At 40.2% G+C, this 144,179-nt stretch overlaps 1 protein-coding gene across 1 annotated transcript; it reads right to left on the reverse strand.

Annotated features, from left to right (window-relative positions):
• Positions 1–3,693: 3,693 nt before the first annotated feature.
• On the reverse strand, positions 3,694–99,114 carry GALNT2 (polypeptide N-acetylgalactosaminyltransferase 2). The gene is made up of 16 exons (XM_054394560.1): positions 98,983–99,114; positions 44,052–44,142; positions 39,558–39,711; positions 34,294–34,392; positions 33,630–33,697; positions 32,627–32,692; positions 30,473–30,594; positions 25,263–25,350; positions 21,477–21,564; positions 20,810–20,913; positions 15,712–15,838; positions 11,641–11,733; positions 11,366–11,449; positions 9,380–9,506; positions 5,081–5,200; positions 3,694–3,849 (listed from the first exon to the last, which is right to left on the reverse strand). The coding sequence occupies exons 1-16, from the start codon at positions 99,112–99,114 to the stop codon at positions 3,694–3,696; spliced, it is 1,719 nt and encodes a 572-aa protein (XP_054250535.1).
• Positions 99,115–144,179: the final 45,065 nt, after the last annotated feature.

Consider the following 144,179-nt stretch of genomic DNA (forward strand, 5'->3'; position numbering starts at 1 on the left):
CTTGCAGCCCACCTCTGCCAAGGTGGTGCTGTAGTCAAGCACCATGCTCTGGCTGCAGCCCCACTTACAGCAGTAGGAGAATCTCACACTTTCACAGGTATCCATCACCTACTGTGGAAGATCTGCTCTCACCCCAGCTGTGCTCCTACAAGTGCATTTGCAAACTCTCTATATACCAGCGAAGTGTTTGACTCACAAAATACCTTTCTAAAAATAATTTTAAAAAATTAAAAGGTGGTCGGGTTTTTTAACTTGTTTTGATTTAAATATGTGGCATTTAAATATGTGGTATTTGAGATCTAGCTTCGAGTACACCACAGATATCTGAACTACTACCCTGCACAATACAGAGCAGAAAGGCAAAACAAGCAGATGAGGACAGGCACCCTGAAAAACTATGGGAGCTGCTGCTGCTGCAGACACCATGCAGGCCACAGGAGCCCTCTCATGCTTGGCATGGTGGCTTCTGGCAGCAGAGACAGGCAGTGGAAGTTTCAAGATCAGGCCTAATGCACTAGCAGAGGGAGTGCCTTTACAGGGCATGTTCAGGTGATTACAGTCAGAGTTAACTCATTCCTAAATGTAAACCAGCTTCTAGCATAAGACAGTTTCCTCAAATTTGTCATACTAACAGAAACAAATTCTCTTTTCACAAATGCAGATATAAACCCATGGATACACACTTTTAGAACAGAAATTTTATGAAATAACCAAGCAAAGAGAAACATTTGAAAACTTGTTTCAACCTACAAGCTGAAGGCAGAATTCTTGGGCTTAGTCAGTTATATTAACCACCACACATTTATCTATAAAGCATTCTTCTTTATTTAAGTTAAAACAATTTTTTCAAGGATGGTTTCCATCTATAAAATGAACATAGTACAAGCTCTGTACAGCAGACTTTTCAAACCAACTGACAAAAGAGTTTCCAAACTATGTTCTGGAAATCTGCAAAACAAACAATAACACCATTCTTGCTCTGAAGACAGTAAGAAAAGTTCTCAGGAGACTCTGCTGCAATTTGCTTTAAGGGCTCTTAATTTATCTTTCAGCTGGGGGAAGTTCTTCATTAAAAACCCCTAAAATCACAGTAACTAACTTTGGCACACCGTCATGTAAACATAACAAAAGGATACCACTTCTCACCTGTTCTTCCAAAGAAAAACAACGTGCATCTCCTATGTTAAAACCCCTATGCACAGCATCCAAAGGGAAACAGTGAAAATATTCCTATTTTATATGATAGCCAGTTGACATTGAAGACCTAAAGAGATGGAATATGGATTTTTTTTTTTTTTACTATCAATTCTGATGAGAGATAAGAAGTAGGCCGATATGCACTCAGAACTGCAACTGCTGATTGCAGCCTGTACTACTCTTACTATAACCGAAGCTGCAAATGGAAATACTTCCATGGCAGAAGCTGAGTAATTAGGTCTTCTTTTTTAAATTATGCTTTTCAAAACCTCAAACAGTTGACTTGCTGCTGAGCCCATATCACAGCATTTATTTTTCCAGAATATGAAGAAATCTACTATGTTTATGGATCACAGATGGGTTAAAAGGCTAGACATAGGGAAAGACTCAAAGGTGAAGAATAGTTTATCGACTCTATGGCCTCTAAAACAGAGAAGTTCTGGAGGAAGTGGATTTTTGAAGAAGCAAGGAAAAAAGCCCAACTATTATTTATTAATAAAAAAAGTCAGTTGATGAATGGGAGAAACAGGATTTAATGTCCCCTTTGAAAATGTACGCAGGTACTTGCAAGTCATAACTTCAGACACACAGGGTATTTATGGGCACACTGACTGGCACAGTTAAAGCCATTTTGCCCAGAAGAGTACCACCTCTGCATCTAACATACAGATGCAGCTGAAAGGAAACTTGAGGGGAAAAAAAAAAAAAAAAAAAAAAAAAGAAACAAGAACAAAAAAGCAACACACCAAAAAACTCCCAAGCAAACAAACACACCAAAAAAACCCAAACCCAAACCAACCCACAACCACAGGAGCAAAGAAGGAGGGGAACTGTACCAGCATACTACAGTGTAGCAGAAGTGTTTAATTTCCTTATGATTAACCCTGACACTTTCCTGAAATCCAACATCTTACCAAAACCACTTCCTGGCCCAATGTCTTCACCAATTTTTGTCAATGCTGTCTTGCTTATTAGCACTCATTTGCCTTTCCCTTTAAAAGCTCATTGAAGCATTTCCTCTTAATAAAAAATTACATAGTCTTTGCAAACATAAGAAAGGACAGGCCAAAGTTCAGGTTAACTCTGACAGTATTATTTTAATATAAAAATAACATCAGCTGGACTGAAGCTTCAAAATGCATGGGTTCTGTGGTTCAAACCTCGTAGGTCTGATGGTATCCAGGCTGATTCCCAGAGCCAAGCCTGAATCCATTCAAAAGCTCCATGTGAAGAAACAAAATGAAAGAACACTTCCCAATAGCAGGTCTATAAATTTAGCAAGTGCAGTTGAGAGATACTATAGAGCTGCTCATCCTTGTAAATTAACACTCAGATCTTGTGCTTTCAGCAGTGATGTTACCATTCTGTCTTCTTTCTACAACTGAAAAGGGGAGTTGGAAACATTTTTTTTTCTCATTAAGGCCCAGAATAAAACAGTGCTGAACCCACACGACTGTACCAAAGATTTGCACTGTTTATAAAATTTTGTAACAAAGGAAGAAGTATGTTGAAGACAAAGTACCAGAGAAATCATCAACCCCAAGTATCAAGTACAAGTTTAACGATATCCAGAGCACATGTAATGAATTCCCAAGTTGGAATAAACAATCTGAGCAACCACCTATGCAGATGTGTTGGCTTATTCTGCTATTTTCTTTCTCCTCCTGAGTTTCATGATCTCCAGAGAGGGCAAAGTGTGAAGAAGTAGATCCAGTTGGTAAAAGCAAAAGCATCCAGTGTTAGCATGGCCATCATATTCAGCAGCACAAAATCCTCACCTTCATAAAGTTTCACTCTCCTAGCATTTCAAACTGATTTCTGGTTATGCATGTGTCAAATCACTTCCTGGATAATTACAGGATGATGAAAATGGATATAAATCATTGGGAGCTGACAATATATATATTTTTATATATTTATATTTAGAGTCCATCATAGAAAAGTTCATATTCAAATTACCAAGTACACACAGGAGTTAAAAAAAACAAAACAAACCACCAACCAACCAAAAAAAACCCCAAACCCAAACCAAAACAAAAAAAAACAACTTGAAAATGACATTTCTGTTTCCGGAAACAACAAACCATGATTTCTAAGCAAATGGAGTTTTCATAGGACCTTCTGGTAGTTTTCCCCCACCCTCCCTCCCACACCCTGTACCCCACAGGTGTTTCTTCAGATCCATTTTTTAATCATATATCAGCTGTTCCTAGAGTTTGTTATCTGCTGTGCAAGTACATAACTGAAGACAGTATGGAACCGTTGACACCTTCACACTAAGCAGGAATTGTGCTGCAGTCATGTTCAGTGACATCTTTGCAGCGCTCCAAGTCCCTGGATCCCTGGTGTCTGCTCCAGCACTCTCCTACTTTCAGATAAAGGTGGAATACTGAGGTATATAAGTTCCGTGGAAAGTTTTAAGAAATACATCAGTAATTCAATCAAAACTTTGCCCAACGTCTATGAACCAAAAGAGCTTTATGCATGTCAGTCCTCCTACTGCTGCAGGTTAAGTGTGAATTTCCACTGCTGTGACAACGAAGGACCGCAGATCTCAACGGTGAGACCACCATTTTTGGCATTTCGGCTGTCTAGGCAGAGGTTGCTGCCAACATGCCTCAGTTTAGAGTTGCTTTCAATCTGTTCCCATTTCTGGAAGAGAAAAGACAATTATCAGTTGGAAAAGCAGGAAAAGGATGAGTTCTACATCCTGTCTTCTGAAGTCTTCCTAAGTTTCCTTGGCACCTGCTTGGGAAAGGTGTGAAAAGCGCAATAATGGAACTCAGTTTAGACGATCCTTGAATAAGGCTGTGTAAGTTATGGCAAGCACTGCCAAAACAGCTGCTCAGTCAGCACTCTGCAACAGACACAGAACCACAACGCCAAATCATTTTATTCTACTTCAGCACTCCTCCAATATGATGTCACATCACGTTACTTGTGTGAAACATTCAGTCAACAGCAAAAATAAAAATCACAAATTCCATCCACCTTACACCACAATTCTGAACACAGAAGCAAGAAGCACAATCACTGAAGACAACTTTACAGAAGTTCAGAAATCTGTCAGACAGCTTTCCACTATCCAGAAGAAAAATTGACAATCTGTGCTGTCAAACCTCTTTGCCCAAGGTAATGCCAGGGATAGAATAAATCCCAAACACAGGATGTTAATTTTGTTGTTGTATTTCAAATACATCGTGCCTTGGCAAGAATATTCTTTGCTCATCAACAATAGCAGTTCAGTTATCTGTCTGCAAAAACTGATATACAGAAGCAAGGAAGCTGGCAGATGATCAGAACTGATGACATGGCAGACAGAAATGAATTGTTATAGGACTAGATCAAAAAGATGGCATGGCTCAAAATGTGATTCTCCTCAGGCCTGGGAAATGAAGTCACCATGCTGTATTAATAACAACAAATCAAAGGAGACTAGTACTGTTATAAGCAGGTCACAGTTGAAAAGAAGAAAGGAAAGCCAAGCCACACTATTCTGAGACACAGACTACATAATCTTCAAACTTCACTGAATATGACCTTTTGGAAATGCATTATGGAATATATATTCTGCATCAGAAAGCAGGCATGACAGCTGAAGAATGTTACACATCAATGCTGTTGTGTGAAACCTTTACATAAGGCCACTGCTGGGATAAAACCTCTGTTTATAAAAGATTGTCACTGGCCTGTGAAAAGAAAAGCTCAGTAAACAAGCTTATTCCTGCTGCTTTGCCCATCTGTCACACATCCTAGCTTTCCACACACAAACAACAGCGAGGCAGAGCAAGGAGCAGTGTGGACAGCAGTGTGTGTTCTTGCATCCTCATTCACAACCCAGGCTTTCCCTACTGTGTGCAGAATACATTCATGCCATACTAACCTGTCTGCTGTCGTTTTCCCTACAGCCCTGAAGTTTTATTAGTGAACCAGGTGCTCTGTCCACAACAGTAAGGCACAAATCCATGTGTTTCACCGACTTGTCCTTCGTCAAGGCCCATTCCTAGAAAAAGGAAGGAAAACAGTGTACAAAATTGTGTATACTAAAATACACACTAGGTGCACATGCCATCCTCGAATATATAGCAGAGGATAAAATCCTGTAAATAACTTGGTATGAGCATTAGAACAGTTCATTGCTCACCACAGAGGAGGAGAAAGGAAAAAATGTCCTTTTTAACACTAATTCCAATAGCAGCAGTATTCACAAGGCAGCTCAGGGCTGGGCTGGCTGTTTGCTCCCTCTGCTGGCTTCACACAAGTACCGCGGGCAGTCACAGGTGCTCAGGTCTAAACTGTTTGTCCAAGTACCTGTCCACCTGTATTTTTATCTCTCTCTCTTCCCCTGTATGTATTTACATTCTCCCTAAAAACCTGGTCTGCAGCATCACTGGCCACTCTGCCCACGAGTAAAAGAAGCACATGTACCACAGTGAGAAAACAGCAGCTCTTAATATAGAGAAACCACCAGAAAGCAATCAATACACAAGAGGGACACACTCAAGGGTACAGAGAGCATGCTGCTTCCTATCCACGGCATGACTTACAACAGAAGTTCCCTCAAACGCATTTAGATATGCGACTCTTAAACAGAGAGCAAAGAAATGCTGTTCTCTGTGTACTGCTGCCCAGTTTGTTTGATCTCAGCATCCATCTACAAACTGCCTGGTCCTGATGTTCAAACTCCCTCCACGCCTCTCTCCTCCAAGTTTGGACTCCAGGATCCAAAATGAACTTCATTTGTCTAATTATCCTTTGATGCAGGAAGATGATCGATCAACTAAATCCTTGGTAATGATCCAAATCATGCTTGTCCCTACTTCAATGGCATGATTAGCTTTTCTCCAGCAACTGAAGAGGATTCATAGTTGTATAATACAAATGCCCAGACACAGGGCCAAGCCTGGCTACATTTAAACATATTTTGCAAGCAATCAGTGTTTTGGAAAAATTAAATGACTAATCCCATCCTTTCCCCCACTGCCCCCCCTTCATTTTCTGATACCACAACTGAATTTTTAGGTTGCATAATCACTTTTAAATTAATCAGATTTAACAAGAATTAAAGTTCTTTGAGAACAGATGCTCAGGAAACAATCAGAACTTCTGACCTGTGTGATTCCAAGTAATCACCATCATATAGGTAGCGAGCCGTTAGATGGGGACCATATTGTGCAAGCGTTAGAATAACAGCAGCTATGCAAAAACAAAGCCAAGGCAGAAGAACTCTGATTCACTTTATTTGTCTCCCAAACTCTTCAGATGAAAACTTCTCCTTTCCCTGTCAATATGTTAACCTTGGACAACAGCGAAATTGCATGCCTTCTCAGGTCTGTCCAGTTCATAAGACTTCAGAAAGACTCATTAATAGCCACTTTTAACAATTTAAGGAATCAAGTTATTTTCAGAGCTTATCCAGGAATCACAAGTGTCCCTAAAACAGATGACTGTCTTATCAGATTTATACTGAATAGTGACAGTTGAAAATATTAGCAGGGAAGTGGCAAAACCTGTCTTTGAGAACCCTGCAGACAAAGTTTAACAGCTTTGGAAATACTGCTTTTACATCTTCACCCTTCCATCAAAAGGCTGCAAGAGCCTCAGACAATAGAAATGATGCAAGAAAAGAACACATTTAAAACTCAAAGGTATTGCTTCACAAAAGCTCCAGGCTCTGCTGCTGGACCAACTATGTGAAGGCCCTCCATGGTATGAATGAAGATAAGATTAAGCAAGTCCCACTACACCAGAAGAGACAAAAAGTAGCAAGCATTGTATCTGCTCAGGACACAGGATGGAGAGAGAATAGTTCTACGTAACAATATGAAAACCAGGACACCTGAAAAGAAATCTGTGCCATAAATATAAAGTTAGAACATCACTAACCTGAAATCTTCCCCTTGCACTGAAGTGCATTTGGCTTTACCTTTAGCTCCTTATCATAACCCTATAGGTTGTACATAATTGTCAAATACATCACAAATTCTTCAGCCCTCAGAGATCACAGAATCAAAGAATGTTAGGGGCTGGAAGGGACCTCGAAAGATCATCTAGTCCAACCCTCCTGCCAGAGCAGGATCACCTATACCACATCACACAGGAGCACATCCATATGGGTTTTGAATATCTCCAGAGAGGGAGACTTCACAACCCCCCTGGGCAGCCTGTTCCAGTGCTCTGTCACCCTCACAAAGAAAGAATTTTTCCGCCTGTTTCCATGGAACTTCCTATGCCTCAACTTCCACCCATTGCCCCTTGTCCTGTCATTGGACATCACCCAGAAGAGCCTGGCTCCATCCTCTTGGTACTCACTCTTTATGTATTCATAACCATGAATGAGGTCACCTCCCAGTCTCCTCTTCTCCAAGCTGAAGAGCCCCAGCTCCCTCAGTCTCTCCTCATAAGGAAGATGTTCCACTCCCTTAATTATTTTTGTGGCTCTGCACTGGACTCTTTCAAGCAGATCCCTGTCCTTCCTGAACTGAGGGGCTCAGAATAGGACACACTATTCCAGATGTGGCCTCACCAGGCCAGAGTAGAAGGGAAGGAGAACCTCTCTCAACCTACTAACCACATCCCTTCTAACACACCCCAGAACGGCATTGGCCTTCTTGGCCACAAGAGCTCGCTGCTGGCTCAAGGTCAACCTCCCATCCACTGGATGCACACCTATCATCTTTTTAATAACTGAATTCTACCAGCCTGGGGGGTAGCCAGGTGCATTTTTACTTAAATTCTGCATTTTAAGATGTGTTGAGCATAAGACAGAGTACACTCTTCAAATTATAGCAGGTGGTCTCCCCCCTGCTCAAACCCTCTTGCTGAGAGCAGACGCAGAACACACAGATTTAAAGACTGTGGTTTGTTTCTTACTCCTCCCACATTGTTCATTCCTTCCAATCCAATACAAATTCGCTTGGACAGTAAACCTGATTTTGACTCATTCTGCCTCTTAATCTGTCTGAACATCCTTCCACTGGGACCTGTTCAGAGCTGGTTTGTATATTGCTCTCTCAAAGTCAGCCTCACAGAAGAAACATGCAGAAGAGGGTCAGACTCAGGGGAGTGGATCCTGAAAGAGGAAGAGGACTTTGTGTATATACAAAGAACACACAATATCACCAGAAACTGCACAGTTTGTGCCCCAAGGCAATTCTGACACGTCCACCTCTTCTCCTAATACACATTGTGGTGTTATGAAGAAGTGAATGTACTTTCATATAGGTAATAGGAAAAGCCCCCCCAGATGCATTCTCTTTAATCATAGGGAAAAGGGGCACCTCTCAGATTTATGATGTCAATCCCCTCAAATCAACACAGCACACTTTCTAGGAAATAAATTCTCTGTTTTAGGCTTTGGGTGATTTTGGTGTTTCCCCCTTCTAATTTAAATTAGAGTAAGCAAAATTCTTATACTCATTCAACAGTATCTTTGTAATTGGTCAGGCTTCTATTTTAACAGATGTACTTCAAGTATTAATCTTACAATCTGATTTATAGTCAGTTTGATTCTGAAAAGAACTTAGTGGCAAAGCAGCACAAGACAGCGAGTGCATATGCATATATTCCACAAATGATAACTCAGTCACAGCTGCATAAATAGGTTCTTTGAAATAATTAATGCTCTCATTTACAAACTTGACACATTTGCAGTTAGTTTAGGAATAGGATTAGAAAGGATTTGTTGAAACACTCCTTTTATAGTGAGTGAAGGAGATATGCCATTTAGGCCCCTTTGTTTTCTAGAGGAGCCCAGACAGGGATTTAAGGCAGATTTTTTCTATACCCTGCTACTGAAAATTCAAAATGACTAATGGGGCATCAAAGTTTCCTCCAGGGTAGTTACTGGCTTCTAGTTTAAAAGCAAATATTAATAGAGACAAATGAAGGGGATAATCTGATGCACAATGAATGAATCTCTGGGCTCAGATTCTAATCCTGAAAATGCAAATTTGTATCTGAGAGAGAAATTATTTAGACAATCTCTTATAACAACTGATCTGCTGATTTGGGTTCATCTTCCTATCAGCAGCACAAAGCACCTGCTTGAGTTAAATAGCTTCACTTTTTTCTTAAAAAAACCCAAACCAAACCAAAAAACCCACCAGAAACCAAGATAAAACCAACCCCCACAATACAATCACGTTGTGGAAAAAAATAATAGTACTAATGGCATACAGACCTGGTTTCCCCCTGCATTATGACATTCATAAACTCCAACAACACCATCTGCAAAATGGCCCAATGTGTCAAGGCAATTGGTACCCTGCTGCAAAGCCCCAAAAGCTATATCTTGATGGTCAGGTACCCTAAAATAGAACCAGAAATATCTGCTTAATTCAATTTCGTTGTTATTTATCTCCTTGTCTTTACTCAGAGTATTTTTAAGAAAATGGGTTAAAGATGAGTGATGACTACTATCACAAAATCTCGGTCATCTTTTGAGGAAGGAAGGCAATTATCTGATCATGAACTGATCAAACATGATTAAAATTGCAAGCTTGGGACAGAATACAAAAAAGACTCGTACCAAAGAATGAGGACAAACATATGAACTTAGCACAAAAAAGCAAATTAAAGATGACTTATCATCTCAAAGTCACTGAAGCTTAATGCTATCAGTTAAAGTTTTCAGGCCCTCTTGTTTTTGTCAGCCAAACTAGCTTGTGGCAGAAATATGACATTCAATATTTTCCCTTATTTCTACTGAAGTGTTAGAAAAGGGGTTAGGAACTAAAAAACCCAGCCAATCAAAAAAACCTAATCTTTTGTTGATCCCAGTTTTCTAATGGTTGTGCACCAAGTGCACCCACAGTATGGAAATACCTAGACAAAACCCTTCAACAAACTACCATTGTGGGGTAGGGTCCCTATGTTACTGCAAAACAGTAAAGCAAGGTTGGGCACATTACCTCCTTTGAAACTTCAGACCATAATATGAGCATAAAAATTCAACCCAGGAGAATGAGCATGTGAAAGATGACACAGAGGAAGACAACGTTGCACTTAATGTTTATGGTAGCACATTTTCCAGGAAAGCTTGCAAGACAATTTTTTCTGACAAATTAAATAAAAATAGATAACCTCTGGCACTTTTAAGAGAAAAATCAAGAGTAACTCACTTTCTCAGTATTATCATGGTTTCTGAGACTCTTTGGTACGTGTGGCTCTGTATGTGTTTCATTAGGGATGCAATGGCTGGCTGCTTTTGCATTCCAAGCCTTTATGACACTAGCAGTTACCCAGTTCTACAGATATGAAGTGCTCCCAGGAAGGAAAAAAAAAAAACAAAAAACAACCCAAGTATTCTTACAAGGCATACACAACATCTTACCATCATATTGCCATTAGGTTGACAACAGACAAAACTAGTTTAGAGATTCAGACTTGACAGACATATTTATTAACGGGTTATTGAACAAAAACCTTTATATCCTTTCAAAAAGTGTTTCTCTCTGAGGATTTTTTTCACTAGTCTGGAAGCATTCATATTGCAGCAACTGATAGTAATGCTACCTCTCATTTCCCTCTTCTCACCCTCCCCAAAAGTTAGTGATTATCCAGTGGCAGAGAACAAGAGACAGAAAGAAGGCTCAGCAGCTGCAGAGTCTTAGGCATCTACTTTATCAAACACAGAAGGCTCTCGTCTGCTGACTCCCACTACTTAATGCACCAAGATTCACTCTCCTCACTCAACTAGGCACATGCTTAGGCAAAGGCAAAACCTTAAGGGACAGAAGGATATATAACAGTGCACTTTTGAACAACTCGTATAGGAGACTAGCTTCAGGCTTAGGCAAGCTGAGTCCTTCTTACACTGTTCTCTAAAATCCCTGCTACTGCAGCTTCAGCTGCAGTAAGCAGAAAAAGAAGCTTGATAGGGAATAAAGGCTCTTTATGGAATGGAACTTCAAAAAAAAAAAAACCCACAAACTAAACCAACCAAAAAAAATCACACACAAAGAAAAACCAAACCAAACAAACCCACCTGCCCCAAACAAACATAAAACAACAACAAAACCAAACCAAATAACTCTGCATGAGGCACTGCTTGCACAAATAATTTTAAAAGACATGTTTTACATCTGAGAAAGGAGAAAGAAAAACTGGTGATTTCTGGGGAGAGAAAAAAGCACTCCATATTACCTCTGATTGAGCCAAAACTCACCGTAACTCAGGATAAACATTTTCAAGATACCACTTGAAGGGTTTGCAGCTAAGTCTCCTTCTGAGTTCCAATCGGCTTTGAATACTAGAGAGGGAAAAAAGGAGCAGTTTGCAAAGTGAGGCTGCTGTCTTGACATGTTGTAAGGAATACACAGAAAACTCAAGAGCAGTAGAACTGTAGAACTAAAAGAGGTAACTCCTGAGAACTAGCACTGTTTTCACCTCAGAAGGTGGTGAAGAATAAATGAATATTTCAAAGAAGCACTTGTGACTTACTTGCCATAAGGTACATTCCTGGCTGAAGGCACTGCTGCATAATAGAAATTTTTATACTCATCCATCCAGACTTCTGCTGCCCTGCGTGTATTTCTAGGGACAACCATAAGAAATGCAGAGGTTATATTTTATCTAGCTGCAATTAAACCATGTCATTGATTGATTTTAATCCTTCCTAGTGCTGCATAGTCATGTGCCTCAAAAGCCAGACAGAAGATTCCCTGTTAAAGGCCCAAGGAATGAAAAAAAAATATTAGAGAGTAACATAACTGAAATCAATGTAAGTCTTTCCTACACTCATCAATGCTTCGGGTTTTCAGCCAGAATCCTGTACAGCCTGCCACAGGTCATCCTGCTTTGACAGGAGGGCTAGACTCAATCTCCAGAGGTCCCTCCCAACTCTTACCATATTGATTCTTTCTGCAAACTACACAGAAGTTGTTAGGTTGTTGTGTGGTTTGGGTTTTGTGGTTTTGTTGTTTGATTTTTTTTCTTCTTTTTATAACAGTAATTTGACAGAAGCCAAATTCAGTGAGTGTTCACCTGGATAAGCGGACTAATTGGAAACAAACACCTCAACAATTTGCAATATTAAATATTTTACCTTTCTGAAAACATTTATGATAACATAAGGAAAACATTTTTAGCCTTCATCCCATTCCCACCAGCAGAGCACTCTAAGTTCCAAAAGACATAAGCTACTGTGACATTTAAGGCTATGAACCAAGCAAGTCTGCTGTAGCTGAGGGTAATTGAGGAGAACCAGTAATTAGAAAATGTTTTCAATGCTTTAAAATTTGAGGAGAGATTAATTATTGCAATAAATGTGAAAAATACTAACCCAAATTCTTTCCTTCTGATCAAACTCATCTGTAACTAAAATTCCTATATTTATGTAACTAGTGTCTTGAAATATCTTTCTGAACTGCAAGAAGGTAACGTCTTTTTTGATCTGCTGGCTTCTATGTAAAACTCATTTACTTCTATTGTTTGTAACTTTATTCTAAGAAAATTAATCCTTATTTCAATTGCAACTGCCATGCTCTGAAGCTTATTTTACATTTGGCAGTAAATTCATCTAAAGCAACTAGAGTAAATTCAGCCAGCCAGTAACAACTTCAAAAGACAAAAATAGCCAAGATAAAGTAAATTCTTGCAGGCTGCTGAGGAAAACAGTCACAAGGCAGGTTTCCACCTTTTTTGTTTGTTTAGGGACTGGTTTTTCCTTGCAAAGATTTCTTTAATTCTTTTGTCAGCAAAATCCCGTTCAATCCAGATTAAAGAGCTATTTCAGTTTATCTTCACTCAGGTCTCTCTGAGTGTCAGCCAGCTGCTCAGCACCTGCCCACTCTTTCTTGCTCAGTAACCAGCTTGGCTACCACAGGTCAAATAGATTTTGGTAGTATTTTGCCAGGGTTTAGTGGCTCCAAAGGCACTTTCAAAGCTAGAATGCATGCCTGCATCATATGTTTCTTCCTGCTCAGTGCTAAACAGTTCAGGTTTAGTGCAACAAGTACAGATGCTAAAAACTGTCCAAACCAGCAAGACCCCAAAGAAGATAGGGGGCTGAGGAACACAGCATAGGGTGCACTCAGCATTTAATGCTGAGCCACAGTCAATGAAACCGAGCACTGAGTGATCAGAGCTAGCTTTGCATGGAGTAGACTGGGGTCTACAATGTTTATTAGTTTGTCTGAAGGAGTGTATGAAGGTGGGCATACTGATCTAACAAGTGCTGTCAGACACAAGCTGTATCTGCCTACAGCACACAGCCAGGACATGGTCTCCCGTTCTCACGAAATGGGACTCAGTCTCTCACCCAGAATCACCACTCTGTTTTGGCTGCCAAAAAGCAGTGCACACTGACTAGTCAGCTAAAACCAGGACGCTTACCCAGAGCTCTCCTGAACAAATTACACAGTCAAGGGACAGAGGACGGTATAAGCTAACAAGTCCTGACCACAAGGTAAGCACAGATTCCACACACCAACTCTCTTGGCACCATGGTCCAACACACATCTGATAACACCTGTCTTACAAGGGTATCCCACTATCTGAGGTTTCTCATTCTCTCCTTGTTAAAATCTGAAGACATTCTGTTGTATTAGCTTGTACCTAAGAAAACTGAGAAGGAAACCTTCAAATATATGGTAAATTGCCGATTCTGCTTTTAAGTGATATGCAAGTTTTCTAGGTCAATTCAAAATGAATTCCAGTGCAACAATTTTTTTTTTTTTTAGTAGCATTTCCAAACTTGAAACAGCTAGGACAGCTAAGGATGCAGGTGATGAACCACTTGCAGAGAAAGGTAGATGTCTAAAGGGAAGCAAGCACCCATGACACTAGATTGCAGGCTTCAGCTGTCCTCACCCTTCAAGCACAGAGAGGATCTCCCTTCAAAGTAATTTTGAACAGAAATTAATGGAAAACACAATGTGACTTCAAAAAAAAATCTGCTATGTAATTGACAGCACATTCGAGTGATAAAATCATGATGATGGTTTGACTTCACAACAAAATCCAAAAGCTCTAATCCCAGTGCAAATGCAGAATCTTCAGCCCCTGCTAATATGATGCACTTCCGATGTCACTGTAACCCTGCATGTATACAGCTACAGCTTTTTCCTACTTTTTGGTTGAGCTCTTTTTAGGTAGCTGTTTACATCAAAAGAGAGGCAGCATCTTGGCAACAACCAAAAGATGGAAAAGCTGCAGAAGAGTTGGGAAACTGTACAATTTATGTATTTGTTTTTATTAACCATGCTCTTTGTTATGACATTGTATTTTTAAAGCCTTCTGAGAAACTGAAACGGTTGCCTCCTAAGCCTACCTACTGATGCACACTATTGGAGTAGAGATGTGATTTATTAAAAGAGGATATTTCATTGCTAGCATTTGTTTTCCTAGAAGTACTATTATTAATTTTCCACTGTAGTATAAAATACAGATCCCAAAGAACAGAGGACCAGCAAATCCCTACTATAAATACTGAATGGAACAGGACAGTAACTTTATTTCAGCAGACTATTAAATTCATTTGAGTTATCTTGGTGGTATAACAAGAGTGGAAGAGAAGAATTACACCCTAAGGAGGTGTCTCAGTAAGATAAAACAAAATGTTCTGAACTGCCAATATAGTTGAATTTGTGAAGAATTTAAGGACACCTGTACTCTATGTGTTGGTTCATGTTAAGCAGAGTTTGAGTTCCATACCCCTCCAAGGATAAATAAACTATTTCATTTGCAGCTCTTAGCCCACAGAACTTTTAGCTGAGACATGTACTACTTTAGCTCTCTGAGCATGAAGTTCAATCATCTAAACCAAACCCTACACGATTCTTCTGTTGCAACTGACAAAGAGTCTTGATCAAAACGTCCACGATAGACTTGTGCCATACCTTTAACCAAATTACTTCAACGCTAGGACACCAATCAGAATTGCTTTTCTCATTCCATAGAGGAGAATTTCAGCTACTGCCGTACACTGTATGAACAGTAAAATTAATCTAAGCTCTTAATGCTGCGGTATTCTTAGGTCTATAGAAAAACCATTTTTAAACATAAAACAGCAAAGGCAAATATGATCTAGAACCAAGCTGCCCACAGGCTGGCACAAATGCCAGAATCAGGCTACGTAATCGTTTGCTTATCACATTGATGACGGATTAACAAAAAGCAAGCAAAACATATTTTATAACTCAGTGCATTCTGGCTCTTACTGAATGATAAAGCTGTTTCTGTAAAATGAATATTTATGAGATGGCTCTAAAAATAAAGCCTTCCTTAAAACCAAATAAACACAAAGTTCTCAAAACTGGCAGAATTCCGAGCTAAGCATTCCCTTCTTTATCCAGATTCTCAGGCTGGGTCTATTAGAAGTTAGAAGTTCCCTGTTTTTAACTCAGATTCTTCTTTCAGTCAGTGTAGTTGCCTCAAAGTCATTAATTTCCTTTTAATCAATATTTTTCATGCTAGATAATATTGCAAATATTTCTAAGGAAAAGATCCTTGAAATGAAGTTACTGCCACCTGCTGATTGTCTGAAGAAATCCAGCTGAAGACTTAAGTTACCTTGCAAACACAGTGCCACTGCCACCGGGAAACGTGTAAGGATGCTGTTTGCGGAATACGTGACCCACTCTGCTGCAAGGGATGATTTCCAGGCTCCCACCACATTGCCAAACTCTGAATGAGATCTCTGAAATGAAAACATGAGTCAAAGACCAACATCACAAAATACTGTATTGCAGAGAAGATAACGAGACCGTTTTCTGATAAATTTTAGGATAAGGAAAAAGGTATATCTAAGCATTTATTGTCCTCTAAACTTGGAAAACATAGGTCTTCTATCTGAGGTTACCAGCATTCCCCAAGACCATAAACCACACTGCTATTTTATACAGCAATTTAAGTCTATGTGTACTATTACTGTGCTTTAGATAAAGAGCTGGCAACAGTGGATACACATAAATTAATAATCTAGCCTGTAATAAAAATTTTCAGCTTAACATGGAATAGCACAGTGGAAAAAAAATTAAATCAAAATCAAAGCGTGATAAAACAATCAATAGGTTTGAGTTGCTAACTTATTAAAGCAGCTATCCAAACACTGCCCAACCCTGGAAGGAGTTCTATCAAGTCAGTCTTGATTTGAAGACAGACTGAATAAAGATGAAACTTCTGTAAAGTGAAGGTTATGGACAGTAGACTTAAGCCAATCTTTTGAGCTGACCCAAGTAGTAAGGACAAGATCTAGTAACATGTGTGCATCTTTTTCAACTTAGACCTTTGATAGATGAAGTGACCTAGTGCTGACAGAGAACTTTTCCTCGTTCATTCCAAATAAACACAGTAATAAGGATGCTTCCAGTAGCACTATTTCAGGTTTGATGAATCCCCCTGTTATCCAGCAGGTGCTACCAGTTACTAGATGCTATCCTTAGTTTAAGTCTCTTCATAATCATTCACTATCTTTCCACAGATTTAAACAAAACAAAACAAACCCCAAACAACAATACTAAGGAGCTCTAATGTAAAGTCAGTGTCTAGCTTTTATGACTGACACAGTGTCATTCCTTTTCCCATAAGCCTTCCTTCCACATACACAAAATAGGTCACAAAAATTTGTTAAAAGAAGGAAAACAAAATCAACACAACCAAACCCCAAACCAACAATAAAACCCCCCAGCCAGTCAAATAAATGGGAAAACAATTAAAAACAAAACAAACACACACACACACACACACAAAACCCCCAAAAACCAACAAAAAGCCCCAAAGGTTAGAAAGCATATCTTCTTGATGGGTCTGTCCAGAGGGGAAAAAAACCCAAAAAAACCCAAAAACAAACAACCCAGCCTTTCTTCTGAGTGGTCTCAGCTTTTGCGAGGATCATTTCCTGTTTGTTTTATTCCTGTCATAAATGTAGTTGCATTGGGGCCAATCAGGCATATTCATGAATCCTAGACAGTCAACATAGTCCAATCTATAAATCAATCACCCTCCAAAGTATTAATGACAATACTATCTTTGCCAGCAACTTGGTCTTGATCTTCCAGTTGAATTAACATGGGACAATAGGTAAAAGTAATTTTAAAAACAACTGAACATTATGTTTTCTCCATACAATTTTCACATCACTGTCTTATACCTCCTGTTTTTAGCTTAGAATGTAAAAATGAAAAGAGAATCACCATAAATGACTGGTTACTGCTTCTATTAAACAAGTCAGTAACAAATGTACTTCTGTTTCTACCAGAACAAATTACACACAAAAGACTTCAGCCTTTCCCATGTCTATCTCACATTTGGTCACATACTGCTCAAACTGTGAAAGCAGAAGAGTAGTAATTTTAATCTACCACTTGGAAGCATTATTTATGTAGTTTTGCTAGAAAGTTCACACAGTTAAAAGTCCAGCACGAGGGGATGCTGCACCTAGTGAAAGAAGACAAGGAGATATGATCAAAGATAAAGGCTTTTGCACTAGACAAGAAAGTGCAGACTAAATCAGCATGATGGTTTCAGAAATCTAGTATGACTTAAAGTATTAGGAAACGCACACCTCTGAAATGAGGTAAAGTGAGATTCTGACTAAAAAATAAAGGTCAATGCAGTGTGCCTAAAGCTCTTTGTTTTTTTAAATGATTTACCTGGAGGTTTAATCCAAAAAGTCACTGTCATCTATTGAATGTATGTAGGCATTGCGAAAGTATTTTTATTTTAGAAGTTATTTAGAAATAACTTCTGTCAACTTTTTTCATTATTCATAGCTTCCCCTGCTGTATACATTAGTCTATTCATTCTCCCTCCATAAATTCCCAGAAAAGTAAACCTACATATATACTTCCTGGCACCTTAAATTCTGAAGAATCTCAAAAAAAAAAAAGTATGCAAAATAGCTCTAGGAAGACAGCAAAGGACTAATAAACATGGACAAGAATTCTTACTTGTGCTCTTACTTGCACCAAGATGGCTTCTAAAGCCTGCATGAATTTTTAAAGAAAAAGGAATGTACAGCAACTAAAACTTTAGAAAACCTCAAACTCCCTGAAGACTTTTTTTTGCTGTACTCAAAGAGTACAGCAAGAAGAAATGTTGCTCTTGTAACAATTTCAGCAGACACTGTTTTTTTTTCCTTAAAGTCATAAAGAGCACATCAAACATTATTCTGCCATGTGAGATTGTTGTACCTCTCAATAACAGATTTTCACTTTTTATTGTAGTGTGCATTAGTACAGAAGACAGGGAATGTCTTACTCTCTCCCTAATTTTAGCAAAACTATGAAGAAAATTCTAGGTTTTCAAATTAGACTCAAAACTTCTAAAGGTCCAATCCTCCTATGCTTATCATAAAGCACTGTAAAGATTCTCTGAATTAAAGTTTACAAATTCAGGACAAGACTGAACAAAGCTGGGTCGATGTTTTGTACAGCAAGCATGTGTTATCAGTCACATTTACCACTGCATCCCCATAGTAAGAGCTGCCTCTTAGCTAATTGAGGTACAACACTGCAGGACCACCTTGACATCTGTAGTTGAGACACTACCACCGTGAACAAAATCTCATATAGCAGCTGCTTTGCACATGCTTGAGGGAAAAATGCTACATCTTATGAAGCATAATGTATAGAATTATTTTTCAAGTCCATATAGCAGGTCATTTGCATGTAACATCCAGCTGCTGATCCAGAGATATGCGTGAGAGTAGAGGCCTGATGAGTGTGCGTGTTGCATTTTAACCTGCATGTTGCAGATTGGTCCATGTGTCATTTATTGGCAATCAAACCATACACCATGTGATCCTTATTCATCTTCAGTAAGTCTGGTAGCTATGAACATTTGTAGTACTGACTGACATAAGCTTTTCAGAGAGCAAAGGCACCCCAAAATCTCCATTTCCTCTTTCCCATGGAGGTGGGGGAACCGAGCGCACCAGGAACAACATGAAATGCTTTTTGCATGCACTTTTCTCACCTTAAGAAGCTGTTGCTTGTGCCCTTTCCTGCTACCAAAACCTCAATTATCAAAGCATAAAAACAGCTGCTAAATTTTCAGAGAAAGTCACTAGAGTACATGCTAGAAGTTAAGCAAATATTTAAGTGCTCTAGAAACAAAAGGTTTCAGAGTGAATGCAAGTACTGCTGTAGTGAGTTTATCCAATGTTTTTCCAGGACATTTTTAAAAAAAGGAAAAAATTACACTATTCATACTAATACAATTTAGCAATACACAGCCAAAATACTAAGAAAACAGAAATGCAGAAATTGTTCAAAATATTTAAGAAGTTTCTTTGTGGCCTGCATAAAAGGTCAGAGACTGGACTGTATGGATGGCTCTTCCACTCTTAAGCTCCTCACAGAAGTGTTAAAGATTTGGTTACTATGCTGCCAACACCGTACTTAGTGTGCAGTATGCAGCAGACATTTCCTTGTAGGCCAAGCATATGCTCAATGCATAAGCATAGTTCAGTAACAGAAAATACTCAGATTTTTACAAGTTTAGGGTATTTCAGGATTTTGCAGCTAGCACATGCAGCAGAGAAGTTTCTATCTTTAGAACTGGTTCTAATACACTATTTAGAATGTCTGAGATACATCTCTACCCTAAAAAAAATAAATTAATGACAGACTGGAAGTCTTGAAGCTGTAGAGTTCTGATCCTCCTATATCTGTTTCAACACAACTATATTGATCTTAATTGGAGAAAAGCTGTACAATACTGTAATGCAAACAGCAAAGCCCCCCCAAGCCACACCTAATCAGCAAGTCAAAGAAGAAAAGGATAAAGCACACATTTATCAGCCCTTCCTCCTTGTTCCCTAAATCCCATTCACTTAAACATCTGAAAACAAGGAATTACAGCAAAAATGACTTCTCAGCTATAATTACATCATAGGGCTGAAGTGTTCTACTTCTCATAAGAAAATGTGGCAACATCTTAAAATATGCCTTAAAACATCTTTAAACTGCCAGAATTTAGACATTACTGTATTTCAATCAATAACTTCAGATGAGGGTTTGACTTTCAAGCAGGATAGCATTTTTGCAAGTAATTGCCTATCCACACTCTATAATTTTATCAGGCAACTTCCACTGCAAAGAAATTCACTGCTTAATGAATAAATATTTTTATTCTGTTGTGTTTACATATAATTCTCTCAATGAAATAAATTTTTTCGATTTTGCAAATAGCACATGTGAAGTTTTAGCTTTAATTTTAACCTCCCTTGCACAAAATGTGGAAGACCAGAACTCTGTGGCAGTAAAGACTGCAATGAAACCTGCTTTCTTTCAAGATTAATCTGAAGGTAAAATAATATAGAATCATAGAATCACTCAGGGTTGGAAGGGACCACAAGGATCATCTAGTTCCAACCCCCCTGCCATGGGCAGGGACACCTCACACTAGATCAGGCTGGCCAGAGCCTCATCCAGCCTGGCCTTAAACACCTCCAGGGATGAGGCCTCAACCACCTCCCTGGACAACCCATTCCAGGCTCTCACCACTCTCATGGTGAAGAACTTCTTCCTCACGTCCAGCCTGAATCTCCCCACTTCCAGCTTTATTCCATTCCCCCTAGTCCTGTCACTACCTGACATGCTAAAAATATACACATACCTAAGTTTTATAAAATATAAAAAAAATATAAAATGTAAAATATACATACCTAAGTTTTCTCCTCCCCAAACATCCATCATCATATCATACTTTCCTAGCTCTTCAAAATATGATTTGTCCATCACAAATAGTCCACCAGCTATCATGGGTGTCCTAAACAGACAAGAAAATAAAAATACTTAAGAACCATGAACTGAGAGGTAACTATTACTTGCACCTCAAGGTTAATACCTCCTTGAATAAACCTGCAATGCCGTTGAATGATTTTGCATCTATCTCCTCAAATGTTGCCTGTACATATTTCTATAGGATGTGTAGTGCTCCAACCACCTTTTGAGGCAGATTTCCAAATCTCCATTTTTTGGCTCACAAGTTCCTTATGCAGAGGATGGCAATTTGTGCCAAGAACGAAACATTAAAACTGATGCTCTATTTTCAACCCTCAAAACACACCAACTTTATTTAAAGTGACATTTTCATTTTTTTAAACATTTAAATAGTCTGCTAGTGTGCTTTAAAGCATTTTTAATACATATTTTTTTAATTAAAAATAATTTTTATTAAATTATTTATTTCTGAGTGTCTCATAATGAAACTTCAATATTATTGAAAGCTATAGTAAAGATCCCCTTTCAGACTCCGAGAAGGTAATTTTTAAGTTCCTTTAAGTTGCAAACTAAAATCTGTAAGAGGGAGAAGTGGCAATGCAGACATACTTTATGGGAGCAACTGGATTTCCTTGCCGTGCTCTTCTTTGCTCTGGTGTCATGTAATCCCACTTGAACACTAGGTTCCAATCGAAGCCTTCAAGAAGAAAATATCAGAGTACAATGTTAAAAAGACTGTGGTCATAATTCAACTTGTAGTAACACAATGTTGATTGAAAACACTCAGAACTGTAAATTTAAATTAAAAAATTTTAGCTTGTACTAACTTTAGGGTAGGAAACAAATAAGTAGGATTCCAGATGAAAGGTAAAGACATTGACATGACAACTTAAAAGAAGTAATCTCAAATACAAAATAACTTTGATTTCTCATTTCCATCTATTACACAAAAGTAAGAAAGCCAGTCAACAAGAGACAAAGCAAAAGCCTTACACAAGAAGCCAATGTCTCATAACCTTACATCAAACAGAACATCATGTGAAGATCTTCCAGCTATTGCAAGTGCTACCAACAGCCTTTCACGTACAACTACATTTCAACTCCTGCCAAACAATCACATGTTTATATTCACACAGGCTCTATGTTATACTCTTGGTGCTCCTCGAACAGTAGCAGCTGTCTATCATGAAGGTCACCACAGGTTATACAGCTCTCACTAACATTCATTCAACTTCCTTCTTTCCCACTGCATGCTTCTAACGCAACATTTTTTTAACCCGAAGCAAGTGCTAGAGCACCGATATCTTACTTCCCTTCTGTGTGTACACAGCAACAGCTGGTCTGGTCCTTTTGTGAGTTGAGCAGAGGAGCATATAAAGATGATCTGAACAGGTAAGATCAATGTGTCACCTGCAGCAGCTTTCTACTGACAATCATGTGAATTACCTCCTTGCGGCAATGATACAAACTTCCCATGGGAAACACTTTCATAGCAGGTTTGAGCTGGCTTATGCTCACAAGCACGAACACCTATTACATAACTACACAAGGTCCATAGCCCTCTCCCAGTACACCTGGCAAATCAGGCTGCCTGCTGCCAAACACATTTAGATCCCATGAAGTCATGTAATGAGTAATTTCCAGATTTCTGATGCACAGATGTCCATAGTTTTCTTTCTCCAGCACAACAGATAAAGCAACTACTTTGTGGGGAAGTGGGGAAAAAGCTACAGTAAACAGACGACAATTGCAGTCCTATAAACTGTCTGTAAGCTTGCATAGTAATGATTGATGAGGAGAGTTGAAAACTACAGTTTTCATTTTAACTCACAAGATACTTATCACACTCACACAATACAGACATTATCCTGAACAGCCTTTACAACATGCATGCCAACTCTCTCTCCATGTTTGAGTATTTCATGAAGTGTTGCACTCTAAAATGAAAGACTGTCTAACGGCTCCAAAACTCCACGTATCAAAACACATTTTGAAATGTCTACAAACACTAGTACTGCAAAGCCTCCAGCATGAGAAGTCAAATGAGCTCAAATATTTCCATGCAGTTCAAGAACCACATTTCATCATATATACCCAGCAAAATTACTTGCATCTGGGAGAACTTGGAAAAAACCCAAACCCTACTGTTCTGCAGCAGAAGCAATAGAGTTACACACACTGCAGTGAACACAAGGGGTCTCTTTTGGAACACGGCACTCATAGAAACTCGGAACAAGTGCATAAATTGTCTACCCACAAAAACTGGTTTTCCATCTCCATTTTCACTGACTCTGGGAAAAATCTGCACTCAGTGAGATAACATCAGTAACTCTGTAAAAGCAGAATTTTTAAACACAAGTGCATATTCAATATGAAATTCTATCTTGTGTAAACTGCATCACAGGCATACTCTAAATTATCAGATCTCAGTTAACTATGCTTTATTCCAGTAATTAAAGGATTTCTCAGAGTAGCATAAACACTCTTGCAAATCTCCCCTCAAAAAAACCCACAATTGTAATATGAAGTGCATGGATTTAGTATTGGCCAGACTTTGGAATGATTTCAGGCCTCTCCACTTTAAAACATTTGCAGCATTTGCTAGGCTGCCTGTCTTGTGTGATTAAGTCCTTTCAAAACGGACCAGGCAAAAATGCTGTCCCAGCTGTCTCAAGTCTCCATGCTTCAGACACACAGATACTGTATCTGAGGTTGAAAGCATAATTTGGTTTCCAGGTTTAGACTTGGCCCCAGTGAAAGCGTCCCATACTGCCAAATGTTGTAGTGCCTCTAACATGGTAATCTGTCTTCTGAGCACTGAAAAGAAATATGTTATTCACGTTTCAACAGATATCAGAATAGCTTTAAATAGTGGTATGTGCAAAATCTGTATTCTTAAGACTGAAAAAAAAAGACAGCTTCTCACTCCTCTGTCCAAAAGTACAGAGATTCCATATACTTAAAGAAAAACAAAACAAAACAAAAAACTCTCTCTATTGTTTGAGGTGAGAAAATGAGCACTGAAGAAAAAAAAAAAATTAAAAAATTGGGAAACTTAGTTCCAAGGAGGAAGCATGAAAAATAGTAACAAGTTAAATGATCTCTTAATCTTCTCCTACTTCACTTGGGAAGAATTACAGAGCATGAACCCTGCAGGAGCCAAATGTTTCAATGAAAGAATTCCTCCTGCTCCTGACGACAAAAGCCACATAATGGTATAGGGATTTCCATACTGGAGGTATAATGAATAGATTGGTTTTAACAGAGCTGGAACACAGAGAATAGCACAGAACTATACATTAGCACATAGTGAATATATGCATTGTAGGTGTTATTCCAAAGCATTAATTTAAAGGACATACAGGCTCTCACCTCCAGTCCACTGCATTTATTTTACTTTACTAGAACAACACCTGGTGGCCAGTTAGAGACTGAAAGAACGGGCTTGAAATTGGTTTTAACTTTTTCACTCAAGAAGGTCCATTCAGAAGAAAGCTGAAACACTGTGGAAACAGCACTGTGTAATTTCCATATCATGGCTCATCTTACGTCTTTATGAAGACACTTTCTAGGGTTGTGGAACAATTATCTCAATGAAACAAAAAAAAGGGGGGGGCAGGGGAAGAGAGGACAGAGAACAGCCATTTTAAATGCTAGATTCTTGCTAACAGTGAAAACAATAAAAACATGAGTACAGTTTTAGTGTGTGTGGTCACATCCTGCCTCTTTGGAAAGGAGAAGGGAGCATTTTATATTTTTTTCTTCATTTTTATTGAGGACTTCACAAGTCTTTTTACTATTTCCCATCAACAGCTTATACAAGATAGACACAATGAAACTTTACTAATTCTAAACTCAGTTTAACAGGGAAGTTTGTAACAGCAAAAGTAAAAATAGCACACGTTTTCATGGTCACATCTTACTCTTCACAATTACAGATCACAGCTAACAAAAACATTTAAATGATTCCAAAGCTTTCTGCTTTTTCAGAAGAAAAATCAAAGGCAGTGTATTGCTGATGGGCTTCTAAGCTAGCCTATCTTATCTAAAAAGAGAATCATAAGCTCTGACCATATGCTACTTCTGACATTTACACAATCCTACAAACATTGGAGCGAGTCTTGCACATTGGCAAAAGGTATCAAACTGTTAAGAACTAATTGAATAAAGATGAACTAGTTTAAAGCAGAAGACAATAATGCCAATTAAAATCCAAGCCTAGAAACAAGTGACCTACAGAAAAGTAGACACATGAAAGGGAAGAACAGTAAGTTAACTGTCCATTCCACAACTGCAGCAATTATGAGTTTTGATACGTGATGCCTTTTTTTTTTTTTGAGGGGAAAACCAAAAGAAAAAAACCCAAAACATCTGTATTCCAGTACAGTTACATACCGCCTTTTAAATCTGCTGACGCCCCCACATACTGGAAGTTGTCCATATTAATTACATCAATAATAGGAGACACAACTCTGGTCTTGTCCTAAAATAAATATTAGAAAGTAATATTGAAATGATGAAATCAATAAATAAAGATTCAAGGCAGGATGAGATGTTGAACAGTTCAGCAGGATTTCATTAGCACACCTCCCCCAGCTCCCCCCCTTATTTCAACTTACGTCTCTGAATAGCTGATGCTGTGAATAGCATTGCTCTGCGGTGCTTCAGAAAGCAGAAACCACACTATATGGCTAGGAATCCTCTTTCTATTCTAGGTCACTTACATTCCAGTAATCCCCCTCTTTTGACTTGCTTTTGAAGAAAGCAGCAAACTTGTAGTTCTAAGGCAATGAAGCAAACAGCTCTTCCATTCTTACTCTTTAAAACCACATCAAAGGAAAAAAGCATCCAAGGCAATTCATATTTTCCACAGCAAACCTGTAGCTACAGAGTGTACTGTGTTCTTATTATTTGAACCTGTAAGAAACATGCAGACCTTTCTGCAATCAGATAAGTCTCAGGTTTATGCTAACCCATCTCACACTTGAAAAATCACACTTCACAATCACATACTTAGATGAGAAGGAGATCTTAAAAACACCTCAAACTAATGGATGCTATCTATCTCCAGCACACAAGATTCCAGCAGCAGATACCACATTTCCTGTCCAGCCAGAGTCTTCTATGCTGTGAGCAATGCTAATTACCTTAGCTGAACTATTTTGACAAAAACATTAAGAAAAAAACAAATCTTTCCACCAACTCCACATACATCATCCAGCAGGATCACTGTACTTCAGTACTCTGAAAAACAACTCATCTAATATTAGAATATCATTGTTAAGGCCAGTTTGTCTCCATGACTTATTGGGGGAGAGTCACATTTACACACTGAAACCTAAGTTCCATGGCAGTTTGATGGAAGATTTTGCTTGAGTTCCAAATAAGAGTCTGAGCTCCACAATTTAACATCATTCAGAAAGCACAGAACTTCAGAATCATGCATCACCAAATCTGCAAATAGGAAAAAAACCCCCAAAACACCACAAAAAAACCCCAAACCTTTAACAAATAGGAGATATATTGGTAATGGCTACAGAGAAACAAGTCTCGTGGTTGAAAAAACATACTAAACTAAACATCTCCATGTCAAGAACTTATTTCCTAAGTGTATCTTCAAACACCAATATTTGGCATTCTAAACAGTGGATCAACAGTGCATCCCCCTTGCTAATCAGTGCTATACAGAACAGACTGGAACCAAGCAAATATGAGAAAAGCTAGAGTTCATAACTAAAGACTTAAAAGCAACTCCTACTCAAATGCTTGTCCAATAAGAACATTAGATGCCTGTGTTCATTTACTGAATCCTAACTATTTAATTTGTGCTGATTTTAATAAGGCCTAATTACATAGTTGGCATTTACTCGGTCATTCTGCCTGAGCAAGCAAAAGGTCACTAACTTCTGTATCAGCCAAAAGCAGGATCAAGTGAACCCAAGAGAATACAACCTGAAGACTAAGCTAAAAGTTGAAGACATTATTGATTTCTACATTCCTTTTAAGTATCAGTGCATCTATACGAACTGCACCAAATATCTGTTTTTATGAGGGATGTAATATAACCATCTAATCAGGTCTGCTACTAAGTACTAATTAGCTTGGTCTAAAGCAAACTAGAAACAGACAAAACCCCAACTGCCCTGTTACCCCACTGACCCCATCTTTAGCTCCTATTTCTGTTAGCTGTAGTCTCAAGTCCATGTTTGCAATGCAAGTGTACAGGTTTACTAACCATGTTGTATTTGGGAGGCAATGATTATTTACTGCACCTTCACTTCAAAACAGTTTTTGTGTACCCTCCTACACCACTAAAGCATTTCAGGTGCACCTGTGACCTTATTTTAGGCATTCTATATACAAAGAGGAAGTAAAAAAACTCCTTTATTTGAAGGCTGATGAGACAGAAGATACCCAGTCTATCCAGGCTCACAAAATACCCATTGGTATGAAATACAAAAATGAAACCACTCTTCCTTTCTTTCTTCTTTTTCCTTAGCTGAAACTGAGACAGCTTATACATCTATGCCCATCAGCCTTTTCTGCAAAAATGTGTGTTTTCTCAAATTTGGCACAGTTGAAGCTGGTGGTAAAAGCTGCCCAATCTATCAGGTATCACATTAAGTAGATTATCAGCTAGGCTTTAACTTCTCTCCACTGTGCAGGGTAAGCAGTGGCATTTGGATTTCCTCAGACTTTTACTGACGGTCTGATCAGTTCTTGCAGTATCAGTATGACACCTCACTATCACCACTTGCTACACTTAACAAATTATTTAAATAACTCACAGTTATTTGGCATACTTTGCTTCCCCCTCCTTTCTAAAAATCTCAGGACATTTCAAAGACTAACCTTTGCAACACTCTTTAAGAGAAAACATAAATATTTTCCTTTCAACATTGTGCCAGTTAAAAATTGACTAATTATAGGTCACAAAAATCTGAGACATATGAAAAAGGACTCCACATCTCATTTCTTAATCTTAGTACTTTCTTCCTTTTAAGAACTTATTAAAAAAAAAAAAACTTCCTAAAAATGATGTTAAGTGAGGTATCATAAGAATGGAACAAAGAGATTAGATACTGGAAATGGAAAAATCCAAGTAGATAAACGCAGTGCATGAAATGCTAGCAGTTACCAATGTTTTCAAGGTTGTATACACTTTTTTACTATGTTGACATTTTTTGGGGAATCAAAGGGTTAAGCTTCACTGGCTCCCTGTTTAATCTTCCTGAACCCAATGCACACACAAAAATCTAGAAGACAAATTATACCCTTAGGGAATCAGACAGAAAACCACTCTCCGGGAGGGAGTACAGAGTGAGAAAATATCCCAGATTCAGGCTTCACAGGTTTCTGTATATGTTCTGAAGTCTCAAATGTTCACCTTGTATGTTGCTTCTACTTTAAGCCTTTGCTCAAACTGCTGAAGAAAAACCCCTAGCAATGTCAGGCTCCTCTAGGAATGTTAAGCAAGCCTGGCTAATAGACAAGGTTACTCAAGCCAGGAAATTCATCTCAAAGAAAACCATGTGATGGATCATCCTTCAACTGAAGGGAAGAGCATGATGCCTCAAGTGCTCCTAACTCGAGCAAGATGTCAAAAGACACAGCTTTGTAAAGTGGTTACACCACAACAGTATTGTAGAATGGACTTAGTTCAGACTGTTTCTTGGAAGCTATGGGTTTTTATATTTAACACACACAGCTAATCCCCTAAAACTCCAACAGAATTAAATGTCAAGTGGGCAATTCAGGAAGAAAACGAAAAAAAAGAAAAAAAATCCACACTTTCCACCACACGTAGAACAGATGCAGCAGCAGCACATCAGAAAATACTGCATTAATGCACAGTAGCCTTGACCTGAAAAAGTTACCTTTGAGGTCAGAGCAGATCAGAGTTCTCATCTATTGGTCTTTTTGTCACTGAGACCACCAAGAAAACGCCTCCAATTAACATATGATCTGCACTGTGAGCAAAATCCATTCAAAGTAACAAAGACCTATCACACACCATTCACTGTGTACACTATCCAGTGTAAACACACGGATAGTAAACACTATCCACACCTTAATTATTTGAAGAAGCAGAAAGCTTAGAAGCTGCTCTGTGAAGCCTAACCCTGTTGGGCTAGGAATCATACCAGCTGAAAGCAAACTGGAATTCCACAACAATTATTTAAAGGTCCATCAAGTTTCTAAGAATGGAAAACTCTATTCATATAGCTGAAAACTATACAATGGCACACATGATTAGTGTGGAGCAGGTAACAATTGTGAGGAGCAAGTTTTGCGGCTCTAATAATTTGTGTGCTGCTATGAACTAAACTAAAAGGGTTTTGTTGGCCAAACTACCATTTCTTTTCTGATTCCTTGAACAGGTAGATACATCAAACCACTTGCAGTAAGTCTTAAAAATAGTTCCCACATTATAGAATCCATTAATGCTTTAGCTGCAAGCATTATTCACTTCCTTCTGAGATGTATTTAACACCTTCAAGTTTATTTTCCCAGTTAATAATTACAGAGAAATTCCCCTAACCCTTCTGAGGCTACAAAACTTTACATGGGTACAAAACCAGAAGGAAGTGCTGTATTACTCACTGCTCAAGGCTCTAGGTACTTCAATAGTTTGAGCTATTGACTAGAGTTACTTATACTTCAAAGCAGGATTTTAACTGCTGATAGGTCTTAAGGAGCTTAGCATATTTCTGCAATATACATCATAGAACCAAACAGAATAAGGAAAAATCAGTCATCAACTGATAGCATCTCCCCTGGCATATTGAGTATATGGGATTTACTTCCTTTTTATTCTTCCTTCTTCCCTTTTTGGGGTGAAATGGGAAAGGAAGTGTAGAGAGGATAAGCAAACAACCAGGCATTAACAAGACAGGGTACCTTAGCGAAACCATCTTGACCAGCAGCACTTCAAAAGAAAGCCTTTACTGGAAGAGAAGTTTATCAGAACAGGAACATAATTAGGAAAGAAGAAAAGCCCTGATGTCTTGAGTGTTCCCCAGTGCTTTTTGGGATCACATCTGATCAGCTTTTTGATCCAAATGAGTTTGTCCTGAGCAAGTTAACAAGTACAACCAACCCCAGGAGAAAATAATATACTTTCATTCTCAATCCTCTCAAACAAAGCATCATTTTCATAGAAGCTGAGAATCCACAGTCCCTACTAATTTCCATGAGAATATTGGTTTCACACCTCAATCTCTCTCCTGTTACCCAACTGAATGTTAATGAGGCATAAACACTCACATAAACTAAATTACATTGAGATGATATTGGTTGAGGAGAACTATACTTTGCTCTAAAGATTTTCAGTACTTACTGAGGAGGTCCCTAAAGAATGAAAGAAGCTTATATTTGAATTGCTTGTAGAGATAATAACAAATATTCACATTTCATGTTCCTGTGTTCAGAGATTAAATGAACAAAAAGTGGGGTTTAATCACAGAACACTCCAATCATCTCCATCATCTCACTTCAGAGAAAAAGCTTCCTTAGAAAAATGCATAAAATTAATGTAGTATAAACCAGATGACTTTTAAAAGCCACTTATTCAGGAAATTACTTTAAAAGAACTCTTTACTAACCTCAGCTACTCTTTCCAAAAGTGGTTCCAGCCAGTGTTCATTACACTCACAGTGACTGTCCAGGAAGGTCAGCACTTTTGCTTGTGCTGCATCTGCCCCTCTGACACGGGAACGCATCAAGCCTGAGAAGTAAAGACGAAGTTTTAAATTCATACTGAGGAAAACAATCAACAGTAGCAAGAAACTACCACACTGAGTTAGTCATAAATTACTCTCAGACAGGACAAACACACAAGTTTTGTTATCAAATGAGATGCTAGTTAACAATTCAGTGAAATGACTTTACAATAAATGGCCCCCAAGCTTCCAACCTACTGCACCCTAGCCTACCGGTTTCGATCCAATTTAAGCAGAAGAATTAAAGTAACTTAGTATTAAAGTGATACACAAGAACAGCTGGGTCTGCTCTACAGTAAATGATAATCATACTGATAAATATTACTCAAGATAAGACTTGAAAAGAAGTATCTTTCCTACAGTTCTAGGACCATCACTAACTTACCTTCCTCATCTTTGTGCTGCACCCCCACATCCTATTTCTCACTATTGTCTGTCCATTCTTCTATAAACTTCTTCCAGAAATGACCCTGCTTCAGCAACCCACAGCCTTCCCACCACCTCCTTCCACTGTCTTTCTCCTGTGTTTCTTATGGCTCTCATTTTGATTGTTCTTCTTTGGGTTTTTTTTTTTTTTAATCGTTTGTTTTAAAAAATCTTCCCTTCTAAGACTTCTTTTGGAAGAAAACTTCTGGTAAACCCAAATGGTTCTTCTTTTCTCCTCAATTACACAGATCCCCTCAGTAATCCGACCTGTTGTTTCTTTCCTCACTTCTTTCTCTTTTAACACTTATTCATTGGATGACCTCACATTTTTTAAATCCCTTGCTACATTTACATATATACCCCAGAACATCCCACCATTTATACAGAAAATAGCAAGCTTCCTCTCATTCCTTTGCAAGTGTGCTCTCTACTTTTCTTCATTACTATTCGAAATTCATTGATCTTTGTCACTCAAGAGCAAAGTCAAGTAATTTTTCACCCCTTTTCTTTTCCTACGTTGTTTGCCACCAAGTGTCTTAAACTAGGACTCTGTAACAAGTGATTCAAGTGATTTAAAGAGAACTTCTCAATTACACTCACAACACTACTGTCTCCATCCTTAAGTACTGTACTGATCAGAGAAATGGTATTGACTTCCTCAGAACCTTGCAACCATACCAAAGTATAAGAGGCCTGCTTTCCTAAAAGCTTTGGTTCACAAAGTATATCCCAAACAAAATTCTAAATACTAAGAGCCCATGAATTTGCAATAAATAATTTTGGGATAACACCGGTTTTGTGCATGTCATTTCCAGTTTCTGACAATTTAATGATTTTAACTCCTCTCCAGGGCAGGCTGTCAGCCTAGAAAATGCAGTGCCTACAAAAATAAACAAGCACATATCTGCTAACTCAGTCAGCTATTTCAACCATCAATCCCAGTTATTATTTCAAACAACTGCAGAACAGCAGTTGCCTGTTATCTAAAATTCCAAGCTCCATAGCCAGGAAGCTGCGAACTAAAGGGCTCAGTGACAGGGCACCATAATTTACAAAGCAACAGAGGAAAACAAAAATGTAACACAAATCTGTTACATGGCACACTTGCTTCAGCCAAACTACAATAAATACTTCCAGGGCTCCTGGCTGCTAAAACCCTCTCCAGTCTGCCTAACAAACTGTTTGCCAGGCCGTCTATCAACTGGATCCTTAAAATCATCTCTAGTAAGGGAACCAGCAATAAAGAGAGCCATTTTTAAGCGGTATCATTTCATACATTCATACAGTTTACAAGTGAGATCTCATGTACAATGGGAGCATCTTAACTGAGAACTCAGTGAATTAAGAGAAAGGAAAGGTTGACGGTCAGTGGCAATTTCTCAAGTCAGTAAAAGCTAACAACGAGCAACTGAATACACAATTATATGAAAATAGTCAGAATTCATGCTTTTATTGCACAAACGCATTTGTTTTTATTCCTTCCATTATAAGTTGATTTATAAAGTAAAAATCCCCCTTCTGACGCAGAAAGCATAGCAAAATGTTCCTTGATGAAGATTAACAGATAAGGAAGCCTAGAGCATGTATTTTCCCTCCTGGGATTAAGCCTACCTTCTCGGTGATCATTTCGAAGAACCCGCACTTTTTCAATTTTTCCCAAAAGAGCACCATCCTCAGCTAAAAAAAAAAACAAACAAAAAATCCAATGATGAGAAAGTTTGATATCCAACACTACATATCATAAAGAGAGGTTGTCTTCAAAGAAAACCAAAAATTTTGTAGTGAAAACATTTATGGTCACAAATAGAAAAGAGATATGCTTAAAAAAAAACCCCAACAATCTACTTGTCTCTGAAGAAACAAAGAAGAGCTGCCAGGCTAAGAAATTGCTACCTTCACCATTTAAAGCTAATTTAGTTTGCACTTTTGAAACTTTCTTATTTAATTTATATCCTACCTGCCTAATTCAGACATTTACTACATTGCATTAAAAACAAATTTAAATAAACTGTTTACTTCACATATAGGAAATTTCACTTTTTAACCTACATTAAGGCTTAAACCTACCCTCAACTAGCTGTAAACTAACAATGCAAATATAGACCTTAATTTCCTTTTAGAAATGTTACTCAGAGACAATGCAAATATAGACCTTAATTTCCTTTTAGAAATGTTACTCAGAGGTCCATTTCAATGGTTCGAGTTTTTATCGTGTATCATATAGCTGCCTTATAACTTCAAAATCATTGACTTACTTTAGAATCAGTAGGATTTTTTTCAAGAGACTGATGGAGATCAGCATTGACTTTGCTATAAAACTATTTTGTGTAAGTGCCATGGAGTTTATTTTTAAATCAGATAGCATACTATGTAAAGGCTGCTTTCAATTATACACTGCTCCTTCAGCTAACAGGACATAATAAAGTCTGCCTGAAGCATTTAACAAAACACTTCCGATTTCCACAATGGAAGATACAAAATAATTGAAAACTAGCTTTGGATTAGTCTCTGCAAATTCCTGTCCATGTGACCTATTCTTAACCAAGTCACCTACTAACGTCTACAGAAAGTCTTATCAGAATAAACAAAGTTAAAACCCTGTAAAACTACTTACGATCGTTACTGTAGTCATCCACCAGTATGATTTCCTTAATAAGATGTGATGGGCTTTTTTTAAGGACACTGAAACAGATCCAAAAAAAAAAGAGGAGTACTCAATACTAAGCAGTCTTAGTTTTCCATAATAATTTCATAAAAGCAGTTATGTTGTTAATCCACAACAGAACTTAGCTGGGGATCCTATTTTCAACTTATTCTTATAGAAACTTATTTAATGTATTCTTACAGAAAGCGTTTGTGAAAAGGGGCACATATATTATAATTCCCCCCTAAAATTCCAGCCTCTGGAAATGATTGGGTATTATACTACTTGTAACAGTGAAGTTTTGCAGATGGTTTTGCAGGGGATATGTGACTTAAAACTAACTTTCCTGAGTCTTTCTTGAAACTAGTTAAATAGCCAAACTCCAAATATCTAGTAATCGGTTCCACACTTTCATGCATTTGTAGTTAATGAGAGTTATTCTGTTTAATGCCACTATTTCAGAACATAAGAACTGGAGGCACGAATGAAATTAAGACTCATCTTTCCCCCTGCAAATGGTTCAGAAAAGCATAATGGATTGTTATTTCCCTTCCTTTTCATAAGCTATTACCTGACTGAAGTGATTGGCCTGGGGGGGGAAGGAAGCAGAAAAATCAAGGTCTCTCAGGTATACCTGATAACAGTTCGAAGCAAAGCAGATCTTGCTTCATTATGAAAGGTGATCACCACGCTAGTGGCTGGCAGATCTATCCGCCACTGTTTCCGTTGACATCTGGAAGACACAATACCCTGACATTTAAACACGGTTATTTACATCCCAGAATTAGCAGAAGCAGTTACCTGTTAAACTCATGTGCACTCTGTATCTACCCAGGAAGATTGAAGTATCTTGTTTGCAGCTGAAATTATGATCAGCTCCTCTTCTGCCACTTCTTTAGTTGCCTTAATACATAACAGACTAAGAGTCAGATATAGGCAGGTTCAGAAAAGCTACTGAATCCATCACTGCAGTTATGTCATAAATACCTTTCATGCAACAGAGTATGAAACCAGACTGCCTATTTTCAATGAAAATGCCTGTGCTCACAGGCTGCTACATATCTCTTCTTCATAATGCAATGTGTCCACTTCTTCTATTTTTAAAGCTACTTTAGTACCCTGGTATTCCTCATACATACAGTTTCTCATTTAGAACAGAAAAATGTTTGTAAGGATTGTAATATTTGTAATTTGAAAAGCAAAGAGAACTGTGACAACCTTGAGCCAACTAATTAGAATCTCATCCCAGCCATACTGATAATGAAATATTTCATCTGTGTCAACTGATTTTTCATTACCTCCAGAAGCCTGAAATTAATACATTAAACAAAAAGAAGCAAATCACAACATACTTCCTGCAGGACTACATAAATTTAAGCTGTTTAAATCCATGGAAAATAAACCCTAAAACCACACTACTCTCCTCTTATTAATCACTAGCAGTACTAGAAACACTGTATATTTAGTTTGTGCTGAAAGCGTTACATACATGAGTGATGTATTTATTCACATATTCTGTCTTTAATACTAGTTTTAACAGGCTTAATTGTCTTCAGGGAAGATAAACTCAGCCAGCACACAACTGTTACAAAATCAGCAAATAATTTTGTACCCTGTGTAGCATTAATCAAACTAGCTTGTAAGAGAGGCAAGTTACATTGCTATCTAAACATCTAAAATCAGGCCTCTGCCTGTATAAAAAGCATCTCCAATTGTGATTGAATGTCTGTGACATGCATCATACACTACACAACCTTCAACTCCTTGGAATCAGAATAAGTAGCAATGTGCTTCTTGCTCCTCTACAAAATTCCAAGGACCTGCAGCATTTTCAATATATTCACAATATCACCCACACGAGTGCTTGCTGTGACATAAAACATTGTGTCGTGGTATCCTCAGCATGTTCTGAAGAAACCCATGCTAGTCCTACAGTTGATGGGTCAGATTAGCAAGGTCTTGTCTAGCTGCTGTTCTCAAATGGTGGGAGCACAAGATTGTTCCATCACTAACATGCGGTGTTGAAGCAATAAATCACAAACTGGCATGCGTTCCTGAGAAGCAAAGAACTAAGACCTCTCTGTTGTGAGCTTCTGGCAATTCATTTAGGCAATTACAAGACATCCAGCTATTACACACCAAAGTCAATGGTGTCAAAAGAGGCAATTTTTTCTTCTTTCAAACTGCCCACAGAGAATATGCCTACTACTGCACCTGCATTTATCACAAGAACTTGCATTAGAGTAATTTTTTTGAAGCCACTTTTTGCACAGAGATTAGACTTTCTTTCCTCAAGGGACAGCAATTAATTTAACATGTAGGATGAGAAAATACATTTGGATAAAAAAGAACTGCAAACCTTGATCTAGACCTTCACTGTTCAGCACAGGTCACTAAAATTAGTTAAAACATGAAAAGTACATTCTTTCCTTTCCCCCAGATATTTCAGTCACCTGACTAGTTCATACCACTAAAATCTTCTGAAACCTCTGTGAGTTGTTAAACCATTTTTTGACAGGAATATCTAATTTAACACCAATGCAAGAACATTCACCTCAAAAGATAACAGGTATGAAAGAGACAGGAAAGTTTGTTTCTTCTTCACTGAAGAATAAAACTTAAGCATGAGGTCAGAAGCTTCTAACAGTTGTCAAATCAGATATGTATCATGAAACTAAAAATGGTTTAGTTCAGCTAAAGTACTTCCCAGTAATTCTCAAGCATCATGACAACACATCATGTAAGAGATGTGGTCAGAAGCCTTTGGTCCAAAGTAAGCATGGTGGACACTCGTCTGCCAAAACCAGAGTATTTCACTCTTCATCCCACTCACAGGAGGCCAGCTCCAGAAGCTTTCTATTACAACTGTGACACTCACTCCAAAATTTACCATTGTAGGAATAGCTCTATATTGCACATCACAAGAAGACTGCAACAGAAGGAAACCCAAAGCTGTTGGAAGTGGCAGTTGTGAGCATCAGCTGGAGTGAGAATCTGCGTTCCTGCTCACATTCCCTCTTCTCTGTTTACTTTCTTACATTGCATCTTCCTATTTCTTGCTTCTCCTTTTTGCTTAAAATAAAGGCAAGCAGCCATAAACAAGTTAATTAAAGTATTTTCCAGTACTGCCGGGAAGCTTTCACAAAATGCAAGTAGAAAACTTGGCTCTTAACTAGCAAAAGTTTGTCCAAAGCAGAAAAGACTGAACAATGTAGTATAAAAAGAGATGCATAATTACACACACCTGCTTCCCAACAGCCTAGACAATTTTAACAATTAAAGCCAAACAACCCCTTAAACACACCATGACAATTAATAAAAAGTGGCTTAAGCAGAAACAGGTATTTCCTCATCCAAGTTTCTTTTTTTAAAAAGATTTTAGCAGCTCCGTAAGAGATCTTAATCTTAACCCAGTTTCCAATGTTACTGAAAATAACCTGTTTCCAAGTGCCATGTGCTGTAAGGTATTCTTCTTCCTATGGGTACTGCTCTTGTACTTTCTATTGGACAGTTCCCAGACAAATATTTCATGTAAGTTTTTCAGCTTCTGTAGTGAATGGCCTTGCCAAAGCAGAAAAAAACCTTGCAACACAGCAGGCAAAGCAAGAAGGACAACTTGCTGGAATGATTACTTCAGTTTGGGGTTGTTGGGTTTTTTAGGTTGAGTTTGTTTGTTTGTTTTAAGATGACCATTTACAGACTGATGGGCCCTTTAATCTGCTCCATGGCAAAGTCTAAGTAATTATCACAACTGTGGCGGTTGAAAAATTCCCCCAATGTTAAATTTGCCAGACCAGCTCAGGTGGAAGCAAATGAAAGCTGTATTTACAAGCAGAACTACAATCTACAATGGAATGCAATTCATTTGTAGAGATATACAACATTTACAGTATTTACAGGTATTTACAATTAATAAACAGCACAGAAACACCCCTGGCCAAAGACCAGGGGAGTTGCAACAGCTTCTTCCCCCTCTGCTCGTCTCCCTACCCCCTACATACAAGAGGGACAAGAGAAAATAGCAGAGAAGTTGTTGTTAATACCAGTCCCAACAAAGCAGTGCAGCCAAGGTCAGTAGTAAAGCCAGGAGAAGCATCAGCCAGAGCCAAAGAAGCAAAAAGAGAGACAGATTTTTTTTTTGCACAACTAGTTTAAGTCCATTATCTTTCCAATGGGATTGTTTAGAATTGTCTTTTTTTTTTTTTTTTTTTTTTTTTTTTTACACCCAATAGTGATTTATTTACATTCTACCACTTTCTGTTCAAGATCTGTAAAAAATTTTTAAAGGTATAGTCTAAAACTACCACAACAACACAGATACAGCTTTTCCCCAGAAACACCTCTTCCTCTTTCTACATTGCAGGCTTCTTTTCCAGCTCCATGCAGAGAAAAAAAACTCAGGCAGGACAGCATACAATCACAACACTGACAGTTAACACAAACATAGGCACTGCAATATGTCTGTCATCTCTCTTAAAGTTCTTCTTGATGGAGAGCATTTGTTGTAACCTTCAGAGGTTATTAAATATCCAGAATTAAAAAAAAAATTCATAATATCTGCATCACAGAAGCTTCTAGAAGTTGGTAGCTGTGATAAGTTCTCATTGGAAAAGAATATCTGATCTACAAATTTAGACTGCATTTCTTCTGAAAGACAGTATACGTAATGAAGAAAATTTAAAAGTCATTTTACACTCCTCAGTATGCCATGGGCATCATGCCTTTCACTGTTTTCATGGCAACAAGCAAAGCACCAGATTCTTCCTACTTTCACATTCAATTAATGGCTTTATCTAAAAATCATCTACTTAAAAGGAAGCTAAAAAAAAGGTATTATACAACTGACTTAAAAATAACACAGTAAACATGTGAGTTTTTACACAAATATCCTGCACTACACCATTTCTGTTTAAAGGGCTTTATGAAGAGAAAAACAGGCACCTTCCTTTTATCTCTGCCACTGGAGTTTGCTCCAGTTTCTTCTACCTACAATGCTGTGAATGTACTTTCAACCTAACTGCAGAATTAGTTAAGGAAGTAAACCATACACAGTTGATTAATTTAATGCTTTGAGAATAAGTCTGCGTAGTTTTTAAAACCAAGTTCAAGCTGCATTTGTTACTTTTAAGTTTGAAGTCCTAAATGAGCAACTGTTGTTTTAATATGAATCAAGTCTGCTTAAAACCAGACTAATGTAAATCACTCAAGCCCTTTTTTAAACGAAAGTCTTCTCTACCCACAAGCAAATAATACTTATTTTTCCGTATTCCAAAGTGTACTATTTCCTGAATCTGCACAAGCAACCTAACATAAAAGTTTTTAAGCATCTGAAATGTAATTCTATCCTTTGTTCACTTGGGTGTGCATGTGATTTCTTTAGGTCTGGAGGTGACAATCATCACACACTTAGAAAAAACAGTATTTTTGAATATTGCTATTCAAAAATATGCTCAGTTGCTATTTGTAGCAACTGAGATCCAAAGGGGTCCCTGGAAATCCTTTCATCAAACTCCCTACTACAGTAGGCAGTACATCAGGCTTTGAGTATCCCTAACTAAGCCTGGGGACTTTGCACACTCTCTCTGGGTAACCTGTTCCACTGTTTGATCATCCTCACAGTGAATCTTAAAAATGTGGAAATGAAGAAAAACCATCAGATAAACAGGAAAAAAGAGATTGAAATGCAGCACCAGTTTCAATATAGAACACACACTGATGGAAGTCATGGAAACAGAAAATCCTGAATAAGACTCATTGTTCCTTTAACTCTCACATCACAGTTTAGCATTCCCATCATTTCAAAAGCTGGAGAGCTCTTGTTTAGAAAACACTTCTGGCTGCTCAAGAAATCATAAAAAAAGTTAATCTAAGTCAAACATGGCTCAGTTTAGCACTTACTGATCATGCCTAGTGTCAGGAATGCTTCTGTCCATTCGCAGTTTGTCGCTTTCTACCTGATTGAATTTGTTGCGGGCATATGGATCCTGGCCAGATCGCACCATGGTAGCGCCAACATAAGCATCTTGATCGAAGTCCTGCCACCGAACTTTTCCTACAACAGGAAACCAGGAAAGCATGCAATTTCAAGAACAGCATTCAACAATCCCACCATAACTGACTACATAGCTTTGTTTTGTTGTGGGGTCTGGGGTTTTTTTTTGAGGGGCAGTTCTTGTTTTGTTTTTTGTCTTGCAACTAAGTGATTAAATCTCAACAGTTTTGTTAACAGTGTAACATCAGTAACTTTTGCATACTAAATTCCTCTAGAACATCCTGTGAATTAATAAGAAAAAATTAAACAATTCTAGTGATCTCAGTTTACACAAGTGATCACCAGGCCATGCTTCACACCTTGTCCATTTTGTTTGGGTTTTTTGATGGTTTGATTTTTTCTTTTTAACCCAAATAACCATCATTTCTATGTACAAAAAAAAACCTCTACATATTAGCAGGCATTAATGTAGCAGATGATCTGGGTATAAAGTTATCCAAGTAACATTTATTTTGTAAGATGCAGTCCAGACTTCAAAGACATTACAACACTGTCAGCTATAATCAAAGCATTTGAGAAACAGACTTTCAGAGGTACAAGACAGTATTATTCTTCCCCTGTACTCAGCACTGGTCAGGCCACACCTTGAGTACTGTGTCCAATTCTGGGCTCCTCAATTCAAGAGAGATGTTGAGGTACTGGAAAGTGTCCAGAGAAGGGCAATGAAGCTGGTGAGTGGTCTGGAACACAAACCCTATGAGGAGAGGCTGAGGGAGCTGGGGGTGTTTAGCCTGGAGAAGAGGAGGCTCAGGGGAGATCTCATTGCTGTCTACAACTACCTGAGGGGAGGTTGTAGCCGGGTGGGGGTTGGTCTCTTCTCCCAGGCAACCAGCAGCAGAACGAAGGGACAGAGTCTCAAGTTGTGCCAGGGGAGGTATAGGCTGGATATTAGGAGGAAGTTCCTCACAGAGAGAGTGATTGCCCATTGGAATGGGCTGCCCAGGGAGGTGGTGGAGTCGCTGACCCTGGAGATGTTCAAGAGAAGACTGGATGAGGCACTTAGTGCCATGGTCTAGTTGATTGGATAGGGCTGGGTGATAGGTTGCACTGGATGATCTTGGAGGTTTCTTCCAACCTGGCTGATTCTATGATTCTATGATTTACTCCTCCAATTGCCTTCCATCCACTCGAAGGGCAGCCAAAACACAACAGGTCATGAAGGCATCACATCAGTGGTAGGGGTAATGTCGTAACAAGCATTCTTCTTGAACAGGTTTGTTCTTTATGAGCTACAACATGCAACATGGGCTGTCCACATGGTTACAAGTGCTAACAGCTCCAATTAACTGCTGAAAAATGAAGGACAGATCCAAAGCTAAATACAGTGTCCAGCCTTACCTTTGCTGACAGGCTTGTCTGACAATTTATGAATTAAATTTTGAAGTTAGAGTGGCTTAATAAAACCTTTTTGAATAATAAGCACTGTTCCTGTGGTACACAAATATGAACAAGTTTGATTTAATTTCTCTTGTAAGTTTCAATTACTTTGCCAGGTAGAACGAGTATCAGAAAACATAGCTGCATTGTTCCAAACTTAATTTAAGCAAGCTCCAATTCAAGTAAATCTGTGTTTACATGTGCTGAGACCTAACAGGGCAATAAATTAATCTTTTAAACTCAACAGTAAATAAAATGCAGAGTCTGCTATCAGAGACTAGTAGAAAAACAAACTAACAAAACCAAACAAAACATCAAACAAAACCCAAGCAACTAAAAATATACCAAAATTTTAAAAATCACTGTATCAGCTATAAATCTAGAACCAGGATATGCTGCAATACTAAAACTTGGTTTTGACAAGAAGTGCTTAGCTTGTCAGGCTTGGAAGAGCCTCTAAAATAAGTAGAAACAACATGATACCTGGTGAAGTTCCTTCTTTTTGTCCCAGGTATTTCCCAACTCTCAAGTCTTGGAGAATACAACCAACAAAAACAGTGGAATTCACTGCTATTATTTTTAATAAGCTAATTAATTTTAAATAGTTAGCACTTTTTTTTTTCTTCTCTTTCTGTAGTAAGCAGCTGTATTTTTAAAATAGTCCTACTTTGGTACATTTCATTCCATTCCAGTTTCCATCCAAGTAGAGCTTGACATATAGTCCAGAAAGTAATTTTGAGAAGAAAGCAAATGCCACTTTATAGGGCTACATTTACTGAAACACAGTGACAGCCACAGAATGTAAGAACAAGTACATTTGGCTTGCCAGGAAGGAGGCAAAGCCTGGCTCTGGCTCCAGCAAAAGGCCCTGTCAATCCTGTGCAATACGAATTAGATCTATTAGGGAAGAGTCAAGATAACAGTAAGAGCAGCTTGAAGTGAGATAGAAGAGAAATAATAGCGTAGCAGATAAATCTGCACATAACCAAGCAGCATGCAACAAAAGAATAGATAGATAAAAACATCCTTTAAACAGCTTTCACTCTCTCACTGACTCAATACAGCTTAAAAGCAGTAGGATATTTGGTATAAATTATTTATTTTTACTTACAGCCATTAAGAGATTCCAGATCTTTGTTAACTAAAATAAAGAGCTGTTTGCAACTCCTGTCATTACGGGACTGGTTATGTAGTTTTGCTTTAGTTATTCATTTATACAATTCAAGGCTGGTCTTCTAACTACAGAAATTATCACTATTTTCTTTTAAAACCAAAAACCACACAAACAGCCAAACTTTTGCATCATGTAAGTCACCAAATAACAAAGGACTGATACACTCTGGTGTATAGAAGGCAAAAAAGCTTAATTTAATCCTTATATGAAGCCATTTTAAAGATCAAGAAAATAATTCATTAATTCTGAGAAGTTCTGAAAGATATGATTCTGTAACACTGAAACCTAAACTACAAGTCTCCTAACCTCAATGGAAAAGCAAGAGAGCTTTGAACCAAAGCCCTCTGAAAATTTGTTTTAAAACAGCACAAAGAAACTGCAAGTACAAATTCCAATCTTCATTGCCATAAGGATTCAAACTTTGCCTACATGAATGGAAAAAAAATCAAAATAGTGATGAGTGCATAATTCCCTTTGATGTTTCACTCAAGACTCTTTGCAGTAACGATTCACCTGCCTGTTAAATCAGGTTGTAAGAGATTACTAATCACCAAATAAATGAAAAAAAGCTCTGACCTGCTCTACTTTCCACTTAATTATATTTCTAGCTCCAACCGTTCCAGCTTCCAATATCTCTCCCTTTCAACTTAACAACGCTTCCCACTCCTTTTAATACTCAGATAGCTACATAGGGCCACTGGGAAATGAAGGTCTTAGAGGAAATACATAGGGTTTGGACCAGAATACATGAACATTCGAAAAGGGGAAATAGGAAGAGTAGCTGGAAGGTGCAAAATTGGCTGATCTGTATAATCCTGGTAACAACATATACAGAGAGTCCTGGTAATGAGGGAAAAAAAAAAAAATAGTTGACAAGATGTGCCAGAAACCAAGTTAAAGCTCTTCAACTTAAAGATTTATTTCCAAATGTATACGCACAGTAAAAGTTTTGTCAAAAACCCATGCATACAAAACCAGAGACTTGTTTCCCCTCTCTGGAAAGCAGCTAAAACAAGGTAGGCCAAAGGCTACACACACACACAAAAAAAAAAAAACCATGAGTATCAGACAGCTTATACTGTACCAGGAGCCTAAAATTATAAAACAAAAAGTGTACCTCACACATAATTGGGGCTAGAAGCTTCCAGCTGCTTAAAGGAAAGTTTGCCTTAGTTAGCCCTTTCTGCAAGTCCTCAAGTATTTCAAATGTTTGGCTAAGACAGATTTATAAGCCAAACATTAAGATTATACCAAGAGGGTGAAATGCATTGTGAAGGTATCTTACACTTATCAATACAGTGTAAAATATTCAAACCCATTTTACTATTTCTGTATTCCTTGAGCTATATTAAGTTAAATCTCATTGATGTGAAACAAGCAGGAAAAGAAGTTTATGGAAGCAGTCACATGAAATGAGTCCTTAATTTTCCTAGCTCATCCTCAAGACATGAGGTCATTTCACTCAAAAATCATGGTGCTCTGCTACTTGCCAGCATCTTGCCTGTTGCCTGCCAGTATTATCTGTCAAGAGAAATGGACTGCTTTTGTACCAAGACTTTTACAGCACCTCAAACCTGATGTAGGACAATACAAATGGACAAGCAGAGAGTCACTTTCCCTATGGTTTAAAACCCAAAGGAACAGCAAAGCAGTTAAGATTCAAGGAGGCTGAAGCTTTAAGAATAGAGAAATACATACCTCTAAAACAGTCCTACCACTTCCAAAGAATTATTAGAATCAGAACAACTGCTGTGTTTTATACATTCAAAGATAAATGTTACTGAAATACCTGGAGGTAGAGTCTCCACACTTTGTGATTTGTCCTCCCCATCACTGCCATGCACGTCTTTTCTTTTGGGGTCAATATCATTTGGGTCCTCCTGAAAAAAGTACATAATATTTAAATTCATTTCCTTAGCCAATTTATTTTTGTGCTTTCAAAGTAAAGAGCAATAAACTAAGTTCTGCAGATTTTAAACTTGCTAAGTGGTTCAAGAGAGTTAACTCTGGGTTTTAAGAGATATGATGATGTTTCTTGGGAAACAAACAAAAGAACAAAAATTTAAGATGGGATTTAGCATTCAAATTATGCAGCAGTTCTTATTTGTAAAAAAGAAAGCTATTTAAGAAGGAAATGTACTAGGAAAGATGGAAGAATTTTGTCTGTTTGTTTTCCCCTGATAATACTCAAATGAGCAAAGCAGGCAAAAATACTACACAAAATCTCAAAAAAGCCCTACTCTAAGAAGAATTAAGTTATCTGAAAAGGAAAAGCCAAATTATCTAGCAGTTATATCCAGAGTGGCAGCTTTCATATTGGGGAAAAAAAGTTCCTATTTTCATGTGTTCATTTCAGGGGAGCTTTTCCTGGGCTTCACAAACAACTCTCCCAGATTTATGAATCCAGTAGTATTGATAATATCCATTTAGAGAGTGGTGGGGAGGAAGTAATTTCATCTCTCCAGTCCTCTAATTTCCAACATTTATTCTGGATCCATAAATCTCTGTTGAAGAAAACTTCAACAGAAAACGAAACAAACAACACATTCTTGTATGCTCATTACCACAAAAATACAAGATGTTAAGCTGAATTATCCCACTATGCATTTGGAAGAAGCAGAGAAGAGGGTAAGTTATTGTTTTTCTCAAAAAAAGATAATCAGTGACTGTATGCCACTTGCAGACTACATTTAGACAACTTATTTAAGTGGCTTCAGCTTCTGCTGTTCTTGCTTACGTGCCAAAAGAAACTGTTTCCTTTTCTATAGCTGCACTGAAGAGGTCCTAATTATATTATCAGTTTTATTTGCACAATCCTGTTAAAGACAACACCTGTACTACATCATGTAAGAAGTTACAATACCATGCTTATACTAATCAGTAAGTGCACCTAAAAATATTACCAGGCACCAAAGTCAAGCAGTGCACAACAGTCTGCATCTCTTCTAGGAATCTTATCAGTCTTCAGAAAGGGTGATGATGTACAAACCTCAGTGTAAATTGTGTCTGCCATCCCAGCTCCCAAGCCATGGCTGGGAACTCTTTGGTTAGAACAGTAAGTAGTTGGAACAGGCCCAACATTGGGGAACATAAAATGAAATGCTACACATGGAAATGTATGTTTTCCATAGCATCATGCCACAAGGATGCCAGAGAGAAGGCATTTATCCAGGTTTCACTGAGTTGGTCCATCCTTTGGGATGCTGGGCCTAGTGAAGGTCAATAACTTTGCTTAAATATAGATTTAAAACAACAAAAACAAACACCCACACTGCCAAATCAAACAATCCATTTTGAGAAAATGATCATGTTGTCGAGGGAAATTATCTGCCACTGTGCACTCAGTCCCACCAGCACATTGAAACAGAAGCCTTCCATGGTTTCTGAAAGCTGTATTGCACTGGTTATTTGGGTTTGTGCACTGTTTTAAAGATAGCAACAGTCTGGAAATCCTTAATAAGTGCAAGTATCAACTGTAGGTGGAAGAAAAATCCTTCCAATATAAATGTCAAGATTTGCATAATTCCACGAATCACTCCAACATTCCAGATTACTGTAATGAGTCTAAAAAAAAACCCTTATGTAAATTGAAAAATAAATGCAAAACATCTATTCAGCAATAGAAGAAATCACAAGAATTTCTCCTGCAACTAAAAACTACTGGGTGCTTTCTCATTTTCTCCCTTCCATGTCTTTAAGGGAAAATTCTGCCTTTCTATCAATCCTGCTAGCTGAAGGGTATGTCCCATTATAATTATTCAATCAAATTGTTTCACTTTAGGGTTTGTTGTCACATTTCAGATTTTTTAAATAACAAACTACCAAAGGCTAAGTTAGATTTAGAGATCTTACAGCTAAATGCCATTTTGCATTATTATAAATTTCAAGCATTCTAGGAAACTCCTCAGATCCAGCCTTCAGATATTTTGAGGTGAGCCCAGCTGCTAGGATGAAACTTCCCGCTGGATTTTCAACTTGCCTTTGAGGACTCCCTACAAAACAGCATAGTGATGGGAAAGTGTGGGACACTAACCTTTGTGCCCCAGATTAGGGCTTTGCAGTATTTCCAAAAGAATTCTTTAGTTATTTTTAGAATAGACTGCTCAGCTAAACCTTAAGCACAAACTTCCACCCAATAAAGCATTTGGAAAGTGCATGGGGGAAACCAAAGGCTTTTAGGGACAATGTATCATACCCTTTAGAAAAAAAAATGAATTCACAGAAGGAGAAGAAAGCAGACATTAAAAGCATAGACATGAACACATTCAGTTTCTTCACATCTGACTGTAAATTGCGTCAGCATCTCAATCTGATGCAATACAAGAATGAATCATGTCAAATGACATTCCTATGTTGTCATCGTCACAGGACAAAGTTGCTTTTTCAGCTTGCTTGGAGTAAAACAAAATCCCAGCTTCTAATGTGACCTTACAAAGCTGCTTGCACTTGATGAGTAATCTTGGTAGATGGTAACAATGCCTAGACTGACAAAAGTCATTCATACAAAAAGCTAAGCTTAAGGCAGGATTGAAAGCAACTGAAACCATTTAAGAAGAGGCACATCTCTTTAATCATGAGAGCACATGAGGGAGATTCAATGAATAGAAATAAAAAAAAAGTCTAATGCCTTTTTCTACATTAATACTATTAGCACTTAATGCTTTAAAATACTGTTTTCCTGACATACAAAAAAAATTACCATACCAAGCTACAACCAAAATAGGCAAATGTTGTAAATACACCTCAAAAAGTATTTTGAGCTTCTTAAAACATGAAAAAGCAGCTGGCCAGCTAGCAGAGACACTAACCAAACACTACCTGCACATGGAACACCACTGGATTAACACAGGTGTGGTCATTATTCATGCAGTTCACAGAATCACAATGTTACATGTTGGAAGGGACCTCCAGAGACTGAGTCCAACCCACCTGCCAAAAGCAGGGTCACTTAGGGTAGCCCACACAGGAATGTACCCAGATGGGTTTGAAAGCCTCCAGAGAAATATTCCACAACCTCTCTCGGCAGCCTATTCCAGTGCTCCATCACCCTCACTGTAAAGAAGCTTCTCCTTATGTTGAGGTGAAACCTGCTATGTTCAAGTTTGTATCCATTGTTCCTTGTATTACTAGCACGCACCACCAAAAAGAGATTGGCCTCCTCCACTTGACCCATACCCCTCAGATATTTATAGACATTGATCTGATCCCATCTCAGTCTTCTCAAGACTAAACAGCCCCGGGGCTCTCAGTCTCTCTTCATAGGGGAAATGCTCAAGTCCCCTAATCATCCTCATGGCTCTCTCTTGTACTCTATCAGAACCCTGTCTCTCTTGAATTAGGGAGCCCAACACTGGATGCAGTATTCCAGGTGTGGTCTCACCAAGGCAGGGTAGAGGAGGAGAAGAACCTCCCTAGACCAGTTATGTTCTCAGACCAGGTCACATAGTGCAACATCAAAATAAGTATGTCAGTGATGCAGGTATTTGGCACATCTTAATTTTACACAACATGTCACTGCTTCCCATTAATTCCTGATTCAGTACCAGACGACACGCAAAGAAACAAAATAGCAACCTTTCAACTACATTCAGTGGGAAATCTTACAACAGTATTTTAGTAGTACCAATTGAAGTTATATTAGTAGTACTAAAAAAACCCCTAAATTAAATGTAGCTTAAAAATCAGTTATTTAATTACCTCCAAAACTCAGAAGTTAAGATAATGTACATTTACTTATCAATGTGTTAAAATATTCTCTGCAAATCATAACCACAATTCATTATGGTTAAATTGAATAAACTGAGGGGGGAAGGGGTTAGGCTGACTAATCACTGAAGTACAGCAACCTACTCTTACACCATATGGTAAACTTTCTATGTCTCAGAAAGTTCACAAACCTTACTATCACCACTTATTTTCCTGTCCAACTCACCTACTGCATTAAGACTACTCTGTAGCTTGAATCTGAGAAAGACAAAGATGCAATATGAAACTCCAGTTTCAAGAAGTAGACAAAAAAAAAAAGATTGCTTCATGAAATGATTAGTCACACATTTGCAGCTGCTGTGGTGCAGGCGAAGGGAAAATAAAGGAGTGTAAATGCAAAGCAAGATCTCAACATTTTTAGAGCATTCCTACACATCTACAGCAAGATATAATCATATTCAACAAGAAATTTAAGACTAGAAAGCTGTAATTATACACATACATACATTAGTAGATAACCTACCTTACCATTACTTAGATCTTCCAGGTCACTTATCCTTATGGTTTTACTATATTTGTTTGCATTGAACACTATATTTCTTACAAGCTTTGCAACACAATTAGCATTTTGTTAGTCAGTAGTTCACTTGGCACAAAAAAAACCCCAACCCAAACAAACAAAGAAAAAAGCAAAACAAACAAAAAAACCCAAAACAACCAACTAAAACCCCCACATATTGCTCCCATATAAAGAAACAAAACAAAGAAACAGCATCAACCCTAAAAGACCAACACTTGAAACTGCTGTTATTCCTGTTTCTGTCTTTCACTGTATTTTTTTAATTAGTGTTTTAAGTTTGATGGATTTGACATTTAACTGCTGCACATTAGATCTCATCCTAGCAGAGATTTCTGTCCTACACTGGCTTCCCATTAACAAGTGAACAACTTACCACTAATTAAGTTTTCACACACCTTGCAAATGGCAAGTCAACACAGATGTCAGCAAAGCTCTCATGGTTGAAAACAACTTAAGTGCGAGCTGAGTATGCCTCCATACTAGCCCTTCCTCTGACAGACAAGCCAGATGCTGAGCAACACGCTACATTTGGGCCAGGAGATGGCTCAGAACCATGACAGAACCACATGCTATCTGCACAGCTGTTCGCTGTTTCTTCTGTGGAAACAGCAGCAAGCAACATGAAAACACCTCGCAGGCTAACACACAGTGCTTTCAGGGGCTAAAGCCATCCACTTTTCCTGCATACACATCAAACCAGATGCTTTGCTCATCACCATGTACCCACACAACTTTTCAAAAAAGTTCACACAGAATACAAAGTGGGGAATTATACAGAAGAAAAAAGTTCTGCTTGCCTTGGTAGCATTCACTCAGATAATTGAGAAATGTGGCTTCATGGTTCAAAATACATGCAAGAGCTTAATATCTGGTTTGGTACAAGCTTTTAAGATGTTGGCCAGGGGCCAGATGCAAACAGATTTTCTTCGACTGACGATTTTCTAAGAGGAACTGAATATTGGCAGCATCTTCAAAGAGCACCATTTCATCCATCTGGCCTAATATGACGCTTTGCTGCATCATGCAGTACAGATCAGTCAAATCAGTTGATTTTGGAAGGGAGGCTCTCGCTGCAGACTCCTCTCAGCACTCTGTATATTTCTGTTCTGATCACGTACTTGGGGCCATATTCACAGAAGTACTTTGATGTTATATAGAGAAGCACTTGGCAATGCAAGAATTTAATGCCTGTTACAATTCAGATGTCTACACCAGGCATGAAGGCTCCTTACAGCACTTAGGTATTTACGAAAACACCTTGAAGTCAAGCAGAGTCAGAGAGATACCTATGCCACAGACCCAGCCACAGCCCAATCTTCTGTGCTGCTGCTGGCACTTTATTTCTGTCTTTCCCCCCCTCAATTTACTTTATCTTTTAATTAGATATAATTTTAGATGGTCTCTGATGTGCCCGTTTCTCCTAACCCAGGAGGACCCTTCAGCACAGGAGAGAGTCCAGCATCCAATACTCATGTGATGCCTTCCAAGAGGTCTTCAGAAATATGACTTGAAGTCTCTCTTGCTGTAATAAATGAATCCAGCTTTTCTGCATGTCAGGTGAGCACTCTAGCAGTTTAATGTAATTACATTACAGGGCAGCCATGTCTTCCCTTGTCAGCAAAGTGTTTTGTATGAAACTGAGATAAAGCATGCTCTGCAAATGCCTGGAACACTGCTTCTTACAGGCAAGATGAGCAGGAAATATCCCATAAACAAAATTACTTCCTCTAATTGCCAACTTAGTTATTAGCATTATTAAAATTGGTATGTCCAAGTACACCAAGAAGCAAAGCACAAATAAACAGAAAACACACTGGAAATATATACACTTTGTAATGTTAGATTGCCACTGTTGGACACTCTGTTTGAAGTTATTACAGCAAAGATGATTTAATTTTTTCTTATTATTCCTTTAGTCAGTTAATTGCTGCCAAAGGAAGGTTCCTTTCATATGTTTGAATATTCAAAAACAAAAGCAACTTCATTTAAGACTTCTAGGCATAATAAACTTGCTCAATTGACAAGAGTCAAAAAGCAACAGAAAACTCCTGGTAGGGCTATTCAGGCTGAGAGCTGAGGTAAACCGTTAAATATGAAGATTTACATTTCAGTATATTTTAGGAAAAAAATTAAAATTTGAAGATAACCTAAAAGGAGCAGAATGACATCCCCTAAATCCCCACATTGGTTTAATATACACTGGATTAATTGATTACCTCACAAATGCTATGCAGTTTTAGACTATATGTTTTATCGTAAAATACCGAAATGCTTTTGACATTGTACAAGGTGATCTTAAGCATAAAAAACCCACAACACTCTCACAGCTCCATGAGAATTCAAGTATCCAGCTCCAGGTGCCCTCTAACAAATCATGTTCCCACTTGCCTACAGATTTCATACAGTCTACTAAGTGTCTAAATTAAGCGTTCAGCGTCATCAACTCCCAAGTAAGCAGAAAACAAAATGTTATTTACCTCAGAAAATTTGCAAGCTAGTATACCACCAGAAAGAGGAAACAAAAACCCCACAAAGCTGACAAACCCAAAACAATACACTTTTTTCTTCAGCTGTACCATGAAAAAAATACTGTCGGAGCTGAAGTGGTCGTCAGACAGAGAGAACCATCAAAAGAATGCAGTAATACACACCCCTGCCCAGATAAAGCCACAAGCTTCTAACCCAAGCTTAAAGAAGCCCCACTAACCACGATGTTAGCAACCAAGAGCCACGAGGATGATTAGGGGACATGAGCATCTCCCCTATGAAGAGAGACTGAGATCCCTGGGGCTATTTAGTCTTGAGAAGAGAAGATTGAGAGGGGATCTGATCAGTATCTATAAATATCTGAGGGATGGGTGTCAAGTGGAGGGGGCCAGGCTCTTTTCAGTGGTTCACAGTAATAAGACAAGGAACCATGGGTTCAAACTTGAGCATAGAAGATTTCACCTCAACATGAGGAGAAACTTCTTTACAGTGAGGGTGAGAGAGCACTGGAACAGGCTCCCCAGAGGTGTTGTGGAGTCTCCTTCTCTGCAGACTTTCAAAACCCACCTGGATGCATTCCTGTGTGGACTACCCTAAGTGATCGTGCTCTGGCAGGGGGGTTGGACCTGATGGTCTCTTGAGGTCCCTTCCAACCTCTGATATACTGTGAGACTGCCATTGCCTCTCTCCACCCAGGCCTATGTTTCTGCCTTTTATGCCCAAAGCCTGACAGAACTTCTTTTCACTGGGTAACTATGTGCTGGCTTCATTTGCCCTATTGGCCTGATTGAATCACAGGCAAGATATATATACAAGCTGATTTCTAGTCACCCTTGCCTTGCTTGAACCTGCATTACCTTGCTTGAAGCTGCCTCAAGTTGCCCAGACCAGAGCCTGGGACAAAGCCGCGAGCCTACTCACTGCAAGCTAGAGAAGCCACAAGCTTAAGAGCTGGAGTCAAGCCTGTTTCCCCTTGCAACTAGAATTTTGCCGTGCCTCAGCATACCCAGGACAAAGCAAGAGCCCGTCGCAGTAAAAGCGTCATACAGTCCGCCGTCCTGCTGAAGCCAGACCAGCCCCGAGACTGCACGGCATTCCTGCCGGCAACCTGCCGTGCCTGGTGCAGGACAGCGCCCCAAAGGCCTCAACAGCTAATACACAGCAGCAGCACATCCCACTTGGGTGGAATCAGCTGTGAGTAATTAATTCATTGCCTCTTTGGCTTAACAGTTCTTGTCAAGTCTGCTCCCACTGTGGTTGAGCATCATTTAGCTCCCAGGGATTCTCTCTTTCTGTTAATTCCTCTTCCCAGTTTGCTTAAATTGTTAAAAATTGTTATATTGCCTAAATATTGTATGCTCCCACTGTAAATATATATTATAACCACACATCAAACCTATTTGATACATTTTGGCAATTTTTTCATATTAAAGAAAATTTATTAATATTTTTATTGATATCCACATTTGCCATATCTTAATTAATTATTCAATAAATTTCCTTAACAAGCAAAAACACCGTGGAGGAGCATTAAAAGCCTTAGGGGTTTTTTTTGTTGATTTGGGTTTTTTTTTGTTTTTTCCTTTTTGCTTTTTTCCTGTATGGTTATTAATTTCTTATGATTCATGAAGCTGCCTAAATGTATCATGTCTCCAAAACAACCTCACTCGTCTGCACTGCCTGCCACAGACTATGGAAATAAAATATCACAAAGCATCTGCAGAGAATATTTAAATTCAGGATAACGTCTATCACTCAGTTTTAGTTCTCAAAAAGACAGATTGACAGAGAAAAAGGTGTCTTTCAATAGCTAATTAATAGGGGGTTTGAAATAATGTTTAAAACACCCTTCTATTCTGAAATTATCAGGGCAGACAGTTCCACAACTTACACAGTAAGTGCACACTCAGCAGCACTGGTGTTTATGTTGCTCTTTTAGTTGTGCTAGATTGAGGGGAGGGGGAAAAATCCAAATCCTCAGAAGAAGCTGAGTGATCTGATCTGCTAATCTACATATGCAAGGAAAAAACTTGAACAGTGAAAAAGAATCAGGAAGATGTCACAAATCTTCACAGTGTGCAACCTTAAAAAAGCATCTTATTGGTGTGTCCACCTCCAAGAAGCACTGTCATTGGGTTTTGAAGCACAGCACCAGCAGCATTTATTTTAGTGTGCCTATCTCATACCCACAACTTTTCCCATGCTGTTTAACATTTGCAAGGAATATTTCTAAATTTTGTGTTTTAATTGGTCAGTTTCTGGAATAGGACAGAATAGAAAAAGTGGCAACAGCTTCCAAAAGAGCAGGGCGTGGCTTGATGAACTTGATGAAGTGTTTCTTTCAAAAGTCCACAGCTCTTGTTTGCGAATGATTGTGCATATTCATTTTCTTCCTTAAGTGCTTTCCCAGATGTGGAATCTGAACATTCAAGTATCTTAATAGAAGCACACATACTCCAGTTCAGATCCAACAAATACAGTGGGAGTGCCAGTCATTTAAAAAATTAATAAGATTAGACTAAACCCCTGTTTAACAGCAGATGTTAAGGTCATCAAGTCCAACTATTAACCTAGTACTGCCAAGTTCACCACTAAACTATGCCCAGAGCCAGGGCACCACATCTAAACATCTTTTAAATACCTACAGGGATGGTGACTCCACCACTTCAGTGGGCAGCCCATTCCAATGCTTGATACCCCGTTGGTGAAGAAATTTTTCCTAATACCCTATATCTAAACCTCCTCTGAAAATCTAAGACCACCTCCTCCAGCCTCCTTTTCTCCAAGCACAGCCCCAGTTCCCTTAATCACTCCTCGCATGACCTGTGCTCTAGACCCTTCACCAACTTTGCTGCCCTTCTTTGGACATGCTCCAGCACCTCAATGTCCTTGCAGTGACAGGCCCAAAAGGGAACACAGTATTTGAGGTGCAGCCTTACCAGTGCTAAGTAGATGGAACATGGAAAAACAGTTCCAACAGAGCAGCTAGTCCAGTAAGTGCAGGAAACTAAATAGGCAATATCATCTTAAAACTGCTCCAAGCATTTTGCAAAGCAAGCATGTAGCTGGTGCTGCTTAACTTGACTAGTCACCCGCTTTAAAGGCCAGCTACTGCTGAAAGGGGCTATTCACACTTCACCACTGGACTATCTCCAGTTCTCCCCTTACAGACACTGGTGTGGCATATCAGGTGATCAAACCCATTCAGCTGACTTGCTGCGTGGGTGTATTATTTCACTGGTTGTGGTCTTTTAAAAAGAACAAGATCAACCACTGAATTATCTGAGGTAAATATTTGATGCAAGGGAAGCAGCAATCAGGGTAGTAGGGAGGAAAAGGGCTGAAAAGGGTGTTCCCATTACAAGCAAAGGATAGAAAGTTCAACTACAACATTAAACCACCCATCACTCAAACCCACTACATGTATTTCTGCTTGAAAGAAGGCAATTACTTCAGCGAATGCTCAGGCATGATTTAATGCCATCTCCTGTTAATTCTACAGTATTAGAAGTGTCTGATGAATTAGCCTGCATTTCTAAGTGCTGTCCCTTACCCTCTTTAAATTCAGCTCATTATTGCTTACTCTCAGCCCTAACACTAATAAAACCAAAAACCTCCACTAAAAAACACCAACCAAAAAACCAAACACCCCCCCCCCAAAAAGACAAAACAAAAAAAACAAAACAAAAAACCCCACCCCAACAAACAAACCCACCAACACAAACCTAAACCCAACACTTTTCCACAGGAGGAATGAGGAAAGCACAGAGAGTAAAAGGTGTGGTGCTTTGTTTCAGTATTTAAGCACATGAGAAAGTCTTACATCTTCTGGAAGCCCAGGAAACCAGAGTTAAATAATTGAAAAGTCAAAGATCAAATAAACAAGCAGAACTCAACTTGAAATATATGCAGCCAATAACTTAAGTATACTGAAATATTCCAGTAACCCAGGTATTTCCAATTCTCCATCTATATACTTCTGAAGGAAGCAGTAGGCAATCCTTTAGCTGCAATACAAGAACCAGCTGGATAAGAAGGGAAGAATGGAAGAAAAAGAATGTACATGCCTTTACACATCTTGAAGCACAAAAAGCAGAGAGGGGAATTAGTTAGAACCTTTTCAGCTTAATTTATATACATACAAATTATTTTAAGTCGCAAATAGATCAAAAGGATACACATTCATCAGAAGCACAAGTATATATGTAAAGGCAAAACTGCCGTGGCAGTCATATCCACAATTTGTTAGTGTAGTAAACAAAGCAGCTATTCTCTAACAAAACAGGATCCAAGAAAAATATGTTGGATGTAGGTAAATAAATAAAACCAAGATGTGGTTAACAGATTGGGTATTTTGCTGGATCAGATCGATAGGGCTATGTTGCAATGAAGCAACACAGTATTACATCACATTTTCTCAGCCCCAACAGAAGGTTAATGCAGGCATTTAAGGAAACTGAAGATAGACTAAGACAAGGGAATTAAAGTTGCTATGCCTTAGATCATTTCAGGAGTGTGTAAAAGGATTGCTTTGTTCTCTGAGAAAACAACAGGAAAACAAAATGTGAGACTGACTTAAAATCTTTAACTCTTTAAAAAAAAAAAAGGAAAGGTTAATCATCAGAAACTGAACCACTGAAAAACAAGGGAATTATTTCCTTCTACTTCTTTCAAGGATGACATCTATGAACATATACAGATGGAGTAAGTTTCAGAAATCTGAAAAATTACTAAGTAACTCCTTTAATTAAATAACCTCATGACAAGCTTGCATTTGACATATTGGCAATTGCATATTGCCTTCAATAAGTCTCTGTATATTTTCCCTTCTATCCCAACATCAGGATTTATGGCCAAATCTCTGCAGCTCTAAGCACACGATGCAGCAGACAAAGTATTACTATTTAGCATCAGTGTTTAATTGCAGACTGATTATTTTTTAATTAAAAATCAAAGATATTGTCTACAGCAACTGTAAAGACTTAGTACAAAAATCAGTCCAAAAATTCTGACGGTAAATTGTATCCACTAATGCATTTAATCATTAAAGGCTCTATAGTAAGAAATTCACATAGATAATTGCCAATAACCTATTTCAGTTTTGCAGGCCTAGACAGGTTCATCATTCAATCCAGACCTTTTATCTGAAATACTTTAGAATACTAAATCAAATCTCAATTCCATAATGAAGTGAATGCCTAGCACAAACCAGACAAGAAGCACGAAAGGCAGGAAGAAGAAATACTAATCACTACAGAGATAAGACATCTATACTTCCTCTTTGTATCTATGCTCAACACAGATCAAAACTCCTCAACATTATACCTTTGAAAGACATTCTTCAATAAGGCACCAACTAGGGAAAAGCAGCACCCAAAGAGATGCTATTACAGGAAAGCAATGTCAGAGCACTCTATTAGTAAAATTTCAACCATGCACACACCCACACTTTCAAGGTAGGACAATCAGGCATTTTGCCTCACTGCTATACATTCTGCTCCTAGCACACAGAACTGCCCTTCCTCCAACCTGCACTTCATCAGTTTGTCTGTAGTTTCTGAGAAAGCACATTCCTTTAAGTCGAGATCCCATTTGTTCATCCCTGAGCAAAGGCAGATTGCAAGGCGCAAAGGGGAGCAGCAGCTTTATGCTACTAAAATTTATACTAAGTGTATAAATGGAACTTTTAGTCCTGCGTGTAAAGCCTTCAAGACTTTTGCTGTGAACCAGATGTATCTGACAGTGCATAACCTTCAGCTGTGAATGTGATAGAACATAACCTTCAGTTCAGACAATTCTAACAATACACAAACCTGTTCATAGCAAAACAAGTTTTTCAGGACTGGGCAGTTTACTAAAGCATCCCAGGGACTCAGCACTCTTACAAGCAGTAAGCTTGATTTCACACTACACAGGCACCATACAGGAGTTAATTTCTTTCTAAAAAGAGTTGGAAAACCTCCTGGATGTTAAGGCCTATCACGAAGAGGACGCAGCTGAAGTCTGCTCAAGGTATGGCCTATTCATCTGCAGCCCCTCAGAGATGAGGTCATCAACTGTGCACCCCTCACAGAGATCTTACACAACCCTCCACAGAGAGCCCTTATCACAGAAGCTGACCTAAGAGAGGGAAAACCAGAAAGAAAGGCTGATCCAAGCATGACGGCTAAACCAGGTGCAGCACAAAGCTTGTACTGCTCTCAAACCTACCAATAAGGAAAAGTCTTGGAATTTAGCTCAAATGACTCCAACAGGAAAGGACTTTAACTCAGATTGCACTGCCTAACTCAAGTTATACTTCTCAAAGTCAAAATTTAATCGCTGTGCAGGATTTTATGAACTACCATTCTCTAGAATTCATTAGCCCAAACAAGCTTTCTCACTCCTGACCTGGAAATGGAATATTAGCCTTACTGTTGGAAAATGCCAAAAGATGACATAAAAACAATCATCTGTTTTCCAAGTCATGAATGTATACAAAAGAAGAAATGTCACTCCTATCATCTACTACCCCACTATTCTCAACAGTGAACTATCTGCCTCTTCTTACTAGATACATCCAGAAACTGACATTTAAGTCATAAGTGAACCCAAAAGAAGTGAGAAAATAAAAGATCTGCAGAAAATGAATCCTTAAATTCATGTGAATGCATGCATATATATTTATACAAGCATAACCAAAAATATATACATACATACAGAGAAAGAAGTACCATTTCCCATTATCAGCTAGAAGTGAACTCAAAACACAGACATTGTGGTAAAAAGATTGGGGCAGGCATAGGGTGAGAAACCAAGTGCACTTTCAAAAACCCAACAAATCCTAACAAGTAATTTGAGCTACCACTAGAAGACAGAAAAAACAAACACTTAATTTTGTTATTTGCTTTTGTGCTGTGATTAGGATTTCAACTCTTCTCTCACTTGCTAGAGAGCAATTAAGAGACATATGTTACCCAAAGAAGAAAATACACTTAAGGAGAACCAACAAGATTCCACAAAAACTAAGGAAACAAGTTGCAATATCAACTGTCTTGAACCCAAACCACAGCAGCGTTCTCAAATTCAGCTGGTAGAATAAAAGAGTGTGTTCAGCTTCCTGAAAAATTCATTGTCATGCATATTAGTGTAGTCATTGATAATAAGAGACCAAAGACTACATGCTACTCAGGAAATACAATGTTTATACAATAGAAAGCATCTCTAAATCACAAATTAGCTCCAATGATAATATGGTTATTAGTTTGATGCTTGTAGTGAATGGAAGCCTTCATATCGAGAAAGATCACTGCACTGATGTAAATGTCATAGAAACATACAATGGTTTGAGTTTGAAGGGACCTTTAAAGGGTCATCCAGTCCAACCACACTGCAGTGAGCTGGGATGTCTTCAGCTAGATCAGGTTGCTCAGAGCCTCGTCCAGACTGACCTTGAATGTTTCCAGGGATGGGAAATCTACCACTGCTCTGGGAAACCTGTGCTAGTGTTTCAACACACTCATCAAATTTCTTCCTTGTATCTAAGTCTGAATCTACCCTCTTTTAGTTCAAAACTATCACCTCTTTTCCTGTCGCAACAGGCTACGCTAAAAAGATTGTCCCCATCTTTCTTACAGGTCCCCTTTAAGTATTGAAAGGCCCTTGAGCCTTCTCTTCTCCGAGCTGAACCACCCAAACTCTCAGCCTTTCTGCATGTGATAGGTATTCTAGCCTTTTGATCATTTTTGTGGCCCTCCTCTAGATCTGTTCCAACAGGTTCATGTCTTGTTATTCTGTGTGAACATACTAACTCTTTCATGTGTTGGTTGTCAGCCAGGCAAGATACAGTCAGATAACTTATTAAGTACCTAACACTACAAATAATTTTTTAGGAAACAGCACAACTCTTGTTAATGAACTATAAATTCTTCGTAGCCATAGAATATTCCCCTTCGTATTTCTCATAATTTTTCATTTCCTGTAACAGTCAATACAGCAGCAGAAACGACAGAATTAACTAGCCATTGTGGCAGGAAAGGAACGAGGATTATCTTAACATTGGCTACTCCACAAAACACTCAGCAAAAAATACACAACTTGAGACAGAAACATTTCCTTTCCTTGCATCGATCTGAAAACGTGGGCTTGATTTATGCCTTCACATACACAGCAGATGTGGTACTCCATTTTGCACAGCAGTAACACCACTTCACACATGAAATCTGATTCATCTACACTTTTCCAATTGTTAGATGACTAGAATATCTCTACGGGATAGCAACCTTCTTTTCTGGCTGAAAGGGTTTTTAAATCACACTCCATTATGAAATGCCACTGTGTTAACTAAATCTATCACAGATTTCTCATCACACACAAAAAATTTCAGCACTGGACCATGCAATCAGATTGCTATGGCTTTGTTTTCCACTTGTGCTGATAGTAGAGATTGTTTCAACTCTATTAATGCAGAATCTCATTTTGCACAGAGCATTAAGCATGCTCATCCTTTACAAACATGTGAAACAGCTGTCCAGCCCCAACAGTTCAGATAACAAGGAGATGAAGGGAACATGTAGTAGTGTGCGATACTACATGTAGATAAGAAGAGGACTGCATCATTGGCTTTTTAAATTACTTCCTTCATCTTTGTTCTTTCAAATTATCCATGATTCCTCATCACAATACGGCATTTGAAATTTCAGCAGCCACTACTTTCACTTCAAGGCTGAATTATAATATTTCTGAGAGAAACTAGTTATAGGTGTAGCCATCTAGTATCTGAAGCATAAAAGCTAGATCCTCCAAGAAAAGAGGAAAAAAAAAAAGTTATAACAAACCACAACCACACACACCTCACCAAAAAAAACCAACCAACCCACCCAAAACCCCACACCCAAACCAAAGTTTGTTTTCCAGGTATTTCTTAAGTCCTAGAACATTTTGTTTTGTCTGAATGTTTTAAAGGAGATGAGAAACAAGTTGTTCAAACATGAAGGGATTCAAATTACATGAGTCAGAAGGTCTCAGACACTGTTCTTTCTTTCTAATGACTTGTTTTGAACATCATGAATAAATGTATCAATTACAGTCCACTAGCTTCCATTTTTAGACCAATCACAATATCGAAAATTTAGAACAAGATTTTTTAAAACAAATGAACCCACAACAAACCATACAAGAAAAATAAAAAACCCCACAAGACCACACATGGCTTTCTTACCCATTTTTTCTTTGTTTTGGAAAAAAGCACCAAAATATCAAGCCATTGCATACAACTGAAACCATGGTTCAGAGCTGCTATTTAGCACAGGCACCCTTTTCACTTAGACTAATCATTCAAAAGCTATTTTTAGACTAATGAATAAATTCCTTAAATTTGTCTCATATAGCCAGATTAATAACTCAAGTTGTAGCCTAAATACAGCTTTACTATCATTCTTAAGACTTCAGTAAGACTAGAATACATAAAAAGAACTACACCAGCATTAGCATTTATAAGCTAAGGGCATGGGAATTAGGCATTGCAATCTTAACTCACAAGTAGTTACAAATATCTTAATTCACAATAGAGCTGTTCTTTCAGGAATGTCAGAATCTGATCTGTCCTTATCTACTACATTGCCATTTTCTTTGAAAGTAGACAAAGATGAAATATTGAAATTTCTTTTAAAATTAAAAACAGATTCAAAAGCCAAAAGAATAAGGAAGGAAAGAAACAGGAGAGCCCATTAAAAGAGTTTTCTAGGGAAGGAGGAAGGCTAGAAAACAGAGATGCAGGAAACTCCAGTGGAAAAATTAAGGAAAACTTCAGAACCCACAAACAACAATTCAAAGCATCTCTTTAACAATTCTCAGTACTAGATATATATGTTTCAGATAACAGCAACTTTAAAAGGTTTATTATTAAAAACATAGACCTCCTTGAAAACTCATTTATTTTGCACTTGAAGGAAAACACAGATAAAGACAGGCAGCCCAAGTCCCCTTCGCTTAAAGTCTGTGCAGTTTTGTTGATGGATATTATTCACATGTTGAGATTAAAGTTGTAAAAATGAAGTGCTGAAGAAAGTTTTGAAAGATAACCCCCTCTAAATTTACACAAGCACTAAAAGCAACATTCACAAACAACATAAAAGGAGAAATTTCAGGGAGACACATGTTAACTTCTCCAGCTACTGAACCACTGAACGCTACTTTTCAAAAGCCTAGTATCTGCTACCTTTTGCCAGCACTGAACAATACTCCTTGATGATTCCAACTCTTCTACCTTTTTCCTTTTCACTCATTCACTCACACTTCTTTAAGAGGCTGAATCAGTCCTTCAAACCAGAGCTGAATTCTTTGACGCTCAGACTGATCAGGTGTCGCAGACACTTACAACGGGAACAAGTTACAGCAGTGGTTTCTTACACTGCTTCTGAAAGCCATCAGCACTAGTTCCATAATCTAACATTGAAACCTAGTCTGATCCTCTGTTTCACCAGCCTGTCATAGAATTATTGAATGTTTTGGGCTGGAATGGACCTCTTTAAGGGTCATCTAGTCCAAGCCTGCTGCAGTGACCAGGGCCATCTTCAACTAGATCAGTTTGCTCAGAGGCCCTTACAACCTGAGTTGGAGTGATTTAAAAAAAGGAGACTGACCCCAGAATGGTTTTTATTTTATATGCTTGTTATTCCTTGCCATCTTCCCTAAAAGAAAACATACAGTACCTCTTGAAGAGTTTATATATTGGATAGGAACTTTCAGGGATAATTTTGGGGAACGCCTACTACCACCATTAAAACAACCACTTCACATCGAAGGATCTTGACCCTCATCAAGGAGAGTGCGCACATCAGGCACAGAAATCTATACAAAAGGTAACCTGGAGAACGTAATCAGCCTTCAGGTGTGATCTTAAGAGTACTCTCTCCTGAACAAAAGACAATGCTTCTCACTTTAACAAAGTTAGTCCTTTGTATCTGCTTGGATTTGTCCAGGTTAAATTCTAGGAAACTGCAGTGAGAGCAGAGATAAAGGAATGTGAGGAAAAATTCAGAACCTGCAGAACTGACAGAAGCAGAGCTGTTATTTTTTCAGAAGAAGGAGGCTTATCTGGAAAAGGCGGGTGGGGGAAATAGATAATATAGTATATTGTTTACTCATAAAACCCAAACACATGCACCTAAGGACAAAAAAAAGGAGGCTGCATACTCAGTTTAACTATGGAAAAGAAAAGCATCTTGAGATTATTTCTCCCATAACCTCATGATCTCTAATGCTTTCCACACAGAATGGTTCTCCAAAATGAAAAGAAACATAAAGCTCTGCACCATCAGGATCAGGAAAAAAACAATCTGAACTCCAAAATGAATTTTAATCATGAGTATCTACAAATGATATAATGATATGAATAATACATATTGCAGATGAGAAAGTAAATATTTATTCTCTGAATGAAATCATTCTTTTGGAGAGGAAATAAAACACTGGTTATTTTTACTTCACTGAGTTCTTACATTTTCATCATCTTAAAAGGACAGCTGCATCCCTGATGACAACAGATCTTTGTTGGAGATCAGAACGAGCTGCAGGAGGGCTCTGACCTTTCTAGAATCCATACTGAAACGCTGTAACCTTTTGAAGAAAATAATGTCTTTATTGTCAATCATACACTAAAAGCATGAATTCCTGTAGCCTGGGGGTGGGGAGGGGAATGTTTGAAGCAGGAGATACATGTAGTGTCAGGGAACTCGAGTGAGGGAGAGCTACTGGAAGAACAATACCACTTTCCTCCTCCACACTATTGATAAACTGGATATGTCTGGCTTACAGTGAAGGGCTAGATTAAAGTCTAGTGCTCTTGCACAAGACTTGGCAATTTGCATTCTTAATCATCTTTTTATGTTGGTTCAGCACACAGGAGGATGTGGTACATGAGCATGTTGGCGATATCTTTAGTTCAGGTGAAAAACATCTCAAAAGCCCCTTGGAGCTTATTTCAAGTGAGCTTTGGATACCTAGTTCTGAATACTAGAAAAGCAAACCTGGTTTTGTCATATGCAGAATGCCACCAAAGATAAGCCCTATTCAAATCATGATTGGCTCAACTAGCAAGAGCTAAGGACATACATGAAATAAATGCAAAAGAGCAGAACTGGCAGACACAAAAGAGTGTCTGTCCAGAAGCTCTTCATCAGGGCCCTGACAGAACAGAGAATAGAGGAGAGCTCTGCTTTCATGGATACAGCTCTTCCAAGAGACTCAAAACTGTAAGAGAAATCTTTCAAGCAGAGTTTCTTATGTCTTCCATCTAGATACCTATTAATCTCTTACTGACTGCCAACAGAGCATCACTTTCCAGATTTCACTTTAATTTTCCACTAAAAGGTCTGCTCAGGCACCTCCAAGTGACCTTTACATTACAGTGTGAAGTCCAGACTGCAGCTATGACTCAGGTGAAAGTAGTAAAGCTCAGGAGCATGCAAGTACTGACATGTGAACCCAGACACTTAGCAAAAGCTTGTCTGCTAGACCAATTACATCAGTCCTCTTCACAACACAGAGTTAGCCAACACTCCAGCAAACATGTCATCACATACGTGGTAAGCAGTCCTCTTGACTGCTCAGAGAGCTTACCGGTAAAGGAGTTTGTGCTCTGTTAAGTTTTGTGCTCTCTCTCTCTCTCCAGCCATTGGAGGAACAACTAAATCTCACCTATTATGCTGACCCAGAAGATGGATGTGCAAAAACATTTTTAAAGTACGTAGTAAATTCAGTTTTCCGGCAGTAAATTAATTTGCATTTTAGTGATCCCTACTGAATCTGAAGAAGAAATATTTTCTCAACAGAATTTTACCCACTACACAAAAATTGCTCTGATTGTTTTTAAAGTTTTCATGCACAAAAGAACAATAGAAACTGAAGGAGCTGGCAAAGCCAAAACCACAATACATACTTAACACTTATAAAAGGTACAAAACATGTCATTTGTCTCATTGATTTTCCAGGTGCCTATCACTTACAGGTAAACTTTCAAACAAGTCTTCCTTGCACAAGCTGTAAGTATTAAACTTCTGTAACAAAACAAGAATCTCTTGGTAAAAACATCATTCATGGTTGGACTCAGTCATCATAGAGGCCTTTTCCAACCAAAAGAATTCTATGATGCCATCATTAAGAACTCTGCTTAAAAGGAAAAACAGGTTGCACCTCAGAAGCCTATTTTATGGTACTTTGATAAAGCCAAATACCACAGCAGATGCATATGAAGTCCCTGGCTAACGAAAAGATTATTGGATGAACAGCTTTTTTGTTGCACAGCTAGTAAACTGCATGGTAATATACTCCTTTCCTAGGGAAAAGAGTTGCAAAGGAGAGAACAGAAAATGAAATAGCTGTTCTGGCAGACAGTACTTGTCTTATCCTAGAAAAACATACCACATGTCATACATCGTGAGAAATGCATTAATAGAGTCATGAAAAGTATAGAATTCTCAGGCTGCCAAGTTTCACTGCAGTGTTAGAAAACCAAGTTTGGCTTCCTCTTAACTCCTACTCATGATCTTATCTAGTTCTTACATTAGCTTTCCAATGACTCGCATACAAACAAGCAAACCTTCGTCTTTTAAATCATTTAAGTTAGAACTAAAGTTTTATATTGATGTAAACAAAAAGTGCTTTATGAAAATAAAAGTAGGGAAAATGCAAAAAACACACTAACTCTAAAGCTCGTATGAATGCTTATCTGCATGTTGACTACATTCCTGTTCTGAATAATACCCTGTTTAAATTAATAGAAGTACACTAGATGTACTTCTCAGTATACCAATTAAGGCATTACCTGCCAAGACAATCTGGTTTATGAATGATTTAAGAATAACTTGGCAAAACTGTCAGAGTTGTCTCATTTGCTACATACAAATATTACCTATTAACATTCCTTTCAATCTCAAGAAGGTGACTTTAAAGAAAAGGTTCAACTTTTGTTTTTAAACTCATGGAGGAATGTATACTGTCGACATTACTCCAACTGCTTAAAAGATAAAGTTAATAGAATGCTACAGAATTATCAAATGTGCAGCAACAACTAGCTTTTCCACGTCATTAATACACTCTAGCCCATCAGTACATCAAGCACTTAAATATTTTTCAAAAAAAATACGAATGTTCCCAACATTGAAGTCTCCACACACACATTTTAATATTACATTTAGAATTTACCCTGACATTTTTTTTTTTAAATGAGGATCAGATATGTCTAACATTAATTTTTTGCAAAAGAATTTAAGACTTCAGAAGGAAGGCATGACAGCCATGTACTGCAATATGATTCATATCTTTCCTAGGCATTAACTGAAGAGTGAGCACTGAATTAAATCGATAGGCAAATCTGCCAGCAAGAACTTGAGTCAATAGTAGTTTTCCTCTTAATTCAAAAGGCCGCGTGTTTTGGGCAGCATTCACTTCAGTGCCTCCACAACGACCTGCAGAAGAACTATCCCCAGAGTTCACAGCTCACTGCTTGACCACAGGCCATCCCCTGTACCATACAGAAGTTGGCAATACATGCTTGCTCAGAGCTGCCAGCTCAGTCATGCACTCTGCCAGGGAGCCATTACTCTGTGGACTCAAACAAGCCTATGGGACAAAGCAACTGATAACCAGTTTTCCCCAGCTTTTGCTCTACTGCTACCCAGAGCCCACTCAAATCCATTACATGCAGTTCTCATAACATTTGTTTCAACACAGAAGCACCTGGACATGCCTGCCCTATGTACACTTGCTCTTGTAAGACTATTAATGACTAATACAACTTTAGCCTGATCTCTGATCAGCCCATAAGCAATGAAACAGCAGCAATAAAACAAAGCATAGAATCATAGAAAAATACACTCCTCAGCTGCAATCGATGCAACTGAATAAACACGCCTAGAAACAGGAAACCCTTCACATCCCTTGTGATGCTCTACATGGCACAGCCTGTAGACTCACCTGTTGACATCAGGAAGTTAAAAATATCCAAGTGAATAGCATGAAAAGCAAAAGAGACTGCCAGTTTTGTGATTCATCTTGCCCTGTACAATGTGCATCCTTGCACAGGGCTGTGGTCTTATCTCAAATAAGCAGAGAAGTAACATGTCAAAAGATTAAATACTAGACTTCTCTGAACTTCTACTGCTATGACATCCAAGGACATCAGTGGGCCCTAAGCTCTGTGGAACACTTTGATAGAAAGCTACTTAGCTAGTTTTCCAGTTGGATTCAAAGCCAACCTTAGTCTCATTCCAGAAGGGTGTGTGACAACAAAAGCAAGCCCATTTGTCTGACATCCAAAATGATAATTTTGGAAACAAATCGGTATATGCAATTCAATTTGATTTCACTTAGCAAGTGCTAAAAACCAAACGACATGGTACTAATTAGCTCATGATGAAAATGGAAGGAAATACCCAATTACTCTAAGGATTACTTTTCTGAAACCTGTCTTTCCTAATAAAGGAAAGATTTCTATACTTAGACAGAAATATTTGATCAAAAGGTTAAAACTGCAGAAATAAGTTTCTACAAATTTGAAGAAATTAACTACAAAGATCAACTTCACATTACAGTATTTCTTTTACTACTTTTAGATGACAAAAGACAGTTTCGTGTGACTATTTAGCTTCCTGCAATAATTAATGATTTAGGGAGGGAGGGCAGGTTAGATTCGTTTTCAGGTATCTTGAGTATAAGAAATGCTGTAGCATTAAAAGAAAAATTGCTACACTATGAATATATGTAATACATTCAAGGAAAGAAAGAATTCTGATGTCAGTCAAGATAACAGGTAGCTCCCCGGATAAAAGAAAAAGAGCCAGTTAAGAACCTCTTTAACATTACAAGATGGAGATAAGTTAGCCAGAAGTCAATTAAGACAGCTCCTTCTTTTCCTAAACAAGCAATCCTCCCTAAACTCCTAACCTTCCATCCCTCCCCACCAACAGTTTGTTTGTAGAAAACTAAAAGTCCTAATCATGCCTTTTTTGATGGAGATTCAGTAAGAAATTTAATCTAGAAAAAATTATCTATTTGGCTTACTGTATCATACAAACACATGTGAAATTACATGAAATTTAATTTTAAAAGTCTAAAGAATAATTTAGAGATCTTTAGGGATCCCTAGATTAGGCTTTAGGGATCTGCTAGAGCTAGGCTCTTGATTAAAGAAATGTCATTCATGAAAGAAGCAGAAGTAAAAGCAGATCTGTAACAATTATTCTACCTTAAAATTACAAGCAAATACTGGAATAATTTGGTGGAGGGTAAAGAAATCAAAGCAACTCTGGTATATAGTTACACAAACACACACAAAAAAAAAAAAAAAAAAATCAATATCTTTCTCACTGCCATAAAAAGATATCCAAATGTTGATCCTCGAAGGAAGAAAGAAAAAAAAAAGAAGATTAAAAAAAGAAAAGAGAGAGATAGATCAAGTACTTCATACACTAGGTCTAAGCTTAAGATAAATCTTTTATATAAGAGGCATGCCAAACCCTGCTCTGCAAAAACACTGGAAGCAATTTGTGTAAAAGCAGGTCCTTCACATAAAACTCCTTTCAGTGACACATGCTGTTAGAAGTCTGTCATCATTAACTGCTAAAGCGATTCTGAGCACTTAAGATCCACCTAATTGCTGAAGCAATATGGAAGATTAGTACTACGACATTTCTAATAACTTTCTGTTCTGCAGAGTAGCTTTGGGGAAAACCTGATCTCTCTGTAGTGCCTCCAGAGAAATTAAAAATTATCATGACTATGAAGAACAGAAGAAAAAAAAAAAATCAGACAATACCATGGATTCTTAGAAGGTATGGTCTCAGTATAAATACACTGCAAATTTACCATGGAGATTTATAAGCATATATAAGTTACATTTAAGTTTTCAGTCCAGAAATGCTGAACAGCAGTTTCATAACTTATTTAAACTCCAAGAAGTTTAAAGCATCCACCACCTATGAAGGCACAAAATACCTTAAACCAGTTATTATCATGCTTCTACAAAAGAGCTTGAGAGCCACTGAAATATTTCAATCCTCACTATGCATTTCAGTGCAGATCAAAAAATAAAGTCCTGAGATACATGTAGAGAAGGTTTCACTTGCAACTTTCTTCATTCGCGCTTGTAGCAAAAAGGAAGTTGTATTTCAAGAAACATCTTTGCAAGAAGCTAACCAGAATTCCCAGAGAGACATTTTATACCAGTTAACCTAGCCCTCTTGACTCTTCAAAAGTAACCACACTACTTTCCAGCTTAAGCTGAAGAAGGAAGCTTTGTCTTCATTTATCAGTCATGCTCTGAGCAAATGTTTTCATAGCCAGGGAAACAAAACACCACACATTTCAGAGCTTAAAATAGCCTTCAAACTTCAGAGATACCTTTAATACTATTCCCAACAACTGTCAACAAAAGAACAGCAAGAAATGAGATACAAATTTTTTCTATTGTAAGTCTTGCTTAATAGAACATCTTAAAAGTTGAGTCAAAAACCGAAAGGTTTCTTTGCAAAATAGCTCTCTGCTCTGCAAATTTTTCTTAAGTTTTCAAAATGAGAGAAGAAAGGGTAAATCACTGAGTTCCAGTGATCTCAGATTTGTCAGAGGACACAGATAATGAATTGTCACACCTTAGTAAAAAGCATCAGTGAAGAAAACTCTTTGAAATAGTGCACCTCCACATTAAGGAGCAGAAAACATTTTTCTTCACAAACTGTAAATGATGAAGTCATTCATTCCCTCACTGAACTAATGGACTGTGTGCATCTTTTCTCCTAATTATCTGAGATAACCTAAGCCGTCAAGCTTTGTATTAAATAGAGAGTCTCCTTAGCCTGGGACACTATTACACAGACGTGGCAGGAATATGCTTATGTTTTTGCAGCTGACAGCTTTAAAAATACATAATTTCTTTAGAGCATCATGGAAGTGGCATCCACGTTAGTTCATAAACAAGTATATTCATACAAAATTTGATCAGGAAAACCTTCATGTAATTTGTGGGAAATAAAGTACGAATGGGTAAAAAACATAAGGAAGTAACACAAGGAATATTAGGTATTAGAGACAGTTGTATTGTGATGTTTAATAATCTTCACCCGGTATATCATTTTTATGACAGTTTTCAAGTACTCAAACAAACTAAGAAGGACAAACAACCTGTCACCCAAGAGCTCATGACTACTAAACCATGGCACCAAATGCCACATCCAATCCCCTCTTGAACACCTCCAGGGATGGTGACTCCACCACCTCTTGGGGCAGCACATTCCAACGTCTAACAACTCTCTCCATGAAGAACTTTCTCCTCATCTCGAGCCTAAATTTCCCCTAGCACAGCTTGAGACTGTGTCCTCTTGTTCTGGTTGCTTGGGAAAAGAGACCAAACCCCTCCTGACTACAACCTCCCTTCAGGTAGTTGTAGACAGCAATGAGGACTCCCCTGAGCCTTCTTCTCTCCAGGCTAAACAACCCCAGCTCCCTCAGCCTCTCCTCATAGGGCTTGTGTTCGAGGTCTCTCCCCAGCCTCGTTGCCCTTCTCTGGACACATTCAAGAGTCTCAATGTCCTTCTTAAATTGAGGAGCCCAGAACTGGACACAGTACTCGAGGTGTGGCCTAACCAGTGCTGAGTGCAGGGGCACAATGACTTCCCTGCTCCTGCTGGTCACACTATTCTTGATGCAGGCCAGGATGCCATTGGCCTTCTTGGCCACCTGGGCACACTGCTGGCTCATGTTCAGGCAGCTGTCAATCAGTACCCCCAGGTCCCTTTCTGCCTGGCTGCTCTCCAGCCACTCTGACCCCAGCCTGTAGCGTGTATGGGGTTGTTGTGGCCAAAATACAGCACCTGGCACTTGGACTTGTTGAATGCCATCCTGCTGGACTCTGTCCATCTGTCCAGGTCCCTCTGCAGAGCCCTCCTACCCTCTAACCAATCGACACCTGCTCCCATGTTGGTGTCATCTGCAAATTTACTGATGATGGACTCAATTCCCTCATCCAGATCATCAATAAAGATATTGAACAGGATGGGGCCCAGCACTGATCCCTGGGGGACACCACTAGTGACAGGCTGCCAGCTGGCAGTGGCACCATTCACCACCACTCTCTGGGCTCGGCCCTCCACCCAGTTCCTAACCCAGCACAGAGTGCTGCTGTCCAAGCCACAGGCTGACAGCTTGGCCAGGAGTTTGCTGTGGGGGACAGTGTCAAAGGCCTTGCTGAAGTCCAGATAGACTACATCCACAGCCTGCCCCACATCCACTAGGCAGGTCACCTGGTCATAGAAGGAGATCAGGTTGGTCAGGCAGGACCTGCCCTTCCTAAATCCATGTTGGCTGGGCCTGATTCCTTGGCCATCCTTCAGGTGCGCAGTGATTGCCCTCAAGACAATCTGCTCCATGATTTCCCCTGTCACTGAGGTCAGGCTGACAGGCTGTAGTTTCCAGGTTCCTCCATCCAGCCCTTCTTGTGGATGGGCATAACATTGGCCAGCTTCCAGTCATCTGGGACCTCTCCAGTGAGCCAGGACTGGTGGAAAATGACAGAGAGAGGCTTGGCCAGCTCATCTGCCAGCTCTCTCAGCACCCTAGGATGGATCCCAACCAGTCCCATGGACTTGTGAGTTTCCAAGTGGCTCAACAAGTCCCAAACTAATTCCTGATGGAAGTCAGGGGTACTACACTGCTTCCTGACCCTATCAACCAGTTCAGAAACACTAAAGCTTAATTTAGTACTCCAATTTGTAACAGATACACATTACGGTCTGTGAAAGATTCATTGGAGATAGAGATGGTGGTAGTATCAGGAAACTAATGGAAGAGATACTTTTTCAGCCAACCTAAGCTACAACATAGGCTGTTGATCAAGGCCAGAGTTGACTATATGCACCCACCAGGCTTCTCTCCTGCAGTGAAAGAGCAGAGAAGAGATGAAGTGACTAAGGACAAAAATTAAGGTAACATGGAAGACTGACTGTGACCTTCCAGTAAAAAATAAAAATCACTGAGTTCAGAGGTCCCAACCAAGAGGATCAACTGCATTTCCATCTAGACTATCAGGCCCTAACTCTTCTTTCACTTGAGGTAAAGTTTTCAAAGCACATCACTCAAGGGATATTAGTGCATAGAGGAAAAGACAGCATTTTACTTCTGCAACTGAAATCAAATTTTAATTGTCAAAACAGTTTTGAGAAAATGGCATCACTGGGTCTAGTGCATCACTGGGTCTAGTGTTTGTTGGCTGAAGACAAAGTGCAGATCTGAAACTGCATAAACAAGACAGAACTTCTCACATAAAACTAATCCACCTAGAACAACATTAGACAATGAAAACAATACAGTTTGATACAGTTTTACAAGCAAGCCATTAAGGAATATGGAAGCCTACTCACAGCAAGATGCTTTCTATGTCTAATACAAGGCTCTGAAAATTACCACTCACAAGGCGTGGGAGGAGGGGAGTTACAGCAAAGCTTCAGAGGGCTCACTAGCACTGCCCATTTCCTGGTCAACACACACACAGCATTGCCCATGGCAGAGTCAGGAGACTGTTCATAATACAAACACTACAAAAAATCATTTAGAATAGACTCACAGATTTTATGTAGTCATCACAGAGGCATGCAGCAAACCACGTCTCTAAATCAGTTTCAATCAATACTCCTCTGACACACCAGTCAGGCTAGATAAGTAAAGGTTTATTTTCAGTTTTTTGTGAGTGTGCCTTATACCATAACAACAAAAAAGCCAAGTCCAAGATCTGTGGTCACTCTGCCATGAAATCACCTCTCTATTTTCTGAATCAGCTAAAGAAGTACTATCACAAAAAGTGCCATGAATATTTTGCCTTATCTGAAATTATAACCCTATGTATTCACAGTAAGTGAAGCTGCATTTTAAATCTGTATTATTATATGCAACTATTTTTCAGAAATTTTTACAGAAGTATTATGGGATATAGCTTGTACATCTTAAATTTGAAAAAGACTAACTCAATGCCTTGCACATAAGATACTGATGAATTAATTTCCATAAAGCCTTCTTTCAGTTTAGGACAAGTAAAGGTGTGACTTGAGCAGTTTCCATCTTATATCTTGACATGTGTGCCAAGTTAACAAACATTACAGAAGTGTATTGATAGAAGTGGTATCAACTTTTATTCTCTACTTCTCTAGAAACTCACTTCAGGTATACCAATTAGTTACACCAGCTGGCATAATAATAAAAAAATAAAATAAAATAAATCTTGCACTGTAAATGTCCTCAATTACTAATCAATTTCCTGCAGTTCCCACAGGTAGCTGGGCAATGATTGCAATGTTACCTTGCTAATTGACAACTAGATCTCATTTACATCTGCTCCACATTGCAGCTTTGTGCAGCACTAATCTGTATGCTGCTTTGTGAAATGTACGTGAACTTTCCATCACTTGAATTCAGTTAGTCAATATGTACCCTGGAGAAAAGGATCTGTAGCAGTAAAAAAAGTTTCTCTAGAGTTTCAAGAGTGGTGGCAGAAGATACAGGAAGGGTTTTCCTATCATTTTGGGATGGCAGGGGACTAAGGTTAACATATCCTAACTTCTAGGAGGTAATGCTGTTACATATCCACCCAATTACTGAAACTATGCTCTAGATCCCTCTTACACAAATTAAAATCCACTTGCTCTGGCCCAACCCTTTGCTATTCTGGCCTTCATCAAAAGAAGTATAGAAGAGACTGCCAGATGTAAAAAGAACTGCTGTACTGAAATATGTGCCAAATAAACCCCATTTAAAGGCAACTAATTCTACCACTTACTGTAGTTCAGGGCAGCCAATTACACTGCGATTCACATTGCTTTCATTTTTGCTTAGTCTCCAAGTGATATTTTTATGTTTTAAAATACAGACTGCACTTTCTAAAGTGGGGTTTTGTCAGCAAAAATCTAAAGCACTATAATTAGCCAACATTTAATTATCCCTGACATACAAGAAATGAAGATGTCATCAAGAATGATTAGAAAAATCACAACCTCAAGTTGAGTAGCTTAATGCTAGCAGTACCTTACAGAAATCTGAGAGCCCTAATTTCATAGAAATTAGCACAACAGTTTAGAGCTAGGACTTTCTCAAGATGCAAACAACCATCAAATAAAGAAGGCAATACTTGTCTGCATGTAAATTTGTAAGGCTTATACTCAATTATACACTGATGGCTGATGAAAGAACATACACATGCAGAAAAGCCACCACAGACATGGAAAGCCTACACTGAGAGAATTTGTTAGTTACTGAGTTTGTGTTCTCCTTATTTTACCCCAGAAACAATTTTCTTTTCAACAAACTGAGTTGTTTAGAGTAACTGAATATACATGAGTTCAGGGCATACTCAAGTTCTCAGCTACACCCTTTAATCCTGGCCAGGAACCAAACACATTTCCTGGGTCTTCAATAAATTTATGTCATGCAACTGCCTTTCTAAGACTATCTCAAGTAACATGATTTTGAGAGATGCAATGATATAAATGCAGACAGATTTCCAGTATGGTCAATATTAAGCTCTGGATTTGAATCCCTATATTGTCACAGCAAAGAAGCAACATTTCAGCCTAACCAGCAATACTGTTGAAGCATCACATTTTTGCTGACTACTCTGGCAGATCCTGACTACCTGGATCACATTTAAACTTTAAAAGGAAACATGACACATCTGACCCTGTCAAGTACAAATTAGCATCACTGAAGTTTTAAACTTCTTCATCTCTCCCTGTCCTCCAGCTTTACCTATCTGGGACATCTGTGGATATTGTCTACTCACAGTTTCCTACATTGTTTCCTACAGCACTGTCCTGGAGAAACTGGCTGCTCAGACCTTGGACGGGGTGTACTCTTCACTAGGTGAAAAAATTGGGTGGATGGCCAGGTTGAAAGGGTTGCAGTTAAACTCAGCTGGCAGCCAGTACCAAGTGGTGTTCTGCAGGGCTCAGTATTGAGGGCAGTTTTCTCTAGTATCATAGAATGGTAGCAGTTGGAAAGGACCTCTGCATTGAGTCCAATCCCCCTGCCAAAGCCTGCCTAGGGTAGGCCACTCAGGAGGGCATTCAGGTGGGTTTTAAAAGTTTTTAGAGAAGGAGACTCCCCAACCTCTCTGGGCAGCCTGCTCCAGTGGTCTGTCACCCTCACAGTAAAGAAGTTTTTACTCATGTTGAAGTAGAACTTCCTGTGTTCCAGCTTGTGTTCATTGCCTCTTGTTCTATCACTGAAAAGAGACTCGCCCCTTCTTCTTGACACCCACCATTCAGATATTTGTAAACACTAATAATACCTCCTCTCACTCTTCTCCGGCCCCAGGTCTCTCAGCCTTTCCTTATAAGACAGATGTTCCAGTCCCTCAACCATCCTCATAGCCCTTCATTCGACACTCTAGTATTTCCTTGTCCCTCCTGAACTGGGAAACCCAGAACTGGACACAACACCCAGATATGCTCTCACCCAGGGCAGAGCAGAGAGGAAGGAAAATTTCCATCAACCTGTTGGACTCACTTTTCTTAATGCACCACAGGATACTATTAGCCTTCTTGACCACCATTGTTGTCTCATAGGCAACTTAATGTCCACCAGGACTCCCAAGATCCTTCTCTATGAACCTGCTTTCCCTCAGGCCAACCTCTAATCTGCACTGGTGTATGACGTTATTCCTCCCCAAGTGCAGGACTCTACACTTACACTTGTTGAACCTCATTAGGTTCCCCTTTGCTCAGCTCTCCAGTCTGTCCAGATATTGCTGAATGGCTGTGCACCCTTCTGGTGTGTCAGATGATCCTCCCAGTTTCATATCATCAGCCAGCTTGCTGAGGGTACCCTCAACCCCTTCATCCAGGTGTCTGATGAAGATACTGAGTGAAACTGGAACCAGTAATTGGTAATCATAGAATCAGTCAGGGTTGAAAGGGACCACAAGGATCATCTAGTTCCAACCCCCCTGCCATGGGCAGGGACACCTCACACTAGATATATGCAACTTAGTTAATATCTTTACCAACAATCTAGGTGAGGAGAGAGAGAACACCCTCAGTAGCTTTGCAGGTGACTCAGTAGGTTTGCAAGTTGGATAGGTGTGTTGATCTGCTTGAGGACAGGAATGCTGTACAGAGGGATCTGGACAGGCTGGATTGATGGGCCAAAGCAAATGGTATGAGGCTCAACAAGGTCAAGTGCTGGGTGCTACACTTGGGTCACCCATGCAACTCTACATGCTTGGTAAAGAGTGGCTGGAAAGCTGATCAGCAAAAAAGGACCTGGGGGTTGTGGTGGATTGAAATTTCCCTCCCAACATTAACTTCACCAGATTATCTCTGGTGCAAATGGAGGTATATTTACATGCAAAACTACAAGTCTACAATGGAATGCAATGAATATATACAAATATACAGTATTTACAATATTTATAATTAACAAAAAACAGCACAAAACCTTCATAGCCAAAGCCAGGAAAACTGGCTCTCTGCCTCTCCTCCACCCCCTCCCCCCAGCATTCAAAGGGAAGAAAGAGAGAAAAGAAGCAGAGGTTATGTTAGAGCTTAGCCAAGGTCAGTACAGCAGCTGTTATCTCCCCAGTGAAGGAAGCAAGAAGAGGAATGCAGAAACACCCTGTTAGACTGCTGCAACAGAACTGAATATTGTTCTGAGAACTAAATCTTAAGGGAGCTATCCCTCCAATGGTATCATTTAGAATAATCATTATTTTCCTTTTTTATACCCAATAGTGTTTTATTTACTCTTACTACTTTCTGCTCAAGATCTGTGAAAAAATTTAAAGGCTTAGCCCTAAAACCAGTACAGAGATACTGGTTGACAGCTGTCTGAACATGAGCCAGTGGTGTACTCAGATGGCCAACAGCATCCTGGCCTGTATCAGGAATAGTGCAGCCAGCATAAGTAGAGAAATCATGTTGGCAGATTCATGCCCCTGTACTTGACACTGATGAGGCCACACCTCAAATACTGTTTAGTTTTGGAGCCCTCACTACAAGAAGGACATTGAGGTGCTGGGGTGTATCCACAGAAGGGCAATGAAGCTGGAGAAAGTCTTACGAGGAGAGGCTGAGGGAACTGGGGCTGTTTACACTGGAGAAAAGGAGGCTGAGGGGAGACCATATTGCTCTCTACAAATCCTTGAAAGGAGGTTGTAGGGAGGTAGGGCTCAGTCTCTTCTCCCAAATAACCTGTGACAGTACAAGAGGAAGGGGCTTTAAGTTGCACCAGTGAAGGCTTAAATTAGGTATTAGTGAACATTTCTTTACTGGAAGAATGGTCAAGCATTGGAGCAGACTGCCCAGGAAAGTGGGAGAATCCCCATCCCTGGAAACGTTCAAAAATGTGTAGATATGACACTTCAGGACATGGTTTATTGGGCATTGGTGGTCAGTTGATGGTTGGACTTGATGATCCTAGAGGTCCTTTCCAACCTTAATTTTTGTAAGATATGCCAGGTTAGTTTTAGATTGGATATTATGAAAAAAAATCTTCACTAAAAGGTTTTTTAAGCACTGTGACAGGCTGCCCAAAGAAGTCACCATCCCTGGAGCAGTTAGAAGACATGAAATGTGCACCTTAGGGTAGAGCTAGGTTAGCAGTTGGACTTGACCTTACAAGGTCTTTTCCAACCTAAACAATTCAGTGATTCTATAAACTAAGCATTCAGCAAGCCAATTACAGCTGGTTGAAAAGATTACCAGTGAAGTAAGAATTGTGGCTCACACCAGTAATTTAGTTTGCCAGAAGGGTACTCCTTGGTGCAAGTTCACCTTTTGTCTGCACCTGGAGTTCTGTAGCATTTAATGCACAGCTCAAGCATACTCAAAGCATTCCCCCTCCTGGTGAAACCTAATGGAAGCCCTAGCCCAGGACTCTCCCTGTGGTTCCCCGTTTTTAACAAAGATGCAAGATCCTCCACAAGTTTGTTCTCTGTGCAAGCACGGTGCACTTCAAGGACTGACAGCTACTCTCCTGTAAAGAGAAATGCAAAGTGGATGTGAAGTTTTAGAACCACAAGATAACAAACTGCCTCTGTTCGCTACACAGATCAGAGATGTACACAACCAACGTGTATCAGTACAACGCAGCAATACCAAAATTAGTTAAATGGTTCTTAACTCTTACACTTGTCCTACTTTATGGTAGGTTGTCATTGTTGGGGGTAGGGGAGGGGAGGGTTTTGCAAAAGCCTATTTTTTTTTCTCAAATTATCCCCCCTGTGTATGCAGCAAACATTCCAGCAAGTATTTCAGAAGTAAGCTGAGGTGAAGTTTTAGAAGCGAATTAACATATAGGCTTATTTACATTTCCTAAAAAGTGATAACAAAGAACAGGTGTTTGGTCTACCCACTGTCACTTTAAAGGCACAAGATCAGAAATAACATGTTTATATTCATTCTATGATCTACCTTCTTTTTGCTAAGATCCATCTGCTCCTTTAGCTCTGTAGTGCCCACTCCCTGCACTCTGCCAACTCATTTTTCCTAAAGCAGAGCAACCATTCCTACTGTGCGGAGTTGATGATATCCCTTTGGTGTACACCCTTTTGCATTTCCCTCTACACTTCTTCAACCCTAACTGGCTTTTCTTAGTTTCTTTCCTTCTCTTCCCCAACACTGCTTTCCTCCTTTGCTTTCTGGTTTGCAGAACAGCTAGGTCTAGTAAAGTCTCTTTCACTAGCCCAGTAATACTGCCCACTTAAATATCTGTTCTTACTTAGTAAGTACTGATACACAGTAATTGAGATCACATAAACCTACTAATGTTAACAAGCTGACTAAAAGAGAATTCCTGCAAAAGCCCAGAGGAGTCAGTTCACAGCTGAGTTAGACTGCTTTTAGTTAGATGACAGTCACAAGGTAAACAGAAAATTGTTTTCTCATCACTTTTGCTTTGCTTCCAAAAAATGTGTTACCTTACCAGAATTTATAAACAGAAATAAAGTGCACTGGCTCAAAATTCTTCAGAAACCACTTAAGTGTAACACATGCTGTAAGGCAACCAAAATTTAACAGCAGCAAGGTAGAGATATAGCCACATAATACATTCTCTCACCATTGCCTAACAACCCAGTTATTATATGACAGGCCTCACCAGGCTTAGTGGACCTCTAACAAGACTAGTAACATTGATACTAATAGTGCTATCCTGTGCACTTACTTCCTCAAATGTAAGAGTGAACACAAATGTTTAGGATTTTTCACACACACATACTGCTCTGATTGCTAAATGAAATAGCAATGGTAATCTACATCTTCTCAAGACGTGCCCATACCATCTGCAATACAAATGCAAAAAGCTGTCAGAGATCTGTGGTCACAATATTAATAATACAGAAGTCCCTTAGCCCCAGTCAAAGTTCCTGTGTTCAAGACAATCTTGCACATTTTAATACACTGTAAATGTGCATATGAACTGTGCACTGGAATCGTTGACTACTCTCTTGCCATACTACAGTCCCATATTTTTCAGTTATATCATGAGTTTCACAGTACTACAGTACATTAGAGGTTGGAAGGGACCTCAAGAGATCATCGGGCCCAAATCCCATCAAAGCAGGATCACCTAAGGTAGTCCGCCCAGGAATGCATCCAGATGGGTTTTGAATGTGTCCAGAGAAGGAGACTCCACCACCTCTTGGGCAGCCTGTTCCAGTGCTCCGTCACCCTCACTGTAAGGAAGTTTCTCCTCGTGTTGAAGTGAAACCTTCTATGTTCGAGCTTGAATCCATTGTTCCTTGTCTTATTATTGCATACCACCAAAAAGAGATTGGCCTCCTCTGCTTGACACCCACCCCTCAGATATTTATACACATTGATGAGATTCCCTCTCAATCTTCTCAAGACTAAACAGCCCCAGGTCTCTCAGTTTCTTTTCACAGGGGAGGTGCTCAAGTCCCCTAATCATCCTTGTGGCTCTCTGCTGGACTCTTTCCATCAGGTCTCTGTCTCTTTTGAACTGGGGAGCCCAAAACAACTGAGTTTTATAGTACTCCCATATGACAAAAGGAAGGGAGATGTAAGAGTTGGGATCCTGGCAAGAAGGGAAGGGTAGGGAAGTGTGTTCTTAGTTTTTGTTACAAATTTCTCACTATCCTACTCTGTTATTAATTGGCAATAAAATAATTTCCTTGAGTGTTTTGCCAGTGACAGTAATTGTTGAATGATCGTAACACAAGCTGTCCAGACAAGGAAGGGGCATGAGAGAGCAGCTTGATAGGCACTTTGTGGCCAGCCAAGGTTAACGCACCACACTAAGCACATCTGAATTAAGAGTTGTGGTCACTTGCCTGACTTGAAAATAATAGCCCTTAAACATCCTCGTTGCTTCCAGAATTGCCTTTCTACCCTGCATCGTTAAGTATTTTTTCTACAATACTCCTATGCAAATGCTGTCATTAATCATGGACTAGAGTTGTGTCTTCCTGACAGTGTAAGCCACCTCTCAAAACCCACCCTAATGTGGTGGAGAAGAGCAAAACCCACTCACCTCAGAATGCCAAGGCAGACAGTACTCACTCATAAGCAGGAAGAGCAGGTCTAATCTCCATTGCAACACAGGCCCACTGTTCTATTTCCAAGCTGTAGCTATGTCTGCTGCAGCAGTTCTGTGGGCTTGCACTCTGCTGTACTCACAGATTTGCCCCATAGTCCTTCTGTCAGCAAAATCTCACAGCCAAACTTGCAAGCAATAGCAATTATTCTGACTTATTTCCATCTACAACAGCCTCTCTCAACGGTACTCACTAGGACATTTGCAGGTATGAGGAACAGGGACTTCACAGTCTATCCATATTCCAGCACAGACAAGAATGGAAAATTGTCACATTGCCAGAGGAAGGATTTTCACAGCAAGTAGGAACTAAGAAAACAACAGAATGCTTTTTATAGGCTATGCATATTATACTCCACAATGCAGCAAAATCAAAGAAGAAAGGGCATTTGTATGTCTGGCTGTGAGGCTTTCCTCTTCACTACTTGCCTTTTTAGATTCAAAGCAAAAGAGCTTCCAACATCATAAAAATCACAGGACTGTTCATACGCTTGCTCTTTGGAGTCTAACCAGACAGACTAAAACATGAGGTTCAAGATGCTACTGATCACAAGGCATAACCTCAAAGAGGAGAGGAAATGGAAAACTGAATTGCTCAAGAAGAAAGTCTAAAAGTACAATGACTCTCTTCTTGAAATATCTAAAATATCTTAAGCACCAGTTGACAGATTCAGTCCTTGAATTTTAAAGTTTGCGACTTGGATTTAAAATAATGACAATACTACTGTGCTAATAAAAACATCTGCAACCCTGCAGCCTCTCCCGTTCCCCAAAGAAGAGAACTTCATAGAGGTTTGTGAAAGACACACTGGGAAAATTTATCTAGAATCTAACACCAGAATTCCCGTTGAATTCAATAGCACTCCTCTTCAGATTCTTCTCTCCTTATGATCTCCCTCTTCCACAGGAAAAGCCAGAGAGATTTATAGCTAAAAACGTGTTCAAAAACTAGTAACTACCTCAAAAAAAGAGAGAAAGGAAGTATGAGGAAATACTAGGGGCTGGACACGGGCATTCATAAAGCTTCATTCAGACATATCCTATATCTAAAACCAGCTGTCCTTACCCTCTAAAAGGACAATACTGAGTAAATAGAAATTTAAATACAGCAAAAGCTCTCAGCCTCATAACAATTGTGAACAATTAATCAGCTATTCCAAACACATCTTCAAAAAACAAAAGTTAAAACTATCAAAAACATTCATTCATTAAACACATGAACACCAATACTGTGTTCAATAATAGAATTCCATTCCCCTCAGTACATCCATTTTCTAAAAAATTAAATTCTGAAATAGGGCAAGAAAAATCTGTTGAGTTTGTTGTTTTTTGGTTGGTTTTGTTTGAATATAAAACTACTATGAAGTTCATGCACAATTAGAAAGCTTTGGAAACATTTTCTTCCTGAATGACTGCTTTTGGAATCTGTGGCAGCTTGACAATTACTGTCCTGTTTCCCAAAACTTCAAGATCAGGACCATTCCATCAACAGTCAGAAATTACCAGATGCACCTTCTGCAGAAGTAGAAAGTTACTGAACTATACAGTTGGTAATTACAGTGAACGGGGGCACATTTAAAATCAGACTCTGAACTAAAGAATTATGCTGGTTTATTTGCTTTCTGCATAAATGGAGACCTCTTATTCAGACAATGCCCACATGGTACTTTGTAAGACTTACTTTCTGATCAGAAAACAAGCCACTCGAAAATATGGCAATGGGAAAGAAAGACTGCTTGGAAACAACTGACTCTTCCACTGGAAACCCACAACAGACTGAAAAATCCTTAAGAGCAGTCATATGATTAAAGGGAACAATGGCAGGCAAGAATTCTGTGTATTGCTGTTCCAACAGAAAAAGCCACTGAAAGGACTGGTTATCCTGGGTTCACTGAAGAGAAGTACAACAAAGCTATAGCTTACAGTCAAAGATGTTAAAACAGTATTAAAAGCCAGAACACACTCTCAACTACTTATAATAACCAAGTAATGTTTCAACTTCAGAATCTGGCTGTTTCGATTCAGATGTATAGCTTCAGCATCAGAGGCTAAGTTTGAGGGGGTTTCCGAATTTCTACCTATACGCCTCTGTTGATAATCTGTACCAATGGAACACAGAATCATAGAATCAAGATGGCTGGAAGAGACCTCAAAGATCATCGAGTCCAACCTGTCACCCTAAACCTCATGACTATCTAAACCATGGCACCAAGTGCCACGTCCAATCCCCTCTTGAACACCTCCAGGGATGGTGACTCCACCACCTCCCTGGGCAGCACATTCCAATGGCCAACCACTCTCTCTGTGAAGAGCTTTCTCCTCACCTCCAGCCTAAACCTCCCCTGGTGCAGCTTGAGACTGTGTCCTCTTGTTCTGCTGCTGGTTGTCTGGGAGAAGAGACCAAACCCCTCCTGGCTACAACCTCCCTTCAGGTAGTTGTAGACAGCAATGAGGTCTCCCCTGAGCCTCCTCTTCTCCAGGCTAAACAGTCCCAGCTCCCTCAGCCTCTCCTCATAGGGCTTGTGCTCAAGGCCTCTCACCAGCCTCGTTGCCCTTCTCTGGACATGCTCCAGCAATTCAACATCTTTCCTAACCTGAGGGGCCCAGAACTGGACACAGTACTCAAGGTGTGGCCTAACCAGTGCTGTGTACAGGGGTACAATGACCTCCCTGCTCCTGCTGGCCACACTATGCCTGATGCAGGCCAGGATGCCATTGGCTCTCTTGGCCACCTGGGCACACTGCTGGCTCATGTTCAGGCGGCTGTCAACCAGTACCCCCAGGTCCCTTTCTGCCTGGCTGCTCTCCAGCCACTCTGACCCCAGCCTGAAGATTTCTCTGCAGTTCACATACTGTACTTCTCAGCAGTAGCTGCTACGGACAAAGCTGAGATGTGAAGAGCAGAAATGCTAAGTTTTGTATCACTCTCAGTAAATACAAACACCTGGGTTTGAAAATCATTTTAAGTCAAGCAACTTAAAATGTCACAAAGGCAAGGGAAGCTTCATGGGAAAATACTGCAATACTGGATTATATCTGTTTTATGGAATGAATATATTCGAATGAGCAGAACAAAGTTGTTTGATTTTGTATGCAACTAGAATAAAGAAATAGCTACATCACCACTCTTCGAAAACAAATTCCCAAGCCTTTGGAGTCATGCCATGCCACACAGATACTTCAAGACTGCTACTAGAGCAGATTTCTTTGCAAGAAGAAAGCTCACAATGACAACAAATTCAAATTTGGCAGAAACTGTTTTTCAAAATATCCTTGTGAAGTCACCTGAAGTTAATCTTCATTCAAAATCTTTGCTATGAATTCATACCTTATCTTGGTTTGAAACATTAAATTGCCCAATGTAGTAAACCCATCCACCTTTCCACCACCCAAGCTGCACACTTTCACACCGAAGAACTGCTCTTTTTCATAAGATCATTATATTCTTCGGGCTCTGGTTACCATCAGCACAGCACTTTGTCACACTTGCCCTCCAGCAGGAAAATAACCATGTTATTTTCCTTTGTTTCTGAACTTCCCTCTTTAACACTAATTTGAGGATTCTCTAAGCAAGAGGGGGGAATTGCTATTCTTTGTTTAAGACAATGTTTTACATATTGCCTCCCCAGAAAGTACTAGTCTGCACTGGTGGTCAAAAAAACTCACTCAACAGGCAAAACCTATTTGCTTTTGAGTCAGTGTCTACATGTACAGCTTGCATCAGAAAAAGCACTACTATAAAATACAAATTCAGTATAATCCTACTGGCAGCCAAGTTCTTTAAAAACTGGAAGAACAAAATAGCACAATTTTGTAGGAAAACACTATTTGTGAGGATAGGAACTGCATGGCTACTTATCTGCAGCAGTCAAGCAGTATCTGGAGAAGAAAAAGCAGAATAATCAGAGGGACGACATGCCATTACCAGATGCAAAGAAAGCCTGTCAGCACAGAAGGAGAATTCAGTGATTGTTAATAAACTAAATCAAAGCTCCTTCCTCAGGCAGAGCTGACTATGCACCTTGGTATAAGAACAAGCTAACTCTCTGAATATGGAACTGATTTTTTTTCAGTTTCATCTTGAAAATTAACACTAATTTTAACTTGTAAGTTTGACTGCCTCTCTACTACTTTCATACAATTTGAAGAAACCATACTAAACTTTACTTCAGTTTCAAGCACTGGCTACGCACCAAGACTTTTGTATTATGACAATTATATGCAGAAGATGCTTTTTAGGCTCTGCAGAAGAAAAACTTTGTAATAAAGAACAACTGCTTACTCAAGGACTTCCAGGAGCTACTTGCTGTCCCAAAGGTTATCACTTTCTGTAAGTCGCAAAGAAAATAATTGTGTATATGAAGACTTCATTCTTATTAGTTAACACTACACACAACAAAGAAAGAAAGAGGTGAGAAAAGGACTGTCACATTTTTAATTAAGTATAGTTATGCATTAATCATGACCATATGGTCATAGTATCATGCCATGAGATAGTTTAGAAACAGTGCATTCCTTCCTATAGACAGAAATAAAGTACAAATTACGTGTAGACATGGATTTTACTCTACTTCATCAGTCCTTTATAGAGGAAGTTATTACAATGCCCTTATCTTTCTAACATTTCAAGTCAACATTTGTCTGGTTTGGAAAACAAGTTCAACTACAACTGCAGTGATCTGGAAAATATAGTGTTGGACTTCAGCCTTGTGCAGAAAAAAAACCGAAGGCTCTCACATCTCTATTTCTTCTGACAGTAAATGGTGATGCCTGAAAGGGAATCAGACACATTTGCCATCCTCAAAAAAAAACAAAGTCCAACATATTTAAGAAGCCTTAAAGATTGTAAAAAGCACAATGGCAAAAATATCACAAGCAGTTTAAATTAGCTTTTATTTATAAGACATACTTTCCACTTGCAGTCAATGCAGAGAGTTTATAAAGTAAAAGAGTATGCTTCTATCAAATGGTAAAAGTATTTTGGGAAAACGGTGTTTGTTATTTCTTGTTGCAGTAGTAGAAATCCCCATACCAATTTCTGTTACAGCAACACAAGGCAGGTTTTAAGTAACAAAGGTGGACAGAGAGGAATGCTGAACATGCACCTCACTCAGGATTAGTGGATCTCCGAGAAGGCAGCTGCAAAACAAAACCTTTGCAAATGAAAGTCGTATGAATATACAGCATCTCTCAATGCCTACCATTGAAGGAGAGTTTGAAAACCACACTGTAAAATAGCAATCAAATTAAAATTTGTGGATAGGCAACCACAGAAGGGATGGCCCAAGAAGAACAGAAGACTGAAAAACAAGTTCAATGACAATTGTTTTTCACCATAGCGACGTGGTAGGAGTCAAGGGTATCCCTTGCTTGCCAGAACTTATTATCTGCCAAAAGAATTCCTAGACATGAAGAAGCAGATTCATTTTAGCTTTTAGACATGTATTCTATCTTTAAACATGTCCTAAAGCCAGTATTTCACTGGCTGGAGTTAGAGTGATGGTTACAGAGCAAACTGACTCTTCCCTTAGCAGATTTTCAATATCTTAGTTTTGTCACAGTTCAAGCTCTAACTCTGCCTGCAGGTTCTCCCACCCAAGTGACTCTTTCCAGCTCTTTTTGAAGCATGGTTTGTGGCTACACAAAATTCAGATTTTTATATGTTGCCCTCACTTGAAAGAAACGTATCCACCAATTGGACAATCCAAATCACCTGGCAGTCTAAGATCAAGCACCACAACTCTGTCATTTTTTCTTATTTTTGTACACCCCTACACCTCAGATTTCACTTCTCTATGTATGCACCATACTTTGTATCTGCCAAAAAAAGACACTGTAGTATCACGATGGATGTGGTTTCCATTTTTAGAAGGCTCCTTATCTGCTAATGAAAATCTGAAGGCAGCTGACAGTCGACAAAAAGCTCCAATTGGCATCATTAAAATCCAAGCATGACTGAAAATGAAAGGAATCAGTTGAATCACCAAGGACTGAATGGTCAAGTAGAGGGATACAACAGCTCAAACTATAAACACGAAGAGAATAATTTTCCACTCATATTTGCTCTTAATGGGAAATAATTGGTTTTGTATACAAGTAAACTTGATAAACAGGTATAGTGAACAGCTCAATCTAAAACTGCATTGTTATTCTTAGCACAGAGACCACTTAATTGTTCTGTAAACCTCAAAGCTAAGTGAATTTATCAAGATAAAAGTATACATTCCTGTCACTTCAATGTTCAACACCAATCAAACGAAAAAAATCACCTGCAGCATCCTGTAAGATGTCATTCAGTTCAACTGCACTTGATTTTCATGGGGAAGCCAGGCAATACAGGCACTATATTATATTAATGGTAAGATCAGTAAGCAACACATTTGCATTCTCAGGGTTGTGATGATTTGAAGAAAGGAAGTAAAAGACTATGCTGCTTTAGCAAACCTTTCTTTGCTTTCAGACCTACAGCTTATCTTTACATTGCTTCTTCCTTTTCTTGCACAGGATGCTGTGTTAGTGGCTGATGAAAATTACATACAACAGATACTTTGACTTTTAAAACTAAGTAGGAGCCTACATCACTATTTTTGCCTTCTCTGTTGCAGAATACAAGTAAAATATCTGTTGGTGTGTGCAAGATATTATTAAAATTGTTAAGATTCTTGCAGCCCTTGTTCTTCCACAGAAACACTGTGTTTGGGCATAAAATTCCTAGTTTAAACTAGGAAACATTGAGCTCTTTTCCATATTCTACCAGTATGCAATTATTTAAAGCTTAAATATAGGGATCATACAAATCCTAGTTAATGAAAAAAAAAAAAAAAATCAAGTGATGATCTAACTTTCTCTTCAGAAGCTCCTGGTTAGATAGATTTCCCAAGAAGTATTTACCATATATTCTTAGTTCTGTGGCAGGAATACTGTCAAGTTAGCATCAGTGGCTTTTAGCTCTTGGAGGGAAAAGAACATGCAATTTATTTACACAGTATATTTTTTTTCACCTAAGATACAAAGAGTGCAGCCACTAGAGATTCAAATACAAACCCAAGAGCACAGCACAGAGACTGGGCAAATAGAACTAATACTGCACACACAATTCTTTAACATATATGGTCCTCCTACTCCTTACAAATTACTCCTGTTACAGGAATGTACATAAGAATTAGAATTGTGCTCCCAGAAAGAACAGGCAGAATCAAATTAACAGTTGAAAAAACTGCATGATTCTACATGTGAGAGATTATACTAGCAAAAGTAAACATAAAAACTGTGATTACTAATATCATGGTAGGGACTAATTACTCCCACTATAAAATGCTAAAAGCCATCTGCAATTGTACTAGACATGAGCCAGTAATTATCATTTTCTTCAACAGCAAACAAGAACACTCTTGGATAAAGTATTTACGGGATTCAAGTTAATGTGGACAAATTAAAACCACAAGTCTTGGCATGTTAGAACTCAAAAGGAATAGTGGAAATACTGTGCTATCCACCTATTCAAACAGTACAACCAGGACCATCCCCATCTTAACAGTAGCTCTATCCATGATAACATCATTGCAATAATTGCCATGCACTGCTGGTTACTGGCAAAGCTGGCAAAGTTTTGCTTTCCTGTCAAAATCCAGGATTCAAATAAAGAAGAGAATCAACTGCTTGATCGTTGAACTATGGGCAAAAAATAGCATTCAAGCATGTGATAACCATTGTAACTTCTAAAAGCAGAAGAGAACCCAGTACTAGCATTTCCTATCATTGTGTTGACATTTTTTCCAGAGTTTATAAAATGCCAAACAGCCATTCAAATACAGGGGGGAAAAAATACTACAAAATAGTCTTAAACTGATGAACCTGAAAAAGGCTAAACTATGCCACAAGAAAGCAAATGTGCTATCATTCCAGCTGCTACAGGCTACTCCCAGTAAGAGTATGAAAATGGTCTAAATGATAACACGATGCAGTTGCCAGGAGAAGAGTTATACTGACATACTTCCCAAAAGACTCTCCCATCAAGGACCCTTCCTTCTTCAACTGACAAAAGAGGCAGCTAAATAAACTCAGAGACAGAAAACTGCTATCTGCAAGAGATAGCTGATCATGAAAAGCAGGGCAGAAGAACAAGAAAACCTGTTTAATTATTCTGATAAAATGCTTATGTGAAAGTACCCTTTCCAGACTGACCATTTAATGTTCCCTCTTTATCACCTCCCTCCAGGAAAAAGAGCACATTAATCTGCAGAAGGTGAAAGCAAACAACTTTCTTCAACTCACTTGTAGATAGCAAGCTGCACTCATGCAAAATTCACACTTCTAGGCAAAATGAAAAAAGTCATATTTGTTCAAATATTGTATGAGAAACAGCAGCAAAGTATCAGGATCTACAAAAAGGCCACTGTCTTTAATTTAAAAAAAAAAAACCCTAAATAAACAATCCACACACATTTTACCAAAACCAGTTTTACATTTACCTTCATTTCTATAATTAAACAGAATCTCTACCTACAAAACTGCCTTACCTAGAAATTAATGTTAAAAAAAACCCACCACAACAAACACACCCACAAAGAAACCCCACCATGTACCAAGGTTCTGACAAAGTGTTATGACAGTACAAGAAGAAAGTGACACAGTCATATAGCTAAGAGGAATTAGGGATAAACTCAAGACAGCATACAGCCACCAAGCAGAAAATTATTAACAGCCAAGCAAACTTCAGACACTTATTAGCTGGTTTTCATACATAAACAAGTGCTCAGAATCTTGAAGAATTGACATAATTACATTATTTCTATAGATTATTTTAACAGAAATTACCATCTTAAGTACAGGGTTTCTCCTTAAGTTCTACTAGTGACTAACCCTTTTAAAAAAAGGATAACATCTTGGAAGACTTATCATACATACACCAAATAACACCCAGCATCTTGTTTTCATCACAACTGGTGTACTAAACCCACAGTTTCTTCACATAGTCTTAGAAGTCTTCAACAGGACTTTACCAAATCATTCATGCAGCAGTTCCTTAAAACTAAGTCAATCTTCAAAGCAATCAGTTCAGGTGTTGTAAAGTATTCAAAGGAAGTAATGTACCAAGTACGCCTTTACCCCAAGACTCAAACATCTCTAAACTGCCTATTCCTTGTTTCTTTTTTTGTAAATACGCTTTTTGGGAATGCCAAAAAAAAAATTATTACAGGATACATAACATTAATCGGGTAGAAGAATTTTCTTGCATACTTATTCAGATCTGCCACTGGAAACTCTTCTCAGCAGCTGGGACAACATCATGAGATGGCTGCCATAATCAGAGTAAATATGAACAAATGCTATATTTCCAAAGTGTTGTCTGCCTCTGAGCTGGATCTCTTTTTCGAAATAAAGTTTATAATATCACAATTTTAACATTCCTGAACTAGCAGGCTTCAAAACTGGTCAACATCAACCACACTAAGATTAGATACTAAATGTAATTCACTGCATAGCTTAAGTACCATATCAGATCCAGACCTACATTCTAGTAAGCTTAACAGCATGAGGTCCCATCACACTTCAATGCTGAAGACTAAAATGCTTGATCTACCTTTTCTGTATGATGTGCAACTTGAGACTTTATAATTTCTTAAAGTCTGTTCAGTTACTGAGGTCTAATCTATAAAAGCAAATCACTTAACACAGTTTGTTGAGCTACACATACATAAAACCTTTTGGCTTTGAGTGAAGGACCACATCAAGCGATGACCACATTAGAATTTCTACCATAGAACTACAGATAACTTTCACACACAGATATTTAAATCCTAGTAGGAAAAAGCCCCTTAAGCTCATGGTGTGGAAAAAAAAAAAAAAAAACACACCACACAAAAAAACCCACTTAAGACCATTCAATCATTTGCACAATAGAACCAGGACTCTAGACAGCGCTACAATGCAAACTGCCAAGTGTGCTGAACAAGAAGTGGTGGTATCTTTTCACCAGTTTCCACTCCTATCTCAGTGTTTAAAACAGCCAAGTTTATAAAGACAAGAAACCCACAACTGCTTTTGCATATCATTAAAGGCAGGCATAATCACAGCCAAATTTGAAACATTTGCAACCATTAAGGAATAATACTGACCAAAAAAAGTCACATTCCAAGATCATACATGTGCATAAATCCAGGTTTTGCCCAGCTTTCTGGCTCTTGTGATAGCAAGTATGCATGGGAGAGAATATTAAATGATTGCAGAATGATTTTACAATCTTTATTTTCTGTTGTTCCCAGGAAGTACGAAATATTTTTCCTAGAACACCACTATGATTTGCATTAGTTATCTCAGTAGGTAACTGAAATGGATTTTTAAACAAATAGGTTCAAGTGAACATCGAGATCAATCTCTTGCTGATTTTTGCTAAAGAATATTCAGAAAGTATTCAGAATAACTGAGCAATTGCACCTTAATAAGGTATACTGTATATTTACCATCACTGCAAGCAAGTTCTTCAAAATGTTTTTCTCTTCTCTGACTTGTATGGTTTGTCCTAATGTATTTCTAAGTCTTGGGATACCTCAGGGGTTGTATCAACAATCTTCCACTCAGTTCTATCTTCCCACTAAGAATTTACTAAGCTAAACAACTTTTGCACTAATATTTCTACAAAGATTTCTAAAAAAAAAAAAACAGTTTCTTCAAAAAATGTTTAGGCTAAATTTTTTTTTTTTTATGATGGATGGTCAAATATGGTAACCAGGAAGACAGATGCACTGCACTGTGACAGAAGACATGCCCATCAGCCATAACAAGAACTTATTACACTACCTGGACAACATACACAAACCTACATTTCTAACACACTCCAGCAGATATATACTGCAATTCAGTGCCCCCACATTTTTAGTAGTTCTGCCTGCCACAGTATATATATACACTAATATTTTTATTTACCATTCTTAAACCAACAGGCCAGCTGGAGTAAATTTATTCTAGTCAGTGAAACTCATTTCAACTGTGCTGATTACTTCTAAGGCAGCTAAACATTTGGAACTTCATATAAGGAGAAAACATTTTCTTCTCATCAAGTCATAGCTCTTTGAGAATTTGTACACAACAGCCTTAGCTCAGTGCCAATTCTTTGTATAATGTTTCCTTGGTTAAATTCTTTGTTTCAAGTAGATCTGTTACTCAATACAGACAGACTACTTCTCTTTGCTAATGCCTGACCTCAGCAGAATCCGTAGATATTCTGTTTTCTTTAAAAAAAAAAAAAAACCACCCAGGTTTTATGACAATTTTACAAGTTCAGAAAAGTTATTTAACAGCTGAACTTGCAACCTTTTCAATAGGCTCCTTTTCTCCATTAAGAGATGAGAGTTATAAAGAAGACAAATCCAAATTATTGCTTTGATGTGAACTACATATTTGGAATGCTCTAAAAATGCAGACTTTCAGTTCTTTTACTGCCTCATTCCTTTCAAATTGGAATTTCATAAGTGGAGCTCAAAACTAACATCTGCCCAGATAGCCCCTTCACACAGATGTGTTCTGCAGATGGAGGAATTATTTGAACTAGCATATTTAACTTGTTTAAACAACAATAAAGGTAGCATGGGCAATTAATAAAACCACTGTGTAAAAAAATGTATATAGTGGGGAAAATAAACAGTTGAGACAGATGAGAAGGCAACTGGAGGTGGAAAAAAAAAGTGCTGATAGTGATTTGCACAGGCAACTCTGGAAGGGTATCATATGAACAAGTCACTTTCTTTTCTAAGAAGAAAAACAGCTTTAACATGCAAGTTGATACACACCATGGCGCAGGGATGTGGGAGAACAAAACACCCCAAACACACACAACAAAAAAAAGCCTGCCTGCAAGTCACAATGGAACTTTAAAACATGCTATATTCCAACAGGAGACGATTCAGTCATGGTTTATAGAAAGAAAACTGATACTGATTTTTTTTCTGCTTTCTGGCACAAGACACAGAGTATAGGAGTGCCTCATTCATAGTAAAATTATTTGACAAATGACCACTTAGAGAACAACAGGTAAGCATCTACTCATCATGCATCAGCAAAATACTGACTTCATACATATTCATGAAATAATTCATTTTCCAAACAATGGAGAAAAAAAATCCACCACACATTCAAATATTTTAACATCCACTTCCAAGGAAGGGTCTACCATATGAAGCTTTCTGTGAAAGAACCTTACAGACCCAGAGAGAACATGAAATGGTTCCATTTCTAGTGTTCTCTGGACTATCTTATGCTATGCCTTTAAATTTCCAAACACATTAACTGAACATTTTGATGTGGATATTTAGCTTTTACCTTTTTTTTTTTTAAAAAAACATTTTTCCCCCAGCAGTCCATCTCTTGGTTCATCGAACACTTACATTAAAGGGAAAACGTAAAGTGAAGACAAGCACCTACTACTTTCAAAACATACTGTCTGAAAGAGTGTACTCAGCCTTTAAAATTTATATAGCTTATGATAACACCACTTTGCATTACATGATGGCAATGGAACAACCTACTTAGCATTTTCTTCTGTGACACCCACACTGATACTCCATTTCCACACTATACATCCACTGGTGCATTTGGACAAAGACATTCAGCCACATATTATTTACAAAAAAAAAAAAAGGCAAATGTCTGTGCTTCCTGCAGATTCATTATTAGAATTCAAATGTATTGCCAACACATGGCATTGCCCACATATTAGCAACGCACAGCTTCTTCACTAAATCCTATTAAAATGACATTTAGGAAAAAATTATTAGGGAATTTTTGTACAAAAACTGTTTGTACAACACCTGGCTGTACATGATTTGTACCACTATAGCTGTCACAAGTAGGTTATTGAAGAAAATATTTCAGTCAACCAAATCGGCTCAAATAAAAATGTGTAATTTGCATTGACTTCATTTAGCAGCACCTGAGTTTCACAGGACCAACTGTGTCCTAAAGTTTGAAGTAAAATCTATTTGAAAGGAAAAGTACTGTAGAGTGAGCTATTTATAAATTATATGTAGTTACCAAAAAGCCAACAAACCCCATTTTCTAGGCTGTCGTCTGGAATTCTTTTCAAACAATTTCTAGGCAAGCAACAAGGGCTACTGTCTTGCATGCCCAGTACCAATATAAAGGTCTCTCTTCTATTCAGTAGCAGAGTATCATTGTGAGAGACAGTATCACATCTCTCCTTTGATCAACAATCTTAACAAAGCAGTTATACACAAGCACTTGGATACCACATAACATTGTAAACCAATGAGGAAAACACCACAGGAACAGGCAATCAAGAGAGGAAACATAATCAGACTTTCTAAGGGGCAAAAATAAAAATTAAAAAAAAAAAAAAAAAACTTAAAAAGGAATTATCATGTAATTTTGAAGACCAAAACTTCAGCCTTGGTCTGAAACAGCTGAAACTGAAGTTTCCTAACATACATTTAAATGGTTTACAAAAATAAGTGACCAAATGGCCAAAACTGTAATATTGTTAAGTAAGAGGTTAAATTAAGAAAAAAATACATGTATGACAAATTTCAGAGATTCACTTTTACGTTCTAGGGAGAGGAGAACAGCTTTATTATTGAAGAGCCTGGGCTTTTTTTTCACATTTGTTACAGAATCATACAGAAGGCAGGCGTCTATTAGCAGAAACTGTTATACAAAACCCATTTCTATCTCCTTGCACTTTCTAGGAAGTGAATGCCACAGCAGGACACATGGTAATTTGACTTTTTTTAACCTTTAATATCTTCACTTGTCTAAAGACCAAGATCAGAAATCACATCCAACGTCACATCATATAAGGGACTGAAGTTACATTTTAGAATGAAGTGGCAAACTAAACTTAGTACTTAGTACTTAGAACAGTTCATACTTTCCTCAGATGAAACAACAGAATTGGGAGAGTTACTTTTAACCCCTATCCAAAAACGAAGCTCTACTTCACTTTGAGAGAAACAAAGGAAGTTACACTCTGCAGCTTCATTCTGACTTTAATGCACCTAAAGTTAAAACACATTTCCTTTTTCCTCCAGCTTAAGCCTTCAAAACAAACTTAGATACACTATATACATAGTGTATGTAGCACTCTTCTTTTGTGTATGTCATTGTGTATAGCAGCAAAAAGAGCCTCACTTAACCATAACTGATATAGTTCAGGGGTTCAAAAAAAAAAAAAAAAGGGAGAAAAAAGAAAGCTTTGCACATGCTGAAAAGAGTTATTCTAAAGTTTTATGCTTGTAGATCAAGATATTACAAAACTTGCTTCTTTTTTTCCCCTGTTTTCCCCAAAGTGAATGAGTCACTTTTAATCACACACTCAAGGCAAAGCATCATTTTTTACCTTTGGATGCATTTCATTTCAGCTAGCTCCATAGCACACCCCCTTTCAGAAGCCTGCTCCAAAACAAAATAAAACTTTAAAAAACTAAACACCACCACAACACCACAACAAACCCAGAATATGGTCTTGCTCTATACACAGCAACAACCTCTTCTACAGGGTAAGTCTGCCTCCTTGTGGCTCAACTACCTGTAAATTAGACCTCTCTAATCTGTTCCATTAAACCCATTAAATTCCAAAAAGCTGTAAGAGCAACAAACTTCTAGCTCAAGGTGGTTTGGTTTTGCAGGGGTTTGGATTTTTGTTTGCTTTTCAGGTATTTAAAGGAGTTCTGGGGGGAGGGGTAGTTGATGGAAAAATACAGACATTTCTAAGATTTCACCTCTCAGCCTAGAGAAGACTCTGGCACGGGGAGGAGGGGTGGGGAGAGTACCTGAAGGGATCCTACAGGAAGGCTGGAGAGGGACTTTTTTGTAAGGGTGTCTAGTGACAGGGCAAGGGGGAATGGTTTCAAGCTGAGGGAAAGGAGGTTCAGACTGGATCTTAAGAAGTTCTTCAGTATGAGGGTGGTTAGACTCTGGCATAGGTTGCCCAAGGACACTACGGATGCCTCCTCCCTGGGGGTGTTCAAGGCCAGACTGGATAAGGCCTTGAGCAGCCTAGTCTAGTTGAAAGGTATCCCTGTTTGTGGCAGGGATGTTGGAGTGGATGACTTCTAATGCCCCTTCCAACCTAAGCCATTGTAGGATTCAGTTTTAAGAAGCACTGACAGAAGTTACCCATTTCTCATTACAGCAAGATTACTTTTAGCCTCCTCCTCTAGATAGCAAAGATGGAGTGGGAAAGGACAGAGGTCCAACTTAAAAGCAACTGATGTTCTTTACATGGCAATAAAAGCAAAATCTTGTCAGCACTCTGGCTCGTAAATCCAGAAGGCTCCAAACCTTAGTTCAGCTGTGATTTAATCTAGCAGGTCTCTCTTGATGACTTAGCTTTCAGTGGTAAAGCTCCTCTCTGCCCTACAGATCTTCTTCAGGGTACACCTATGAAGATTTCACTCTTGGCAGCAGTGAAGCCTTTGGTGCTTTCAAATTTCTCTGCCCCACCTGAAGGGCTCAATTGCATGGGGCTACTTTCTTAAAGCCTAGAAAAGTAAATTCTTCAGAAAACAGCCAGGGTTTTTTCTCTGGGTTTTTTTGTTTGTTTGTTTTCTATCCAGTCATTCTGTTGTGCAAAAACTCAAAACCTGCATGACAATGTACAAATTCAAATCCACACCACTCTTAAAAGATCACATCATCAGGATGATTTTGGCTAAGGAGGGTATGAGTAGCTTTCTAAACAGCTTCTAAAAGCTGCTCCATTTTGTGCAAGTCTGAAACACGGAGCACAAACCACTTTTGCAATGGGTTAGGGACGTTTCAGTTGCCACTCTGAACACCTTTTAATATAAAACATATTAAGTGACCATGAAAGCAGCCCACATTTTTTTCAGTCGCAACTGTTGGGCTTGCAACTTCTTCTGTGTCACAGTCTCTCTTTCAAGAACTATTCTCTAACCAAGAACTATTTCTCTAACCTTTAAACAAGTGAATCAGACTCACTCTCCTTCCAATTTACAAGCCAGTAATCCAGCAGCAAAAGGAGTCAACTGATCTTGTCCTGCTCTTAAGCTTACAGACTTAAGATTTTACTTAGAGATTAAATGGAGTGAAGAAGAAAAAAAAAAAAAGATGACATCTCTACCCCCTCCAAGCACATCTTGAATGGAAGGTTTCAACTCTTGCCTTTTTTTTCTCTTCTTTTAAAGAAGGAAAAGGTTGTCACATCCTAAATTCTAGACCTCAAAGACAAGATTTATTCCTTCTACAGTTTTTATGCCAAGGCCCAGAACGAAAAACATCACACCTTCCTAATTTTCTTTTTTTCAAACGTGTAAAGGATACTTTGTGTGCTTTAGACCCCAGTCAGGGGTCTAACAGACCACAGCACTGGACACATTTTTGCAAGGAGCCAAAAAACTTGGGCAAGGCTGTTCCACACAAGCAGATAGCTTCATAGATCCTATCAGAAAGGTTGTAAATGAAGAATCAAAATAAGTAGAAGCTTACATTAACTCTGACACTACTGTAAAAAGAAAGCAAAGGGGAAAAAAGTATCCAAAAAAACAAACAACCAAACCAAAACCAACATAAAACCTCCCTTTCTCTTACTCGAGTACAATCGTGCTGGCAAAATGCAAACACCTTCAGCTCTGCTGAAGAGAAACGGAATTGGTGGTCTTCCTCACATCACAGATTGGCTGCCATACCAAACAAGTTAAATGTATCTGGATAACACTAGGTCTGTGTATCAAAGAAAAAAAAAAAAGTCCTTCTTAGGGAAAAAGCATTTTGTTTATATAACCAGACCTATAATTACCATGCAAATTACTTACCCAAATGAAGAACTATCCCCTCCTGGCTTTTGTAATTTTATAGACTGAACATGGCAGAGACTTCAATTTATAAAAAATTATGGTCTTCTGTAAGCAACAGTTTCCACTGTATTGAAAAAGTGGGCAAGTAAGAAGGACTACATGAAGTCATACACACCAAGAAATTTACTACATCAGGGTTTCTGTTCCTAAGTTCAAGACAGTTTGTGTTCTTGCTTTGTATCAGGGTCCTACACCAAGTTAATAAGCCTTTTATTGAGATTCAAAAGCTATTACATTACACACATCTTCCTCTACTTACATTTGCTAACCAATACTTAGGCCGAGGATCAAATTTTATGCTTCACTGAGATAAAATAGAATCCTAAATCACCAGTCCACACACTATTGTTAATTTCCCCAATTGTTTCTTGTGTTCACAGTACCCACTTTCCTCTTAACCATGGCCTTACTTTAAACTTTTACATTTGTAAACCTAGCACTGAGCTTCGCCTTGGGCCTATGAACGATCTCATTTCCTTTTAAATCCTACTAAACTCTCCATAGTACCCAGACAACAAACAATACTACCAAAGCAACTATCACGATCATAGTTCTCTTAATATCATAATATAAATGCCTACTAATATCAATAATGAACAGCAGCAGGTTCTAGTAGATTAGGTACTAGAGTCAGAAAGATTGGTTTCTTTTCTATTTTATTCTCACCTAGTCTTCCAGGTGACCTTGGGCAAATCACTATCCCCACATTGCAATTTCCCCAACAGTAAAAATGAATTGAATAGAGATGCAAATCTGTCTGGAAACTTCAAATGAAACACACCATAAGAGTTAAAAACGTATTTCCCTATCTGCAAATCTATTTGCCTTGACAGATTTTCTTTATCCCATTATACATCAGCAATAGTGAAAGATTGCTTTTACTTTCTAAATACACTCTGGTGGTTCTCCAAGAAAGGCTTTAGGCTACTGCCTTACTTTTTATCACATGCTTGATCTATTTCTGTTGCTGCATCTACTTTGAAGGACCAAGAGCTTGTATTTAGCAATACACACTTTAATATATTATGTAAAAGTTGCTGTTGGACACATTCCTAAGCTAGAAGTAAAAAATAAAATGAGGCACACCAGAACTAAAAGCCAATTATCAAAGAGCAGTAAGCTCATTCTCTAGACCCTTGCTCACGTAAGTAATCTTGTAATCATGCAAGTATTTGCTTCCACGACTTGCCAGGGAAACCAGTCATCAGCAGATTTTCACCAGGAATACATCCACTGGTTAACTGAACTGCATCAAAGCAACACAAAACGATTCCTCTTCTAGTACACTGCTAGACTTAAACACTACTTCTCATTTAACAGGAGACTGCCTGTTATTATAGAAGAACGAATTAAATAAATAAATAAAGAACTATGGGGCACTCCACTCACTTGCCCTCTTCCCACTTCTGGGTTTGTTTGTGTTTGTTTTTTTAAAAAACAATGAATTACAAGATACATTTTCACCTTTCCTATTCCAGAATTTAAGGATTAAATGACAGTTTCTAAAAGCTCATGGATTTGCAACTCTTTGGAAGAAAAATGCCCACTTTAAAAAAAAAAAGGCACTTACTCATAATTAATTTTTCCAAACAGAGTTAGTGAATAAAATTGGCACTTCCCACATCATGGCACAAAAGTCTGTTTTGACTGACAGAAACGTGAACTATGACGTACTTAACCTCCAGCTATTCTCCCAGTCAGTGAATACTACTAAGTTGATGGACGGAGTAACGAAAAATTACTCATGTACTTTCCGTAGAAAATTGCTTAAATATCAGTAACCGACCCGTTTAAAAAAAAAAAAAACAAAACAAAACAAAACACAAACCCAAAAGACCTTCTCCACCACTGTCATGAAACGTGACAAATCTGGCTATATTGCAAAACGGATAAGAAAATTATATCTTCTCAGGGGCAATGCTAAGGAGAAACAAAATCACAGTGCATCTAGGAGGGAAAAAAGAGGGGGAAAGGATTTGCAGCTCGGATCCTCGCGTATTCTCTAGGTGCGAACACGAGCCCAAACGACTCCCGTGCCGCCTGGTGAAGGAAGGATGAAGGAAGGAAGGAAGGGGAAGACGTTATATGCCGGGAGGGGAATGGAGAGGAGTCACGGCAGGGTCCCCCCGCTCCGGAGTGCAGCCCTGGCCCCCTCCCGCCGCCCGCCCCACTCTCCCCTCCCACACCAACTTCCCCTGGCCCAGGACGTGGCCGGCTGTAGTTGGATAGTAAGAGACGTGACGACGCTGAAACAGGTCTGAAGTCCACGAAGAAGCGATCTGCCTCCGGGAAACGAGATACGAAAGGGCGGGCAGGAGGCAGGATGGATGGGCTGGGGGGAAGGTGAAGCCCAGGGGAGTTTCACGAAGCCTGAAGCGAGCAGCCCCCACACCCCATGGGAGGAAGGAGAAAGCCTCATCGCCCCTGCCCTCGCCTTGGGGATCCGTCAGCGCCGCCCCCAACCCGGCCTGAGCCGCCCCGCCGGCGGGGCAGGGAGCGGGCGCACCTTCACCAACCACCCCATGCAAGGCTCCGAGATGGGCTCTCACCTTCCTCCTGCTGCTGCTGCTGCCGCCGCCGCCGCCAGCCAGCGCGGCGCTGCCGCCCGAATACATGTAATAGGCGATGCCCAGCACCCAGAGGAAGGCGAAGCAGAGCAGCAGCCGAGATCTACGCCGCATCCTCCCTCCCGCGCCGCTGCCAGGCCACCAGGAAACGGCCAGCAGCAGCCGCCGCCTCCACTCCTGCCGCCGCCGCGCAGGGTCAGGGGGCAGAGGGCGAACGCCCGCCCCCTGACCAATCCTGCGCCGTTCAGCCCTGCGGGGGGCGGAGCGAAGCGGGGCGGGCCTACCGGCGTCGCCATGGTTGCAGCACGCCGAGCCGCCATCCGCGCCAACGCCCCCTCCCTCACGGGCTGGGGGCTTCGCGTCCCCGTGGCGGGAGGCGCGGACCAGCACGGCCCGACACCGCCCGACACTGCCCACTCGTCCTGCAGCCTGGTCCCCAGCCCCGCCCTACAGTGGCCGCCGTGCTCCCCAGCGGTGGCCCGAGGGGTGCGCGCTGTCGCCGACCCGTGAGGCTGGAGCTGCGCGCAGGATCTCGATCGCTCGCCTACCCTGAGGCGGCGGGATCGCCCCCTTGGCTGCGCCGTCCGCGGCTCCTCTCCGGGCGGGAGAGGAGAGCAGCCAGTCCGTGCCCGGAGGCCGGTGGCCTCGGAGTCGCTTCATTTCTAGGGGCCGCCTGACAGGCGCGGTAAGCTCCGAGCCCCGGCACGCCACCTCCCGACTCCTGCCGCCCTGGAGCCGAAAGCGGCGAAGTGTCTGTGGCCGAGCTCCCTTGGAGCGGTTTGCGGGCTCCCTGTAGAGCCGGGGAGCGCCGGGCAGTGTTTGCAGCCCGCGGGGTTTGCTGGTGGCACCCTCGCACAATGCAGTCTCCGAGCGCCTCAGCACAGTACCGATATGGTGTTGGTCAATTCCTTGGGGTTGTCGCGCTCCCACCATATTGGCCGATTATGTGGAGACTCCCAGGTCCACAGAAACGCCAGGAAGGCCAGCACAAGTGAACAGCAGGGAATGGAGAGCACCCTTTATCAAGGTGTTTCTGAAGTCACCTAGGGCAGGTAGTGAGGCAGGCCTCCATTAAAGATCAAAGGTGAGAAAGCAAGGTCATGTTAGATGATACCACTGTCCTCTGTGTCACAGGTATCTGCACCTTTTTTGATAAGTCTCTGCCTTGCACTGCTTAAGAGATTCTTCTGTGGCGTTAAGAGAGACATCGGGGTCCTGACAACCCCATGATCCCACTGAGTTCACACACCTTCTTCCCTTGCACTTCAGGGGTCACTGAATTACAACAGTGCCCAGTCCAGAATCACAGTCACCCTACAGAGGCCTAAAGGGATTTCCAGGGGACTATGTCTGGATGTTCCTGGGTGTTTGACCCAAAAGTGGCTCCACGCTTAGAGGCTGCTCTGATGATATGACGTCATTGTCTGGTAAATTACCTTTCTGCTTACCCAGTCCCATTCTTAAACACCTCTGGATAGATGCTACACTGCTGTTAAACCTCACTATAGGTCGCTGATGTGTGTGTACAGCTCTTGCTGCTGTTTTTCTATGCCACCAAGTTTCCTGTTGTTTGGCAGTTGCTGCTATCTCATCCCACTGTGAGACATTATGAAATGAGAATGCAAAACTAAGAAGGGAAGAGACATGTTCTCAAACAATTAAGAAGCGCCCCTATTTCAGAGCCACAGTATCCACCCAAAGCAGAACATTCCTCATTTTAAAGGTTTTCATTGTCATCTCACCCTTTTCCTTTTCATAACTTGTTTACTGCTGCCCATTCTGACTGTAACACACATTTCTGTCCTCCTGTCCGTACTGATGTCAGACCTCTGCCAGTCCAGCTGCACCAATGCTGCAGGGCCTCTGCAGAGCACTGCTCACCAAGATGTGCCAGGCAGGATGTGGCAGGAGTTTGACAGAAAGTCTGTTGTATGAGGAGGAAAAGATCAGCAGCCAAAAGAAATGACATCAAAAGCTCACCTGCTCACCAGCACAGTTACTCTGTTAACAGTCTTATCAAGAAGGTGATTCATGTCAGTGTTGGTACTGCCTGGGCAGAAGTTGTCTGGCATGCAGAGATTCCAGTGAATAACTGAACCCCTTCCCACCTGCCAGAGTGGGAGAGATAGGGTGAGTGAAAGACAAAGAAAGAAATCCCAAATAACTCTTTGTTGAGGGACTGTAAAGAGATATCTTTCTTCAGAGTAAATGATTCTTTCCATAAAGTAGGCATCATGATTCTTGTTTCCAAAGGCAGCTGGAGACACCCAATTTGTGCAAAATACAACTTTTGGAATCAAATCACTAGCATCTATTGAACTGAGGTTCACTGAAGAGTTTGGACTGCCAGGATGTTCAGGATGAGAGGTTCTGATTTATCCAAAGTTATCCAAAGTTTATCCAAAGTTTGATGCAAGTGAGAGCAGTTCCTGTAAAAGCACTGATTGTGCCTGCAGCTAAAGAGATGCACACATACACACCCCACCCCAAAGGCTAAATGTCAATTAGCAAAGTTTTCTATATAATTCAGAGCGCTCTCAGCAGACCAAGATTGTGGACATCCTGATAAACTCCTGCCATTTAAGCTCTGCAATCAGCTAGATACGAGATGAGGAAGAGGCTTCCCCACTGCAGGGGGACTCCTTCGGCAGGCAGGTCCGCTGAGGGAGAGCACGTGCCCGGCACGAAATGCTTCCCCACAGAAACCAGCCTACGCTAACGTGTGTGAAGTGCTCAATTCCGAAGCCGTAATCCCTTTTAACTTTAAAAAATCTGCAGGCCACTTGCTCTTTAAACACCTTGCAAAGCCTTCAGAACCTTGCCATTTTCACTGTCTGAAAGATCTTGAGATGATCTTCAAAGATCTACCTGCAGCCCCAGGGATTTCCACTGATTTTAGCAGAGTGATTAGATAGATTTTTCCCATTACAGCAAAATTAGCCAGCCATGCATGTACAGAAAATCCTTCTGTAGCTCCACGATTCACAAACTTGCTGAAACAACCCACTGCACATGCCCAATAAGAGTTTTCAAAGGTTTATAGCTCAGTCAAATCAAAAGTAATTTCTTCTCAAACAAGCAAATATATGTCTATTTCAAGGAAGGCTACTTCCATGCCAAGGTTCATTTTTCAGCCTTCTGCTGATAAAGTTATAAAAGTGCTCAAAAAAGCTCTAAAAACCTTTTTAGCTCAAGAATCATTTTATTTATTGTTTATTTGGTTGGAGTGTTTAATTATTTATTTTATTTGATTGATTGATTCAGTCTGCAGATATTCTGAACTGGCCATGCCAGTTTTGTTCAAATCTTTCCAAAATATTCACCTTTGGACAAAGTCCCGATCCAGCAGATTTCATCCTGAATCATTTATATTTCAGAGACCACAGGAAACACAGAGGTTTTGAATGGAAAATGTTGCATCACTTTAACTCTAGGAAAAGCTGCCTGTTCTATTACAACACATTTGCACACACATACCTCTCTGCCTCAAAAGTCCTAATGTGTTTAGTCAGCAAAGCAAAACTATTTTTTCAGTGCATTTCAAAGGAAAATGTTAGCATATTTTAAGAGCGGCATTGCTAGAATGATTCACAGAATGTAAATGCTCTGTATCAACAACATCCCTTTAAACAAAAGAAAGATCAAACATCTAAAAGTACAAATAAGAGTGAAATTTGCAGAAGGAATCATCAAAACCTTGCCTTTGATCTGTGAAACAGACACCTAGATTCGATGGGACAAATTCTGATCCAGTTTTCTAGGGTGTAAACCAGAAGGAATTTCACCAAATTTGTTTGAAAGCAGGTATAAAACCACAACCAGACTATGGCTCAGAGCAACCATGAAAGTTGCTCATCCCTTTCTGGAGTTAAAATGGCCCTGTCAGAATGAACCAATCTTCTGACAGTGTGAATGGAAAGCTGTCCTCACCTTTATAGGAACAAGTGAGTCAGTCCCTTACTCATGCAAGCAATGCTGTCTTTGCAAATACAGGAAGGAGTTTTTAAAATCTTTAGAAGGACAAAAATCCAAATAAGATTCCTGAATCTCTTTGATGGAAGCTAATACGTGGTTGATCCAGTTCAGATTACATTCTTTCAAACCTGTGCAGTTAATCAGAAAGTGTACCACTCCTCCTATCTCATGACAAAGGCTTCTCATTAGCCTAATGTAAGATGTTTTATAACATAGAAATCACACATTAAAGTGAAATTTAAAATGCATCTGTAGAGGATGTAGGTCTGTTAATGTTTTGAGAGCTTGAGCTAAGTACTCAGCCCAAGCCAAAGGTTGTGTTTCTAGTGCAAGAACTGTGTTTGTAGTGAAAGATCCTGATCCTGCAAACATTTATGCAAATGTTTAACTTCATTCACTGCATATTCCCACTAGAGTCAGTTGGACTACTCAGACATTTAAAATTATATGCTCATGGCTGAGCACTTGCAGGATTAAAGGTTAAGTGCAGCTAGCAGGTCTGAAAATCTGTGTGGGTGTTTTGCAATTCCTCACTGCACAGTGGTAATAATGAGAAACAGACTACCTTCTCAGCTAAAGACTTGGGAGTCAACATGTCCTTTCCATCTGTTTACATGCCAAGAACTATGTTTGTTTAATTTTTCAGCACAGTTTCTGATGCTACCCAGAGTAGGCAGACATGCTGGCAGTAGCATTCTAAAGTGGCTCACTTCCAGAAAATCTTGTTACCCTCCAAGAATGTTTTTCGAGCTGTTAAAGCCCTAAGTAGCAAATGTTTATCATGTACATTTTACCCTGAAAACAGCATGTCACCTTGACTGACCAAAAGATTTACCATGCAATGTCCAAAAACATTCAGGCCTCTTAGAAGTAAAGCTCTCTCCTCCTAGACTTTTATATCAGGAAGGTAGTATCTTCACTTTCAACAGATAAAGCAATGGCTATTTCCTCTGATGGCAGGTTTTTCACTCTGTTTCCCCATTGGAGATTGAGCAACACATTACTTCATGCAATGCAGACACTTCAAATGCTGACTTTTTCTCACACAGGTTTTCAGTATCAGCTTAAGCCCTTGTGCTTCCAAGACAAATGATCTAAATCTGGAAGCCCTTTCTTTCTATTAAATGAAGTTTACAGTTCAACATTCCTTGGAGTCATTCAGTTCTACAAAGAGAGGAAACAGATTATTTTTCTATGAGTGTTGAAGACAAAGAAAGAACAACTCAGCCTTTGGTAGGCCTCCCGCTAAAGATGGCAGAAGCCAGTACAAACTGCAGTCCCACTGCCAGCTATTCCTCCTAAGCTGAATCACTTAGCATATTGGACTGAACTTCAGCAGCATGAAACAAACATCTTACAGCATTCTCTAGGCTGATGATCAGATACCAAAATGTGATACGACTCAGAAACATCTCTCATACAGACTGATGACAGATGAAAGAGAGAATTGGCCATGGAGAGAGACTTGCTGAAACAATGGCCACACCTTTGGTTGAGGTAATTTGATGCTACTTCATTGCATTTATCTGAGTTCTGAGGGTCATGCTGGATTCTTCATAGCTGCCAGAAGTGGTAAAGATGGATGATCTACTGTCTGAGAAAGGGCAGGAAATTCCATCCTTTTCTCTCGAGCAAGACTGAGTTACAGTGGCGTGCAGCTGTTGTACTACAAGTCATTTGAGGCTAGGGGTAAACACTGCATGCTAATGCATAATACAAAAGTCTATTCTTGAGCAACAAAGACAAATGTGAACACATCACACAACAGTGTTCTAATTTCAACTGGTACTTTGTCTATTCAAACTCATAATCCAGATCAGTAAGGCTACAGCCAAGTAATTTGAGGCCATCGATCTATGATACAGCTTTGCTACAGCAAAGCATAGAAAATGCTACTAAATTACCCAACAATAAGATTCCTGGAGATCGAGAAAAAGGTTTCCCTGAGTCAAAAGTGTTCTACCAGTTGCTTATCTCGTTACAAAAATTCTTTCCTAACTGATTGCACCATCAGCAGCTCACCACAGGGAATGTGAAAGAATAAAATGTCAAGAGGACTGAAAGAGGCATTGTAGGAGCAGAGGTGAGAGTACAAGGAAGTAACATAGGCCTTTTCCTTCCAAAGTTCCTGCACTGTACTCAGACTCTTTCTCTGCAGTGTCTGAATTGAAAATACCAATAAGTGATACAGATGACCAACTGCTGAGGACGTCAGACCCTGGCTTTTCATACAGACTGCAAGGGAGAACCTGATGCTTAGTGAGTGCTCAGCTCAGGTATTGCAAATGCTTGTCTTTGGTGACAGCATATGATTCAGAAGGGCAGGCAGAGAAAACCTTTGTTTGCTATACAATATTTTCATTTCAGCTGGATAGTGGAAGACATCTCCTTACTTCTCCATTTCCCTTCTAATAGAAATTAAGAAAGATGCTCTCAGTCTAAGACATGGAAAGCAAGTCTCCAGTTTCCTGGAAAAGCTTCCTAATCACTGACAATGACAAGTTACTTCCAGAGGTGAAATAGTGGACAGGCTGGATACAGCTCAGATGTCTTTGATCAGTGTGTTTTGGGGGGGGTTAGTTGTTTAGTTTGGTTTTTTTTTTAATTTTCATTCTCCATGGCTCATGGGGCCACTGTCAGCCCTAAAGGTTGTGTGCAGGGCAGCAGAGTGGCAGGGGAAGTGGTGGGAAGAAAGGTATGGGAAGAAGAAAAGAAATAGAGAGGAGGAGAACATCAGAAAAGAAAGGACACAGCCTCTGGTTAGTTATGGACGGGCTGCCTGTGCCAGGAAGCCAAACATGAGAGGCATGTCTGCACACTGTAGCCTCTCACACATCACTTGTAGTGGAGAGGACCCCCCATATTTTAGGACATGCTTCCTGCTGTCATGCTGGGAATAGAAAACTGATACTGAACAATAGAAACACTATTTCTGGTATCACGTCTTTGTAAGTAGCACTTCTATTGTATACTTATTTTTCTTTTGTACTGTTCAAGTCATCTCCTCTAGATGGATGCCCCAGAACAATCTTGCAGGAGCAAACATACTTGGCTGTACTGTACTGTATAAAACATTTACCAGTTATTCTCTGTGTGTCCTTGTTAGGGAAGAGGTCACTAAGTACTTGCCTAGAGACACAGATGTACCTGCAGGGGTAACAGAGACAGTGGTGAGACAAACATGCATATACAATATTGATCTTAGCAGCTGTACATCATGTGGAGCACCAGCAGAAACCCTAGCAGTCCACCAGCAGAAATCCTGCATTTAAGAATTACAACCCCTGCCAAGCCTAGCAGTGCCTCACCTAAACCATTGTTTATCTGAGTCACCTGCCCTTTCAGAATCCTGCATATCGTGTGCCCTGGTGCAATAGAGACCCAGAGCTCTTGAAGAGGAGAGTGCAAAGTGGATGGCAGCTCAGTGTTACAGCCACCTTCACACCTGAGTGCAAGGATCTCATCAGGAAGAGGGCCATGTCACTGCATGCTATCCAGCCAAACACCTACATGCTGCAGAGAAACCCCCTGCTTAAGAAATACCTTGTTGTGCACCCACACTTTCCTAGGACTCTGTCAAGCCACTGGTACAGAATTTCAGCCCTCCAAAAGCCCAACATCTTCAGTGCTCAGTAGTTGTGGTTTTCCTTGCTTTTTGATGGGACTCTGCTAGAGGGTGAGTGCAACGGGAAGCCTTACCTGCTGAAGAACCACTGTTAACTTTTCTTTTTTGCTTTCCTGCTTCTGTTGTTTCAGTTTATCAACTTCACTTAGTTTGTCTGTCTTCCTGGCAGGCAGACTTCTTTTAAATTCAGTGAAGGCAGTGCATTTTCTTGTTGGAATTAATCACGTTTTCTGGCATATGACTAAATAACAATAATTAACCCAGCAGCTAGAGCTTTGCTGGGTTAGATCATGATGCTCTGTGCTGGCTCACCATAGTGTTTGCTTACTGCCTACACTGTCTGTGTCTAGGTTAACTTCGAGCATACCCTGTGCTTGAGTAACAATATTAACAGGAAAAAAGAGGCAGTTCATAAGATTATAATTTTAGCTGGACTCTGTATTCTAAAAGCACACCCCCACCCCCCCAAAAAACCAAACAAAAACCAAAAAACAACCAACTGAAAAACAGTAGGGCAAATACACCCAGCACAGCTGGTCTTTCCCTCTGCTCAAAAACATTGAGCTGTTGTATAGCTATACCAGAGAATTTGATGGGACACCAAATTAATTCATGATCCCACTGGTACTCAGCCGTTGAATTTGATCAGCCATGAGCTCATATCGTTGATCATTAAGAAAGAGAGAAAAGAAGAATGGTGATTTAGTGTTTGAAGGACTTGAGCAGATTCAGAGGTCAAGTCTTGTCAGGGTCAGTTAACACACATCATTCTTTTAATCCTTGAAAAATTGTACCATGTACTATGCTGCTCAACAGGGTTTTTTTTCCCTTGTTGTTCCCTTGGAACAAAGGGCCTCCAAGAGCCACAAAAGTCTTGATAAGACTTTTGCCCCTCACCTTCTCAGCAGTAGCTGGTAAGTGTCTGAGTGAAGTCGATGTGCTTCTGACATCCCAAGAAATACAGAACCAAATGGCTTGGACCTACAAACACAGCAGATGTCTGCATTTGTGATTTAGCAGGTGGAAAAGTCTCTTCTCCCCAAAAGAATAAAGTCCTCAGAGAGGCCCCTTTTCAATGCAGGAAACACTGCCAGAGCTGTGTTTTTATACTGCACACCCCATGGGGTATAATATTACCTAAAGCTGAGAAAAGTTTGAACAAGTGTATCAGCTGAGCCAAGGCCTCTTTTCAGTGAGGAACTGGTTACCCCTTTCCCATGTAAATCTCGTTGCCAAGATTTTCCTTTGCTTCCCTGAGAAAAGACCAGAAGCATTCAGACTGATCCTGCCACAAGCAGGCTCTTCACACATCTGCTGGGAGAGCTGGCAGCCTCAGGCAGCTGATAAGAATACACAGAGCTCCCAGTCTCTAGCAGGGAGAACTGGACAGGCTGCTCAGTACTCCAGAGCCATTCAATAGCTTTCTGTGAAATGGCCTGGTCTCAGGCCACTCAGTGGATCAGAGTCCACAGCACAGGATATGATCAGTATCTGCACTTGTAATAGGTGCCTGTGTTGTAAGGTGTTGCAGGGACCACAACCAAGTGAGTTCACTGCCATTAGTTCTGCTGGGCTGAGATACACCCCAGTAAGGAAGCATTAGGAAAGCCAGCACTGATCCTGTACCTGCTCCGTGGAAAAGAAAGGGAACATTGGTACAGAGGCTGTTGATCTGGCACCACTCAGAACCATTAAATTCACTAAACCAACTGAATAAAAAGAACAGACACAATTGGACTTTGCTGTATATTCAGCTTATTGATCCAGTTAGATCTCCAGGCATGAAAACTACCCTATACAGAAAAAATGTCTTCAGGTGAAAGCAGGTTGAAGACCTTCTGGAAGAAAAAAAAAAACATATATATATATGTGTGTGTGTGTGTACATATATATATATATATATAGTCAATTATACAGACGGGAAAATCATATAAGCAGGGACAAAGCTGACAGCAGTTTGGGAGAATTGGCAACATCCCAAAGTCTACAAAAAGTCTACTTTTGTCCAATACTTAACGTTTCCTTAGAGAGCAAGTTCACAAATTTTGCATTTCTGGGTTCAGACAAAACCTCCCAGGCTTGTCAAGAGTATAGATGCTGCAACTGCCAGCCCAGGGCTGTAAAGACTTCTATAGGTGTTGCCATTCTTTTTTGTCTTTTATTATTATTATTATTATTATTTGCTAGAGATGGCTTTTGTAATATCTTGACTCCTGAGGCAAGATGGATTCTGTCACTGTGCCAGTTCTTAGCACCAGGCAATGGAGGGCAAAGCTAAGGCTTCAGATGCATCCTGCTTATAAGTCAAAACATCGCAATACTGACAAGTATTTCAGTGGTGTACATTCTCTGAATACTAAACTTCTTCCTGGTGCTATCTTGTCCTATACAATATGGCTCTTTTTATACTTCAGTTTACCAGTGTCCCTCTTCACTTGTAGTTAGGCTGGTACAGGAAGAAAGCCTCTCACAAAAATTAGGATTGTATTTTTCCAATTTTTACTCAGTTATGTAATACATGCAAACTACTCACACAAACCAGGATTAGAAGTCCTGGACTTGAGATATGTTCACACCTTTTTAATCCTGAAATGTTCTTTATCAGAACTTAATTCGCTATTCATCTTCACAAGGTTTAAAAAGAATGTTTTATTACCTAGCTCAGTATCTTCTTGCCATCCTCAGAGATGATGGAGTGGAGACTGCACTTATAAAATTTGTGGATGACACTGAGGTGAGAGTGGATGGAAGCACTTCAGCAATGGGATCAGAATTCAAAATTGTCGCTCTACATTGGAAAAACAGTCTGAAACTATCAAGATGGGATTTAGTAGCAATGTACACAAAGCACTACATGAAGAAATGAAAGAGCAAAGGCACGAACACAAAATGAGGAATCATAGAAGAGGAGGGTGGACTGAAAGAAAGGGTGTGAGAGCTACAGTAAAACTCAAAGCAAAGCAGGTAAGTCTCCTGAAAGGCAAATTTCATGCTGAGATATACTTTTTCCATGAGTGTCATATGCAATGAGGAATTATTCCACTCTACAAGGCACTGGTGAAGATCCTAGTGGCATATTGGATTTAATGCTGTGTAGCTTTTAAAATGAACAAAAAGAATATAAAACATTTAGATAATGTAGCATATCAGAAACACCTCAGATAATTAGGTTGGTCACTTCAGAAGCCCCCAAGAGAGATGTGATAATAATTTTCCTATATGTGAAAGACTGTCCAAGAAAAGACAACAATCACTTTGCCCAGTTTTCAGGAAAGAATCCACTAGATCCTGCAGAACGATGTTTAGATCTTACAGGAACATCTAAAGCTGGCTCATAATCCTTATGAAGACTCAGGACTCTATGTTAGTGGATGATTTTAGGAACAGATCTGACAGTGCTACAGGTATATTTGATCCCACTTGGAGCAGGGAAATTATCTCTGTGGTTTCATATATCTTCTCAACGTTCTCCGTCCTATTTTGTCAACAGCTCCATCCAGTTCCGTTTTGTTTGCAACAGCATAGAGTTGAAGCTGAGCTGCAGGTGCTTTTCATTCTCCATAATTTGGCAGCTGCAAACTCAGAATCAGACATTTCTGTTTTCACGCTTTTTTTGGACAAGCAGGGACTGTTCTCATCATATGTCTCTGCTCCCTGCTTGCACACGTGGGTTTTCCAGTAGTAAGAATCCTGAGGGGGTTGTCTTCTCTCTTCTCACCTCATCTCACCAAATATGATCCTAGCTACATGGTATGGGTACACTTGAGTAGTCACCCATACACCCTTTCCAGTCACCTCTAGTTCTTGTTCTGACATAGGAGTCTACTCATAATATTTTCTAGGTCACCCTGAAAGCACAGAAGGTTTAATCAGGGTTCATCATTCCATGAAGACCCTCAGGCTCTAATCTCTACCCCAGGTTCAACCCCACTGAAGGCAAAGCCTGAGCTGTGGGATGCTGCAGCCCTCCAACTTGACGTGTGGGCTGCTGTGCAGGTGTTGTATGAGTTCTGAGCTGCCATGAATCCTGCATCCCTGCATGCCAGCACCCAGAAATCCACAGCATTGTTCCAGTTTACCTCCTGTATACAGCTTCACAAGGAGTCCCATAAAACAAAGGTGTCTGCCGGAGACTGAAACCCCAACAACCCTCACAAATCTCCCCTCTTTGAGTGCACTGTAGACCTGTAACAGCTTTATGATCCAGGAATCTGGAGGAACAAACCAGACTCTTTCCTCCATTCAGGTTGGTAACAGAAGCAAGTACCTGTGCAGCAAAAAAATGAAGATACTAATATCACCTCACCTGCTCCCTGTCTTAGTGGGGAGTCATTTGTGCAGGTCTCTGCTCTGTTGTGTGCTACAGGCAGTAACCATGTGTGTGAGAGGATTTCAAATTGTAAGAAATGGTTTAGCTGCAGGAGAATGGAGCAACACACACTGATTTACCCTGCTTCACAGTGATTTTTACAGATTATTTTGTTCACAGCCTGGAAACCCTAGCAATGCAATTAGTACAGAGAGTAGAACTGAATGGAAACCTCAGGACTGAGAATTGTGCAGGTAAACAGACTGAAAATATCCATTGTATCACCCTGCAGTGCTTTCATTGTGGTTAGATAGAATCCTCCCTACCCCTGCTCCAACAGACAACCAAACCTGTGTGAATAAAGCAAAATGTAGGAGCTTTAATGCAAGTAATTATTTTCTTGGAAAGTATCAAAAATGTACAATTGCTTGTATTTTCAGAAGACTCTTTTTTTGTTCAAAAAATGATATTAAGTCAGGATAAAGGAAGGCTCCTAGTGGAACTCTATCTTGCTCATAACAAGCTTTTGGGCTTCTTATACATCAGCATGCACCAAGAAAAGTCTCTGCATGGATGTACTCAGCTGAGTCCTAGCCACTACAAAAAAGCTCAATAAAAATATAAAGAAATTCACATTTGCACCCAAAATGCAGGGGCTCACGTGCACACCACTCAGCCACCACCAGGCCTGCCCAGTTCTTCTCCTGCCTCTCATCAGTCGTGCAATGCAGAAAGTGAAAACACAAAATTTGTTTATGCAACATTCTGGAATCAGCCTTTTCACAGTAGCATTGATTATTCTTTTTTTCTCTTGCACTTTCTCAGCCTTCCAATTCCCCATCTACCTCACCCTCCTGCTAGATTTTGATTCCTTCTCTCATGCAGACAGACCCTTTGCTCTGCAGAGCATCCCTCTGGGTCATCACTGGCTTAGTCACACTGAACATTAGGATGTTGTGTGTAAACATAGTAGGGTTCAGTTCTACTTGCTTTTTACTTCCTTTCACAGCCTGTTTTCTCATCTCATAACTTCAATATATTTTTTAACATTTTTTACATCCCTAAGTAATTTACTTTTTCTTCCTTTCACAGCTCTTAAATTTTCTTCCTTGCTTCCCATTCCTTAATTCTCTTTCCCAACTCCTCCTAAGAAAAATGAACTCCCTGTAAGGTTCTGTCTCTTTTTTTTTTCTCCATCTCTTCTCTTTTCCTTTCCTTCCAGACCTTTTCTCTAATTCTACCTTTTTTCCCACTAACTTTCCTTACTACATCCAGGGATATGTTTCTTCATCCATTTACTGATTTATTTACCTATATGTTCATTTCTTTGGGCTAGTCTCCTCAAAAAAGCTCTCACATTTCCCATTAACTCCCAGTTTTGGCTTATGTTCCCTGCACCTAGGGTAAGATTCTGTACTCCACCCCTCCAGTTGTGGGTACACCACAAGCCAGAATACCAATTGCAGTTGACAACACATCTAGTTTCAAGTTAGCTCAGTATTAAAAATGTTAGGACTAGAGCTATGCAGGGTTTAGTATGAACTACGAAGTTTGTCCAGGATCTTAATAATTAAATGGGGGCCTCACTGTGACTCCACTCTCTGCTGCTAAAGCTGCTTGTGGGATGCAAGAACATCCTTTCATAGTAAAGTAGCTTTAGGAGGCCCAGCAGGAAGCTCACAAGCTCCACAATCAGAGCATGATAACCTTTAGCCACCTACATGTTACCCATTCCATGTAGCACCAGAACATTCTGAGTAATACAAACATTTTTCTGACGTCCAAGGGCAGATGTTCCCAAGAGAAATTATACTGTTTAGAAATAGTAGTGAAGATAGTTGACCCTTCTTTCCTTATGTACCTCTTCCTCACAATTCATGATACCCCAGCACATCTCTGCCCACAATTTGGCAAATGCCAAAAAATACAACCCTGTGGCTGCTCCCTGCAGAGCTCACAAGGAAACAATCTTTCCCTAGATGAGTGGGACCTTTCATAGTTCCTTGGTAAGCAACATTTAGGAGTCCAAGCAGGAAAGAAGGTAATGCAGGTTAACTTTTAGGTAGTGCAATACCTCACATCACCAATTGTGCACTCTTCATGTCCAGGGGAATTTTGCTTTTGTGTTCGAAAGGAATAAGAGAAGCCTTGTGGCATTTGCTTCCAATAAGATACAGTGCTTATTCAGCATGCAAAAATGGGGATAAAAGAAATAGGAGATAGAGAATAAAAGGAAAAGCACACTGATGCAATTTAAGAATTAGGTATCGGAAGTCCCACTGCAGCTGATTTAAGTCCTAGTTTCTTAGCAAGACCAGATACACTGAGATGTTTGAAGGTGCAGCTAGCAAGTGAAACAAAGAGCTTGATGCCTAAAGAACTCTTGTGAAACACTTCGATGGTAAGCCCTGAAGATAAGGGAGCAAAAGCCAGAGTCACCAGAGCACAACACACCAGTTTAACTTGGCTCAGAGTCAAGCTCTGCATGCTCTTCCTACGCAGTGTACAAAACTGAGCTCATTGGCAATGCTCAATAAATAAATAATGATAACAAAATTTGAAGCATAACCAAAAGGATGCACATAAATTACCTGCATGTGGAATTCCCTTAGATAGGGTACGTTGCCTTCAACACAGGGAAATACACTTCCAGTGGAAGCTTATAGTAATGTAACTGTTACTTTACACCAGTGTTGTGGTTTAAGCCAGCAGGCAGCTAAGCACCATATGGCCATTTACTCACTAGCCCTACACTGGGATAGGGAACAGAAGTGGAGAAAAGGTAAAACTTGTAGGCTGAGAGAAAGTTTAATGGGACAGAAAAGGAAGGGGAAATAGTAATGATAAAAGAATATACAAAATAATTGATGCACAATGCAATGGTTCACCACTCACTGACCAATGCCCAGTCAGTTCCCATGCAGTGGACTACCACCTCCCCAGTCAGCTCCCCCAAGTTTATATAGTGGGCGTGACATCATATGGAATATTCCTTTCATCCATTCAGGTCAGCTGTCCTGACTATGTCCCCTCCCAGCTTCTTGGGCCCTCCCAGATCAGCTGATGACAAGGCAGCATGAGAAGATGAAAAGTCCTTGACTCTGTGTAAGCACCACTCAGTAACCACTGAAACATCAGTTACCAACAACATTCTCAAACTACATCCAAAACACAACACTGCATCAGCTACTATGAAGGCAATTAACTCTTCCCCAGCCAAAAAAAGGATACACCAGTTATCCCAGGGTGATAAAAACAATAATCTGAGACTGTGGTAGGTCAAAAAGTGTATAAATTATCAAAGATTATACTGCAGTTCCATAAACTTGCGTATGTATTCTGGGAATAATGACTGAAACATTAAAGATATCTGAATTTGTCTCTTACCATATAGTCCAACCTTTGCATCCTGGTGACCTGCTAGACTTGTCTATGGTGCACCAATTGTTATTTGTGAGAGAGGGCTGGGGGAAAATAAAAAGGCTGGATGAGTGCAGAAGGCATGAAAGCATACGTTGGTGGAACAAAATCTGTCTCAGAAATTGTCTTTTCTTCTCATGCTGTTAAAAACAGCTGCAGTGAAACAAGGGGTTTCTAGTTGCTGGATACTGACAGGATATTTTTCTGTGGATCCGTTGTATTCTTTTCAGAATGAGTGCAAAGTACAAATGAGTATGCTGCAGCAATAAACGCTGTGTAATGGGTAATTGATAAATAATTCAGGACTATGGACAAATAGAAGAACACCAGCTGGTTCAAGCTGATATTAACTGCATCTCATATTGCAAATCTGTGTCTTGGATTGGAAGCTACTTGCTGTTGATAGATATCTCAGCTGTTCACATTCAGGCACTCCAGGCAGACATTTAAGAGCCAGTGCTTGACTTAGCACAACCAGAAGCATTGCTGCATTTGAGCAAGTAAACAGACACCCCTCTAGCTCAGCTTCTAGTTTCCAGTTGTGGCTGGACAAATCACAAGACATCCCTGCAAATTCATCCAGAAGGCTGAGCTCTGCCCTGAGCCAGCAGGACCTCTAAGCCCCTTGGTATACACCTTGAAGGGTGATACTGATGACTTGCAATTGCAATGGACTGGTGCTTCCTCCTGCTATAGATACAAAGTTCAGCTGAGAACAGGATAAGAACACAGAGTCATATAATTCCTGTTGTGATGATAAGAAAATGTTGTGTAATTTTTATTAATACTATAGCTAGACAAGTATCATGCTGCCATACAAGCATGTGAGGGAAAAATCTCTAAATCAAAGACATTTAAATAAGATTTAAGGTACATCATCAAGTGCCAGAAGAAAACCCATAAGGAAGGAATGGACAAATTAAGAGAAGGATTAGAAGTTATAAAACACTTGTGTTCTGGGCACAAGTGGCACAGTTTTATTCTTTAGAAGATACAATTAGAAAATATTGAATCATGTTATTAACATTTAATACATATTTACTCAGAACAGTTGACTGCACTTCACAGCTGAAGAGAATTGCAGAGGACAAAGCAGTATTTTTATGAATGAGTCAGAGAAGTTTATGCTGTGTATAGCAGAGAGCAAAGAGAAAGTGCAAAAGCCATCTGCCGAGATGGAATATCACTCATTATGCAGTCTTGTCTTCAATCACTCTATACAGAGGAATGTTTACCCTCTACTGCTTACAATGCAAATCTCCTTTAGGTGATTTCTGACCCCTTGATCCTGCTCACATAAAAGCCACTGGCTGAAATACATTGATGGGTCTCGACCAGATGACATGAATCCTATAAAGGTGAGCCTCCACACCAACAGGTGACAACAGCCCCTCAGCACATGTCTGGCAGAGGGAGCAAATCTGGGATCTTCTGTATGAAACCCTTCAGCTCTTTCCAAAATATCCAGGCACCAGCAAAGGTGTGTTATAAAACTCACTCATCAGAGGTGAGTCCTTCTTCTTCTGGGGTTTGCCATGACTGGGAAGCAGGACATGCCCAACTTGTGTCAAGGACACATCCTTCCAGCCCAGGAGAGCTGTGGGGAAGAAACACAGAGCTGAAAAAGACCTGGATCTAGAACTTACGATACTTGGGTTTTCACTGTTGTATGGAATTTGGCATGGGGGGAAATGAAAAACAGCTCCAGGTTCAGGTAAAAGTGAACCAGAACAAATAAGAAACATTGTGAAATAAGTAACAGCTCACCCAAAGTGAATTTTCCTGAAATACTTTCTTGTATTTGAAATAAAATAGGTGTTTTCCCATCTCAAATTATGTTGCCTAATAATAATGTCCCAGAATTTCCCAAAACAAAACATTCAACTTCAAATGCATGAACTCAAAATATTTTAAAATCTGTGTTTTTTCAAATGTGACTGAAATTCATCAGTACCTTGATTGTCTTCCATAAATTCCATTAGTTTATGAGTGAACATTTATTGCTTCTCAAAGAACTTCACATCTTCATATTTGCAACCATTCTTACCCTCTGTGTAGCACACAGAATCTTACAACATATACTTTCTGGGGGCTACAAAGATGGTTGCCAGATGCTTCCCTTTTCTGTCCTGTGATGAGCAGTTACTGACTTTGCAAGGGATGGCATTCAAATGGCACTAGTTTAAGATATGACATAGGACCCCTGCTATGATGTTCTAGATGCACAGTGTCCAACAGCAAAACTGCCATTTTTTTACCACCCTTCTTACACTCTGCAGTGCTTTCTTCTGTCTGAATTGGCAGCACAACAGTAATAAACACCATATTCTCAGTGTCACTCTATCTCAAGAAAACAAACGCAAGGTTGTCAGCTTTCCGTTAGGATCAATATACATCTCTATTTTAGCAAAACCTGCACAGATCTTTCAGAACTGAATTTGAGGGATTTTTTTATGCTTCCTGGTCACCATGTCTCTATTGAGATTCATTAAAATGCTACTTACTGTGCTGACAGTCTGCCACATCCTAGTTGTAAAACATTCCAATCCAGCGGTTTAAGTACTGTTTACAAATTAAAACCTGCAAGAAGAAGCAAACCAAGTAAAATTCCCTTGTTAAACAATATCCGTTTTTGCTTAAAATTTACTGCAGCTGGAAACAGTGTGGGCAGGAGAATTTGGCTTTCTTCATGATGCTGCCTTCAGCTGGAGGAACGTGCTCCTGGCATGCAAAGTGATGGAGCTGATTATGAGCCAGCACCCACAGGCTTCTGGCTCTTGCTTACCTGCAGAAGTCACCAAACACCTCTGCTGACAGGGGCCTTTGCAGGGAAGTCTTCACAGGACTTTTGGGAAGTAAATTACTACTATGCTTCATGTCTGCCTTGGGTCATCAAGTCCATCAAAATTCCTTGTATTTGGCATCAGTTGGGCATGGAAAATAGGTTTTATCTTAGTCATGTTCAGGGCTTGTTGATATGGAGACACTCATGAGAATTAAATTGATTTAACTTTGAAAGTGGATTAGGTGCTAAAACATTAAATGCTCTCACTCAGAAATAGAGAGGCCCTAATTCACTCTGGAATTAAATCAAAGCTGTGACTGAAGCACAGGGAAGGCAGGCAGCTGCTGTGCCCCCCCTAGCTCTCCCTCAGATGCTTAGCAGGGGCTGTCAGGCCATGCAAAGGGTTGGAGGAGGGGTGGGAGTAAACAAGCCTCCTCCCCTTCTTCACCATCCCAGCTCACAGCCTGCATCTCAGCCTGTGTCCTAAGTAGGATGGTTTGAGGTCTCAGGGGTCCTCCCACCACTGCACACCAGTGTCTGATGAGTTCTCTTACCTATCTTCAGAAATCCTCCTGTCTCTGTCCTCTTTAGATTTTGCAAGATCTGAGGTTATGGTTATGTCAAAGAAAAGTCCAACTGCCAGATGAATTTGATGTTGAGAAAAAAATAAAAGGATTTGGTTGGCATAAAGACACTGAGGCTTGTGAAAGTTTGCCAATAAAATACTGACACCAAAATACCAAATTCTGCAACCTGTTCTTTTCCAGTGCCAACTAACACTGTCGTACAACCCACAAGAGTCTCCTGCTTGCCTTCAAGTGTGCCCATCTCCTAGGAATGACAAATATTTGTTACTAAAAACTCAGGTGGTTGTGTTTTATTTACTTCATGATAGGTACAGGGAAACAAAACGAGCGTGAGGGAGTCAGCTGTCCTCATCAGGCCTGGCTATAGCACACATACGACTTTCTCCTGAGTGGAAACAGCTGGGGACACAGGGTGGGAAGATCTCTCTTTGAACCTTCCCTGCAGCCATAAAAGCATGCCCTTCAACCTGAGACACCTCAGCACCCTTTGCTAAAGCAGTTTTTCTTTTCCATTTGAAATCCTATGACATGCCACAAGTAACCTTTTTAGCCCAGTCGATGCTAATGAAGCGTTGTACAGAAAGCGGCTTGCAGTCTGTTACGTGCTCTCTCACAAACAGCAGTTTGTGTTCGTTTAAGGTCTCCAATTTGGGCCTGCTTTGCCCAAATGAAAAAGCAGTTGCTCTACTCTCAGGCACCTGCTCATACTCCCAGCACAGGAGCAGCTCACCCCCTACCTTGCCGTTTCTGAATGCTCACAGCAGTGCATTATGCTGAATAATGGAAACTTTATAAAACATTGAAATCTCTTCAGACTTCAATTGGCCTTAAATATAGGTTCTGTTTCTAAACTCACTTCCTCAGCAAAAGTGGATGTCTGGGAGAATTGGTAATGGAATATAAAGGATTGCTGCCTCTCACCATGCTTGGCAATTACCAAAAATTGGTGGCAACCTCTGTGCAATTGTAGACCCATTGCAGCGAGAGTGTGTACACCTATTCCATGCTTTCTACTAAGATGCCATTAGTTAGCTGTTAAAACTCCATGCTCCTTCACTGCAGCTCACCAAAGCAAAACAGCAGTTGAGTGCAGATAAGTATTTTAAAGCCTGGGAACTCATAATGTGTTACCAAGCAAGTTTTTGTACAGATCCCAGCTATGGTCACACATGAAAATACCGTCCATAACAGTTTGCAGATTGTTCCTGTGACAGGAATTTTCCTGTTTGCTAACAGCAGAAAGACTCGCAGAAAGATGCAGAATGAACAGGTGACTTGGGAACATCTGCACTATCCATAGACACTTAGGTTGTGGTAGTCATGGTAGCAAGAGGTGCTTATTTAGGGTGGCCTTAACTGCTTTTATATTAAATAGCTGTCTCTCACCTAAGTGAATGCACCCTTCACAGAATCCTAGAATGATAGGGCTTGGAAGGGGCCTTTGGAGGTCACGCAGTCCAATATCCCTGCCAGAGCAGGTTCACCTTGAACAGGTTGCACAGGACAGCATCCAGGTGGGTTTTAGACTCCAGAGATAGAGACTCTACCACCTCTCTGGGCAAACTGTTCCAGTGTTCTATCACTCTCAAAGTAAAGAATTTCCTTCTCATGTTTAGATGGAACTTCCTATGTTTAAGTTCGTGCCCATTACCTCTTTCCTGGTCACTGGGCACCACTCAGAAAAGACTGGCCCCATCCTCCTGACACCCACACTCTAAGTATTTATAACCACTGGTATGATCCCACTCAGTCTTCTCTTTTCCACTCTTGAGAGTTCCAAGCCGCTCAGCCTTCTTCATAAGAGAGATGTCCCCTAATGATCTTTGTAGTCCTTTGCTGCACCTTCTCAAGCATTTCCCTGTCCTTTTTGAACTGGGGAGCCCAGAACAGGACACAATACCCTAGATGAGTCTTCACCAGGGAAGAACAGAGTAGAGCAGGGGAAGAACTTCATTCAAAATGCTGGCTGTCATGGTAGGACCATGACAAACCCAGACAGGCCTTAAGATGTCTGTCTAGACAGGGTCCCTTTCTCTCCCCTCCTTCCTGCAGATAAACAGGGCAACACGGGAAGAAGAACAAAGGGGACAGGACTCCTGCCTGTCTGGTAAACAAGAGGTTTATCTGGGGTGAGAGCACGTAAGCTGACCACTGCTCCCCCAGATACAAGGTCCTTGCTTCTGCCTTTTATGGTTACAGCCTGGCAGAATGCTTTCCATTGGGCAGCTACACGTTAGCTTCTGTGCCCCATTGGACCAATTGTCCTCTGGGAATTTGTATATATACAAGGGACTTGGTAGTCACCCTTGCCTTGCCTTGCTCAAACCTTGCTTTAAGCCTCGCTTTCAAGCCTACTTGGACCCATCTCATAGAAGCTGCCTCGAGTTGCCCTGCCCTGCCTCAAGTGCCTGGTCCAGAGCCTGGGATAAAGCCACGAGCCACACACATGCAAGCCGGAGAAGCCACAAGCCTAGAAGCCAGATCCACCCAGCCTGCTTCCCCTTGCCACCAGAATCGTGCCATGCCTTGGTTTACCCAGGAACCAAGCAAGCGCCTGTCACCAAGAGCGTCGTTAACTGCCTGCGTCCACTGAAGCCAGACCAGCCTGGGACCACGCGGGAAACCTTTCTTGCCGGCAACACGCTGTGCCTGTGCTGTACAAGAGTGTTCCAAAGCTAACACACAGCAGCAGCATCCCCCATGTGGGTAAAACTAGCTGTGAGTAATTAATTCATTGCCCTTTGGGTTTAAAGGTTCTTATCGAGCCTCCCCCTGCTATAATCGAGAACTATCTGCTCTTGGGGACTTTCTCTTTCCAAGTTATCACCTCCTAGTTTGCATTGAATTGTTTATATGTGCCCTAAGACTGCATATTCCCATTGTAAATATGTATTCCAACTGTACAGCGATCCTATTCAATGAGTTTTGGCATATTTCATTAATAAAGTGTTACTATTTTTATTAATCCCTGTTTGCCATATTGTTTATTATTGTTGTGAGGGTAATTAATAACTCCCCCCCCCCCCCTCAACCACAACACTAGCCACACTCTTCTTGATGCACCACAGGATGCCATCAGTCTTCTTGGCCACAAAGGCACATTGCTGACTCATGATCATCCTGTTGTCCACCAGGATTCCCATTTTTTTTTTCCCATGGAGCTGCTTTCCAGAAAGTCAGCCTCTAACTTGTCCTGATACGTGAGATTATTCCTCCCCAGGTGCAGTTCCCTACACTTGCCATTGCTGAACTTCATAAGGTTACTTTCTGTCCAACTCTCCAGCATGTCCAGGTCATGCTGGATGGCTGTACAACCTTCTGGAACGTCAGCCGCTCCTTCTAGCTCTGTATCATTGGCAATATGCTGAGGATATGTTGTTCTTCACCCGATTCAGGGGCTATTGGATGATGAATGAAGGCACAAACCCCACTGCCATACAGCAATGAGATTGCAGAAATGCAGAGGGCAAAGAATCTCAGAAGTCATCCCAAAAGTACTTTATTGCTGCGTTGTAGATTCCCTAACATTACAGAGTCTCAGATTCCCACTTACAGAAGAAGTCCTGGAAGCCGTTAACAGATGAAGCAGCTAACAGAAGTCCTGAGCATATCTCTAGCAGCATCCCTACATTGAAGTCCTAGCCAGAAGAAGTAGTGAAATAACAGAAGCAGAAAACCCTAACCAGAGATCTTTGAGAAGCCCTAAACGAGGTGACTACTGCTCAGAGCGGTTGTTTTTTATACTCTTTGTTATCAATCCCTTAGCTAGTAAAATCCAACCACATATATAAGCTAAAACCTTTTCCCAAGAAGAGGTGCCAGCATGTCCAGCAGGTAACTTCTGCAGCATGCTGCAATCAAAGGGTGCCAACGTGAGGATGTTGTTCTTGGCACACATGGAATGTTATTGTTTTGCTCTATGCAGCGTGCTAAGGAATTGGTCAGCTAAGGAATCATGCACTCTGGACATGTCCAGCAGCTGCCCTCAGAAGAGTGGCTGCAACAAGGGTACACTCTATCCCTTCATCCAGGTCATTAATGAATATATTGAACAAGACTGGACCTAGTACTGACCCTGGGGGACACCACTTGTTTCAGAACTCCAACTAGACCCTCTGCTACTAACCACAACTCTCTGTGCTGTCTTTCAGCCAGTTTTCAATCCACCCCACTGTTCATTCCTCTAACCCACAATTCCTAAGCTTGTCCATGAGGATGCTGGGGAGGTGGTGTTGAAAGCCTTGCCAAAGTTAAGATGGATCTGCCCTCTCCTTGTCTACCCATCCAGTCTTGCCCTTGTGGAAGGCTATCAGATTAGTCATATATGACGTCCCCTTGGTGAATCTGATAAATTTCATTTCCTCCACATGCTCTGAAATGATGCCCAGAACAAGCTGTTCCATCATCTTTCCAGGGATGGAGGTGTGGCTGACAGGCTTGTAGTTTCCTGGATCTTCCTTCTTACCCTTTGTCAAGAGTGGAATGACACTGTCTTTCCTCCAGCCCTCAGACACCTTCTCTGTTCTCCATGACCTTTAAAACATGATAGAGAGCAGCCCAGCACTGACTTCTACCAGCTCCCTCAGCACTCCCAGGTGCATCCTATCAAGACCCATGGACTTGTGGATATCCAGTTTATTTAACTGATCTCTGACTTGATCCTACTCAGCCTAGGGAAAATCTTCCTCCAGACTTCTTCTGTTAGCTCCAGGGACAGAGGGCTGGTTTTAGCAGTAAAGACCGAAGCAAAGACTCAGGTTGGACTCGATGATCTTTGAGGTCTCTTGCAACCTTCTTGATTCTTGATTCTTGATTCTTGATTCTTGGTTCTTGGTTCTTGATTCTTGATTCTTGATTCTTGAAAGAAGGCATTCAGTAACTCCGTTTTCTTTGTATCCTCTGTGACCAGGTCATCCATCTCATTCAGCAGCAGCAGGCCCAGATTTTGCCTGATGTTCCTTTTCCAGTTAATGTACTTGAAGAAGCCCTTCTTGTTATTTTTCACATCCTCTACAGATTTAATTTCAAGCAGACCTTAGATTTCCTTGAGAAATCCTACATAGCTGACAACATTCCTGTATTTCTCCCAAGTGGCCAGGCCCTTTTTTCCAGAAACTGCAAACTTCTTCTGCTGGAGTTTTTCCAGAAGCTCCTTATTCTTCCATACAGGTCTCTTACCTCCTCTGCTTAATTTCTTACTGATGGGGATGCACCAATCTTGAGCTTGGAGGAGGTGCCCCCTTCTGCCCCCTATCTTTTAGAGCCCAAACGCATGGGATTCTTCCAAGATCTCTGAAGAGGTCAAAGTTGGCTCTCCTGAACTCCAGGGTTGCAATCTTGTTTACTACCCTGCAACTTCCTCACATGAACTACATAATTTCATGCTCACAGCATCCAAGACTGCCTCCAACCTTCTCATATATGACCAGACCTTCATTTGTTAGCACCAGGTCCAGCAGTGTGCCTTTCCTTATAGTGTCCTCCACCACCTGTGTCAAAAAAAGTCATTGCCAACGCATTGCAAGAATCGCCTGGACTGTTTGTGCCTCATTATGTAGTCTTCCCAGAAAATATCAGGGTGGTTGAAGTCCCCCATAATCATCAGGGCATGTGCTTGTATGGCTGTGCATCACCCATTATACAAACACACACATGCATTTACACACACACACGCACACACACACACACACACACACTCTTTTCAGTGGTGGAATTCAGGAGTCCTAATAGAGAGTCACAGAATTATAGAATCATTTGTGTTGGAAAAAACAATTAAGATCATTATCACAGCCTTTCAGGACCTGTAGGGGGCCTGCAAGAAAGCCAGGAAGGGTTTATCATGATAGGATGAGAGGGAATGGATTGAAGCTTGGGGAGGGTAGAGTTAGACTGGATATTAGGGAGAAATTATTTTCAGTGAGGGTGATGAGACACTGGAACCGGTTGGCCAGGTAGGCTGTGAATGCCCTCTCCCTGGAGGTGTTCAAGGCCAGGCTGGATGAGGCCTTTAGCAACATGGTCTAATGAAAGGTGTCTCTGCCCATGGCAGGGTGTTTGGAACCAGATGATCTTTAAGATCCCTTCCAACCTAAACTATTCTATGCATCTATGAATCATTGAGTCCACCTGTAAACCTATCACTGTCAAGTCCACCATTAAACCATTCCACTAAGCACTACAACTACATGGTGTGTAGTGACTTCCCTGAGCAACCTGTTCCAATGCTTGATAACCCTTTTGGTGAAGAAATGTTTCCTAAGATCCAATCTAAAGTTTCCCTGATGCAACTTGAGGTGGTTTCCTCTGGTTCTATTACTTGATACATGACAAAGGAGACCAATGCCCACCTCACTACAACCTCCTATCAGGTAGCCATAGAGAGCAATAATGTCTCCCCTCAGCTTCCTCTTCTCCATATTAAACAATTCAATTTCCCTTAACTGCTGCTCATAAGACTTGCTCTCCAGACATCTCAACAGCTTCATTGCCCTTCTCTGGACACATTCCAGCACCTCAATGTCTTTCTTGGTAGTGAGCGGCTCGAAACTGAATACAGTATTCAAGGTGTGGTGTCACTGCTGCTGAGCACAGGGAATCAACCACTTCCCTGGTCCTGCTGGCCACACTCTTTCTGATACAAGCCAGGATCCTATTGGCCATCCTGGGCACACTGCTGGCTAAATCTGGTTGATTTGGTAAATCTGAAAATGTTAAGTATATGTCTGAAGTTCAGTAAGACAAATTATCCTATACCAGCCTATTCAACAATGCTACACACTCTGTCTAAATGTATGTAGAATGCTTAGACAGAAATCTGCACAGGTATATGTGTGTAGAGACAGACAGGAAGATGTCATTTGTATGTATATATACACGTGTATACACATAAAAATATTTCCAAACTGAAAAGGAGATTTAGTCACACAGCTTCCTGGTGCTGGCGGATAATGTATGTCTATCTGCACACGCATGTGTGCGCACAGGGCTGGCACTGGAAAAACCATCTGCACTGTAGAATAATTTAGTCATATTTCCTGTAGACATAATGATTTATAAAATCATTCTACTTCTGCCTGCTTTCTCTCCTTGCCATCCCAAGCCTTTTTAGCAGCTCCAAACATCACTGGAGGCAACGAATTTTTTGCAGAATCAATGAAAATATGCATCTAGACAGGAGAAAGCCTTGACTCAAGTAAAGGCAATAATATGAATTTATCTTCACTTTAAGCCACTCAGTCTCTGAGAGATTGCAAATGCGCAAGTCTGGCAACCTTAGCATAGTTTAAATGGCAGCTTTCATTCAACCAGCAGTCCTGAGCCAATTGCAAAGCTGGTTTTATTGGTTCCAGTGCTCATGGCATTACTTTGCTTCAGTTTATCTGGAGGATGGTGCATCCTCTGTTCATTTCTAGGTTGGATCTTCAGCAAATGCACTCATTCTGATCAATTTTGTTTCTGTGCAATATTTTCATGTTTGTTAAGGTGCTGAATGACTCACTTCCAATGATATTATTTCAGATTTGCAACGAGCGACTGTGCTGGGTTACACCCATCCTGGATGGGGTTGAAAGAACCCAGCCCCCCAGGTAGACAAAAAAAACTTAATCCAGGTGGGACTTGGTTCCTTCCTCACCAGGAGAAGAGGTCCCCTGGCTCAAAGGTGGTCTATTCTACTCCCCCTTCCTGTCTAGCAGGCCTATAAAAAGGGCGGACCTCTCACTGCTTGCTCTCTTTCCTGCCTCGTCTGCTCGAAAGAACATCGCTGCCGCCGCTGCCTCCTGCACTGACCACGTGGCCAGGGCCTACTTCTTCCAACTGAATCCACTCACATCCAGGGGAATACAAGGCCATCCAGGATTGGTTTTGTATATTTTCCCATTTACCCTCATCCCTTACCTTTGTGAACCCTCCCTTTTACTGCTATATATATATAGTTGTTGTTGTTGTTGTTGTTGTTGTTAAAAATTTACCTCTTCTACTTCCAAACCGATTCCAGACTATTTCTTTTGTGAATTTAGCTCTCCTCTCCCCTACCCTTTTTTTTTTTCCCTCTCCCTCTCTACCTTGCCAGGGAAAAGGGAGGGGGGAAGAATCTCAATCTGTTATCATTTGAGCTCCTAAACTCCAGTCAGAGCTCAAACCAGCACAGTGACATATCCTTTTATCAGAAGGAATTAGACCATGGAGGAAAAGGTTCCAAGAACACGATGATTTCTGGTCAGGAATTAAATATTAAAAAAAAATGTGCAAGTATTTTTTTCTTTTTCCAAGCACTCAACCTTAATACCTTCCCAAAGACATAGGATAGGATGAAAATGATGCAGACCTTAGCTCTATAAATGGAAAGGGAGGTTTCAAGCCTCCACCAGACAGTGGGAGAGTCTCAGCTGAACTATAAATGTATGCGTCCTGGATGTTGCTCCAGATGATGGGTAAGAAGCTGGTTTCATGTTTTCCATTCCTTTAACTCCTGATCAAAACCCATGCCAAACTGGGACAGCACAGTATGACTTTTCTCCTGCACAGCAGTTTCTACACCCTGTGCTCCTAGAGATGCAGGGGCAGGAGCCCAAGGATATAGTACAGCAAGTGGCTGTAATCATGGATCTCTGAACTTGGGAAGAATTAGACACCTAGACCTCCTAAGACCGCTCCTGGTGAAGGAAATCATGTACTTCCACACTGCATAAACATTCCCACATTGTGGGGTTTGTGTTCAATGGCAAGATAGAGCCCATTGGGATTCAAGTCACTGCATTCCCATTAATAATGTTAATAATTGAAAACATATGTTCAGCTTGAAAGCACAGCAAGAGAGTTAGGCAACCCTCACATGGAAGTGTGCTGTTACTGAGTTCTAGTGATACTCATTAACATTCCCTTGCCAGCCTCATGTGGAAAATCCTGCCACCAGAATCAGCTGTAGTATTTGATGTTAATTTCTTGTATTCTAGCCAGATGAAAACCTTCCCCAACCATTTGTTTCTCCTCTGAAACTCCTGTTCAGTTGTTTGACCCTTCTCCAGCAGTTGTGGATGCAATGCTAGTGGTGAGCTCTTCTGTACTCATCTGCGAACTGCTCACACAGAAAAGCCTTTGGGCAAGGGTACTGACTTTGCAGAGCTTGTTCGGTTTCCAGCAGCTGTATCACAGGAACAGGTGCCACCCACAGCCCTGCCACCACAACTCAGCCTTAGGCTGGATTGTGGCCTCTGAGGAAGACTTTCAGATGTCCAATGCCAAAATAGCCCAAACAAGCTTAAATATCTACAGGCATGGATATTGCCCTCTCGTTACCTTCACTAAAGTAGACCCAGTGCTTCCATTACAAATTCCATTTTCCCAGAGCTTGCATGATGAAATCATTAAAATTAATTCCAGGTGAAAACCATATTGGTGCAATACAAATTCTCAGTGGGTCAGTGAATTCAGCCCAAATCTTACCACCTGTTGGCAGGCAGTATTCTTAACTCAGCATCTTAGCCTTCCCCAGCTCCTGAAACAAAAAAGAAGGACCTTTTGCTTTGAACAATGCAAAGCTGGGCTCTGCTTAGGCCTGGACATGCCTTCAAGTTACCATGACAGCTCCAGAAACCACAGGAACTCCATCATGTGTCTCAGCTCTGAGGGAAGAATGAAGAACAGAGAGTAAGTTTGGATACAGGTGGAAGAAAGGATGGATGTCTTTTCTTTTCAGACACACTCCTTCCCCCAATGTGCATATAAATCACTTCTGCTGCTACTAGTAACAGGAAAGAAATAAGCCTGTTTGGAAATGAGTTTTAAATCCTGTAGCAGGAAGACAGGAGGGAAAAGAAAAATTAAAAAAACCCAAACAAAAAGCCTTGTTTACATGTTAATAATACAGTTTACATAGACTTCAAAATCCTGACAAATGATCTGATTTAGACTGCGTACTGTGTTCTCATCAGCCCTTCTCTCCTCCTACACCCTTTCTCCATTGATCTGTAAATGCAGTGGGAGTTGCTACCCACATTTGTTCTGGTCAAAGGAACACAGTGCTGTATGGGGAAGCTTTGGACAAGGTGATGGAAGGTGATAAGGGTCAGACACATGACATCCATTTAAGGCCACTGCTGGAAACAGGAGCCTGGGCAGATGGAGCCTCTGGCTAACATACTGGGGCTGTTCAAATACAGAGATGGGTCTGAGGCTACATCAGGGGAGAGAATATCTCTTGACCTCTCTGGTCATGACTGCTGTCCTTCTTCCTATGTCCTGCCAAGTGGCTCCCCCTATCAGGCACAGTATTCTGTTTCTGATCTGTATAGCAGTGGGAATGTGCAGAGTAAGTCAAGACCCAACTGTTATTTCATCTTACTTCAGGAACAGAGTTTTGCAGGCTCTAGTACACTGTCTTCTCATTTCTGCCACTCCCAGAACTGAATCTAAGCGAAGGCAGGAGACTATCGCTGGGCTGCTGTTTGGGACGGAAGGAGTTAATCAGTGTCAAGACTTTTAAATCTTATGGCAGATGTAGGGTGCCCTACAGCTTTTGAAAGTGGGCATTGAGTACATTACAGACAGTCTTCCAGAGGGGATGAAAGACAGCAGATAAGCAACTGGTGTCCCAGTGCCTACAGACCTCATCCTGCACCCCTCAGCAGGCTAGAAGAGATTGTATCCAGGACTTCCCCAGGGAAGGCTGGGAAGAGAGGTTCCCCACACCCCAGCTCACAGACTGTGATAACCTAACCCTCTGCTGATTAGACCACTCTGGGATTTTTTCATTAGCAAATTTTGGCAAATGCAGGCCAAGGCCTCGAGCAGGGTAAATCAGTGTAACTCCCCTGAGTTATATCACCAGGGATCTATCATATGAAGTGCTTGAGATTAGTATTGTATAAACAAAGTGTAAAGTCTTGGGCCAGGCCCAAGGAGCTGGAATCCCAGACAACTCCATCATCCTTTCCTCAGTATTCCTGCATCCCTGTGTGCTCAGATGTTTCTCCATGCAGTTTGCTCAAGCTGCCTGTGCTGCTCAGCTCCCACCAAAACTTTAATGGCATGGCCTGCACAGAGACTTCATTCTGCTTTGAAAGTAGAGCTGAGGCTGTGCATTGACAATGAGTCAGAATGCAGTCCAGTTGCCAAAATTAATTGGAAAACCATATACTGTATATACATATATCCACCTTTTCCCCTTACTGGGAGAACATTTACTTGACAACACACCAGCAGCTACTGGCATGGGGCAAGTGTCTGTCCCCATGATGCACACACTAGCTGGGTTTTAAAGACATAGGGTGGGAAGTAACCTCCTTGGGGCTGCTGAGTCCAGCCTCCAGCATCACAGGTAATGCAGGGTGGGATCTAGGGCAGAAAGATGTCCCACCCTATACTCAATACTTCTACATGTCTCACTTAAAAGCTCAATCTTGATGTAAAAGATCTAAAGCTGTTCCCACTGAAGGCCACAGAAGAAGGACCCCCAAGGGATCTGGGGGAGCAGACTGCAGCTCTCTGCAGTAGAGCGTGAAACCAAGTCAGTGCATCTGACCTGAGGGAGAAATCCCTTTCAGCCTCAAAACAGGGGATGAGTGTATCTGAGCATGTGAGCATGGCGTGCAAGCCATGCACTTCTGTTATCTGCTTGGAAAAAAGCCACCCTAATGATCTCATGGCAGGAGGGAGGCAGATATTTTGCCAGAAGGAGCAAAATTAGATCCAAATTGTTGTTTCCTTTCTGCTTCCCAAAACTCCTCTCCCTGATTAAAACCAAACTTTTGCAGTATCTTTTTCTTCAATACTTAATTTTTTTTGGCTATATCTTATCTTTTCCGTATCTGGTGAAGAACAGAACTCTAAGTGCCAAAATGTTGAGTGAAAGTTTGTGGTTTTTTTTTCCCCCCAAGAAATTCTCTTGCCACTTATCCTAGAGTTACAAGCAGTGGAACAGATTTAAACAGTCAAGAGGTGGTGACTGAGCCAAAGACATGAGTGTGAGATGTTTTGCTTCTAACTCTGGCCTTGATGTAATGTTGTCCTCCTCCCGAACACTCTCCCTCAGCCCCAGCTCATCCAAGTGCTTGAGTTTCCTCAGGAAAGTCACTGGATTACACATGCCAAAACCAAAGCACATGTGTAACTGCATTACCTAGCCAGAGGCCAAAAGACCCCTCTCCAGCAGAATTCTTAAGTATAAATCAATGGGACCACTCACATGCTCAAAATAAGGGCATACATTTCCATGCTTTGCTGAATCAAGGACTGAATTTCTCTTTCTCACAGCTGAGCAAGCTTTTAATAGGCTTTTAATACATTTACCATCAATTTTTTGTTTGCTTGCTTGTTTTGGGGTTTGGTTTGGGTTTTTGTTGGCATTAGCTGAAGCATTGAAACTAACTTAAACTGGTGTATGTAAAGGTCAACTCTAACATGAATGACACAAGCCTAAGAGGATAAGTGGGATGAATGGATAACAACTGCATTTACTAAGCCCATGGATTGCTCCATTTAATTTCTCTTGTCAGGGGGACCTTGGAATCTTCTCTTTTAATCTGATTTCTCCAACATCCTTGCACGGGCATCTCAGGAAACAAAGATCCAAATCCCAGTGCAATCACATATACAAGTGTTTTGTCCCCAGTTTTGATCTGCTCTTCCCAAAAGTGAGCCCGATCCTGTTTCCCCTGAAGGTCATAGTAAAATTTTTCACTGACATCCATGGGGACAGGAAGATTTGTACATTTTAATTCAATTATGTCAGTTCATGGGATTCTTTCTTACCTGACTGGTTTTCTATCTATCTTCTCTTGCAACCCTGTAAAAACTGTCTGCTCCTACTCCTGAAGGCTGGTGGTACTTCACAGAGCACAGAGGGGAGCCACTTTCAGGCGACCACCACCAGAGCTTGATGTGTTTGGAGCCAGAGACAGCTTACAGGTTGCAAGCCACAAAACTCTCTGAATTCCTTTCAAATGCAGGCGTTTTCAAGAAATCCGATATTAAAGTGACGTTCAGGCTGGCATATGTAGCACTGCCAGACACTCCACATGTTGGGGAGATTGCTTATTTTCATTCTGGATATAGGTCTCAGAAAGCTGATGACACTACCACCAGCCCCATTGGATCCTACCCCACTTTGCTGTCCTGCTTTCCTAGCATTTCCATGGCTGCTACAAACGCTTCATGGCAATCTGAGCAGAGTCATTGGGCTCAGTCAGTGTCAGCTCTTGATGTCAGCTGGAGTGAATCATAACTGGGTGAGAGTCTGATACAGGATGGAGAAAGTCTTGACAGACCCATGCCTGGTTGCTCACTGCAGTTATGCTGGTGAATGCACAGATGGTGGAGAAAGTTACTCTCTAGTGTCTTTGTCCTGTCTCCATTTCATTCCACCCAATAAGTCACTTCACAGCATGTCTCAGGATATTAGGTCCAGCATTCCCTGAATATATGGTGACACACATGGCAAAAGTCAGGTTTCCTATGTAAGAGCTGAGGAGAATTTTGAATTAACTTATTTCTCTTTGCAGATACCCTTGGAGTTTGCTGCTTTTCCTTTTGTCCCCTTTTCATTTGCTTGATTTCTTTATGCTGTGTCTGCGACATTTTGTTCAGGGTTGCAGTGAGTGAACAACAATTTAGGATGATGAATTATGGATTAAAAGAAAAGGCTGAGCTATTTTGGAATCACTGTTCAGTGCCTTCTGCAGGGACAAAGGAATTCCATAAAGACAGGTTTTCAATTATCTGTCTTGAAGAAGAGGGAGAAAGAAGAGAAGGAAGAAAAAGCAACCCAGAGAGAATGAGAAGGCAAGAGGAAAGGAAAGGAGGAATGAAAGAACAAAAGAAAGACAATTTCTTCTGTTTGGACCACTGAAAAAGCACTCCACTTTCTGATGAGTTTTCCCTACCAGACTTTCCACGGCAAAGTCTGAAACCTACATGAATTTTTATCAGTGCTTACAAAAGTAGTCCCTCGAATCTGCTGGGAGCTACTACTGACAGCTACTACAGGCTGTCCAGCACTTGCAAGGGCTGCAGAAGGTTGTCCTCCTCTACTGTGGTTGAGTTCCCTAAGCAGAGGACTGTGAAATAACTCATGGGGAGCTCTGCTGGAAATTTGCAGTCCTTTACTTAAAGCCACAAACACACATTTTCTCAAGTGCTCTGAACAATATCTGCATAAATAGTCCCTCCCTTGGCTGGAAAATTAGGGGGAAAACAATTGCAATTCTGTTCACACAACTTCAACTTTTGAAAACTTTTAATAACAAGACATGGGGAGGCTTCTGTCATGGAACAGAAATTGCCATCTAATTTCACTGCAATTTACTGTGAGCTACAGTCAGTTTTTAGGAATGCTGTACAGAAATGCTAACCCTTGTCCAAAATGAAAGGATGTCATTGAACAGTGTTTTAAAGAAGAGGATTTGCTGCCCATTTGGTGAGTGTAGCTTCTGAGCTAGAGCATTGAACTAGCACTCAAAAGTTCTGCTGAAGGCCCATCTTTGCTCTCAGGTTGTGGACACGGGGAGTGGACAACTGAGCGCTGTCATTCTGGAGCTCCTGACTCCTACCTGCAAACTGAGAATGCTCAGACCAGGATGTGCTTTCAGGTCTTGGGGCAAAAAGTGCTTTATAGGAATACGATGGTGGTGTCATCATAATTGCCTTTTGGAGGGGAACTGTGGTCTGTCTGCTGGATGGCTTAGTATCAAGCTGTTTTATTTAATAAATTACTGATTTCATGCTCCACTGTGCCTGTTTCTGTGACCCTGGCAATACAAGTGTCAGGAAGACACAGTTGTGGCTAACTACAATTCTGCACTGCCTGCTCCTACAGTTTTCCTCTAATTTTGTCTGAATAGTCTCATTACCTGACAAGTTAACAGACCAAAAGAACTGGAAAGGCTGAGTGCTCCTCTGAGTGTACACAATGTAAAATCATTAGGCTGCTTAAGAAGCTTCCCAAATGCTTTCTGTCAGCAGCTAGATGGCAATTACAGAATTAACTGGAACAGACCACATCTTCCCCTCACTGACCCTCAGCCTGCCAAGGAGGGGATACCATTTCAGTGGAAAAAAAGTATCACCTGTCAAAAGAACAATAGAAACATGAATAGTATATGGAAACAATCTACCAGGTACCACAGCATGCACTCACAAAGCATCCTGCAAATCTGAGTGCTGCTTGGGCCAAGCCGGGGTCCACAGACCTGGTGATGATGCTTGTGTTGTCCTTTCTCTGCAAACCATGGGGGTAAATAAAATCATGAGAGGATGAAGACTCTCAGCCATGTGTGCTGATGGGACAAAGCCATCAATGACTGAGGGAGGTGGGATGGGACAGGGTGGTTTGGGGCATTCTGTCCGCCTGTTCTTCCCACTGCCTGAAACTGTGTTGCTGGTAGAGGATCCTGCTATGCTGGAGGAAGGAGGCAAGTGTCCTTGGCCTGCCCCTGTGGTCCATGTCAAGCAGGGAGGTCCTCCAAAGTGCTGCTTGGAGGTCCTGAGGGAGGACTCCACTTCAATGACTTGTTTGGATCACTGTTGCTGCCTCTCCCTGCATGTCAGCCAATGCCAACCCACTGGCTCGCCCACCCTGAAGTGGTGGCTGCTCTAGTCATGGACATGCTAATCCTAGCCAGATGTTCCTCTGAGTGATTAAAAGCCAGAGACATAGCTCACAATTTCATACTGGGCCACACACTTGCTAGGCTATTACTGTCACCTCCCCCTCATCCCCAAAGAGTAACTGTAATCCTTCCCTCAGCCGTCACACATATAAGCCACTATGATGGATAACATTCTTTCCTGGCTTTCTAACCTCCCTTTGTCCTCTCCAGATGTGGGCCTTAAGCACCAGCTTTCTTTCCCTTATCACATCACAAAGCTCTTTGTTGCTCCATTGACTCTGCCTTTCCCCTCTGTCCCATTCCTCCTTGATGATTTTCCTTGCTGCTTTTCCAGAAGCACATTGGGATGCTGCTGCCCACTCCACCTTGGTGCCATCTGTTCAGTTTCCTTCTGCCTCTGGAGCAGTTTCCTTACTACATACTTATTCAGCTAACTCTTTAGCGTAATGGCAAGAAAGCCCAAACTTCCACCAGCAAATCTGTCTTCCTCCAAACATTTCACTGCTGTTTTCCACTGTTTGTATACTGCATTGCTTTCATTTGCACTTTAGTGGTCACCTGGAAAGGTCATGGGAAATACACATCTGGACTACCAAAATCAAAGCTTATACAGAGATGAAATACAGGCCTTATTCACCTGGTCCACAGCCTGCTTCTAGTATTTTTTCTTTTAGGAATGTCCAAGGAGTAGTTGCTGCAACAGCTGTCAGGGCAGCTGCAGCAGACACTGCACTGCTGCCTGCCTGCTCTGAAGGTCCTTCATGTGTTTCACCTAGTTATGGTGTGGACTGCACTCTCGTCAAGCAGCATGCACTGCAAAGGATCTGTGCTTGTGCAATGCATTGACAAGGGGCTGGGATTTACAGTGAGAGACTGTCTGGTGCATGGGCAGGAAACTAGAGAAGGAGAAAAATGGTTCTGGCATCCAGCCCACCCTGACACCAGAATAACAGCAGGACCCACCCGCCTGGAAAGCTTGGACTCACTTCTTTGTATTTGTTTAAGCAAGAGCCTGTTAAGTACTTTTACACTGTTTGCTTATTGTGAAGAGCCATGTGAGTTAGGGGAATTGGTTAAAAATGTTCAGCTCCGGATTGTTCCATGAGGAAAAACTACACCATTTTACATTTTTGCATCTATTCTTTCACACTTTTTTTTTTTCCTTCAAAGGGGAAGGCCATTCGAATAAAGCAGATTTTTTTTTTTTGAATCACAGAATTGTTTAAGTGTGAAAAGACCTTTAAGATCATCAAGTCCAACCGTTATCTAACTCTACCAAGTCTGGTGCTAAACTATGTCCCTCAGTACCACATCTTTGCAGCTTTGAAATGCCTCAAGGGATGGCAGTTCAATCACTTCCCTAGGGAGCCAATTCAACCACTTATCTGGGGAGTTTGAGACCCATTTCAGTGAAGATCTTTCTTCTAATATCCAATCAAAACCTCCCCTAGTGCAGCTTGAGGCCATTTCCTCCCCTCCTTTCACTTGTTGCTTTGGAGAAAACCCCCCCACCCACCTTGCTACAACCTCCTTTCAGGAGGAGAGCAGTAAGGTCTCCCCTCAGCCTCCTCTTCTCCAGATCAAACCATTCCATTTCACTTGACTGCTCCTCATAAGACCTATTCTCCAGACCCTTCACCAGCTTTGTTGCCCTTCTCTGGACCCACTGCAGCACCTCAATGTCTTTCTTGTAGCAAGGGCCCCAAAACTGAACACAGTATTCAAGGTGTGGCATCGCCACTGCTGAGCACAGGGAATCAATCACTTCCTTGGGTCTGCTGGCCACACTATTCCTCACGCAGGCCAGGATGCTGATGGCCTTCTTGGCCACCTGAACACACTCTGCTGGTTGTTGTTGAGACAGATGTCAATAAACATCCCCATGTTCTTCTCTGCCAAGCAGCTCTCCAGCTGCTCTTTGCCAAGCCTTTAGTGTTGCATGTGGTTGTTGTGACCCAAGTGCAGGACCTGGCACATAGCCTTGTTGAATCTCATACAATTAGGTTGGGCTCGTCAATCTGGTCTGTCCGGTCCCTCTGTAGAGCCTTCCTGTCATGGAGCAGAACAACACTCACTCCCAGCTTGCTGTCATCTGCAAACTTACTGAGAGTGCACTCAATCCTCTTGTCCAGACCATCAATGAAGATATTAAAGAGAACTGGACCCAGTACTGAGTTCTGGAGAACACTTTGTAACCAGTCACTAACTGGACTTAACTCCACTCACCACCACTCTTTGGGCCCAGCCAGTTTTTTACCCAGTGAAGTGTCCACCCATCCAAGCCACTTAAATAAACTAAAAATAAGTTTAAAAATACATTTTAAAATAATTAAAAGTAATGCCCAAATATCCCTTTTGATACCATGTGCTGAGCTTGGGAAGAGGGGGAGAAACTGCTCAAGACTGTATAAGATGCATAGCTGCCTCTTCTGCCAGCACGTATGTCTTGTAAATATTCTTCCATAGGGGAAAAAAGTAAAGGAAAACCAATTGTCAATCCAAAGAGCTGCTAAAAGGGCAGCAGTGAAGGAGGACAGGGTTCAAACAACTCAGAGGACTGAAAATAATGAGCAGCTTAGGAAAATATAACCAGGAAGAATGCAAACAAAACAGCTGTTCAGGCTGCAGCTGAGTCCTGTCTGAGGGAAAGCAATGGGTGTCAAGCTCAATTTTCAGACCTCTCTATCATTGTTCCCTGTGTTAACGAAGTGGCCTGGAAGGGAAAGCAGTGCCAGATGAAAACCTGACCCTTTTGGCCAAGTCAGTCTTCTGTTGGCTGCCCCAGCCTTTGCCTGGCCCAGGCATCTCAAATACGCATGGACATCTAAAACCTCTGACCTCACCAGCAGCTCAATGCCATCCAGCAAAACTCCAAAAAGCACCCAGGGACCCAGTCCTTTCTGCTGCTGCCCAAGGTGCCCTCCAGTTCCCAAGACAGGAGCAAGATGCAGGCAGGTGGATCAGTACCTGGGGGTCCATGGGCCCCTCCAGGCCACCAGCTGCAGCCCCAGCATCTTACCCAAGGACATCCCAATTGGTTTTAAACACCCACATCCAACTTATTTCAGCAAGACTAGTAGTTTCCCAGTCCCCTCCAGCAGCACAGGCAGGTTGAGTGCCTGTGTAAATCTAGGCAGAGCTAGGGCTTCAGATATTTAGAGCCCACTGCAAGCTAATTTTTTTATTTCATCTGTTAAGTGCCCTACACATTTTTGCTGATACATAGACAATCATTTTAAAAGCCAGCAAATCCCTTCCTCCCATCTTCTAATCACCACAAAAAATTTCATCTTCTGTGTATAAAAAATGTACGGCAGTAGACTTGCCTGCCACATGCCTGCAGAGATAATTAAATGTTGATGCCAGAAAAGATGAAGCTGGAAGTTGGCAAAAGTTCTCTATGCCTTTTCATCCCCAGCTTTTGAGTTCAGGGAGAAGGAAAACGGGAGTTTGGCAATGACAAGAGATTTAAGGGCGTCTGTGAAAAACGTTTTTTTTTTCTGCGAGCAGAGGGAAGACTTTCATTTATCTTTTTATCTGTCAAGGTACTGTACTAACTTATGCTCAGTGTGTGATATTATACTACACGACTGCCAATGCTGGGGTTTTTTTTGTGAAATATATTTTGGCTTGCTGAGTTTCTGCACCAAATCATTTACTTCTCCCTTTTCTCCCTCTTTTTTTTAATAAATGTAGACTGCCATATATTATGTAAAGCCTCTCCCTATCTCACACACCACAAAGCAGCGACATAAGTACAAATCTGAAGAAAGGGGTGAGGAGGGGGTGTGGAACCAAACCAACCCAACCCAACCCAACCAACCAACCAAACACCCAATCAATCAACCAACCAACCAAACAAACAAACAAAACCAAAACTGGATATAAATGTTACCCAGCCATTAGTGGAAAACGTAGAATGAGGTTCAAAAAGCTCAATGACTACAAAATGGCCTGTTTCAGGTGTGTGCTTTAGGGCAGAAGGTGGTGGTTAGCAGAAAAGATCACAGAACTAAGTCTTTGGCTAGACACCTGTGCTGTGGCTTCTGGCCCCAGCCAATATCTTTGTCCAAGATCTCCTCTGCTCAGCCTCCTTGGAGAAGACAGTGAAAAAATATTGCTGGACACAGCACAGGAGCCAGGGACTGCTGTCCAAACACATCCAGGGATGTGTCATCATGATCCTGCTTTTCATCATTTGTTTTGCCATTTACTCTCCCTCCTTGTCCTGGTGTCCTTAATCTCTTGGGGATTTCAGCAGCTCCCTTGCCAGTTATATTATTGATATCTCAATTGTGTTTGTCATGTTTCTTCTTCCACATGCTCTTGGTGAGCACAGCCTGGAGTTCCACCACTTCCTCTTTCAATTACTGCAGCTGCCCTTGGCTTCTGAGAGAGCTCCCTATGGCTCCCTCCTTCCTGTACTAAGCAGCTGGGAATAACTTGCTTCTCATCTCTTGTTTTCCTCTTTACTGCACAGTCACAACTCCCAGTCAGGGATGTTGCTTTCCCCACAGATGTCTTCTTATTCCACCTAGCTGTAAGCAGACTTTTCTGCTTCATATATGGGAACTAAGGACATAGAAATTATATATTTGCAGTGTTTGAATATCACTGGAGGCAGGAGTCAAAAGGAATTTACAGGCAAGTCCTTAATGATCTGTTCTAAATCAGATTGGAGGACTCCACCCTCCTTTATCTTGGCCTGTCCAGCATTTTTAATCCAGGCAACCACACTCTCTTTATCTCCCCTGCATGTTTCTTTCCCATTCCTTCAACTTCTATACCCTTCCTTCAGCCTTTAGGGCTTCAGGGCTCTGCCCACGATTCCACTCTCTTCTCTTTCTGCATCATTTATTTTACAGAATATGATGCAATCACACAGCAAAAGTATCCTACTTTGTTTCTTTTCATCTCACATCTCTGTTAGTGCAACATTCATTTCTCTGGCATTGACCTGACTAAAGCAATCTTGCCTTCACCCCAATCATGCCTTCTGCAGCTACTGCTGCAGAGACTCACATCCCCAGCCAGTAACCCTGAGGCTTCACTATTGCTTTGACAACTATTGTTCCTTTATCTCATTCTGCTCCCTGGATGGGGTTTTTATCCTGAAAAAAATAAAGTATTCAGGGCAAGGACTATCTTTTCATTTTGTCCTTGCACAGCACATAGCACAGTGGGGCTCCAGTCTGCAGTGAGAGTCTCAAAACACTGTTGCTAATCAAAGTGATAAAGTGATAAATACACCAAAACTGGCAGTAGGTGTAACTAGCTTGACCTAGTCTGTCTCTCTAGCTCTCACACAGGTGGTCAAAAACTGACTGACAGTGCTATTGCAAGTGAGGAGATTTCGGACTTACAAGCAATAGTAACCAGCAATGGGGGCAGTAAGGTACTGGATACTCGAGTACCTAGCTGTCAGGTCTAGTATCTCTACACTCACCTGCATAATACATTTACACAGATTAAAAAAAAACATCAGGTACCTTTCCTATACTCAACAGGCTGCAGGTAACTGGGTTTATATCCTCTCCAATGTCTTTCTAAGGTTGTTGTCAATGAGAAAGCCTACCCTTACTTTGGCCATAGAGTATACTTTTCCATGATAAATCTTCTGTCAGCACTCTTCCTACTTGAAATGATGGGAAAACAGAGACATTGTTTTACAAAATAGAGCAAAGTTATGTTCTTTTGACTGAGTTTGAAATGGAGTTCTTATCCTTTTTCCTCAAATACTTATTTCTATTTTATTGGATTTTACCACAACCACTTTTCTTAACCAGCTCCATCTTCCCATTAGATTAACACATTTGCAAAATTTTCATTGAAATGCCAGATGATGCAGGAAAAAACCCTGTAGCATAAAAATCTTCCAGAAGCAAAAGATCCGTTGCTTGCCTTTTGTAGAGCCAAACAGCTCAGTGCCCAGACCTCTTTCTTTTTCCTTCTCCTGTCCAGTGGCTTGAGAGAAGGCATCAGCTCTCCATGCTCATCCAGCAATCTCAAACATGAGTGACAGAGGTATATCTGGTGTGAGGAAGAAGATGGAAACAGATGTCAGTGACACTGCCCTGTGACAGTGGCTGAGGCACAGCATGCAGTGATGTATGATAGAGAAAATGTATGGGGGAAAGCAGGGGAGAAAGGGAGGAGGAGGAAGAAGAAGGGTGTCCTTTGAGTTCAGTAAATATTTGAAGTAAATATAAGATTAATTTTGCAACCTATCCACATATGAAACCAATGCCGGATGTGGCTTGTTTGGTTTTCATCTGCCAAATCCAACAAATACTACCAGGGTGGAATTTGGCCATATGTACAGCATGCATGTAAAGCAACAATAGTTGAACTGCAGGTATGGATAAAACAAGCAAAGCAATTGGGCAAGCTTTGGGGTCTATGGGAAGAAACACAACATTAGGACATGAAGAGAAAAAGGGGGAAAAAACAACCGAGAAGTACATAAATATTTGAAGAAAGGAACTGTCACCATTATAGCAGATGAATGAAAACGACTGAAAAATAATGGGTCAACAAATAGAGCTCTTGGGGGAAAAAGTGACAAAGGAACTAAATATTTTCCTTACCTCTGAATTAGTTAAGAAAATACATTAACAATAAACCTGCAGAGGACATTTGTGGGTACTAATGAGTGCAAACCAGAGATTACTGAGATTAATGAAAGGATGCAGAAGAGCCTCTTGTGTAGGATATAGATACAAAATGCCAGGCAAATATGAGTTAATCCACAGTTAATATCGGAGATTAGGGATCAAACACTTGGACCATAAACTGTACATTCTGAGAGAATTATTTATTAGTCAGGAGAATTTTTTGAAAAGCAAATCATGCCAGACAGATGTGTGTTTTCTCCACAAAATAACTTGCTTTCTGAAAGATCAGGGGAAAACTGAACTAGATTTTCAGTAAACTTCAAATCACATGGATGTGACAGCCATGAGTGACCTTGAGAAGCCTGTCCTGGCTCAGAGAGCTTTGGCTCACATGAGGGTCAGAGTTCAGTACTATCAGTCCTGACTTTTTCAGGGATAATACCAAATAAATGAAGAATCACCAGAATATTATTATGGATTAATTAACAAATAAAAGCATGATAAAATTTTTTGGGCCAGATAATTCTATTTCATAGTAAGTGCCATATCATTTCTAAGAAACAAAAATAAAATTGTATGTAAGTGGATGTTGGGGTGAAATTCAATTTTCATTGCAATAGCAGATAAAATTGAAGTCCTCACTCTGTCATAAGCCAACTACTTTTTGAGCTACATTATTACTCATTACAAGACATAAGAATAGAGTGCAAAATGTATTTGGAAATTATACTACAACAGACATGCAATGCTGTACATCTTCATTAGTATATAATCTGAGCAACAATAAAAGGCTATGAGTTACAAATGAGTAGCCATAATACTGATCTTACTTTGGCTGCCATAAATTGGAAATATTTCTAATGAGACCAAAAAAAAAAATGTTGATATAAAACATGCACATAGGTGTATGTGGAGCGTGGGTTTGTGTGATGATGTAATTAGAGAACATAGTATCCCCACAACCATACCAAAATTAAAACAGTAATATTAATTATGGCATTTTTAAATTCCTTTTTGCAAACTGAATAATTATCTTCTAGTAAGTTTTGTTTCAAAGGAAGGTAATGACAGCGGATAATGAGTTGCAGACAAGTGAAAACATACAAAGAAGAAAAACAAGAAGGGACAAGACAAACTGCAACCCTCTCAGTGATGTTGTATGTTTAAGCAAGAATTTCTAATTGAGGTCATGCCAGTCACCAGAATTAGAACACCAGCTGAGGGGAAGGCGCAATATGTATCTAAATAATTTAAGGAGGATTATTTTACAGAGAGCAATCAGGAGGTGACATGGATATTCAGCAGAAATGGAAAGGTCAGACAATGCCAATGTGAGCAAAATCCTGCTGTCTGTGTGGAGCTTTAACTGATGCATGATTGAGGTTAGCCAAGAACCCAAAGTACTGCAGGGAGCAAAGAATTTGTCAGCCATCACCATTTTTCTTGCAGGCTGGCTGTGCAGGGCCATTTGTATTACAATGATTTTTGGGAGTGCTTTTGGCACACATTTTCCACATTTAGAGGCCATAAAAACCAGAGAGAGTCATAAGCTTTGTGAATGTTATTCTATAAATCCTATTGTTTATAAAAGATGAAAAGAAAATTCAAATTCACATTTTCCAACTGGTTTTGTCACAGAGAAATGATAGATTTGACATCAAAGTGTCCCCCCCCCAGCATGAAGAAAACATGTCAGAAACATTTGCAATGACAGAAGACTCTGTAATTATGGAGGCTTCACCTTCTACACCTTGTCCAAGTACTCTGCCCAGAAGAACTGTCAAAGCTGTATTTCTTCTTTCCTGTGTGAAACCGCCACCAAGCAATTGTTGGGGAATCTTGTAGGTCTTACGTGAAAAAATAAAAATCAAATAAGTCTGGATTAAGTTATCTCATGGCTGAAGATGGTCTCAGTTCCCGGTTTACAGAGCCAGGAAATTATATGAAAAGCTAATATCCATCAAAATTCAGGAAAAGGATTCACGAACTTTCATAGTGAAACTTCATTCTTGTTTACTTTTCATCTTTCACCTAGAGCCATTCAACCACCTTCAGCATGTCATGTGTCAGGTTATCCCCATTTCACAGTGCTTACATTTAAGCAAAGGAAGAATTCACATAGATTGTCTGCCACTCCAGCAAGAGAGCTTGAAACCATGGTCTAGGATGGAGCATCTTTTGCTTAGCTTCCCTTCTGCAGTCTTGTGACAATGCTGCCTCCTGTTAGCTCTGTACGTGCACGCACACAACACACACAGGTGCAAACACTGAAAAGAAAGGGCCCCTCACTCAAAGAATGGCCTATTGAGGCTGACAGACTTTGCATTTAGACTTCTGCCTACTTGGCCTCCACCCAGTGCCTGCTTCCAAAGAGTTGGAAGAGCAAATTAATATAGTCTATAACTTCTCATCTTGGCAAATGCACACGCAACAAACAGGCACTTTGTGTGCTTCTGCAGAGAGAAAGAATCCTGCACCACTGAGGAGCATTTCTTCTGCCTTTCATTCTTTGACTTAATTGAATCCTGGCATTGTCCCTTGTTGCTATTATAGAAATATCTGAGACAGAAGTGTCAAGCAGTCATCCAAGCAGGAAAAACAAACTAATTACAAGACTGTAATCCTAATTCTAACATGGTTTGCTTGGTCAAATCTTAATCCAGTTCCTATTGAAGTCAAAGAGGCTTCCTAGATGGTGAGGAGTTAGGCTGGTCGATAAAGATTGCTGCTTACTATCAGTCTGCAATCTAGTTGCATTTAATACATTTATCTGAAATAAATTATAAATATAATCAATTACAATGCTTTTATCTGAGCCTAAAAATAAGGGAGTAAGAAGTAGCAAGGGAGATAACTCATTTTTACATGAGTCTGGGCACTTCATATTGTAGGAGCCAGATCATGTCCATAGAAACAAAGAACATGGTGACCATTAAAAGATAGACCACAGGATACTGAAAAGGAGGGAGGTGATCAGCCTGGACATGCAGCCAAACATCCCATGCAGTAGTACAGTTATATGGGGGACATGAAGAAATGTCAAGGAAGTTTGTATAAAGCCAGGGAAAGTATCACAGTAAATACAGTGCTCATTTCAGAAACTTCCTTGCGAATGTGTTGATCAGGTATGTAGAAGGGACCACTGGGCCAGTTTGTTCTCCTACAGTGTCCATGGGCTATTTTTAGAAGGTCTGTAAAAATGCACAAAAAGAGCAGTAAGCATATGGAAATTTTTAGAACTCCATTTACTTAAGGTGAAAATTGCTGTTCTTGTTTGACTTCCTGTATAAAACACCTTTATATGCTCTCCTGAACAAAAGCTTTGTGGTGACAAAGAGTCTGCTAGAAACCTTGGGAGGCAGTAAGATGGCAAGGATCTCCCAGTGTTTAAAATAGTTATTCTTATCTCAGAATGGAGCTTTGTAGCTTCAGCTCCAAAATGCTGGATCTTGCTAAGCCTGCAGGGTGAGGAGCCCTCTAGAATCAGATTTATGCTCTTGATGTAGCTATATAGTTTTAGTCAAGTCCTTCCTGTGGTTGATGATACCCAAGGCAGCATCCTCCTTTCTGTAAGTGCAGCCTACTCATCTTCTCCCTGAAACCATCACTTCACTTTTGGCTGCAGTAAAGCACCCAGTATTTGCAGGTTCCCATTTTAAGAAGTAATTCAGTTTAGTGCCATTTCTTCTTTGTTATCTTCACTCCCCAGGCTCTGGCAATATTTTTGTCAATTTGCTTTTATGTCATTCGTACAGCCAAGGGTTAAACAGGACAGGTAAAGAAATCCAGCAATTTCCTAATGAAGATGGTCCAACATTTAACAGCAAGTTTTGGTCTCAGTCTTCTTTTAATATGACATGTTAGTTTCAATAATTAATATTTTTTTAAAATTTCATTACTATAACAAATACCTTAGAGAAATATGACTTCATCACCCCCAACACCTCTGCCACCAAATGCATGTGATAGCACATTGCTGTTGAACAATTTGTTCCCTTAAGCCTAAACTGATTACTTTAAAATGTAATTCTTCTTTTGCCTTGTTGTTAATGAATTAATATTATTTTACACAGGCTTACTGTCTATGTCAGGCTGACATGTCTATAATTACCAGTATCTGTATCTTCTGTTCCTCCAGGCAAACAAGTCTTTTGAGTGTTCCCATGATTTACCATTTTAAATAGCCCACACATCTCCTCATCCAGCTCTTTAAAGCTCTCAGTGCAGCCAGACCCCTTGGTTAAAACAGCCAGCTTATT

The sequence above is a fragment of the Indicator indicator genome, chromosome 2, assembly GCF_027791375.1.
Source record: "Indicator indicator isolate 239-I01 chromosome 2, UM_Iind_1.1, whole genome shotgun sequence".
Lineage (NCBI taxonomy): Eukaryota > Metazoa > Chordata > Aves > Piciformes > Indicatoridae > Indicator > Indicator indicator.

Excerpts from the sequence above, each read along its gene's own strand:
- GALNT2 (XM_054394560.1), bottom strand. The coding sequence starts at position 99,114 with ATGCGGCGTAGATCTCGGCTGCTGCTCTGCTTCGCCTTCCTCTGGGTG. Across the intron at positions 44,143-98,982 it reads GCAGCAGCAGCAGGAGGAAG|GAGGACCCAAATGATATTGA; the intron begins GTGAGAGCCCAT and ends TACTTTTTTCAG. Across the intron at positions 5,201-9,379 it reads ATAATGCAGGGGGAAACCAG|GAATGGGCCTTGACGAAGGA; the intron begins GTCTGTATGCCA and ends TCCTTTTTCTAG.